This window comes from Anomaloglossus baeobatrachus, chromosome 6 (assembly GCF_048569485.1).
Source record: "Anomaloglossus baeobatrachus isolate aAnoBae1 chromosome 6, aAnoBae1.hap1, whole genome shotgun sequence".
NCBI classification, from domain to species: domain Eukaryota; kingdom Metazoa; phylum Chordata; class Amphibia; order Anura; family Aromobatidae; genus Anomaloglossus; species Anomaloglossus baeobatrachus.
Window position 1 is genome coordinate 537316352 of NC_134358.1, and position 133068 is coordinate 537449419.

A 133068-nucleotide genomic window follows, 5' to 3' on the forward strand; every position below is an offset into this window, starting at 1 on the left:
ATTTACAATGTACTGCGAAGTTTACCCCCAAAAGAAAGCAGAAATGCACTAAAAGAATCACACTTACCAGACACCAAACAATTAGAGTTGGCAAGTGAATGAACTCTCACATACAAATCTGCAATCATAGGTCCCCAATCACAAGTAGTTGGCTCCCCTTCATGATTGGAAGCAGGATCACTCGCAGAGTGATAATGGTACCCAATCTATTTGTGAGAGCTGAACTACAATACAGGTGGAACGTTGAGAGACCTGACAGCGATGCAGATCTCTGTATGAGAGCCCATCTGCCATCTGCACTTGCCAACTGTAATCGTTTGGAGTTTGGTGAGTACAATTTTTTTGGGGGCGGGCTGCTTTCTTTTGCAGGTGTCTGCTTTCTTTTGAGGATCTCTGCTTTCTTTGAGGAAGAGGCCTGCTCAATTCTTTAAGTTCTTTAACTGCTTTGACACTTCTCTTTGGAACTGCAACTAGGGCTTATTTTTGGAATAGGGCTTATATTTTAAGCATATGCCAAAAAAAAAAAAATCCTACTAGGACTTATTGTCAGGGTAGGTCTTAGTTTTGGGGAAACAGGGCAGAACAGTAGGAGCGTTAAAAAAGTGTTTATATATCTATATATATATATATATATATATATATATATATATATATATGTCACACTCACCGGGTCCCGGCGCCGCCTGTCACTCACCGCTCCGGTCTCCTGTTCCCCTGCCCACGGCGTCCCCGCTCACTCCTCCTCACGTGCATCCTCCCTGCTTCCCGTCCGCCACGCTGCAATCCAGGACTCGGTGCCTGGCTCCTGTGCATCCTCTCCACCTTCCTCCCAGCTTCCTGTACTGGTCTCTGGCATTCGGGCCTTGCACATGCGCATTAGGGTGCGGGCTCGCTCACTCACCTCCTCTTAAAGGGCCAGTGTCCCGGGAACAGGATATGGCTGTTACAGGTACAGGGTATTTAAGACTTCCCTTTCCAGGTGGGCGGCGCCTGTTCAACGTGGTTCCATAGCTAGGTGTTCAGGTCCCACTGTGCCTTGTCTCCCGTATAACATTATCTGCAGAGTCTGTCTGCTGTCCTGACCTGGTCCAGATTGCTGATTGCCCAGGAAGTGTCCCGGTGGCTGTCCGCTGTGGATCGCACCATCTTCTGTCAGCCTGTTTTGCGTCACCGGTCCCCGATTCCACCTGGTAACCTCAGCCTGCAAATCTTGTTGGACCCGGACCCCGTCTGCTGTACCTTCTCGGCACCTGAACCTGGTTCCAGACATCCGTCCTGTCTACGGCTCCCTGTGGACTAATAGACTTTCCCTGTGCAGACCTTTGAAGGACTCCGTACCCCTAGTGTTCCAGCTGCCGTGCATCTAGGCCCTCTGGTGGGGTGACCGGACAGTCCCTGTATAGGGGTTAGCTCCAGGTTGCCTCACTGGGGGGGTCCGGTACATGGTCCCGTGAATCCAGCTCCAGGACGTTACAATATATATATATATATATATATATATATACACTGTGTATATACACTGTGTTCCTGCAAAAAGAGTTTAGGAGTGATAAGGTTAGAAATGTTTTGTTTGTCATGTAAACTCATTGCTGGTGATGTGTGTCAGGGCTCTTTGTATCTCTGAAAGCAATTGCAGAGACCTGTGCACATTAGTTTGGAAGGTGTGTCCAAATAAAGGCAAGACTACTTAAGAAGGATGTTCCACATTATTAAGCAGCCTACATTTTTTGTCAAAATGGGAAAGAAAAAGGATGTGTCGGCTGCTGAGAAGCAACAAATTGTGGAGTATTTAGGTCAAGGCATGACTACAATCAACATTGCCAAGACACTTCATCATGATCATCGCACAATCAAGAAGTATGTAGCTGATTCACAGCACATGCGTGTGCGTGCTGATAAGGAGAAATTGAGGACTCTTTCCAACAGGCAATTGCGTCAGGTTAAAAGAGCAGCTGCTAAAATGCCTTGTCATAGCAGCACACAAGTTTTTGAAGCTGCTGGTGCCTCCAACGTCCCCCGAACAACAAAATACAGGGTCCTTCAGAGGTGTGCAGCTGTGCGTAAGCCATCCTGTCGAACACCTCTATCCACTGCACACAAGCAGAAATGGCTCCAGTGGGCCAAACGATACATGAAGACTGACTTCCAAACTGTTTTGTTCACCGATGAGTGCCGTGCAACGCTCGATGGTCCAGATGGATGGAGTGGAGGATGGCTGGTTGTTGGACACCCCATGAAAACACGGCTAAGGCGCCAACAAGGAGGAGGTGGAATAATGTTTTGGGCTGGAATCATGGGGAGAGAGATTGTCGGCCCCTTTAGGATCCCTGAAGGGGTAAAGATGAACTCCATAATCTACGTGGAGTTTCTAAAACAGCACTTCCTGCCATGGTTCAGGAGGAAGAACCGTGCATTCCACAGCAAGATCATTTTCATGCAAGATAATGCACCGTCTCATGCTGCAAATAACACATCTGCATCTCTGGCTGTTATGGGCATAAAAGAGAACAAACTTATTGTGTGGCCACCATCTTTCCCTGACCTCAACCCCATTGAGAACCTCCGGAGCATCATCAAAAGGAGTGTCTATGATGGCGTGAGGCAGTTCACATCTAAGCAACATGTCTAGGAGGGTATTCTGTCCACATGCAAAACAATTGAAGCACAAACCATTCAAAAACTGACATTCAATGGGCGAGAGAGTTCAGAAGCTTCTTTCAAACAAGGGATCCTATGTGCAAATGTAGAATGACCTAGAATTAAGTTTTGACTTGAAAACTGTTTGATTTAATTTTGTAATAAGGTGATAATGCTTAGAATTTCACAATTGACCATTTTGTTTTTCAAAATAAAAATAAAAATGTTGAAAACTCTGCTGTGCATAATAATTTGGAACATGCATTTTGAGTGCATTTTGAGTGTTTATTATTTTTAAATATATACTGTTTTCATAGGCAGTTTCATCAAAAACATTTCAATTATACTCGAATAGTAGATGACTGGAAAATAACAATGACTGCAATTCATAAAGTTAATTTAGGAAAATATGAAAAAACATTTTTTGCATAATAATGTGGAACACAGTGTATGTATGTATATGTATGTATATATATATATATATATATATATATATTTATATATTTATAGTACAGACCAAATGTTTGGACACACCGTCTCATTCAAAGAGTTTTCTTTATTTTCACATTGAAAACTATAAATGAAAATATGTCTTATCTTCTAGGTTCTTCAAAGTAGCCACCTTTTGCTTTGATTACTGCCTTGCACCCTCTTGGCATTATCTTGATCAGCTTCAAGAGGTAGTCACCGGAAATGGTTTTCCAACAGTCTTGAAGGGGTTCCCAGAGATGCTTAGCACTTGTTGGCCCTTTTGCCTTCACTCTGCGGTCCAGCTCACCCCAAACCATCTCGATTGTGTTCAAGTCTGGCGTAGCACCTCATCACTGTCCTTCTTACTCAAATAGGCCTTACACAGCCGGGAGGTGTGTTTGGGGTCATTGTCCTGTTGAAAAATAAATGATGGTCCAACTAACGCAAACTGGATGGAATAGCACGCCGCTGCAAGATGCTGTGGTAGCCATGCTGGTTCAGTATGCCTTCAATTTTGAATAAATCCCCAACAGTGTCACCAGCAAAGCACCCCCACACCACCACACCTTCTCCTCCATGCTTCACGGTGGGAAATAGGCATGTAGACTCCATCCGTTCATCTTTTCTGCGTTGCACAAAGACACGGTGGTTGGATCCAAAGATCTCAAATTTGGACTCATCAGACCAAAGCACAGATTTCCACTGGTCTAATGTCCATTCCTTGTGTTCTTTAGCCCAAACAAGACTCTTCTGCTTGTTGCCTGTCCTTAGTAGTGGTTTCTAGCAGCTATTTTACCATGAAGGCCTACTGAACAAGGTCTCCTCTTAACAGTTGCTCTAGAGATGTGTCTGCTGCTAGAACTCTGTGTGGCCTTGACCTGGTCTCTAATCTGAGCTGCTGTTAAACTGCGATTTCTGAGGCTGGTGACTCGGATAAACTTATCCTCCGCAGGAGAGGTAACTCTTCGTCTTCCTTTCCTGGGGTGGTCCTTATGTGAGCTAGTTTCTTGATAGCATTTGATGGTTTTTTCCACTGCACTTGGGGACACTTTCAACGTTTTTCCAATTTTTCGGACTGAATGACCTTCATTTCTTAAAGTAATGATGGCCACTCGTTTTTCTTTACTTAGCTGCTTTTTCTTGCCATAATACAAATTCTAACAGTCTATTCAGTAGGACTATCAGCTGTGTATCCACCAGACTTCTGCATAACACAACTGATGGTCCCAACCCAATTTTTAAGGAAAGAAATCCCACTTATTAAACCTGACAGGGCACACCTGTGAAGTGAAGACCATTTCCGGTGACTACCTCTTGAAGCAGATCAAGAGAATGCCAAGAGTGTGCAAAGCAGTAATCAAAGCAAAAGGTGGCTACTTTAAAGAACCTAGAATATAAGACACATTTTCAGTTGTTTCACACTTTTTGTTAATTATTTCATTCCACATGTGTTAATTCATAGTTTTGATGCCTTTAATGTGAATCTACAATTTTCAGAGTCATGAAAATAAAGAAAACTCTTTGAATGAGAAGTGTCCAAACTTTTGGTCTGTACTGTATATATATTCAGCCCTCATCTGCCCCACCGTAAAGCCTCACTTTGGTATGATCATTCTCTTTGATCCAGTAACATCCTTCAGTTTCCTTCACTCAGCGCTGGGAGATCTGAAGATGCAACTAAAGACCTGACCCAAGGCCCCTTTGATATACATTCAATAAGTTTGATGCAAATATAAGGTCCAGCCTGAATTCAAGCAAATTTGCCAAATTCAGTTTGGTCAGATTTGTTCATCCATAAAAATAATATTTTGATTTTAGCAATATTAAGCAGACATAATGTATTTTTTATTATTATTTAAATGGGTTGTCCACTTATAGGGCAACCGCTTCTGATTCCACATGTTTCCCTCAGGTAAAATAATAAAGCCTATACTCACCTCCCATACAAGTTCCATTCTAGCTGTGCCGCTGTTCATGTTCCTAGTGCTCATGTGACGTTGTGATGTCATGCGAGCCTAGCTTTCAATAAGCGCCAGCTTCCTTCTTCCCGGCTTCAGACCAAACAAGCAATCAATAGGAAGTGAGCGCACTGGCTTCCTGTTGATTAACTTGTTTGGTCCAAAGGCGGGGAGACACAAGCCAACATTTATTGGATACAGGGCTTGTATGATGTCACAACCTCTTGTGAGCCCCGGAAACGCGAACCACGACACTGCTGAAATGGTTCCGGTATGGGAGGTGAGTATAGTTTTTTTTTACCTGGGGGAAACATGTGGAATCAGAAAGCTTGTCCTAGTAGTGGACAACCACTTAAACCCCTTCACAACCTTTGACGGATCTTTCCGTCATGGAGCGTGTGCCGTTAAGCCCCGCCCCCTGCCCCAGGCAGGATGCGGCGATCGGCGCACATATCAGCTGTTTTCAACAGCTGACATGTGTGCCTGTATGTTACGAGTGGAATCGTATTCCACCCATAACATTAATCCCTTACATCTCACTGCCAAAGTCTTTCAGCGAGATGTATATACGCGCGGTCACGATTTTTTCTTACCGCCGCCCCCACCGGAAGTCACGTGAGTGATCACGTGACTTTCAGTGGTTGCCATGGTAGCACAGGGTCATGTGATGACGCCTGCAGCTATGACGAGTCACTTTCGTTTTCACTCGGCCCGGAGGCCAGTGAAGCAAGAAGTGACCGTATCTGCTGTTTACAGCTGTATAGCTGTGATCAGCAGATAGGGCAGAGCGAACGGATTGCTGATCGCTATAGCCCCCTAGGGGGACTAGTAAAATAAAAAAAAAAGTAAAAAAAAAGTTTTAAAAAATAGAAAAAAAGCTTAAAAGTTCAAATCACCCCCCTTTCAACCCATTGAAAATTAAAGGGTTAAAAAAAAATAAAATATACACATATTTGGTATTGCCGCGTTCAGAAATGCCCGATCCATCAAAATATAAAATCAATTAATCTGATTGGTAAACGGCGTAGTGGCAAAAAACTTCCAAACGCCAAAATTACGTTTTTTTGGTCACCGCAAGTTTTACGCAAAATGCAATAGCAGGCGATCAAAACGTAGCATCTGCACAAAAATGGTACCATTAGAAACGTCAGCTCGAGAAAAATAAGCCATCAGTGAGCCACAGATCCCAAAAAATGAGAACGCTACGGGTTTCAGAAAATGGCGCAAAACGTACGCCACTTTTATTGGACAAGCTTTTGAATTTTTTTTAACCCCTTAGATACAAGTAAACCTATATATGTTTGGTGTCTACAAACTCGCACCGACCTCAGGCATCATACCCACACATCAGTTTTACCATATAGTGAACACCGTGAATAAAACATCCCAAAAACTATTGTGCCATCACACTTTTTTTGCAGTTTTTCCACACTTGGAATTTTTTTGCTGTTTTCCAGTACACCATATGGTAAAACGTATGGTTTCATGTAAAAATACAACTTGTCCCGCAAAAAACAAGCCCTCATATGGCAAGATTGATGGAAAAATAAAAACATTACGGCTCTCGGAAGAAGGAGAGCGAAAAACAAAAACGCAAAAACGGAAAGTGCCCGGGGGCTGAAGGGATTAAGGAGGTGAGTCAACCAAAAGTATGTTTTTTAAATGTTTCATCTGCCAACAGCAATACTACATTACCCCCCATATAGTGTACATGTACATTCACTTTGGCTGAGCATACATATGTTTTCAGTAGTGAGAACGCAGTAAGTTATTGCCAGACAGCTCCTAATTTTTCCCATTTCTTATCCATAAAACAAATAGATAATTTACTAAAATTTGTAAATGGTTCAAGTGCCTGAAAGATTTGTCCAAAAATACTCATTTTTTGAGTGTGATAAATAGATCATGTGAGTTTAAATATTATTGTTTCTCACTTATATATTATACATGGAAATTGTCTTCCCTAGACAATCATTAACATTTTTTCCACACCTTTTCCACTCCTACACTACCAATTATCCTCCATTATTATACCTAATATTATACCTGTCTGAATAAAGTGAGCAACGTTTGAATTAGCGACTAAACGATGGCTACAGTCTTATTGTCACAGAAGCACTGTCAAGGCAGGAACAGAGGGCTACAGCAGATCACCGGCTGCCCCAGCGGCACAGATGGAATGGTGCACCCCATGTACTTTTGATGCTGGTGTCAGAGATTGACAGTGTTCATTGAACAAATTATCACGAGAGGAGCTCAGCTCCACTTGCAGCTCTTAAAGGCATATGATGGCAGAATAACTCTTACGAGTGTGTCATGGCCTGATGTGACCTCAGGGGGATCTGGGATCAGAGGGTTGCAGCACATTGTGGATCGTAGATCCGATTTAGTGCCTGCTCATTTTATACCCTGAGTTGGATGGTATTTAATTCCATGTGGTACTAAAGGGGGTCAAGGTTCATTTCTATCTCGCAGTGATCTAACAGGCAGTTGTAACCTCAGTTGCAGCCACTTCCTTCTGCTATAACTATCCACTCTTCACTTCTCCCTATGTCGGCAATAGCTCATACCTTTCCTGTCCATGTTGAAGGAGCTTGTCTCTTCATAGCCGTCGTGTCAATTCTGTTGCAGCTGGAAAGTTTTCTGTGAAAGAAACCAAGGAGTGCTTGTTGTTGTGTCTTTCCCCACTCGTTTGTCTTACCTTCCTCGTGTTGTCTTATTGCAGTGGTGAGACTAGCATCTCGCTGGCCTTCAAAAGTCAGAGTGAGTTCAGGGCCAGTGAGGGCATAGGCATGTGACGGCGCATGGGGGAAGAACACATCTAGAGACGTTAGGTAGTGTAGGGATCAACCTCGGGTAAGTGTTAGGAGGAAACCCCGTAACCCTTTCTAGCCCCAGGGCCCTCTGTTGTATTGCTACCCTGGTGTGCCCGCTCTGCCGGTTTCCTCTCATACCTGGCGTGACACCTGCAGTCATACGTGACAATAATACAGCCAACATCTGCTGGGAATGAATGTTCAGCATTTGAGCTCCCTTCTTATACCCGTGTAGCGCCCTGGAAAACCAGGTAGATGTACAAGTAGGCCCCCGCACAACACCCATCCCACGAAGGGTTAAATCAGCCGACTTGAAACCCTAGTCACCCCCCTCAGGGAAGGACGGACACACCAGTGGGCGGGACCAGGCGGATAGGGAACGCCCACCTAGGGTTCTGGAGAGCCCGGGGCGGGAAAACAGTCAGATAAGTTTCAGTTGAAGTTTGGAGTGGAGGTGCAAGCTGACAGGTGCCAGGGTCTGAGCCCTGACACCTTGGCTAGGTGGCAGATGGTAGCCAGAGTCTGCAGGAGACGGGAAGACGGCTGCGGGGATCCGAGGTGGACCGGGACAGGGTTGTAGCCCGCCGGTACCGACACCGGAGAACCGACCCGGAAGCCGTGTGCACAGAGAGGGTACTTGGACCCTGAAGCCATGACCGGCACCTACGGCCTAGCTAATTAACCTATTGAGGGCAGGATTTTAGGTCCTGTCCCAACCTAAATCCCGAAAAGTAGACAACCACCCACGGAGAGGGATAGGGCAACCTCCAAGGCCCGTAGATCCCAAGGGTCAGCGTCAGACGGGCACGGCTCCCAACAAAAGGACCGGGAGTGGACTCCTGTGTTGTAAACCGGGAAGCCCTATCTATAAAACACTGAGTGCAGAGGAGAGAGACTTTGACTACCAACCCGGGTGTGGGATCGGAAACACCCATCTGCGGCAGCCGGCCACCATCACCTTGGTTTACCACAGGACTTGTGTGCTTTATTCGACCGTAAGTAACATCCCGGGCCTGGCCGGGTGCACCGGCCCCTGCACTCACCATCCTCAACATAGAGACACTGGGCCCCGGGACATCCATCCCTACCCACGGAGGGGTTAACATCCAGCTGCCAGGCCAACGTCCCCGGAGGCCCTGCAACGGCAGCGGTGGTGCTACATCTCACCACACACCGTGGATGGCGTCACAGACACTTTACAACCAATCCCATATAATTATGCCCCCCTTTTATTCGGAGTGTCCGCGTGACCCCCGGGCCCGAAGGACCCCTTGAGCCGCACCGTAGATCTGGATCCGAGCAGCACCGGCTTCTGGCACGGGGGCAGCACACCCGCTTCTGACTAGCGACCTAGATGTACAGCCTGCATCATTAAAGGATTAAAGGGATTGCCCACTGCTGGTCAGTCTTATGCACCCATATGGACCAAAACTTTATGTGGGCTAAGTGTGCAATAAATTAAGTTTTTCAGCTTGATGCAGAGCTGTGCAGGGGCATGTTTTTGGTAAGCTACGTTATTTATGTCTTTATTTTTTATTTTTAAGTCTTCTGCTGAAATGTGGGTGGCTTTGTTTCTTTGGACTACGCACATGCAGTGAGAAAGCGCTGTAAGTGATAGTAAGCAGAGCACAGATAGCGGTGGCACTATGTGATAACAGATTGGCTGCACATCCGATTGCAGCAAGCACCCACGTCTGTCATCACCTCTGTGCCAGAGATGGCGGACTTACGTGACCAAACCTTTTAAGTCAAGAACCTATCTGACATCTTGTAGTGGCTAATACCACTCGACTCCTGACCTCCAGGAAACCTTCTGTACTCACTTTTGCTTTAGAAAACATACAGGGTCTACTGCTTATACTCTATGTATTAATGTCAAAAAACGTACAGAATATATAGAAATGAATTATGGCTGTTAAGAAATATTGACCATGGTATCAATTGAAGCTTTTGGACCTCAATGTAAACTTTGTAAAAAGCCCCATCCACCTATTATGAGCCAATTATATTACTGTCTCTTACCCTATTAGCTAACCTCTCCCATTGTAAGCTAGTCCCAATACTGAACTGTCTCTGACCCTGCTCACTGTCTGTTGCTGGGCAGAACTCAAATCCATAACAGGACAGTGCATAGCATCATACATGAAAACTTATGACATGTTACATTACCACATAAGGTCTTTCTGTACCCTAAACATTACATAGGAACACATTACAATTAATGATGAGCAAGCCTGCTCACCATTGCTCATTGCTTGATCGAGCATCGGGGTTAGAGGTGCGACTCGAGTACTGAGTATAATAGAAGTCAATGCGAAACCTGAGCAATTTGAACTCCAGTGCTCGATCGAGCAATGAGCATTGGCGAGCACGCTCACTCACCCCTATTTTCAATACATCACGTTACGATCGCAGTTTACATATACATTATTTACAAAAGATGCAGGACACAATTCACATTACACTACATGACAATACAACAACATGACTGGTGTCTTCAGAGAAAGGAATGCAACAGTATCAATCAACCTCCTACATGCACACACCCTAAAGATACATTGTGGGAGTATCAACCATACAACTCACTCTGGTAAGAGGGGAAAAAGGCCTAATAGAGCCAACTTTTATGAATGGGAGTGTCAGTGTAAGCTTTCTTGCTCACGGTATGTCTACATGGAGACTTTTTGCTGATTTTTCTTTGGAGAAACTGTAAAAACTCAGTCTTTGAGGCATTTTGAGATTGGGAGGAGAATTTGGATAGTTTCCACTCAGTTTCCTCATTTTTTGCATTACAAACTCATTGAAAAACTCTGTGTGCATGACGCGCCCACCGGGGCTGTGGGGCACTAGTTACCGGGCCATGGTTCAGTTTTTGGAAGGCTGCAGTGGCAAGGCCCAGTTCTGTGACCCTGGCGGTGTCGTTAAAAATGGGGGGTGTAAATGATGACAGTTTATTCGTGGTGCCACCTGTGGTATGCGGCAAGTTAGATTCCGCCGCTGTGGGATAGGGGGCCTCTAGGGCAGATGGTGACGCAGCTTGATTGGTATAGCTCTCCACAGGTAGAGCTGGGCCCGAGAGCGGATGGGAGTAGTAGTCTATGATGGCGGGGGTGCAGGGCCAGAGGCGCAGGTGAATAACGAAGCGACACAGGGATGCAGTCTCAAGGTTTTTACTCACTGTAACAGGTTCCAAGGTTACATGACATCAGTGACTGCCTTTGGAGTGCTGGGTTCCACTGTGAAGGGCTCCATCTGATCCCGGGTAGTTCGTAGGTTGAGTCTAGTTCACCTATCTTATGTGTCCCTTCCCTAGTCGTCTTCCTGCGCTTGCTTTTCCTTCCTGCTATTGCGCCTTTGCACACAGAGCCCTGTGCCGGTGCCCGCAGACCCTTTTGGGTGGCATGAAGCTTTATCCCATGGCCCTTTGGGGTCACCTTTCAGCGAACCTGTGTACGGATGTGGCCTTGGTGCTTGCTGCTGGTTTTACTAGCGGAGTACATAGGTTCTTATCTTGTAGCCTAGGGACCAGTCCCTGATGCGTGGCCAAGTCCCTCCACTCGGTTGCTGTATGTGGAACAGGGCCACGGGTGGCTGGCGCACTTACCGTGGTTCCTGGGACCCCTTCTGTTTTGTGCCTGGGTCGAGCTGCACCAGCTCCAGACCACAGGTCTTCACTCCTCCACTGCTCCTCCTTACTCTTGTCCACACTACATTACTCTGTTACCACTTCTACTACTGTGTTCCCACTTCTAAAACTCCACCCCCCCGGCCTGGCTACACGTACAGCACGCCCTTGACATGTCTGATCAGGTGTTGCTGAGTCAGGGTGTTGTGCTTTATGTAAACTGGTGGATGACCTCCTCCATACCCAGGATGGAATACCACACCTCTGGATGAGTTGCAGTACCTCTGTGAAGAATGAAGCCTCAGAGGAGCCACATGCATAAAGCCTAAGAGTCCAAATTTCACAGAGAAAATCCCATGTCCAGCGTACAAAAGGGAAAGGTTTGAGCTAACTCCACTAAAAAGATGGACTTCTTGGTAATTTTGGAAGTTATCCTAGACACGAGGACAAAATATTCAAACTTTTGGAATTGAAAATGTTGATAAGTATTTGTGTAAGTACTAATGAAAATCCTAGAACTTGAAGAAGAGTCAAGGGTGGATGTGGCTGTAGATAGCCACAGATGGCTTGAAAACAATATCTCTCAAATATGGCATGTAGCACACGGGACGCCGCACCAGCCCTGACTAATCAACTGCCGCGCTGGGGACACCAAAAAGTAAAAGATTTGCGGACCTCCTGGGATTCGTTCATCTCTGTTTGTTGCCTAATATTTTAGTCTCTTTGGGGACTTGAAACTTGCAGTTTATAGAGAAAATAACATTCTCCTATGAAGTCTAGCCACAGGCTAGGCTTCAAAGGAGGGCTAAGATGTGAGCCACCGAAGCCTTCTGGAGGTCCTCTGCTGCCGACAACCCATTAGAATCTTATACTCATGTTCCAGTGAGGCAATCTTGTAATTTTATTTCTGCTCTCAGTGATTGACACCTGCATTTAAATGGTTAAACAGCAGTGATTAAGGCTAGCTCTGGACTCTGTTATTACAGGCAGATGATGGCTGTGGAAAACAGCCGGCATCTACCAGGTATGGTGTAGGCTCAGTTCCTGAATCCACTCCATACATGGGTACCCGATGTTCTGTAGGACGTAGTATTACGTACTACATCGAGAAGGTGTTAAATAGCATTAATATAACAAAGTAATAACATTTAAAGTGGTACGATTTGGAGAAACATATGTTACATTAGTTGCGTTGACCAATTTTTATTATTTTTTTTCAATGATTTATTGCAAACAGCAAAAAGTTTGAAAATTTTGCTAAGAAACCGAATTTGCAATGGGGGTTGTATAATTTTTATTGCAACTGTACGTTCACAGAAATTAAGAGTACATGCGTCATCGCCTGAGTTATCGCCCAATACATAAGTAAGAGCAGTGATATACGACCAAATCTAATATCTCCGCTTGTATCTAGGACACTGTAGTCTTCTTGGCACAGGCACACGTCTATTCTTTGATCTTGGGTTTTCTTGTTGGCCTGAAGTCTTCTCCAGCAAATATTTATCTGGCTCTGTGTTATGTATTAAAAATAACCTACGCACTTCTAAAATAAAGTCTAAAAAAAGAAATAAAGCAGAATTTATGCCCTGCATATAAATACATACCGCAAAATCCACTTATAACTGTACATTAAATCTACCGCATGGGAAGTCATATAAGGTAATGGGGGAGATTTTAGGGAACGCTATCAATTTACAACCTGCTGCCTCCACTGATATCATCTGGAACAGACCACCACTATATTAGAAGGCGGTCTATCTTTCTGCAGTTTAGCCGGCATGCAGACACACATATTTGTACACCTTCCAAGCAGTGCATTGATTACGATCTTGCAGAGTCTCGGAACTGCTGAGACATAACATTATACAGTTTTGGGTACATCGTCAGTATTGTTATACAGGTATATAGGGGACCTCATGGCTGCTATAGGGTCCGCGGTAAGAGGGACCATGAACTGCACTGATATTCCTGTAGCTATCACTAAGGGATGTGCACTACATGTTGTCACGGGTGACAGAGAGTCCTGTGGTGTCCAGTTATAGAAGGTCACAGCGTTGGCTGCACAAATTGCTCCTTGACCTTCTATCATTCCTGCTTGGTTTTCATCCCTTTCCCTTTAGGACCCTGGGGTGTTGTTCAGCTGCTGTTCATCAATACTTTCCTTGTCTATACATGCCTTCACTTCCTATTACTCAATGCTGGAGACATCTTTATCAGGTCTTCAGTGCAAGCAGGCGGCTTGCATACATCAGGAGTTTCTCTAACTGAGACAACTGGAGATAATTTGTTTGTTGTTTTCCCTTATTTGTTATGTCTATGCGACCTTTAGTGCCAAGTGGGGTTGACAAAGAACTCATCCCATCCGCTCCCCACCTAGGGCCCAGATCAGGGTAAGCCTAGGGTCAGGTATCCAGTATAGGTGCTTATAAATCTGGAGGACTACATGGTTAATTGGTTCTCTAGTGATAATCTCCTGATGATAAAACAATGATTTTATCAAAGCTACAGCCAGAAGCCTAGTAAGTGACACATTGGGTCTTTGTGTGTAAAGGCCGCTTTACACGCTACGATTTATCTGACGATCTCATTAGCAATGTGACACGCCCAGATGGTAGTTACGATTTGCCGAGATCGCTCATAGGTCATTTACTAGCGGTCACACGTAACGATCTCACAAGTGACGCAAAATCGTTCAGCGATATATTGTTTGACCAAGGCGGTCGTGTGGATATAGTTCGGCCATGGCAGGGTGTCAAATGTAGCAATATGTCTGCTGCGTTCCAAACGATGAACAATATTTTGAAAGTGAACGACGTATCAACGATTTTCAACCTATTTGCGATCGTTCGGAGTCGCTCGTAGCTGTCACAAGCAATGATGTCGCTAACGATGCCGGATGTGAGTCACGGAATCCGTGACCCCAACGACATATCGTCAGATAAATCGTTGCGTGTAACGCTGCCTTAGGCCTCCGACACACTCACGTGTCGCCGGTCCGTGTGTGCCATTTTTTACACGGACCGGAGACACGTGCACACGGGGACCTAGGTAATCCCTATGGTTAGGAGACACGTAGGTATTTTGGAACGGAACGTGTGTCCGTTCCGTACTTACGTGTCTCCGTGTGTTAAAACGCTGACATGTCCGTGTTGCTCCGGCAGCACGGGTGTCACACAGCCCGCACCCGTACCACACGGATGTAGTGTGGATGCGGTCACGTGTGACACGCGCCGGAGAAAACACACATGTCAGAGTAAAAAAAAAATCGTTACTCACCTTCTCCTGCCCTCCTGTCTCTGCCGCTGCTGTCACTTGCTGCCGACCGCCGCTCATTATACTCATTTAATATTCACTTCACTGCGGCTGGCAGCAGCAGCAACGGGGAGACGGCAGGGCTGGAGACTGAGGATCAGCACCACGGACAGCAAGAAGGACCAGGTGAGCATGCAAATTACCGGTTCTCCGTGTGTTATCGCAGATAGCACACGGAAAACACACGTGGCCCGCATGTACCAGAGACACGTACTTGCGTACACGCAACACACAGGGTAAATACGTGTCTCGCGGCACGTGCGTGATTTTCACGTGAGTGTGTCGGAGGCCTTAAGTAGTACCAGGCTGTAATATTTGTAGGAGAATTGCAGATCCATTTTCAACCTTCTTACAAGCCATTTACAGACTCGTGTGACGGTTGTATGCAGCTCTTGTACCCTAGACAGCACCTCTGTACAGCCCAAGCCCCTAAAAAGTCATCTTGAAGACTCCCACAGCTTATCATACTATGTTAATGTTCATTGTCTACTCATAGCACATAAAAACCTCAAAACCCTTTAACATTAGTCTAACTATGAGGATTAATTCTGTAACAGCTATTGCAAAATTTCTCCAGAATCTCTTCTTCTGCAGTTAAATGAGTGACAATTATGCGAGTCTGACATGAACACACAATTAAAAAGTCTCGTGAATACATAAACTACGTCTGAACCACTAAATATATCAAGATCTTTGTCAGGTACAAATAGTTCTAGGAGCGCACGAGGCAGAAGACGAATGATTCTCAGCTGTGTGATACTATAACAATAGTCCTGTAATTGTTACTTTATATACTAATCACCTTTAACAAAGTGTCTTTATTTTTTTCAGTCACATGATATATTTTAAGCTGCTGAGTAGCAGGGAGGCAGCGACCATTACCTTTAAAGCAGTATTACTATCAGTGATGATATAAAACTAGGATATGCCATCATCTAATGATTACTGGTGATTTGGTGGTTCAAGTAGGTCTTCAACCAATTTTGCAGTTTCAGTGTTAGCTCCACGTTTATTCTCTGTATATGTGTGTTCATGGTCAGAAGCTTTGTTCAAATGAATAGATCTGATGCAGGTCCCTACATATCCAGATAGCTGGAAATGCTGCATTTCTCTTCATTCTCAGGATGAATGTTGGACCCAAAAGTTGGATTATTGACCCCAAAGTTCATTACAGGGGTTTTCCAGTTTAAGCATTAGGCCATCGCTTACAGAAATGGGAATGCCAAGTTAGGTTATTTAAACATCTTTGGTGTGTAACACTATGCTTTCAGTAAAGCATGGTGGTGGCTTGGTTATACCTACAATGAAGCATGATGTTGGCTCAGTGATGCCTATAATGAAGCATAGTGGTGGCTCTGTGATGTCTATAGTGAAGTAAAGTGGTAGCTCGATGATGACTACAATGAAGCATGGCAGTGCTCAGTAATGCCTCCAGTGAAGCATGGCAAGGACATGGTGATGCATACAGTGCAGCATGGTGGTGGCTCAGTGATGCCTTCAGTGACGCATGGCTGTGACTTGGTAATGCCTACACTGAAGCATGGTGGAAGATCAATGATGCCTACAGTGAAGCATAGTGGTGGCTCTGTGATGTCTACAGTGAAGTATAGTGGTGGCTCGATGATGATTGCAGTGAAACATGGCAATGGCTCAGTGATGACTACACTGAAGCATGACAGGGTCTCAGTGATATCTCCAGTGAAGCATGAAAGGGTCTCAGTGATGCCTTCAGTGAAGCATGGTAAGGGCATGGTGATACCTACAGTGAAGCATGGTGGTGGCTCAGTCTTGCCTACAGTGATGCATAAATGGCTGTGACTTGGTAATGCCTACAGTGAAGCATGGTGGAAGCTCAGTGATGCATACAGTAAAGCATGGTGGTGGCTTAGGGATGCCTGAACTGAAGTATGATGATAACTCAGTGATGCCTACAGTGAAGCATAGTGGTGGCTCTGTGATGTCTACAGTAAAGTATGGTGGTGGCTCGATGATGCCTGCAGTGAAGCATGGCAATGGCTCAGTGATGACTACACTGAAGTATGGTGATAACTCACTGATGCCTCCAGTAAAGATTTGCTTTGGCTCAGTGATATTTCTTGATTGCTTCACTTCATCTGTAGAAACCTGCAGATTGTGGAAGGTAAGATGGATTTTTATCAAGTTTTAGGAAATCTTAGGAAAAAACTTCATGCCTTCCATGAGGGTGCTGAAGCTTGGGCATCATTAGACATTTTAATTGGATAATGATCCCAAGCATACTTCAATGTGTACCAGTGATTTGTTTCAGAAGTCTTTGAAGAAGAAGTCTTTGAAGATTCTGGAGTGGTCATCACAGTCCCCTGACTTGAACACTAGAGAACGTCATTGGGGGATTGGAAGAAGGTGTTTGGAACATGCCAAACCAAGAATATTTGTGACCTGGAGACCATTGCCCACGAGGAATGGGATAAGATTCCTTAGAAATGCTTCCAGAAGCTCATGTGTGCCTCTGCATCACATTTACAGCAGGTTATAACAGCCAGTGAGGCTGTACTTAGTACTAGATGCTTGTATAGCATAAGGGGATAACTTATTAATTTGGTATTAACCCTTTCCTGCTCAGTCAAATCGGTTGTGCATTTGTATAGGTTTAGAGCCTGCTTCATCCGCTGGTAATTGCAGGTATTTGGCTATCTACCATATACTACACATAGAGGATATATAAAAGAACGAAAAATAGATAAGAGATGGACATAAGACGCAAAATCGGAGCAAGATATATCATGATGGCAGGCTTCAGATAGATATCCATATTGTAAATTGAAGGTATTGATATATTGACATACAAATCGATATAGTTGGCATTCATTATACCTTTCATTACTAATCTAATTTATTTCAGAAGAATGATCTTTACAGTTTATTACCATGTAAAATATATACATCCGATAGCTCACACATTTAAACATGATATAACTTATTAAAATCGTGTATCTTCCGTATAGGGCTCATTCAGACGTCCCAGTTTTTCATGTACAAGAACAATGGACTAATTTTTTGGATCAGACTTTGATCAGACTTTGATCACAGTATGATTTATGTGACATCAGTTTTTCTCGTATGTGGAGAAAAAAAAAAGGTTTCTTCATCTTCTGAGCGTGGTTCGATTTTTTTTCAGGGAGCTACAGATGTTGCATTGACGATTTTGATCAAACCCTCGGATCAAAATCAGACATGTCTCCACGATCTTCTGCTTGGTCCTCAAAAAATCATGGACATGAATGGCACCATAGGATATCACAGGTATGAGTGCTAGACAAAAAACTGAAGGCACTCCCAACATGCAGTCTGAACAGGTGCAAGATTGAACATGACATATAATAACAAAAAAAGACAGTTGCACGCTGAAATGCTAAAGCATGCACACAATGAATGTAAAAATATAGATATGCATTACTGCTTAAGGAAATCTAAGAAAAATTGAGAAATTTAGCATATAAAAATGGCCATTTCTATATCTGCCCAGTAGCCACGTCAAGGCATATTTCGTATACTGGGTACCTACTCTAACGCCTCTATCTGGGTAAAAAACCTCATGTGTATGGGCATGTAGGAACCTACTACATGAGAATAATATCATCTGTGGCTAATGGGGGAGGAGTGCACAGTCAGAAGGGCAGACTGCATGTTGGGAGTGCCATCTGTTTTTTTGCCTAGATTATAGATGTGATGACATGGACTCTCATGGGTTAAAGTTTTTTAACATTCAGCCAGACTATTGTTCTTATGTGTGCTAAGTCATGTTTGCTTAGCTATTGCTCTCCAGACTTTTCCAGTAATCATTATATATTGTAGTTGTGTATTGATAATGTAATTACCTTAGTAGCCATTGTCTAGTTGGTGACTTGCCGACTCCATGTAGATATACTGAGTCTTTCTATGCACATCATTTAAATGAACATTATCCATGCAGCTTGAAATTCATCAAATGGGAGAAGCAATCTTGTCCAACCAATCGATGAGGACGCAGTGTATCCTAAGGGAAGGTTATGGCTATAAAAGGGACTTCTTTAAGCCACCAGGGTTGATGAAGGTTGATGGATGCTGATGGATCCAGTCTAAGTTCTTTGGAGCTGACTAGAGGATCAGGATATCTTATGGCTTCAATCTAGGGACTCCGGTTCCGGTTGGAGACCATATCCACAGCCTAGGGATTTCGACTCCGGCTGCCAGGATTGTAACATCATACCAGGACTACCTAAGGAGGACACTCAAGTTGGGACAGTTCAGTCACCTGTTACAGACTTTGCAGACCTCACACAGCTTCCTGAATCTGGCATTATTCCTTTCTCGGTGGGTGCCCGCCAAAAGCGGGGTGCTGCTGGACTGGAGTAAGCGGCCCTGGAAGCTCTGAGGCACGGACATTCTAAATCCCTGGTGACCCAGCGGAAGGGTGAGACTATGTTGCCTGTTACATTTGTGTGTTTTGCTGGTTATGTGCCGTTAATTGTTTGGGGATCCAATAAAGTCTAATTATTGTGGTTCTCTCACCCTGTGTTGTCTGAGTAGTGTTACGCCCACGGTTAAGGAGGCCGGCGTTCAGTTGGGATGAGCCCTGAGCCACGCTGTCTTTCTAAAGGCGGCGGGTTTTAGTGGACAAGAGCACCCACTGAGCCCCGTGTCTCCACAATAGAGTCATGCCCTTTGACTGTGCACCCCTCCCCCATTATCCGCAGGTAATTTTATTCTCTATAGTAGGTTCCTACTTGCCCACAAATAGAAGGTTTTTAACCCAGTGAGAGTTGTTAGAGTAGGTACACAGTATACAAGATATGCCTTGACGTGGCTACTGGGCAGATATAGAAATGGCCATTTTTGTATTCTAAATATCTCAATTTTTCCTAGATTTCCTTAAGCAGTAATGCATATCTATATTCTTACATTTATGGTTTGCATAATTTAGCATTTCAGAGTGCAACTGTCTTTTTTTGTTATTACAGGTAGTGGTGCTGTTCGTGAAAACCAGGGATAGCACTTGTACGCAAAAATCAGACCTCTGGATGAGCCCTTAAACAAAATAAAAATGGACAAAAAACGGCTTATAGACATAATTGGTCATGCAATCTTATTAACACATATGCAAAACAATTTACTACAAAGTCTGGAAGAAAAGAAATACAGAATAATAAAATGAAAACATCAATGTTATAGTTTAATTTTATGTTCATATATTGCTAGTAGCAGCAGGCACAGCCATCCAAGGAGAAGGCCTAAGTTTTGCAGAAAAAACATCAACCAGGGTCTCTGCGTCTGAATGTGAGTCATTTCAGGTAACTGTAAAAAAAAAAAAGTGAGATAGATATGAATGACATTAAGCCGAGATGGGATATGGGGTTTCTATTAAGAAAATAATACATGAATAAATGAATAGATAGGTATTACATTATGCAGACAGTATCACACAAAACTGAGTACACCTCACATTTTTGTAAATATTTTATTAGATCTTTCCATGGGACAACACTGAAGATCTGACCCTGTGATACAATGTACGGTGTCAGTGTGCAGCTTGTATAACAGTGTAAATTTGGTGCCTTCTAAATAACTCAGCACACAGCCATTACTGTCTAAACCACTGGCAACAAAAGTGAGTACACCCCATAAGTGAAAATGGACAAATTGTGCCCAAAGTGGCAATATTTTGTGTGGCCACCATTATTTTCCAGCACTGCCTTAACTCTCTTGGGCATAGAGTTTACTAGAGCTTCACAGGAGCCGCTGGATCCTCTTCCATCCTCCATGACGACATCACGGAGCTGGTGGATGTTAGAGACCTTGCTCTGCTCCTCCTTCCATTTGAAGAGGCCCCAGAGATGCTCAATAGGGCTTAGGTTGGGAGACGCTTGGCCAGTCCAGCACCTTTACCCTCAGTTTCTTTAGCAAGGCAGCGGTTGTCTTGGAGGTGTTTGGGGTCGTTATGTTGAAATACAAAGGAAGGGTATTGTGCTCTGCTTCAGTATGTCACAGAACATGTTGGCATTCATGGTTCCCTCAATGAGCTGTAGGTTCCCACAGCCAACAGATATCATTCAGCCCTAAACCATGACACTCCCACCACCATGCCAGACTGTAGGCAGGACACACTTGTCTTTGTACTCTTCACCTGGGTCCGCAAAATACTCTGACACCATCTGAACAAAATAAGTTTATCTTGGTCTCATCAGATCACAGAACATGGTTCAGTAACCCATGTCCTTAATCAGGTTGTCTTTAGTAAACTGTTTGCAGGCCTTCTCGTGCATCATCGTTAGAAGAGGCTTCCTTCTGGGACGACAGCCATGCAGACCAATTTGATGCAGTGTTCGGCATATAGTCTGAGCAGAGCTCTTTAACCTCTAAAGCAATGCTGGCAGCACTCATAAGTCTATTCTGAAAAGACAAGCTCTGGATACGAAGTAGAGCATGTGCTCTCATCTTCTTTCGTCAACCATGGTGTGGCCTGTTCTGAGTAGATCCTGTCTTGTTAAACCACTGTCTCGTCTTGTCCACTGTGCTGCAGCTCAGTTTCAGGGTGGTGGCAATCTTCTTATAGCCTCGGTCATCTTTATGTAGAGCAACAATTCTTGGTTTCAGATACCGAGATAATTATTTGCCATGAGGAGCCATATTGAACTTCCAGTGACCAGTATGAGAGTGTGTGTGAGCGATAACACCAAATGTAACACCCCTGCTCCCCATTCACACCTAAGACTTTGTAACACTAATGAGTCACATGACACAGGGAAGAGAAAATGGCTAATTGGGCACAATGTGGCCATTTTCACTTAGGGGTGTACTCACTTTTGTTGCCAGCAGCTTAGACATTAATGGCTGTGTGTTCAATTATTTAGAGGACACCACAGATACACTGTTATACCAGCTGTGCACTGACTTTTCTTCTTTTCTGAAGGGTTCACAAACATTCAAGCACCACTTTAGATAGATAGATTATAGGAAGATATATATGGGTTAGATAGGTAGCTATATTATAAATAGAGGGATAGATAGATCGATAATGGATGGATACATAGAAAGACCGGAATAAAATGACATCTACATTAGGACTAGGATCTTGTAACGAGGCTACAGTTTGATCTTGTTCCAGTATGACACACGGCTGTGGATGCATCTGACGATTACCATATTTCTGACGGTAACGTACAAAGAAATGTTCCAGATGGGTTTTTGTTGAGTCTTTTGATTTATGTGTCATTTCCATCTAATGATGGATGTTTTGAACTTTTTTATATCGGGATGATTAAAGAAAGGTCAGACGCATTATGAAACATTGTGTTAGTTTATATGAAGCATTCATGTTATGTTATCTTACTAAATGCCAGCCAACTCGAGTCATCAACTGGAGGTGGCGGCAAAGACGACACCATCGATCTCTTGTAGACTTTGTACAAAGTCAACTTCTTTTAGCTAAATATAAGTTGAGGTATACAGGTATCCAAAGACAAGTCTGTGTGAGGCTGACACTTCAAGAAAATCATTGTGAAAGAAGTGACTGTCAGTGACGACTGAATACCGGAAGGAAACATGATCCTCTTTGAACATCAAATTAAAGTAATCCAAAGCCACCGATTTTGGCCAAATCAGGTGACCAGCTAATGTATATGATCTTCCCCCGAATCTTAAGCGGGCTTTACACGCTACGATATATCAAACGATATGTTGTCGGGGTCACGTCGTAAGTGACGCATATCCGGCGCCGTTTGACATATCGTAGCGTGTGAGAGCTACGAGCATCTGTTAACGAGCAAAAATATTCACATTATCGTTGCTCATTGACACGTCCCTCATTTTCTAAAAATCGCACGTCCTTCTGCGCGCCGGTTGTTCATCGTTCCCGGGGCAGCACACATCGCTCCATGTGATACCCCGGGAATGATGAACTGCAGCTTAACTGCGTCCCGCTGGCAATGAAGGAAGCAGGTGGGTGGGATGTTTACGTCTCGCTCATCTCACACAGCGGCCGACCAATAGTAGCGGAGGGGCGGAGATGAGCGGGACGTAAACATCCCACCCATCTCCGCCCCTCCGTTACTATTGGTCGGCCGCTGTGTGACATCGCGGTGACATCGAACGTCCCTCCCCCTTCAGGAAGAGGATGTTTGGAAGGTAAGTACGTGTGACGGGGGTTTACGACTTTGTGCGACACTGGCAACAAATTGCCCATATCGCACAAACGATGGGGGCGGGTGCGATCGCAAATGCGATCGCACGAGAAATTGAAGCATGTAAAGCAGTCATTAATGGAAGCGTATAAGTACATGGGATCCCTTTATTTACAGAGGAGATACGATACGATACGATACGGCTGCTCATTGACAACACATCAATGTTCAGTTCAGACAAGAATTCATTTTCATGGAGTTGTGGTCCCAATATTTTAGTCTAGTGATGATCTGGGGTCACAGGGATGAGGCCACTACAGGACAACCCCTTTCTGTGTATATGAAGGTGATGAAGTGTGACAGAAAGAATACAAGCCCTTTTGTATCCTTTAGAAACCATCTTGTCTTATAACTGAATGATGTCATAGGCTTTAGCTAACACTGATGGGCAGGGAAGTTTCACATTTCTATACACACCCCTGTGGCTCTTATTGGTGTATGGTTATTTCTTTGTTTGGGATACTACAACCCTTGGCAAAAATTATCGAATCACCTGGCTCTGAGGATGTTCATTCAGTTGTTTACTTTTGTTTAAAAAAAAGCAGATCACAGACATGACACAAAACTAAAGTAATTTCAAATGTCAACTTTCTGGCTTTAAGAAACACTACAAAAATCATGAAAACATAATGTGCTAGCCAGTAACAGTTACTTTTCAAGACCAAACAGGGGGAAAAATTATGGAATCACTGAATTATGATGAAAAAATTATGGAATAATGAAAAACAAACAAACAATAGAACACTCCAATACATCACTAGTATTTTGTTGCACCACCTCTGGCTCTTCATCAATCTAGCTCCCACTTTCTCTGATTGCTGTTGCCAGATCAGCTTTGCAAGTTGGAGCCTTGTCATGGACCATTTTGTTCAACTTCCACCAAAGATTGTATTGAGATCCGGACTATTTGCAGGCCATGACATTGACCTTATGTGTCTTCTTTCAAGGAATGTTTTCTCAGTTTTTGCTCTATGGCAGAATGCATTATCATCTTGAAAAATTATTTCATCATTCCCAAACATCCTTTCAATTGATGGGATAAGAAAAGTGTCCAAAATGTCAATGTAACATTAAGGAATAACGTTTGGAACTCCATTCTATGTCTGAACTGGGTGCAAAAAACCTAAAAAACATCACTATGGGGAGATAAGGTATGCACACCAGTGACTATGGAAGGGGAATACATGGAATAGCAGAAACTGCTGTGTGAATACTGACATGAAAAATTCAATAGCTATTTGTAAGAATGAAATGTGAAAAATGGAACCTGCATTACTGCCATGAATATATGAATAAAGAGAAATTTAGCTACTGAATTGATCAATGCAATAGAGCCCCAACACTACGCCAAAGTATTTCTCTACGTTGGGGTCCCTAGCTTGTGTGTCCTCTCATGCAGTTAAAAAAGTTACCGTGTATGGGAGGCTAAGACCCAGGCTATATATACGATGTGGATTGGCAATAGGTGTGTATGGGGAGGGTTCACAAACGAAAAACTACTAACATTAAGGAATAACGTTTGGAACTCCATTCTATGTCTGAACTGGGTGCAAAAAACCTAAAAAACATCACTATGGGGAGATAAGGTATGCACACCAGTGACTATGGAAGGGGAATACATGGAATAGCAGAAACTGCTGTGTGAATACTGACATGAAAAATTCAATAGCTATTTGTAAGAATGAAATGTGAAAAATGGAACCTGCATTACTGCCATGAATATATGAATAAAGAGAAATTTAGCTACTGAATTGATCAATGCAATAGAGCCCCAACACTACGCCAAAGTATTTCTCTACGTTGGGGTCCCTAGCTTGTGTGTCCTCTCATGCAGTTAAAAAACTTACCGTGTATGGGAGGCTAAGACCCAGGCTATATATACGATGTGGATTGGCAATAGGTGTGTATGGGGAGGGTTCACAAACGAAAAACTACTAACATTAAGGAATAACGTTTGGAACTCCATTCTATGTCTGAACTGGGTGCAAAAAACCTAAAAAACATCACTATGGGGAGATAAGGTATGCACACCAGTGACTATGGAAGGGGAATACATGGAATAGCAGAAACTGCTGTGTGAATACTGACATGAAAAATTCAATAGCTATTTGTAAGAATGAAATGTGAAAAATGGAACCTGCATTACTGCCATGAATATATGAATAAAGAGAAATTTAGCTACTGAATTGATCAATGCAATAGAGCCCCAACACTACGCCAAAGTATTTCTCTACGTTGGGGTCCCTAGCTTGTGTGTCCTCTCATGCAGTTAAAAAACTTACCGTGTATGGGAGGCTAAGACCCAGGCTATATATACGATGTGGATTGGCAATAGGTGTGTATGGGGAGGGTTCACAAACGAAAAACTACTAACATTAAGGAATAACGTTTGGAACTCCATTCTATGTCTGAACTGGGTGCAAAAAACCTAAAAAACATCACTATGGGGAGATAAGGTATGCACACCAGTGACTATGGAAGGGGAATACATGGAATAGCAGAAACTGCTGTGTGAATACTGACATGAAAAATTCAATAGCTATTTGTAAGAATGAAATGTGAAAAATGGAACCTGCATTACTGCCATGAATATATGAATAAAGAGAAATTTAGCTACTGAATTGATCAATGCAATAGAGCCCCAACACTACGCCAAAGTATTTCTCTACGTTGGGGTCCCTAGCTTGTGTGTCCTCTCATGCAGTTAAAAAACTTACCGTGTATGGGAGGCTAATACCCAGGCTATATATACGATGTGGATTGGCAATAGGTGTGTATGGGGAGGGTTCACAAACGAAAAACTACTAACATTAAGGAATAACGTTTGGAACTCCATTCTATGTCTGAACTGGGTGCAAAAAACCTAAAAAACATCACTATGGGGAGATAAGGTATGCACACCAGTGACTATGGAAGGGGAATACATGGAATAGCAGAAACTGCTGTGTGAATACTGACATGAAAAATTCAATAGCTATTTGTAAGAATGAAATGTGAAAAATGGAACCTGCATTACTGCCATGAATATATGAATAAAGAGAAATTTAGCTACTGAATTGATCAATGCAATAGAGCCCCAACACTACGCCAAAGTATTTCTCTACGTTGGGGTCCCTAGCTTGTGTGTCCTCTCATGCAGTTAAAAAACTTACCGTGTATGGGAGGCTAAGACCCAGGCTATATATACGATGTGGATTGGCAATAGGTGTGTATGGGGAGGGTTCACAAACGAAAAACTACTAACATTAAGGAATAACGTTTGGAACTCCATTCTATGTCTGAACTGGGTGCAAAAAACCTAAAAAACATCACTATGGGGAGATAAGGTATGCACACCAGTGACTATGGAAGGGGAATACATGGAATAGCAGAAACTGCTGTGTGAATACTGACATGAAAAATTCAATAGCTATTTGTAAGAATGAAATGTGAAAAATGGAACCTGCATTACTGCCATGAATATATGAATAAAGAGAAATTTAGCTACTGAATTGATCAATGCAATAGAGCCCCAACACTACGCCAAAGTATTTCTCTACGTTGGGGTCCCTAGCTTGTGTGTCCTCTCATGCAGTTAAAAAACTTACCGTGTATGGGAGGCTAAGACCCAGGCTATATATACGATGTGGATTGGCAATAGGTGTGTATGGGGAGGGTTCACAAACGAAAAACTACTAACATTAAGGAATAACGTTTGGAACTCCATTCTATGTCTGAACTGGGTGCAAAAAACCTAAAAAACATCACTATGGGGAGATAAGGTATGCACACCAGTGACTATGGAAGGGGAATACATGGAATAGCAGAAACTGCTGTGTGAATACTGACATGAAAAATTCAATAGCTATTTGTAAGAATGAAATGTGAAAAATGGAACCTGCATTACTGCCATGAATATATGAATAAAGAGAAATTTAGCTACTGAATTGATCAATGCAATAGAGCCCCAACACTACGCCAAAGTATTTCTCTACGTTGGGGTCCCTAGCTTGTGTGTCCTCTCATGCAGTTAAAAAACTTACCGTGTATGGGAGGCTAAGACCCAGGCTATATATACGATGTGGATTGGCAATAGGTGTGTATGGGGAGGGTTCACAAACGAAAAACTACTAACATTAAGGAATAACGTTTGGAACTCCATTCTATGTCTGAACTGGGTGCAAAAAACCTAAAAAACATCACTATGGGGAGATAAGGTATGCACACCAGTGACTATGGAAGGGGAATACATGGAATAGCAGAAACTGCTGTGTGAATACTGACATGAAAAATTCAATAGCTATTTGTAAGAATGAAATGTGAAAAATGGAACCTGCATTACTGCCATGAATATATGAATAAAGAGAAATTTAGCTACTGAATTGATCAATGCAATAGAGCCCCAACACTACGCCAAAGTATTTCTCTACGTTGGGGTCCCTAGCTTGTGTGTCCTCTCATGCAGTTAAAAAACTTACCGTGTATGGGAGGCTAAGACCCAGGCTATATATACGATGTGGATTGGCAATAGGTGTGTATGGGGAGGGTTCACAAACGAAAAACTACTAACATTAAGGAATAACGTTTGGAACTCCATTCTATGTCTGAACTGGGTGCAAAAAACCTAAAAAACATCACTATGGGGAGATAAGGTATGCACACCAGTGACTATGGAAGGGGAATACATGGAATAGCAGAAACTGCTGTGTGAATACTGACATGAAAAATTCAATAGCTATTTGTAAGAATGAAATGTGAAAAATGGAACCTGCATTACTGCCATGAATATATGAATAAAGAGAAATTTAGCTACTGAATTGATCAATGCAATAGAGCCCCAACACTACGCCAAAGTATTTCTCTACGTTGGGGTCCCTAGCTTGTGTGTCCTCTCATGCAGTTAAAAAACTTACCGTGTATGGGAGGCTAAGACCCAGGCTATATATACGATGTGGATTGGCAATAGGTGTGTATGGGGAGGGTTCACAAACGAAAAACTACTAACATTAAGGAATAACGTTTGGAACTCCATTCTATGTCTGAACTGGGTGCAAAAAACCTAAAAAACATCACTATGGGGAGATAAGGTATGCACACCAGTGACTATGGAAGGGGAATACATGGAATAGCAGAAACTGCTGTGTGAATACTGACATGAAAAATTCAATAGCTATTTGTAAGAATGAAATGTGAAAAATGGAACCTGCATTACTGCCATGAATATATGAATAAAGAGAAATTTAGCTACTGAATTGATCAATGCAATAGAGCCCCAACACTACGCCAAAGTATTTCTCTACGTTGGGGTCCCTAGCTTGTGTGTCCTCTCATGCAGTTAAAAAACTTACCGTGTATGGGAGGCTAATACCCAGGCTATATATACGATGTGGATTGGCAATAGGTGTGTATGGGGAGGGTTCACAAACGAAAAACTACTAACATTAAGGAATAACGTTTGGAACTCCATTCTATGTCTGAACTGGGTGCAAAAAACCTAAAAAACATCACTATGGGGAGATAAGGTATGCACACCAGTGACTATGGAAGGGGAATACATGGAATAGCAGAAACTGCTGTGTGAATACTGACATGAAAAATTCAATAGCTATTTGTAAGAATGAAATGTGAAAAATGGAACCTGCATTACTGCCATGAATATATGAATAAAGAGAAATTTAGCTACTGAATTGATCAATGCAATAGAGCCCCAACACTACGCCAAAGTATTTCTCTACGTTGGGGTCCCTAGCTTGTGTGTCCTCTCATGCAGTTAAAAAACTTACCGTGTATGGGAGGCTAAGACCCAGGCTATATATACGATGTGGATTGGCAATAGGTGTGTATGGGGAGGGTTCACAAACGAAAAACTACTAACATTAAGGAATAACGTTTGGAACTCCATTCTATGTCTGAACTGGGTGCAAAAAACCTAAAAAACATCACTATGGGGAGATAAGGTATGCACACCAGTGACTATGGAAGGGGAATACATGGAATAGCAGAAACTGCTGTGTGAATACTGACATGAAAAATTCAATAGCTATTTGTAAGAATGAAATGTGAAAAATGGAACCTGCATTACTGCCATGAATATATGAATAAAGAGAAATTTAGCTACTGAATTGATCAATGCAATAGAGCCCCAACACTACGCCAAAGTATTTCTCTACGTTGGGGTCCCTAGCTTGTGTGTCCTCTCATGCAGTTAAAAAACTTACCGTGTATGGGAGGCTAAGACCCAGGCTATATATACGATGTGGATTGGCAATAGGTGTGTATGGGGAGGGTTCACAAACGAAAAACTACTAACATTAAGGAATAACGTTTGGAACTCCATTCTATGTCTGAACTGGGTGCAAAAAACCTAAAAAACATCACTATGGGGAGATAAGGTATGCACACCAGTGACTATGGAAGGGGAATACATGGAATAGCAGAAACTGCTGTGTGAATACTGACATGAAAAATTCAATAGCTATTTGTAAGAATGAAATGTGAAAAATGGAACCTGCATTACTGCCATGAATATATGAATAAAGAGAAATTTAGCTACTGAATTGATCAATGCAATAGAGCCCCAACACTACGCCAAAGTATTTCTCTACGTTGGGGTCCCTAGCTTGTGTGTCCTCTCATGCAGTTAAAAAACTTACCGTGTATGGGAGGCTAAGACCCAGGCTATATATACGATGTGGATTGGCAATAGGTGTGTATGGGGAGGGTTCACAAACGAAAAACTACTAACATTAAGGAATAACGTTTGGAACTCCATTCTATGTCTGAACTGGGTGCAAAAAACCTAAAAAACATCACTATGGGGAGATAAGGTATGCACACCAGTGACTATGGAAGGGGAATACATGGAATAGCAGAAACTGCTGTGTGAATACTGACATGAAAAATTCAATAGCTATTTGTAAGAATGAAATGTGAAAAATGGAACCTGCATTACTGCCATGAATATATGAATAAAGAGAAATTTAGCTACTGAATTGATCAATGCAATAGAGCCCCAACACTACGCCAAAGTATTTCTCTACGTTGGGGTCCCTAGCTTGTGTGTCCTCTCATGCAGTTAAAAAACTTACCGTGTATGGGAGGCTAAGACCCAGGCTATATATACGATGTGGATTGGCAATAGGTGTGTATGGGGAGGGTTCACAAACGAAAAACTACTAACATTAAGGAATAACGTTTGGAACTCCATTCTATGTCTGAACTGGGTGCAAAAAACCTAAAAAACATCACTATGGGGAGATAAGGTATGCACACCAGTGACTATGGAAGGGGAATACATGGAATAGCAGAAACTGCTGTGTGAATACTGACATGAAAAATTCAATAGCTATTTGTAAGAATGAAATGTGAAAAATGGAACCTGCATTACTGCCATGAATATATGAATAAAGAGAAATTTAGCTACTGAATTGATCAATGCAATAGAGCCCCAACACTACGCCAAAGTATTTCTCTACGTTGGGGTCCCTAGCTTGTGTGTCCTCTCATGCAGTTAAAAAACTTACCGTGTATGGGAGGCTAAGACCCAGGCTATATATACGATGTGGATTGGCAATAGGTGTGTATGGGGAGGGTTCACAAACGAAAAACTACTAACATTAAGGAATAACGTTTGGAACTCCATTCTATGTCTGAACTGGGTGCAAAAAACCTAAAAAACATCACTATAGGGAGATAAGGTATGCACACCAGTGACTATGGAAGGGGAATACATGGAATAGCAGAAACTGCTGTGTGAATACTGACATGAAAAATTCAATAGCTATTTGTAAGAATGAAATGTGAAAAATGGAACCTGCATTACTGCCATGAATATATGAATAAAGAGAAATTTAGCTACTGAATTGATCAATGCAATAGAGCCCCAACACTACGCCAAAGTATTTCTCTACGTTGGGGTCCCTAGCTTGTGTGTCCTCTCATGCAGTTAAAAAACTTACCGTGTATGGGAGGCTAAGACCCAGGCTATATATATGATGTGGATTGGCAATAGGTGTGTATGGGGAGGGTTCACAAACGAAAAACTACTAACATTAAGGAATAACGTTTGGAACTCCATTCTATGTCTGAACTGGGTGCAAAAAACCTAAAAAACATCACTATGGGGAGATAAGGTATGCACACCAGTGACTATGGAAGGGGAATACATGGAATAGCAGAAACTGCTGTGTGAATACTGACATGAAAAATTCAATAGCTATTTGTAAGAATGAAATGTGAAAAATGGAACCTGCATTACTGCCATGAATATATGAATAAAGAGAAATTTAGCTACTGAATTGATCAATGCAATAGAGCCCCAACACTACGCCAAAGTATTTCTCTACGTTGGGGTCCCTAGCTTGTGTGTCCTCTCATGCAGTTAAAAAACTTACCGTGTATGGGAGGCTAAGACCCAGGCTATATATACGATGTGGATTGGCAATAGGTGTGTATGGGGAGGGTTCACAAACGAAAAACTACTAACATTAAGGAATAACATTTGGAACTCCATTCTATGTCTGAACTGGGTGCAAAAAACCTAAAAAACATCACTATGGGGAGATAAGGTATGCACACCAGTGACTATGGAAGGGGAATACATGGAATAGCAGAAACTGCTGTGTGAATACTGACATGAAAAATTCAATAGCTATTTGTAAGAATGAAATGTGAAAAATGGAACCTGCATTACTGCCATGAATATATGAATAAAGAGAAATTTAGCTACTGAATTGATCAATGCAATAGAGCCCCAACACTACGCCAAAGTATTTCTCTACGTTGGGGTCCCTAGCTTGTGTGTCCTCTCATGCAGTTAAAAAACTTACCGTGTATGGGAGGCTAAGACCCAGGCTATATATACGATGTGGATTGGCAATAGGTGTGTATGGGGAGGGTTCACAAACGAAAAACTACTAACATTAAGGAATAACGTTTGGAACTCCATTCTATGTCTGAACTGGGTGCAAAAAACCTAAAAAACATCACTATGGGGAGATAAGGTATGCACACCAGTGACTATGGAAGGGGAATACATGGAATAGCAGAAACTGCTGTGTGAATACTGACATGAAAAATTCAATAGCTATTTGTAAGAATGAAATGTGAAAAATGGAACCTGCATTACTGCCATGAATATATGAATAAAGAGAAATTTAGCTACTGAATTGATCAATGTAATAGAGCCCCAACACTACGCCAAAGTATTTCTCTACGTTGGGGTCCCTAGCTTGTGTGTCCTCTCATGCAGTTAAAAAACTTACCGTGTATGGGAGGCTAAGACCCAGGCTATATATACGATGTGGATTGGCAATAGGTGTGTATGGGGAGGGTTCACAAACGAAAAACTACTAACATTAAGGAATAACGTTTGGAACTCCATTCTATGTCTGAACTGGGTGCAAAAAACCTAAAAAACATCACTATGGGGAGATAAGGTATGCACACCAGTGACTATGGAAGGGGAATACATGGAATAGCAGAAACTGCTGTGTGAATACTGACATGAAAAATTCAATAGCTATTTGTAAGAATGAAATGTGAAAAATGGAACCTGCATTACTGCCATGAATATATGAATAAAGAGAAATTTAGCTACTGAATTGATCAATGCAATAGAGCCCCAACACTACGCCAAAGTATTTCTCTACGTTGGGGTCCCTAGCTTGTGTGTCCTCTCATGCAGTTAAAAAACTTACCGTGTATGGGAGGCTAAGACCCAGGCTATATATACGATGTGGATTGGCAATAGGTGTGTATGGGGAGGGTTCACAAACGAAAAACTACTAACATTAAGGAATAACGTTTGGAACTCCATTCTATGTCTGAACTGGGTGCAAAAAACCTAAAAAACATCACTATGGGGAGATAAGGTATGCACACCAGTGACTATGGAAGGGGAATACATGGAATAGCAGAAACTGCTGTGTGAATACTGACATGAAAAATTCAATAGCTATTTGTAAGAATGAAATGTGAAAAATGGAACCTGCATTACTGCCATGAATATATGAATAAAGAGAAATTTAGCTACTGAATTGATCAATGCAATAGAGCCCCAACACTACGCCAAAGTATTTCTCTACGTTGGGGTCCCTAGCTTGTGTGTCCTCTCATGCAGTTAAAAAACTTACCGTGTATGGGAGGCTAAGACCCAGGCTATATATACGATGTGGATTGGCAATAGGTGTGTATGGGGAGGGTTCACAAACGAAAAACTACTAACATTAAGGAATAACGTTTGGAACTCCATTCTATGTCTGAACTGGGTGCAAAAAACCTAAAAAACATCACTATGGGGAGATAAGGTATGCACACCAGTGACTATGGAAGGGGAATACATGGAATAGCAGAAACTGCTGTGTGAATACTGACATGAAAAATTCAATAGCTATTTGTAAGAATGAAATGTGAAAAATGGAACCTGCATTACTGCCATGAATATATGAATAAAGAGAAATTTAGCTACTGAATTGATCAATGCAATAGAGCCCCAACACTACGCCAAAGTATTTCTCTACGTTGGGGTCCCTAGCTTGTGTGTCCTCTCATGCAGTTAAAAAACTTACCGTGTATGGGAGGCTAAGACCCAGGCTATATATACGATGTGGATTGGCAATAGGTGTGTATGGGGAGGGTTCACAAACGAAAAACTACTAACATTAAGGAATAACGTTTGGAACTCCATTCTATGTCTGAACTGGGTGCAAAAAACCTAAAAAACATCACTATGGGGAGATAAGGTATGCACACCAGTGACTATGGAAGGGGAATACATGGAATAGCAGAAACTGCTGTGTGAATACTGACATGAAAAATTCAATAGCTATTTGTAAGAATGAAATGTGAAAAATGGAACCTGCATTACTGCCATGAATATATGAATAAAGAGAAATTTAGCTACTGAATTGATCAATGCAATAGAGCCCCAACACTACGCCAAAGTATTTCTCTACGTTGGGGTCCCTAGCTTGTGTGTCCTCTCATGCAGTTAAAAAACTTACCGTGTATGGGAGGCTAAGACCCAGGCTATATATACGATGTGGATTGGCAATAGGTGTGTATGGGGAGGGTTCACAAACGAAAAACTACTAACATTAAGGAATAACGTTTGGAACTCCATTCTATGTCTGAACTGGGTGCAAAAAACCTAAAAAACATCACTATGGGGAGATAAGGTATGCACACCAGTGACTATGGAAGGGGAATACATGGAATAGCAGAAACTGCTGTGTGAATACTGACATGAAAAATTCAATAGCTATTTGTAAGAATGAAATGTGAAAAATGGAACCTGCATTACTGCCATGAATATATGAATAAAGAGAAATTTAGCTACTGAATTGATCAATGCAATAGAGCCCCAACACTACGCCAAAGTATTTCTCTACGTTGGGGTCCCTAGCTTGTGTGTCCTCTCATGCAGTTAAAAAACTTACCGTGTATGGGAGGCTAAGACCCAGGCTATATATACGATGTGGATTGGCAATAGGTGTGTATGGGGAGTCAGTATTCACACAGCAGTTTCTGCTATTCCATGTATTCCCCTTCCATAGTCACTGGTGTGCATACCTTATCTCCCCATAGTGATGTTTTTTAGGTTTTTTGCACCCAGTTCAGACATAGAATGGAGTTCCAAACGTTATTCCTTAATGTTAGTAGTTTTTCGTTTGTGAACCCTCCCCATACACACCTATTGCCAATCCACATCGTATATATAGCCTGGGTCTTAGCCTCCCATACACGGTAAGTTTTTTAACTGCATGAGAGGACACACAAGCTAGGGACCCCAACGTAGAGAAATACTTTGGCGTAGTGTTGGGGCTCTATTGCATTGATCAATTCAGTAGCTAAATTTCTCTTTATTCATATATTCATGGCAGTAATGCAGGTTCCATTTTTCACATTTCATTCTTACAAATAGCTATTGAATTTTTCATGTCAGTATTCACACAGCAGTTTCTGCTATTCCATGTATTCCCCTTCCATAGTCACTGGTGTGCATACCTTATCTCCCCATAACAAAATGTCAATGTAAACTTGGGCATTTATTGAAGATGTAATGAGAGCCATCTCCCCAGTGCCTATACCTGACATGATGCCCCATATTATCAATGATTGTGGAAATTTACATGTTTTTTTCAGGCAATCATCTTTTTATGTTTAGTTTTTCTGTATGTAAATCGCATTTCCTTTAGGTGGTTTCTTACAGCTCGGTCACAGACATTGACTCCAGCTTTCTTCCATTCGTTCCTCATTTGTTTTGTTGTGCATTTCCTGTTTTGGAGACATATTGTGTTAAGTTTCCTGACTTGACGCTTTGATGTCTTCCTTGGTCTACCAGTATGTTTGCCTTTAACAACCTTCCCATGTTGTTTGTGTTTGGTCCAGATTTTAGACACAGCTGACAATGAACAACCAACATCTTTTGCAACATTGCGTGATGATTTACCCTCTTTTAAGAGTTTGTTAATCTTCTCCTTTATAACAGCTCGCTATGGTGTGATCACTCCTTTTTAGATGCAGACTGGCGAGCAGATCTTATTTGATGCAGATGTTAGTTTTAGGAATGAAAATTTACAGGGCGATTCCATAATTTTTTCCTCATAATTGAGTGATTCCATAATTTTCCCCCTGTTTGGTCTTGAAAATTAACCGTTACTGGCTACCACATTATGTTTTCATGACTTTTTTTTTAGTGTTTCTTAAAGCCAGAAAGTTGCCATTGTCTGTGATCTGCTCTTTTTAAACAAAAGTAAACAACTGAATGAACATCCTCAGAGCCAGGAGAGTCCATAATTTGTGCCAGGGGTTATATATAAGTTGGTCACATGATGTAATAAACCAGAAACTCTCAGTTCACCATACTTGGCTGTGCTGTATAGATTTCTCCAAGCTTTTGTAAAACAAATCTTATTAATTTGGAGTTCCAAGGGCATAGAAGCAGAGTATTTCACTCACATGGCACCTGAACAGGGACACAGACAGACATTATACATCCGGATCTCAAGTGAAAATAGATCCTCTGTGGAAAGTAATGCTAATAGCTGCAGCATAAAAAGGTAAGAAATTTTAATTCTTACGATTACTCACCATTTCTACTAGTGACAGATACAGGAACATTCCTGCGGTGATAGCAAATATCCAGATCTGTACATCTGGGTTGGTAGACACTGACAGGCCAATGTAGAGACCTGCGAAGGCTGTTAATGCGCTGATAAAGTTCATGAGAAAGGCAATTTTTGCTGTAAGTCCTGTATTCAGTAACACTGCAAAATCTCCTGCAAGATAAAAACATTTTTTTACTTAAAGGGAGTCTTTTAGCACAAACTTACTGTTCAAACCAAGCACATGTGCTTGATGCACCCTTGACACAGCTAAGCAGATCCGTGCACCTTCACACCTACTTGTTTCCATCTATCACCATCTTTGACTCCTGTGAAGGCAAAACAAGAAAGAAGAGGGCAAGCATACATCAAAACAATGAGGTGGGAATGTGCACTGAACTGTTTAACCGAGCATGTGCAGACGCAAGACTTAAAGCGGTGTTCTCAAATTTGAAAGTTATATCCTATCCAAAGAAGAGGGGGACATTTCCAATCAATGGTGGCATGACCTGCATGATCCCCACCAATCCCTGGAAACGGAACAGAGGTTGATCAAGTGCACTGCCTTTCAATTGATTCTAATAGGAGATCCAAACATCAGCCGAGTGCTGCACTTGTCAAACTCTGGCATTCCCATTAACAATTAATGAATGAAGCATGATCGACTTCTGCTCCATTCAGCTGGGGCTTTTCAGTGCTACGGTTCTCCGGATCATTGGGACCTACGACGATCACACATCCAGCAATTGGAATGTTTTCTCTTATTCCATGGAGACGGTATAACTTTTAAACTTAAGAACACCCTTGTAACTGACTGAGTGGATAACATAGATCAGGGTTCCCCAACTCCAGTCCTCGAGGGCCACCAACAGTGCATGTTTTCAGAATTTCCTTAGCATTGCATGGGTGTTGGAATCATCAACTGTGCACGTGATTAAATTATCACATGTGCAGTACTAAGGAAATCCTGAAAACATGCACCGTTGGCGGCCCTTGAGGACTGGAATTGGGGACCCATAACATAGATTATGCCATCCACATTGTTCATAGATGGAGCAGTGGAACTTGCAGGCAAAGAGGGTGTTCCAAGTGTGGTCTGGAGACTCTCGTCAGACTACTTGGTGCTGATCAGTTTAAAGCACTAAAAGGGAATCTGTCAGCAGGTTTTTGCTATGTAAGCTGAAGACAGTATGCTGTAGGGGTTTAAAAGACAAAAAACAACTATACCTCTCTTATCAGGCTGTGTGCAATTGTGTACTTAAACTAATGGCATTATTACCCTGTGATTAACACTGCAGGACTAGAAACTTACATGCATAGCAGTCCGACACTCCTTCTGCTGTGATTGACACCTCACAGTCAACACACAATCTCTATTGAGAGCCCTGGTGTGGGCGGGACAGCTCTTCACTCTTCTACATGCTTAAAACTCAATTCTTTGATTGTGTGAGAACGGCTGCACCCAGTAAGCTATGTGATACACCGTTGGATTCAGAATATCCTTGCCTACATGATGTTGCTGTCAGATGAATGTAGCACTGGCATCCCTGCAACGATTGCCCTCCTTCTTCCAGAGACACCGACTCACCACCGCGGCCAGCCTGCACTGCCTTGCCTGGCTTCTCCGCGGTCCTCCATGTGGGTCTCCCTTGCTCCCTGGTCCCAGGGCCTGTGCATGCCGCACAGGTCCTTTGGGAGTGCGCCTAGGGTGTGTGTGTACACAGCTACCCTTCTCTTTAACGGCCAGCGCACCATTTCCTGGAAGTTCCTCTCAGACTGTGACTACACCATTCCTTATAAACAAACATTTGTACTGTAACATTCATGTCAGTAATTTGCAGTGCATACCCATTTCATGGGGGATTTCATGACAGAGAATGGCAATAGTTGTCGCCACGCCTGTTTCGGTTGAAGATGAAAATGCAGATCCTATTACCATACCATCAGCAAAGTTGTGCAAACTGTCTCCAACCAAGATCATTATCGCTAGTAAGGTTATTCCTTTATCTGAAAAAAAGAGAAAAAGAAAAAAAGAAATGTAAAAGAAATCTTGTTTGCCATCTTAATTATGTTTATTACGTAAAGCGTAACTGTCATTTTAATTTATATTTCATAAATCAATAGTACACATGAGAATGAACAATTTTGGAATATATCTTATCAGACAATTCTGCTTCTTTATATGCCAGAATTGATCAAAATTCTCAACTCTGAGATAAAATCTGTATTCAGTGAAGACTTTCCCATTACTGAGATAGGAGTTGGCAGTTGGTGCTGATGAGATTCTATGTACATAGAAGAGAGAGGAGGGAGTGGAGCTTTGCCACTAGCTCCTCCTTCTGCCTCTAGCTTTTCTCTGTCTCTAGCTCCTCCTTCTTCATCTAGCTCCTCCCATCATAGACTCTCACCAGCACCAACTGCCATCCTATCCTATCCCAGAAGAAACCATAAACTGAGTACCCCATTAAAAAATAACTTTTAATATTATCATTTAAAGGTCAGATGACCAAAGGACACACACATTTAGTAAAAAATAGGGTACAGAATAATGGTAACCGGGTGGGAGATATGTATACAATTAAACAAAGAAAACACTGGCCCTAATTGGCCCTATAGTGTCTCTCCCTACCTGGCAATAGAGGCTATGACGTCAGGGTTCTGACGCCCCCATTCAATGACGGGAAACCCTCAATGACCCTTTTGCACCCTAACAAAAACACAAAACAAAATGAAAAATAAACCCCGTTGCAATGCAATAATGGGGAAAAAGAGAAAGGTACTTATCTGAAGTATGGTTCAGACGCACAGTCCAAAGGACTGTAATCGGGTCATTGAGGGCTTCCCATCGTTGAATGGGGGCGTCACAACCCTAGGACGTCATACCCTCCATTGCCAGGTGGGGAGAAACACTATAGGGCCAATTAGGGCCAGTGTTTTCTTTGTTTAATTGTATACATACAGTCAGGGCCAGAAATATTTGGACAGAGACACAAGTTTTGTTATTTTAGCTGTTTACAAAAACATGTTCAGAAATACAATTATATATATAATATGGGCTGAAAGTGCACACTCCCAGCTGCAATATGAGAGTTTTCTCATCCAAATCGGAGAAAGGGTTTAGGAATCATAGCTCTGTAATGCATAGCCTCCTCTTTTTCAAGGGACCAAAAGTAATTGGACAAGGGACTCTAAGGGCTACAATTAACTCTGAAGGTGTCTCCCTCATTAACCTGTAATCAATGAAGTAGTTAAAAGGTCTGGGGTTGATTACAGGTGTGTGGTTTTGCATTTGGAAGTTGTTGCTGTGACCAGACAACATGCGGTCTAAGGAACTCTCAATTGAGGTGAAGCAGAACATCCTGAGGCTGAAAAAAAGAAAAAATCCATCAGAGAGATAGCAGACATGCTTGGAGTAGCAAAATCAACAGTCGGATACATTCTGAGAAACAAGGAATTTACTGGTGAGCTTGGGAACTCAAAAAGGCCTGGGCGTCCACGGATGACAACAGTGGTGGATGATCGCCGCATACTTTCTTTTGTGAAGAAGAACCCGTTCACAACATCAACTGAAGTCCAGAACAGTCTCAGTGAAGTAGGTGTATCTGTCTCTAAGTCAACAGTAAAGAGAAGACTCCATGAAAGTAAATACAAAGGGTTCACATGTAGATGCAAACCATTCATCAATTCCAAAAATAGACAGGCCAGAGTTAAATTTGCTGAAAAACACCTCATGAAGCCAGCTCAGTTCTGGAAAAGTATTCTATGGACAGATGAGACAAAGATGAACCTGTACCAGAATGATGGGAAGAAAAAAGTTTGGAGAAGAAAGGGAACGGCACATGATCCAAGGCACACCACATCCTCTGTAAAACATGGTGGAGGCAACGTGATGGCATGGGCATGCATGGCTTTTAATGGCACTGAGTCACTTGTGTTTATTGATGACATAACAGCAGACAAGAGTAGCCGGATGAATTCTGAAGTGTACCGGGATATACTTTCAGCCCAGATTCAGCCAAATGCCGCAAAGTTGATCGGACGGCGCTTCATAGTACAGATGGACAATGACCCCAAGCATACAGCCAAAGCTACCCAGGAGTTCATGAGTGCAAAAAGTGGAACATTCTGCAATGGCCAAGTCAATCACCAGATCTTAACCCAATTGAGCATGCATTTCACTTGCTCAAATCCAGACTTAAGACGGAAAGACCCACAAACAAGCAAGACCTGAAGGCTGCGGCTGTAAAGGCCTGGCAAAGCATTAAGAAGGAGGAAACCCAGCGTTTGGTGATGTCCATGGGTTCCAGACTTAAGGCAGTGATTGCCTCCAAAGGATTCGCAACAAAATATTGAAAATAAAAATATTTTGTTTGGGTTTGGTTTATTTGTCCAATTACTTTTGACCTCCTAAAATGTGGAGTGTTTGTAAAGAAATGTGTACAATTCCTACAATTTCTATCAGATATTTTTGTTCAAACCTTCAAATTAAACGTTACAATCTGCACTTGAATTCTGTTGTAGAGGTTTCATTTCAAATCCAATGTGGTGGCATGCAGAGCCCAACTCGCGAAAATTGTGTCACTGTCCAAATATTTCTGGACCTAACTGTATCTCCCACCCGGTTACCATTATTCTATACCCTTTTTTTTTTTACTAATTTTGTGTGTCCTTTGGTCATCTGACCTTTTAATGATAATATTAAAAGTTATTTTTTAATAGGGTACTCCCTTTTGTATTATTATTATTTATTATTATAGCGCCATTTATTCCATGGCGCTTTACAAGTGAAAGAGGGTATATGTACAACAATCATTAACAGTACAAAACAGACTGGTATAGGAGGAGAGAGGACCCTGCCCGCGATGGATCACAGTCTACAGGGAATGGGTGATGGTACAATAGGTGAGGACAGAGCTGGTTGCACAGTGGTGTACTGAACTGAGGGCTATTATAGGTTGTAGGGTTGTTGGAAGAGGTGGGTCTTGAGGTTCCTCTTGAAGCTTTCCATGGTAGGGGAGAGTCTGATGTGCTGAGGTAGAGCGTTCCAGAGTATGGGGGATGCACGGGAGAAATCTTGTACGCGATTGTGGGAAGAGGAGATAAGAGAGGAGCAAAGAAGGAGATCTTGTGAGGATCTGAGGTTGCGTGCAGGTAGGTACCAGGAGACTAGGTTATGGTTTCTTCTATTATTTACCCTGATGTATTGGCTGCGGCCTGGTTCTAAAACATGTCCTATCCCAGTAATGGGAAAGTCTTCACTGAATACAAATTTTACCTCCAGAATTGAGAACTTAGATAATGACTGATCAATTCTGGCAGAGAAAGACTGGTATAAAAAAAGACTGTTACTAACCTTCATCGATTTCCCGGAGCTCCCATTCCGACGCTTACCCACTAGTGGAGGTCCGGCCTGTGCTACCCTCACAGACTCAGAGAATGAGGCTCTGCAGAGCCCTTCTGAATGGACAATTGGACGGACAATTTTACAACGGCTCCATCCATTCTCCAATAGACAGCCAGAAAAAGCAGATAGATATATTTGGCTATCTTTGGCGGCCCATAGAGAAGGAATGGAGTGGTGGTGGTCACATCCAGCCACTGGTTCATTCAGATAGGGCAATTCGGATTTCAGTTCTTGGGATTGATTGGGGTCGCAGTCGGTTGAATCCCCACTGATGAGCAAGTTATCACCTATCACATGGACAGATGATAACTTCTAAAGTGAGGAATAACCCTTTAATTATATTGATGCTAAGGACAATGACATTTTATTAGCATTTTTGCCTCTCAGTGTTGCTCCTATCTGTCATCAGTATTCTTCTGAATTTTATAACTTGTCTGGCTTTATCGTCTCCATATGAGATCCCTTGGTATTCCAAATATTGACTAATTTTTGACCCATATATTTGGCACCAATTCACAACATTGCTAGTCCCTGATACCATCCCTTATGTATGTCCAGCACCATCTGAACAGCAAAAAGGAGCCAAAACAATGACCCAAATTATTGATCTAGGCACCCAAAGTATACACCATAAGGACAGAAAGTGAAAGGTAGTGACTTAAAAACATTATGAGCCTATAGAAAAGCGAGTCAGAAATCCACCAATAATTATATGCTAAATTCCATTTATTAAACATATGTCATAAAAGATAGCAGACAATACAATACAATACAACAAAAACGGGTGCTCAGTATGAATGACAAGTAAGGAGAAACACAGCATTGCTGGTCAGAGTAAACATAGGGTTGGTATAAAGTGCTCGTGCGTAATAGCAGCAGGGAAGTACCTGGTTCAAAAAGCTTAAAGCTCACCGCTAAGCATAAGGTGCCTGGGCAAAGAAGCAGCTAAAGTGCTGAGTAAATCAATCTCTCGTGGCACTTACCCATAGTCCCCAGAGTCCCGCAAAAATGTATCCCTCCAAGACCCCTACGCGCGTTTCGCGTGGGCTTCTTCCAGGGGGTTTACATTGTTGCTGTTACATTGTTTACATTGACCTGTAATGCTGTGTTTCTCCTTACTTGTCATCCTTACTGAGCACCCGTTTTTGTTGTATTGTATTGTCTGCTATCTTTTATGACATATGTTTAATAAATTGAATTTAGCATATAATTATTGGTGGATTTCTGACTCGCTTTTCTATAGGTTTATATACAATCACTTATCTGTAGCCTTTGTATGTGTGGCAATTGTCTAGAGGGCACTGTTTTTTTCTGTGGAGACTGCCAAGTTGGCACATGGAGACTTATAAGTCAGGCAATCCTCCCTGGGTTTGGAAAGTATCTCTTTTCAAGAGAAAAAAAAACACCAAATCTGTAACCAAGTAAAGAAAAATTCTAGAAATTAACTAAACAGTTCAAATTCGAGTAAAATTTATAGGTGAACCTGGTAAATTAAAATAATATGCTAATCCCGAATTGTCTAAAATGACCATATTCATTTTACACATTGCAGAACATTGCATCAGCCAAATAAAGATCACATGAGCTTTGAGAAATCACATCCTAAAGTATAGCACAGTCAATCAGGAAAGACAATTATAGCTATTATAAAAGCTGGAGCAGAAAATGCAGCAGCCGTTTTATTGTGAATCTGAATACAGGACTTAACAGCTCAGACACTGAAGATAGGGAAAGAAAGTTTATGGTTTGATGAAAAGAAAATAATATCTTACACATTTTTCAGGATAATTGGAGACTCTAGAGCACTTTCAAATCAATTAGCCATGAATTGAATTTCATAGGAAAATTTGGTCAATCTAACAAATTTGAATTTCAAACTATTAATTCATCCATAGTAAATAGCCTAAAAAAATCAGTGCTGAAGGTTTGACAAGTCTTGTGTGACAGTTATAGTTGGATTATGTTTCCTCTCCTTTACTTAACATTCCATATAATCATAATAATAATAATTATATATATATATATATATATATATATATATATATATATATATACATGTTCCGCAGCATTTTACAATTCGCTGGTTCATATACAAACAGTCAGAAGTAACAGTTATGGAAAAAGGATAATTAAAGCAACAATAATGAAAACCCTGCTCGTAGGAGTGTATAATCTACAATGAGGTGGGGGTGACACAATCTACAGGTGCTTATGTACAATGACGGTCCAGACTTCTTGAAGAAATAGGGTATAGATAAAGGGTGCATGAGCCGTCACCAGCCAATCTTTGTAATGCTTGTGGCTGAGATGGAGTTTAATGGAGAATTATGCTCAGAGAAGGAGTGAAGAGTGAATGGGCTGTATATAAAAGGACTTTGATTTGGGCTTGTGATAGACCACCCTAAAAATATGTGTTTTTAGGGAACATCTAACACTGGGTACCGTAAGTTGTGGTTAGTCCTAATTTCTTGGGGTAGAGCATTCCAGAGAATTGGTGCAGCTTGAGAGAAGTCTTGGAGCTGGGAGGGTGAGGTTCGGATTAGTATGGATGTTAGCCGAAAGTTGCTTAAGAATGGGTAGGGTGATAGACAAAGATGAGGGTGGAGATGTAGGGGGGTGCTGCACTGTGAATAGCTTTGTGCGTGAGAACAAGCAATTTAAATTGGATCCTATAATGTATGGGCAATGACTGGCACAGAGCGGAAGTGTCCAAATAACAATTAGCTAGACAGGTGACCCTGGCTGCTGCATTAAGGATGGACTGGAGAGGAGAAAGTCTAGTGAAGGGGAGGCCAATTAATAGAGAGTTGCAGTAGTCAAGGAGGGAGTGGATCAGGGCCACAGTGAGGGTTTTTATTGTTTCCATGATGAGAAAGGAGCGGATTCTAGAAATGTTCCTCAGGTGTAGGCAACAAGAACGAGTGAGAGATTGTATATAGGTGGTGATAGAAAGATCGGTGCACTTACGTTTCTTTCTAACCCTGAGGTTGACTGGAGTAATCTCCGCTATTGCAGCATCTGTAGGTTCACAGTCTTCTGGACTCCTCTGAAAATAATCGTGAAAATGTAGTAGAAATGTAAAGAACCACATAAACATAACATTGTGAAAGGCAAATCTAGCATAGCGCTATTATTTTCTTTAAAGCGTGATTATTTTACTATGGACTCGGTGCTACTTAGATACAGTATAATTAGGATTTTTAAACAACCCATTCAATACATTTGAACACTGTGTACTTTTAGCATTGTTTCCCCATGACATGCTCTATTCCTCATTGTTTTTACTTATTCATGCAATTTGAAGTAAAAAATGACATACTAAAAATATGATTAAAACAAAATTAAAAAAATAAGAATAATGACCAGTTATGATGTATAAGGTACATTTGCCTAATTTAAAATTCCAAATTAACAAATCCATCTTACTAAAGGTAAAAATCCTAGCAGTGGCCTCTAACTAAGAGGATTTAGTATAAATTTGTCTTTATCATAAGGCCACGTTCACACGTTGAGTATTTAGTCAGAATTTTACATAAGTATTTGTAAAACAAAACCAGGAGTGGCTGAAAAATGCAGATGTACATGAGTGTTTTCTCGTTTGTTGGATGATCACTGTTATATTTACAAGGGATGATACTCAGTATCAAGAATTCTTATACATGCTAACGCACCAATTGTTGACTTGTCTAAATGCACCATGACCCAAAATTAGGAAAATAAAATACCATGATACTATATCTCAAAAAAGGACCTGAAAATCCTATTTAGTCAACATTTTAATGTTCAATAAAATTACAGTTCTGGAGAAGAGTTTTGAGGTTAATTGATTTCAAATGGAATTTCACCCAAAAAAAATCAGAATTTTCTAGAATTTACATTTTTTCAGCAAAATGGTATAGCTCTCACAGTTTTGGTCCGGTGTTCTTGTGACGCACTGGACTAGCCAGGTAGTCACAGATAGCGCCCCGCATAACACCAGTCCCTCACTAGGTGACACCATCCAAACCATAAACCCTAGTCACCTCCCACAGAGCTTGATGGACACACCAGGGGGGCGGAGCCAGGCTGTTGGCCACACTCACCGAGGAGTCGAGAGGGCCTGAGGCAGGAAAACAGTAGTCAGTAGTTGTCAGTAGTAGTCAGTAGTTGTGAGTAGTAGTGAGGAGTGAGAGGAGTCTGACAGGTGCCGGGGTTGGAGCCCAGGCACGTTTGGCTAGGAGGCAGACGGTGGCCTAGCCCGCAGGAGCCGGGAAGACGGCTCGGAGGAACCGTGGAGGACCGGGACAGGGTAGTGGCCTGCCGGTAGCCGGTACCGACCCTTGGAACCAACTCAGAAACCGGAGCACACGGGGGGGGGTACTCAGACCCTGAAACGAGGTCCAGAAGCCACTGGACTGAGTTAATCAACTGACTGCGGTCTGGACCTTAGGTCCGTTCCCACCCAAGTCCCGACTGAAAACAACAGCCCACCGAGGGGGATAGAAAGCCACCGCACAGGCAGAGAGATCTCACGGGCTCCTCCGACATATACAAAGCCAGGGAGCGGACTCCCGTTGCTGAAGCACAGGCAGTCTACACATACACAGCACGGTGCAGGAGAAAGGTCAAGACCAAGAACCGGGTGGGGGACTAGACGCAGCCGGCTGCGGGCACCGACCACCATTAACTTTGTTTACCAGAGACTTGTGCGTGTCAATAACCGTGAGTACAACAGTGCCATCCGGCCGCGCACCGCCCTGCACCACCCAAGTCTCCCCAACGGGTCCCGGGGCCACCACCCCTGCCCACGGAGGGGTTAACATCTTGCTGCATCACCATCTGCCGCGGGCGCCCAGTAACCGCAGCGGTGGTGTCCACCTTCACCACAACCCATGGGTGGCATCACGAACTTAAACACGGCTCTGGCCATACACCTACCTACCACCCCCCTAAGTAGTACCAACACCCTTTCATAGCGAAGTGACCCCCGGGTCCGAAGGCACTTGAGCCACCCACCAACGAGCCCGGATCCGAGCGGCTCGTCGGCAGCCAAGCGCGGGGTGGTATACATCGACTCTTCTGGCGTCACGAAAAGGATGTTTACCTATTCACTTACCTAATGAAGTGCGCCTTGAAATGAAGTCAGCGGTGATCCGTTGCGAAATTTGCAGAATCCGCCATCTTGACGCCATCTTTTGGTGCGAAGATTCCCGCCAGAGTCTTCTTCCCCCCAGAAAGGGCGCGAAAAGCCGAAGCCCCGTCCCCTGGGAACGCGGCCGTGCAGCAAAGCGAGAGGTCGAAAAACGAAACTGATCGGCCGGAGAAGGGAGTGCCGTGAAAAGACCAAGGGGGGGCGGGTGAAGATTCAGCAACATGTGACCGAGCTGATAAAGGGCAGGGACTCCAGGACCCTGCCACAGTTCTGGTTCCTGGACCCCGCGAGAGTGCCATGGCCGACCCGTCCCGCAAGCCCGCAGCATCAGAGCCCGCACCTGGAACAGCAGCGTGGGTGGAAGCCCGGACGACACTGATGTGCCGCCGTCTGCAGGCCCAGTTGCTCTTTCTGATGGAGCGGTGGGTGGCCGAGATGGAGGAGATAACTGCGGCCATGTGGGTACGTGAAGTGGAGGCAATTTTGGAGGAGCGGGTAAGCCACCCACGCCCCTGTGTCCCCGAGGGACCGGTCAACGCGGCGGAGGGACCCGGTCTGCCCCTGCTCTCTATGTTGCCTCCCTCACCGCCCGTACCGGCTGCCACCGCTCCCCCGCTCGGTCCGCTGCCCCCGACACCGGCAGCGGAGCCCATTCAATCCACCCGCGAGGACCCACCAGTGGAAGCAGCCCGAGGACGGCCAGTCACCCGATCAACACCCATCCCACTCCCGTGGAAGATTCACCCCCAGAAGATGCCCGTTCCCGGTGTAGACCCATCAGTCCCGGAAGTGGCCACGCCCAAAGAGATCCAGGCCCCGGCAGTCCGCCCAGCCAAGATGGAGGTGGATGCAGACCGGAAGAAGGCCCAGCAGGTAAAGCCGGCTGTTCCCAGGTTCTAGGCCTCAGCTGAGGCGTCGCAGGGTTGCCGCTGCGAGGCAGCAGTGCAGGCCACGTCACAGCGGAGTTCCTCAAAGCAGCAGGTGCTGGTCGTAGCCGGCACGGGGGAGCTTCGACTGGGCCAGACCCCCGCGCAGAGGGAACCGGAGCATGAGGATGCTCCGTATTGGGAGCGACAGCAGCGCCAGCTGGGCCGGGAGATTGCGGCTCAGGAAAAGAAGAAGGCAGAGGTGCTGGCCCGGAACATCCGGGAGAAAGAGAACCTCTGCAGCGCCACCTATCGGGTTCGGGGCCCGACCTACGAAGGCCAAGTCCGGCAGTTGGACCCCAGCCGTGGATGGGGGTTTATCTGTGAGCCCTGCTGGAGGCGGAAGTGTTTGTGTCCCGCAGGGACGTATACCCACACCTGCCCATTGGTCACCCCAAGCGGTACCTGGAACCCGGAGAGCTGGTGAGCTACACCCGGCATTGCGGGGATAGGGGCTGGTTTGCCCTTAATGTAAAGAGGAGGGTGAGCTACAGTGTCCCGAGGCGTCCCTAGTCTCCTCCCCCACTGTACAGTCCCGAAGTCGTGCTGGAGGAGTATGAAGAAGACTGTTGAGTGAGGTAGCGGTTCCCGGCTACCATATTGCCCATCCCCGTTGGGACTTTGTTGATGTTCCCGCTGTTTTCCCCATTCAAATGAACATGGCTGAGAACTTGCACGCCACCCAAAAACTTTTGTTCAAAAGGATAAGGCACTTCTACCGAATTTCTAGTTACCAGGGTGCTCAGGTAGGTTTCCAGACCATATACAGTAGTAATATATACAAGGCACTCCAGAATTCAGTAAAATGATAATTTTTTATTATTTCATGCTCAGTATAGTCAAGTCAGACGTTGCGGCCCAAACATGGCCTTCATCAGTAACTAGCAGATATGTGACTGTGATCTGCAGCCTGTTAATTCTGCCATGGGCAGTTGTAGTAATGCTATTAAGAGAATTTCTGTGGTTTGCAGCCTGTCATTAGCAGTATCCACTCATTAACCCCTCCACACAGCAGTGGATACTGCTAATGACAGGTTAACATCTTGCTGCATCACCATCTGCCACGGGCGCCCAGTAACCACAGCGGTGGTGTCCACCTTCACCACAACCCGTGGGTGGCGTCACAAACTTAAACACGGCTCCGGCCGTACATCTACCTACCACCCCCCTAAGTAGCGCCAGCACCCTTTCATAGCGAAGTGACCCCCGGGTCTGGAGGCACTCGAGCCACCCACCAACGAACCCGGATCCGAGCGGCTCGGCGGCACATTCTTTTCACCGTTTTCGTCCTCAACATGGTGGCATCAGTAACCAGTGGTTATGATGTTGAGGTCTCATGCGTGTCGCGACTCCTCGTAGTGGTGTGTCTGGATGTAGTGAGTAAGAGTTCAGCAGTCCAATCGGAGGCTGGGGCATTGTGAACTGTCAGTATGATGATAGACAGTTCAGCCATTCATTCAGGGCTGGGGCATATGGGGCTTCTTCCATTTGTTTCCTATTTGGAGTGATTGCTTTTCTATTTAGCTACCTCTCTATTGCTGCCGGTCGTAGCTTTAGCTCGGTGGTGTCTGTGTGCCTGTTGTTCCTGTGCTCATTCTGATCGGTTATAACCCAACCTTGGACCTTGCTGCTGACGATTCATTTGCCTTGATCCGCTACCTTCCTGGAATTCTGACGTCACACTGTGACCTGACTCATTCCTTTGTCTCACTCTTACTAGTCCTTCTAGTATAAAATAATATAATAATATTAATATATTTATATTCAAATTGTCTTTTCAGGGAGGAAGGAGACGAACTCTAGTGCTACCTATTGGAGGTAGCAATACTAATGTGACGCCCTGGACTAGCCAGGTAGTCAAATATATAACAACATACACACACCCCTACCCTAGGCAGCAACAACAGTCAACCAAAAACCCTTGTTGCCTCCCTCCAGGGTCTGATGTCCACACCAGGTGGGGCGGAGCCAGGCGGTTGGCCCCACCCACCGAGGAATTCACAGGCCTGGAGGCGGGAAAAGTGTCAGATCAGTTTTGGAGGTGAAAGTGAGAGGAGTAAACACTTCAGGTGCCTGGGTCAGAGCCCAGGCACAGCAAGGTTGGCAGACAGTGGTGGCCGTCTGCAGGAGTTGGTGGAACTCCGCAGAGCCGTAAGGACCGGGGTCGGGCGTCGGCCCGCAGGTACCGGACCGGGGAACGGAGTGAAGCTAAGCACACAGGCAGGGCCATCGGACCCCGACCAGGCTTGGAGCCGCCGTCAATAGTCAAATCCGAATATGACAGGAACCCCAGGGGTTTCCTAACAACCAAGTCCCGATTGAAGGCAACAGTCCACCCAGAGAGGATATATAGCCACCGCCCCACAGGCTAGAGATCCAAGGGCCAGCGCCTGCGGACTAAACGGGCTCCTACGGCACCTATACGCCGGGGAGCGGACTACCGGTGGGCAACCACAGGAGTCAAGAATATCTTCACAGGTGCAGGGAAAGACAGCCACCATCAGCCATCCGGGGAGAGCACAACAACAACACTTCAGCCGGCTGCGGGACCCGTCCATCCGGACGCTTTTGGTTTACCAATGACTCTGTCAGTGATTGTCTGAGTGAGTACAACAGTGCTGTCCGGCACCGCGCCGCGCAGTCCCTGCACCCCAGCCATCCGGCCTCCCCGTTACACCACCGGGCCTCGGGATCACCAACACCCCTTCCCACGGAGGGGACAACATCCTAGCTGCACCCTACCATCTCTCCCGGGATCCCCGTTACCAGCAGCGGTGGTGCCATCATCACCACGTCCCGTGGGTTGCGTCACGAACAATCTCCCTAAACATACCACCCCCTTTTCACTCACGGGTGAGGAGCGCGGCTCGAGTCCCTGTGTCCGGTCCACTGCTCGAGCCACCGAGCAGCAACAGCAGAAGCCCCGGACCCGAGCGTGGCGAGCGCGTCCCCTCCGCCCGCGACACTAAAAGTCAAAAGTGACCCTTTAATGAGCCTTTTATTTATGTAGCGCGATTAATTCCACAGCGCTTTACATACATTGGCATCACTGTCCAATCTAAATTCCCTATCAGTATGTTACTTTGGAGTGTGAGAGGAAACTGAAGAACCCGGAAGAAACCGGGGAGAACATACAAACTCCTTGCAGATGTTGTCCTTGGTGGGACCCCAGCACTGCAAGACTTCGGTGCTAACCACTGAGCCACCGTGTCGCCCTCTGACCCCGGACCTCTTGATTACCCAGCCTCATGACTAGCCCATGAGCAGTGACCAGCGACACAACACAATCTCAGGAGGGCATGTTAGCACAGCGCCGGGAGCGACAAAAACTGGACCGAAACTGTGCAGATTAAGGCTGGACTAGAACATTGAGGACCAGAGAAGCTTCTTAAAAAAATGTGGTCATGGAAGAAGTGGCTATATATACTTTTTATTTTTAATAACTGGTCATTTATTATTCTCATTAAAACCTCAGAGGTATGTTCAATGCAACTCAAATTTCCCAGCTGAATTCGGGCAAATCTGTCAAATTTAATTTTAGCAGATTTGCTCATGATTATTTTGCAATATATATTAGAAATTTACAGTGTGTTTTGCACTGGTATTGCATCTGAAAATGTAGAAATAGATTAAAAACTGGGTATCGCCAATCATCTTGCCTAAGGGGTGTATCTGTGGCGCCCCTGAGGCCTCAGTTGCCACAGAGTATTGCACCTGATTTAAGGTGTAATGCTACACCTGGATCCTGAAGAGGTCGGTATCAGTTTCACCACTTACACACTCAAATACACAACCAGGTTGCCTTCCCCAAAGGGGAACGGGCTAGGGTAGGGTCGTAAGGCTGCCTTCAAACATGGGGGGCACCACCCACTAGTGACAGGACCCTGGGAGGGGTGGCCACTTAGGAAGTTAGAAGCCAACACAACAGTTAGGGAGTTTTCCAGCAGGAGAGGAAAGGAGCAGATGTGTCTCATTGGTGCTCCAGTCGGACAGAGGAGTTCACGTGATTGCCGAAGGGAGAGTGTTCACTGCTCCCTCGGAACCGGTGCCACACAGGGTGCAGGACCCTAGGGAAAATCACACTTCACGTTGGTTTTCCAGAATCTGCTGGGACAGGGAGGTTTCAAGCTTCCCTTGCCACAAAGAGCCCTATAGCACAGTACCAAGATAGGATCTGGTACCAGTGTGGTACCGCGGTACCTGCTAATAGGGACAAGAGTACTACTCGAGACGAACTGGGGTCCCCAAGTAGCTTTAAGACACGGGGACCCAACACACAAGGCGTAAGGAGGAAGGGACTTGTGACGCCCTGGACCCCCAGGGGTCACAGGTAACAACACCACCAACACCACACACACACCCCATCCTTAGTGAGGACACAACAGTCACCCGAAAGGGAGACCTGATGCCTCCCTCAGGGCAAGTAGGGCACACCAGGTGGGCGGAGTCAGGCGGAAAGACACGCCCACCGAGGAGACTACTGTCCTGAGGCAGAAAACACAAACAGTTTGAGTTGTAGAGTGATAGTGACAGGAGGTGTAGAGGAGCAGAGCTGTCAGGGACCCGGGTAGGAGCTTAGGCCCCTTGTAACGTCAGGCAGGCAGACGGTGGTGGCCGCCTGCAGGAGTACCGGTGTATGACCGGCGGAAATGTAGGGACCGGGCAGGGTTGGAGCCCGCCGGACCTGAACCGGGGAGTCAACCGTTTACCGGAGCACCAGAAACCGGGTACTCAGACCCCGTCCTAGCTTGGAAACCACTGAGTGTAGGCAAATTGACTGATTGCAGTCTGGACCTCACGGGTTCATTCTCACCCCAAGACCCGAAAGAAGGCAAAAGCCCACCGAGACCGGGTGAGCGCCACCGCCAAAGGCCATCCACCCAACGGGCCAGCGCCTGCGGGCAACAGAGGGCTCCTCCGGCAGCTGAACGCCGGGGAGTGGGCTACCACTGCCCAGCAGGGGAGCCGAACACCAAAACCAGAGGTGCAGGGAAGAGGGACCATCACCAACCTCACTGGGGACATCAGCAGCCGGCCGCGGGTACCGACCATCCTTGAACTTTGGTTTACCAGTGACTCTGAGTGTGATTAATCGTGAGTACACCGGTGCCCTCCGGGCACCGCACCGCAGCGCTGCGCCCTGTACCACATTGCCATCGCCGTCCCCATTGGGCCCCAGGACGTACTGCCCCTACCCACGGAGTTGTTAACACCAAGGCTGCACCACCAACACCGATCCCGGGAATACCCTCCACTCTTGCCGCAGCGGTGGTGCATCCCGTCACCACAAACCGTGCGTGGCGTCACGGCTCACCCGACAACCACCGTACACCACCACCCCCACCGCTTCCCCTTAACGGAGTGACGTGGCCCCCGGTCCGAAGGTGCTCGAGCCACCGACCACCCAAGCCCGGACCTCGAGCAGCTCGGCCTGAGCAGCGGAGCGGCCGAGCCCTCTCAGGGCCGTACACATCCACTCTTTCTGGCGTCACGAACAGGATCTGGACAGTCCACTCACCCGTGGAAGTGCGCCTTAGAAGTGTCCGTCAGCGGCGTCCTGATGAAAAAGTTGAAGTCCCGCCATCTTGGGCGCGAAAGTTTCCCACTCGAGTCGTCTTCCCCGAGCAGTGAAGGCGCGAAAAAGAAGCCCCACCCCCAAAGCAGAGTGAGCTGACAAAAGACCACGGGGGAGGCGGGTGAAGGAGCTGCCTCATGTGATCGCGAAGATAAAAAGCAGGAACTCCAGGACTCTGCATCCGTTCCGTTCCTGGACCCTGTCGGTGTAGAAGGAGCATGTCCGCCCTGTCCGAGCAGCTTGAGGGTTCGGAGCCCGCGCCCGGAACCGCGGTGTGGATGAGAGCCCGGACAGCGGAGATTTGTCAGCGCCACCGGAGCCAGATACGCCTTCTGATGGAGCAGTGGACCGCAGAGGTGGAGGAGCTGGCTGTGATCACCCGGGCGTATGAGATGGAGGCCGTGTTGGAGGAGCTAGTGAGTGACCCCCGCCTCTATGTTCCCCAGGGACTGGCCGCTGCGGCTGAGGGACCCGGTCTCCTCCTGGCCCCTGTGCGGCCTCCTCCGTTGCCCGCGTTGACCGCCGCTGCTGGTCCGCCTGGCCTGCTGCCCCCTGTAATGGCGGCGGAGCCCGGGATGCCGCATGAAGAAGGCCTGGAGGTCGGAGTGGCTGAAGAGGCGGCAGGCCCGGAGGTGGCAGCCGCTGGTGGCGACGTGCCTGACACCGAGAGAGGGATGGCTCCGGCAGCCCGCCCGGCCCAGAGGGAAGTGAGGCCCAGCCAAGAGGGGGCCGACAGTAGCAACTCCGGTACCGATACATAGCCGGTCTCAGGGTCAGAGGAACCTGATGAGTCTCCTCAACGGCAGCGCCCCGGCGGCCACTTACACCCCACGCAGCGGTGGAAAAGGGTACCAAATGGCCCTGTCCCACCATGCCTGCTGCATGTTGGAGATGTTCGAAGCGGAGGTCGAGTCCGCGTCAGGAGAAGATGACTAGCAGAGGATTACCGGTAGCCGTTGCTACTGAAGCACCCGTCCCCGTTGGGACATGTGTTGCCCCGTTGACCCATGTTTTGCCCCTGTTGCGTGAGTGACTGTTCATAGACAAGGCCGTGGACTTGCTGGCCACCCAAAAACTTTTGGGCTTGTAAATATTGCCCCATCCTGCCTCTTTTACATGCCTTCCAGTCCAGTTAGCCTCTGGAGAGGCAGATTGGAGGAAGGACCCGCAGCAGAGCAGGCTGGGGTCCGGTCACCACCGGGACCGGTGACCATCCTCCGGGGAGCCCTTGAGCAACTGCCGGGTGCGCCGCACCGTACCCGTTCCCACCTGGGTGATCTGGCCATGTTCCTGTTTCTGGACTGGGAAAAAGGGGTGCTGCCCATTTCTTAGGGGCAGCATCACGGCTAGGTTGTTTGGGTGGGAAAGGCGGAAGGACATGAACCCGTTCCGTAATAAAGTTATGCAACGTTAAAGTAAATACCTCCCGTTATGGGAAGACCTGCAGAAATCGTATATTGTACAAATGTTATTTTAATTGTAATTGTTCTCTCGTTTTCACAGTTAAACAGCAAAAATAAACCAAAGTTGGTCGGGCAGCCCGCAGACGGTCTGCATTAAACCAAGGGGGAATGTGACACCCTGGACCCCCTGGGGTCACAGGTAACAACACCACCAACACCACACACACCCCCCATCCTTAGTGAGGACACAACAGTCACCCGAAAGGGAGACCTGATGCCTCCCTCAGGGCAAGTAGGGCACACCAGGTGGGTGGAGTCAGGCGGAAAGACACGCCCACCGAGGAGACTACTGTCCTGAGGCAGGAAACACAAACAGTTTGAGTTGTAGTGTGACAGTGACAGGAGGTGTAGAGGAGCAGAGCTGTCAAGGACCTGGGTAGGAGCCTGGGCCCCTTGTAACGTCAGGCAGGCAGACGGTGGTGGTAGCCTGCAGGAGTACCAGTGTACAACAGGCGGAAACGTAGGGACCGGGCAGGGTTGGAGCCCGCCGGACCTGAACCGGGGAGTCAACCGTTTACCAGAGCACCAGAAACCGGGTACTCAGACCCCGTCCTAGCTTGGAAACCACTGAGTGTAGGCAAATTGACTGATTGCAGTCTGGACCTCACGGGTTCATTCTCACCCCAAGACCCGAAAGAAGGCAAAAGCCCACCGAGACCGGGTGAGCGCTACCGCCAAAGGCCAACCACCCGACGGGCCAGCGCCTGCGGGCAACAGAGGGCTCCTCCGGCAGCTGAACGCCAGGGAGCGGGCTACCACTGCCCAGGCAGGGGAGCCGAACACCAAAACCAGAGGTGCAGGGAAGAGGGACCATCACCAACCTCACTGGGGACATCAGCAGCCGGCCGCGGGTACCGACCATCCTCGAACTTTGGTTTACCAGCGACTCTGAGTGTGATTAATCGTGAGTACACCAGTGCCATCCGGGCACCGCACCGCTGCGCCCTGCACCACATCGCCATCGCTGTCCCCATCGGGCCCCAGGATGCACCGCCCCTACCCACGGAGGGGTTAACACCAAGGCTGCGCCACCAACACCGATCCCGGGAATACCCTCCACTCCTGCCGCAGCGGTGGTGCATCCCATCACCACAAACCGTGGGTGGCGTCACGGCTCACCCGACACCCACCGTACACCACCACCCCCACCACTTCCCCTTAACGGAGTGACATGGCCCCCGGTCCGGAGGCGCTCGAGCCACCGACCACCCGAGCCCGGACCTCGAGCGGCTCGGCCCGAGCAGCGGAGCGGCCGAGCCCTCTCAGGGCGATACACATCCACTGAGCACCATACCGGACTGACCTCTGAAAGGATTTGGGTTCGATGGAGCTCATCACAACAGGTGACTGGTATTACCCGGGTGAGAGGCACTAAAGACTGAGTAAATCACCTGGAACTGCAGCAACTTGTTTGGACTCTTTATTACCGGGGGCGCCCAACGCCCTCACTACTCCTCTCATCTTCCTCCTCGGGGCCTGCTCCACCTGTTGGGAGCGATACCATCTCTGGCTGCTACTACTATCCGCCCCGGAGGACAGAGACAGCAGCGGCGGCTAAATCCCTGGCCGCATATGTGCTGCCCCTGTGGCAACAGCCGAGCTGCTCGGATCCGGGTTTGCTGTGGCCCGAGGGTCTCCGGACCCGGGGGTCGTGCGGCCACTCAAATGAAAGGGGTATTTACAGGGGAGTTGATGTATAGTTTGTGATGCCACCCGTGGTGTACGGTAATTGGGAGTACCGCCGCTGCCGTTCGGAGTACCCAGGGTGATGAAGTGGGGCAGCAAGGTATCGTATCCCTCCACGGGTAGGGGGGATGCCCCGGGACTCGGTGTGGGGGTGCCGTGGGATGCAGGGGTCACTCTCGTACTCAGTTCATAAGCTGACGTGGACAACCGGGTAAACCAATTCTCTGGGTACCGCTGCCACTGACGGGAGCTCGTCCGGGTCCCGTCCCCTATAGTGTTGCCTGGTGATCTGTGACCTGCCTCCTGGCACTAAGTTTAACTTCAACATGGTGGCCCAGTAGTATGGAACTTGCCGGGCCCCGCTTCTCACTGTGGCTAAGTGTGGGAGCTTGCTCTCAGGGCTTACGCTTGGGATTTTCTGGACCGTTTTGGGCTGGAAAGTCCTATCCCCTTCATTGTGCTAATGCCCCGATTCTGGAGCGGGTGGGAACGGATCATAAAGGCTCCGTTCTCCTCAGGTGAATTGTCAGGTTGCTTGAAGCTACTCCCCGACCTAGGTTCCGTGTACCCCGTCGTGCCTTCAATCCTGGACCAGTGACAGTGCTAGGCTGTCAGCTGTCCTCCTCAGGCCCCTTGCCACAATCCCCTGCGACCGGGGGTCCGACTCCTCTAGACCCAGACCACCGTCTGCAACCTAGACAGTTTCTCTAAGAGCCACCGCTCCTGAGCTCCTCACAGCTCGAGGGCCACTCTCTACTACTCACTACTACTCACTACACACCTCACCTCCCCTCCCTGACCCCCCCAGGTGGGCGACTCTATTCCACTCAAGCTGTCCACTGGTCTGCCTGGTGGGTGAGGTGCAGGGTGTATGTAGGATTTGATTTGCTGTTGGAGGCAACACCATTAGATAGGGACCCAGAACCAAGAGGGAGGTGGAATACTGCATGGAAGGGCAGCTTGTGAAGTACCCTGTGACGACCTGATAGTCACATGTCGCGGGCGGAGGAGGGGACGCCGCGCTCTCCCACTGCTCGGGTCCGGCTGCCGCGGCTGCTGCGGCCTGCTGCTGCTCGGTGGCTCGAGCGATGGGCCGGATCCCGGGGACTCTAGCGGCGCTCCTCGCCCGTGAGTGAAAAGGGAGGTTTGGGTGTGGGGATTGTTTATTGTCCGTGACGCCACCCACGGTTGTGGTGATTGAGTGTACACTACCGCTGCTCTGGCTGGGGATCCCGGGAGTGATGGTGTGGAGCAGCCAGTTGTTGTGTTGCCCCTCCGTGGGTAGGGGTTGGTTATCCCGGGGCCCAGTGATGGGGTTGAGATGGTGGGCAGGCGGGTAGAGGGCCTGTGGAGGTGCAGGGGCGCAGGGGCAGCGCTGTGCCGCATGGCACAGAGGTACTCACTCAGCCAGTAAACACGACACAGTTCTCGGTAAACAAACGGCTGGTTGGACGGATCCCTTAGACGGTTGCGCTGCTGATATCCCCTGCAGGTGACGGTGACGGTCTCTTTCCTGCACCTATGTGTTGTTGTTTGGTTGCGATGGGTTCCCACCGGTAACCCGCTCCCCGGCCTGGATATGAACCGGAGGAGCTCCACTCTTGCCCGCAGGCGCTGGCCCTGGGAAACTAGTGCCTTGGCGGTGGCTTGCCCAGGGCGTCACATTCCCCCTTAGCAAAATGCAGACCGTCCTCGGGCTGCCCGTCCAACACCGGTTTTATTTTCCTTTTGTTTTCTGGAAAAAATATGAAAAACGGTAACATATTTACAATTTATGGCATCATCCCACATCGGGAAGTTCAATACTTAAACATTGCAAACATTTTAACGGTTGCAGCTCCGCTCTCTCCCACCCAAGTAACCTGGCCCTGATGCTGCCCCTAAAACCCAGGCAGCACCCCTTGACCCCAGTCCAGCACAAGTTACCCGAGCGGGATCTGTCCTTCCCCTCCAGAGGGTAGCCACCGGTTCCTGTGGTGGCTGGGCCCCAGCCTGCTCTACTGCGGGCTCTCCCTCCAACCTGCCTCTCCGGAGGCGGCAACTGCAGAAACGGTAACGGTAAAACAACTTATTTACATGCCACTTAACGTTTGTGGTTGCCCTGCAAGTTCACGGGATTGTCCATGGAAAGTTCTCTATGCAAACATTGTGGATGGTCCCCACGGGGACAACGGTGCCGGCAACGGCCGGTTTTCCAAATCACGGTTACAATCTGGTTACTTTTCGGTAATCATTTTTGCTTATCATTTTCAAAACTTTTCAAACAAACTGACTTCTGGTCCCAACGGGGACAACTTTTAGGCGGAGGACCGCCTGCTTAGCAGTCCATCCTCAATCGCGGGGCTCTAGTGCCACATTCACATGGTGCACCGCCGTGGACCCCGATGGTAGCTAGCTGCGGGTCATCTTCCTCCATATTCATGCGGGCATGCACATCCACTCTACACCCCTCTTGGGCATCGATCTCCCTGCGCAGCTGCTGTTGCCGTCGCTCCCAGCCGGGAGCACTTTCTGTTTGCTCCGGTTCAGCGTGTGCGGGGGACGGGCCCAGCCAGAGTCCCTCCGTGTCGGCTACGACCGGCACCTTCAGTAATGAGGGACCCCGCTGTGACATGGCCTGCTCTGCCTCCTGGCAGCTGCATCCCCGCCGTGTCTCCGGTGCATCTTTGCTGACGGCTTCAGCCTTCGGCTTCTTCCATGGAAGCGGATCAGGGCTTTCACGAGCTTCTGCTGCAGGTCGGTCCGCCGGGGCGGATTGGCAGGGTACCGCTACCGGTGGTGGTGGTAGCGGGCCTACTGGCGGGGCAGCAGCAGCCAACACGGGTAGCGGGGGAGGTAGCAGGGCGAGCGGGTATGGACCGGGTCCCTCAGCCGTGATGACCGACCCACTAGGGGCACAGGGGCGTGGGTCACTTACCCTCCCTTCCAAGACTCCCTCCACCTCGCGTCTCAGTATGGCCGCCACCACTTCCGCCATATCGGCCTCCCACTCCTCCATGAGGAGCTGCATCTTGACCTGCAGACGGCTGCTTAGCTGGACGGTCCGGACTTCCACCCACGCTGCGGGGTCAGGCGCGGGGACCACGGTGTTGTCGGTCGGACTCAGCATCTTTAGCAGCGGCCCCTTCCAGGAACCAGTCAATGGCCGCAGGGTCCTGGCGTCCCTGCTTCTATAGCCGCGGTTACATGCGACCAGTCGCCATTTCGTCCCCCTTAGCTTCTTTCCGGCCCCTCCTCTATTGGGGCGGGGTTTTGGCCTTCGCGCCTCTGCTACTCGAGAAGACGCTCGAGCGGGAACTCTTCGCGCCAAAGATGGCGGCTTCTGAAATTTTCCGGCCGGACACCTCCGGCGGTCACAAGGCGCACCTCTACCAAACGGCAGAGCGGTAAGATCCTGTTCGTGATGCCAAGTTGTCGCGGGCGGAGGAGGGGACGCCGCGCTCTCCCACTGCTCGGGTCCGGCTGCCGTGGCTGCTGCGGCCTGCTGCTGCTCGGTGGCTCGAGCGATGGGCCGGATCCCGGGGACTCTAGCGGCGCTCCTCGCCCGTGAGTGAAAAGGGAGGTTTGGGTGTGGGGATTGTTTATTGTCCGTGACGCCACCCACGGTTGTGGTGATTGAGTGTACACCACCGCTGCTCTGGCTGGGGATCCCGGGTGTGATGGTGTGGAGCAGCCAGTTGTTGTGTTGCCCCTCCGTGGGTAGGGGTTGGTTATCCCGGGGCCCAGTGATGGGGTTGAGATGGTGGGCAGGCGGGTAGAGGGCCTGTGGAGGTGCAGGGGCGCAGGGGCAGCGCTGTGCCGCACGGCACGGAGGTACTCACTCAGCCAGTAAACACGACACAGTTCTCGGTAAACAAACGGCTGGTTGGACGGGTCCCTTAGACGGTTGCGCTGCTGATATCCCCTGCAGGTGACGGTCTCTTTCCTGCACCTATGTGTTGTTGTTTGGTTGTGATGGGTTCCCACCGGTAACCCGCTCCCCGGCCTGGATATGAACCGGAGGAGCTCCACTCTTGCCCGCAGGCGCTGGCCCTGGGAAACTGGTGCCTTGGCGGTGGCGGTGTCTCCCCTTCACGGTCGGACTGTTGCCTTCAAACGGGACTTGGTTGTTGGGAGACAGTCGTCCCCTTCACTGACGGATTTGGCAAATTATGGCGACTCCTAGCCTTGCCGGGATCCGAAAGGCCCCTGCCCTGGTGCTGACTAATCTTCATATACCGCTCCGGTACCGCCGGGTCACCACCCGTCCACGGTCCTTTCGGCAACCTCCAATCAGTCTCGCCTGCAGACGGTCACCGCCGTCTGCCAACCTTGCTGTCTCAGTCCGGGGCACACACCCGGACCAACTTCAGGCTTCTTACTGTCACTTTCTTTGTTGCTCTTACTTTAGCTCCTCTACCACTTCACTTCACTTCCTTTCACTTTCACTCTCAACTCTATCTTAGCTGTTTACTCCTTTACTTCCCTAGCTTATCTGCCTGGTTTTCCCGCCTCCAGAGCTGTGAACTCCTCGGTGGGTGGAGCCAACCGCCTGGCCCACCCCCTGGTGTGGACACCAGCTCCTGGAGGAAGGCAACAAGGATTTTCAGTTTGACTTCGGTGTGCCTGCAGGGAATGTGGGGTGCATGCGGTGCAGTGACCTGTGACCCCTGGCTTGCCCAGGGCGTCACACACACATACCACAGGTGACGTCACGACATTCATCCTACTACTACCCCATCATCTTCCCTCCTTATTGGTGTACACCTCGGGGCATGAAGCTGGGCAGGCCACCGCGACATCCCAGATCTTCACATCAGCCCGGTGACGAGTAATTCAGGTACAAGATACTGTGTGCCTGACACCCCCTGCACCCTGGGTGCTACATATCCATGCACAGGTTGACACTGAAAGCACTGATTGAACAGTGTCAAACTATATAAGGCCACTTCCCAACTGGTGGTAACACCCATCTGTTCATTTGTTCATAAATTTCAAGGAAATATAATAGAGTAACAGCACAACACAGAACTCTGGGAAAAGATGCTCCAAAATTGTAAAAAAAATTAAAAAAATTCTTATCTCACTGTTCACCTCTCCAGCCTCTCCACCTCCTCACCATCGTTTGTCCAGTCCTTGTTGCATCTTCTGATCTCTGCTGCAAGCAGTGAAATCACAAAAAGTCATGACGTGATGACATCACGACGTGCAATGTAAACCTTGCATGTGCAGAACCGTCCCTTGCATCATTAGAGCCGAAAATCAATGTGAAAGGGATTTCAATGTTTGCAGTGGGGATCAGAATATGTGACAAGGACAAAACGGGAGATGGTGAAGAATGGCAGGGTTGGAGAGGTGAGTATAACGAGTTTTTGTTATTTTTTTTAACCCTTTTGATAGCCCTTTATGGTTTAGCACCTACAGTTTTGCTGAATCTGCGCAGAAGTGAATTATTAAATATCCGCTGCCGTATAAATACAGTATATCTACTGTAAACTGTACAATATAATATACCAATCACAATCACATTGACACCAGGTTTATGTGGCTCCTTCACATCTCAGGACTTACGAGCTGAATAGTAGATGTCGATTTGGCTTTTCTTGACTGGTCATTCAAGTGGGATTCCAGTGGGAGGTCATGGGAATGCGTTAGGTGACCATTCACTAATGATAGTCCCTGCATAAAATAGTGAAATAGGATTAGAAAATTGAGAAACATGAGATTGTTGTAAGTAAAAAAAATGTACAATTATGAAAAAAAACTTACTAGACCTGTTTCGGGAACAGATAGAAATAAAGTATAGAAGTATTGTGTAGCAATGAAGATTTTAAATATTTAAACCAGGGGCATACATGACATCCTGGGGCCCTGTAGGAATGGTCCAAATTAGACCTCCATTGGGTCCTTGCAAACACATCTTGAGGACCCTGTAGGAATGATGGAGGAGCCCATTTGATTACTTAGATGCCAGCTTCACGTTTCACCCCCATAACCACAGGGGTTAAATGTCTGCAATCAGAGCTTCAGTTACAGCAACTGTTGGGTATGTGTCACGCTAGGTACGGGGAAGCACTAAGCGAATGGCGCAAGGGATGGGAAGAGAAACCCTGTGTCTAGGGAAAGGGAAGATGGTGACCCTTGACCAAGCCTACCGCTTGTCCTTGGGGTCCCTCACCACCCTAGATAGGTTTCGCACCTCTGCACTGAGCTGGATACCTGACGCTAGGTTTCTAGCTCATCTCATCCATTCCCTAAATAGGGAATGGACGAGATGAGCTCTTTGTCAACCCCACTAAACACTATAGACAGCATGAGGAGGACACACGAGGGAAAATGCATGAACTACTTATCCACAGATGGCACAGGAAGAAGTTCAGCAGAGTTTTCAGCAACAATACATTGAAGGAGTACAAGCTACCTGCTTGAATGAACTGAAAATATCACCAGCACCAGTCCAAGAAAGGAAGGGGTATATAAGTACCAAGATAATGCTGATGATCAGCAGCAGAAGGTAAGTTCCTGCTGAGTCTAAAAGGGGGAGAGATGAATCCAGCAGGAAAGCTACCTATACCAATGAATACTGAGTGCAGGTACAAAGGAAATTCAGGTAGCCCTCTGCACAGCCAGACGATGTAACCTTTTATAGCCAGAAACTACATGACTGTCATCTGTGACACACCTGTGACAGTATGGAATGGTGTTGGCACATGAACCAACTTCTTCCAACTTCTACCACAGATGTATGTTGTGGTAACTTTTGTCTAGTCTGTATGGGAGCCTTAAAGGGGATGTCCACTACTTGGAAAACCCGGACCTCTCCAAACGATTTTGACCGCTTTTGCAATCGCTTAAGGTCGCTCATAAGTGTCACACACTGCAATATCGTTAATGAAGCCGGATGTGCGTCACAAACACCGTGACCCCGACGATAATTCATTAACGATATCGTAGCGTGTAAAGTCCGCTTAATTTTCTGTTGTTTTAGGAAACAACACACATACATTAACCAAAATGAACAGACCCTATCCCTATTTTTTATATAACTACAAAACACAATAAGCTGTACTCTAAAATGGTAACAATGAATAACGGAACTCTGGTATTGCATTACCGCTCTAGGAATATTTAAAAAAAGAGATATTTAGCTTATGTATTGGAACATGCATTTTTCATACATTTCTATAGCAGTAATGCAATTCCAGAGTTCCCTTATTCATTGTTAGCATTCTACAGTGCAGCTGTATGTATTTTGTAGTTAGTTATATTGTGTTTTCAGCTAGCACCTGTTCACACCTGTTGGATGTGCGGGTCAGTCGTTTTGATATACTATTTTTTATATCACAGCATCTAATGAACATGTATAAAGTTCATTGTGAAGGGAGGTGAAGCAGGAGGAGCTGTGACATCAACCATTGTGATTGGTGGATCCTGAGTTATCAGCTGTCATTGTAATCCTGCCTCTGATGATAATGTAACTGCTGAAAACTCATAAAAAGCTTCTATGTCAAATGTGAAAATTACAAGATAACTATTTTTTTTTGTTTTTTAAATAAAGATCATGATATAAGAATAAAAACCATTAGGGATTAATAAGAAAAATGCATGTAACAAAACCTGATTTAAACAATAGGTCATTTCTTGATGACACTTTCTCTTTAAGACTGTTGCCGAATTTATGGTGTATTTTTTGTGTGTTGTAGGATAACCTGGGTTGCTTTAGACTTGAGAACGTGTTGGTTCAGGATAAATCCGGAGGGCAGGAATTTCACCGTCTAGTAGTGTTTAGTTCTAGAATCTGGAATTTAAACAAACCACAAGAGCCCTCAATTATGTCTAAGCCACCACTTTTCTGTGAAGTCCTACTGCAGCCTAATGTTCCATTATATTTCTATTTCTGAACATAGAATGATTCTAAAATAGTCTGATCAGATTGATAGGCCTGCTCCACTCCACCGGAGGACATTAATAGGTGGAGCATTCCACCATTGAAGCCAGTTATCAATGTAGGCTTTAAATAGAAGCTACACATCAAAAGCACAAATTCCTTGGCTCCACACGTAAACAGCTTCAGGTTCTTCTGATGATGAGCAGACTGAATACACTTGTTTATGCTGAGCAAAGTTCTTCAAGTTGAGTCAGACCAGATGTCATAAAGTGCTCCACTGACTGGGAACAGTAGATAAAAACATGCAAATTGACTGGTATTTCACCAAGTTCCTTGACGAGTGCCAACTGTTTCTAATTTCGATTCAGTGTTATCTGATCATGAAAGATAAAAAATGGATTGTTTCATTTGTTACGGGCACCAGTCTTGTGACACCAACCATGGACATGGCATTAAGATAGATCAGACACACATATGTTTAATCCATGTGCTGTCCATGTGTTTGGCTGCAATATATCTGTCAATGGTCTTTCAGTGTCCAAGTGTACATGAGTACATACATTTTTACATATAGCGTTTGTCATGCTTGCCGGATATGACAAGCGTGGCAAGGGTGTTCAGACCCTCGGGTGTCTGATGCACAACAAACAAAGGGGACACTGGAGACACAATAGCAGTGAAGGGCCCTGGAGCAAGTGAGAGGGGTAGATGGAATGTGGCGCCCCTGACCTGGTCAGGCACCACAGAGTATTGCACCCATGCGGGGACAATGCTTCCAGGTAATCTCCAAAGGCCAGGATGAGGTGCACACACAAACATATAGTGACCAGGCCTCCCACATTACCAGAGGGGACCCTTGGGTAGCCATAAGGGGTTAACTTTCAATTCCCAGCTGGGGGTGTGTTCAGGGGCTGGTTGCTAGGAAGCAGGGCAGAGAGAGGAAGAAGGAGGTCGAGAGAAGAGGGTTGAAGTGTGAGGAAGCAGGGCAGAGGAGCTCTAGAGTGTGAGACAGGTCCTGAGGAGTGCAGTAGCTGAAAGCGGGGGAGAAAGGAGTACCGTGGGTCGGCCTGAAAATCATCCAGAGAGAGAAGGGTGGCTGAGTACGGAGATCCCGGTATCCGAGCACACAAGGGGAACTAGGTCCCCAGTACAGGCAGCAGATCATCCAGAGCTGCTTAACCTACAGGTGGGGGGGGGGTACTTCATGCCCTCACCACGACTACACAGAGCTTGAGCCAAGCAGCAATCACCAGGCCCATAAGGGGACAGGGCCAGAAGCCATCCCACCAAGGCCACGCTGCCGGCAGACGAGCCAGAGAGAGGGGAGCAGGGTGGTAACAGCTTCCCTGGAGGGGTCCTACCACGCTTCAAGCAAAGGATCCTCCTAAAACAGAAAGAGTGCAAGGAAGGCGAGTGGACAGCTACCCTCAGAACGGCCTCCTGGAATTCCTGGTTCAACCTGGTTATCACAGTGTCGCCCGGGCATCTCACCGTGACCTCCAAACAGTGAGTAAACACGTTAAAAGACTTCTTGGACTGTGTTTGAGTCATTCTGCGACCTGTGGTCCCACACACATACACCGGGGCCTGGGGCTTGCCTCACTCTCAGGGGGCTATTCCAACTAACTGCACTCACCATCAGCCCCAGGCGTCCCTCAACCTGCAGTGGCGGTCCTCCCCACTGACCGCAATACTGAGAGTGGCGTCACGACAATCCTAAAAGAAGGTTCCCTACCTGTGACCAGACTGTCCCATCCACGTGGAGTCCCTGCAGGTAACGCACTGACACCACACTTGCGGGGCTTCACAACTTCTGGCGTCACGAACAGGATAAGGACTAGACCTGTTCAGACAGGTGACCGTGTGCCTCAGAGGTCCGACCGCAAAAATTGAACCGCCGCCATATTGCCATCTTCAAAAGCGCGCGCTGCAGCCCGCGCGAGGGAGAAGAGCACCGCCCACGAAGAGGTGTGGCCACCCCAGAACCCCCACAATTCAGAGAGCGTACTGACCCAGGAAGTGGAGAGGGAGCGCGCAGATTTTTGAAGAAAAATGGACGCTGCAGGAGGTAATGCCCCTGGTCAGGGCGACGCAGCCCAAGCGATGCCAGCCCCCGTCGCGCTGGGCGCAGCAGCGCCTGGTGCCGGTGCCGCGGTCGCAGCCGCGCCGGCTGAAATCTCCCCCATAATGCCAGTTTCCTTGCTGTATGTCCCAGGAGCGCAATGGCTGCCCCAATACGCCGGTAAAATAGACACGCTGACCGGGTTTAAGAAGAAGATCAGCACCCTGCTAGACATGCACGCGATGACTGGTAAGCAGAGGGCCGCTGTGGTGCTGGGACAATTGACTGAGGCAGCAGAATTGGAAGCTGAGTCCTGGACCAATGATGACCGGAGCTCTGTTGAGACCATCTTTGCCAAACTAGCAGCTGCTTTTGAACACCGCACCGAGGGAGAGCTGAGGACGGACTTCTATAACTGCCGGCAGAAGCCCCAAGATAGCATAAGAGCCTATGCCCTCAGGCTGCAGGCTGCACTGCGGGCTCTCAAGCTGGTGGACCCTGTCAGTGATCAGGAAGGAAACCGGATGATGAAGGAACAATTCTTGCGGGGCCTGCGCTCTCCTGAGGATGGGAAGCAGATGAAGCTGTGGTCCCTGGAACACCCTGACGTGGACTTTGCCATTCTGAAAGACAGGGCAGTGAAAGCACTCCAACCTCCTGTGGACACAGACCCCGTCGCACCAGCATGGCCTGCCAGTTCCACGGCTGCAGGAGCGGAATCCTCCTCGCAGGCCCTGGTAACTGCAAAAGGACTCAACACGCCAGCAGAGACCATAAATACACTATCCTCCCAGGTGCAACAGCTCACTAAGGACGTCGCACAAATCCTGAAAGCAATGCAGTTGCCCTCAGAGACCAAAGTCCCTCATCGGATCCTGCTAGCTGACAACCCAGAGGACGTCCCTTGGATGCGGAGGAGAAGAGGTCCCCCAACCCGAGGCAGGAGCAGTGATCGCTATGACTCATCTGGACAACCCATCTGTCGTCGTTGCCAGGAGGCAGGACACTATGCAAGGGCCTGTCCTTTAAACGAGCCAAACCTGGGGCCGGGGGCCAGTCCTCAGGATTAAGAAGATCAGGCCCAAGTCGCTGCTGTGATCAGTACGTGGGTGGACGTCCTGTCCTGTCCATCGTCCTGGACGGGATCCCTACCCCGGCGTTATTGGACACCGGCTCTCAGGTCACCACGATCCCGTATGTCCTTTATCGGAGGTTTTGGTCGGACGACGATCTCCGACCACCGGACCCCTCCCTCACCATCTATGCTGCCAACGGACAACCTATAGACCAGATCGGGGTCAAAGAGGTAACCATAAAGGTGGGAAGGCAGGAAATGAAGGGACAAGGACTGATTGTTGTGGACACTGATATTAGAGAAAGGAACCCGCAAATGATTTTAGGCACTAATGTCATAGAAAATTGCCTAGGGGAAGTGTTGTTGTTGCTTCACCAGATTGCTGAAGGTGCTGAGGGTAGGTCGCAAAGAGCCTTGCAAAAGGAGATCCGAATCATTCTGAGGAAGCAACAGGTAAAACAGACTGGCGGTGAGATTGGTAGTGTACGGGTGATGGATGCAAACCCCATTGTGATACCCCCACGGAGTGAAATGATGATGTGGTGTAGAGCAGCGGTAGGTCTCAGAGGACAAGATTACCAGGCTGTACTAGAGCCCACTCATTCAGACCACTGGCCCACGATTCTGACAGCCAGGGGGGTAGTTGATGTACACAAGGGACGAGTGCCTGTACGAGTGTTGAACTGTGGGGAGGAGGAAGCCAGACTACCAAGGTACGCTACCATAGCCAAACTGTTTACATGCTCAGATGACGCCATAACACCTGTAGGTCCCCTGACACAAGCTGACTCAACAGAGGATGAGACCTCCCAAAAGCAGTTAGAGGACTGGTGCCAGAAACTACACGTGGGGACTGACTCTACACCCGACTACCAGAAACATGGGGTTTACAGGGTCGTGCAGGAATACGAGCAGGTCTTTAGTAAGAACCCACTAGACTTTGGTAGGATCAAAGGGGTGCAACATCACATACCCACAGGCAGTCATCCTCCCATTAAGGAAAGACATAGGCCTATTCCACCAGCCCATTACCAGCGCACAAAGGACACGCTGAAGGACATGAAGGAGGCAGGCGTCATAAGGGACAGTTGTAGCCCCTGGGCGGCTCCCCTGGTCCTGGTAAGAAAGAAGGATGGCACGATGAGGATGTGTGTGGATTACAGACGGATAAATCAGATAACACACAAGGATGCCTACCCTTTGCCAAGGATAGAGGAATCCCTCGCTGCCTTGAAAACCTCTAACTACTTTTCTACCCTAGATCTTACTAGTGGCTACTGGCAAGTATCTGTAGCAGAAGAAGATCGGGAGAAGACGGCCTTCACCACCCCAATGGGCCTCTGTGAGTTCAACAGCATGCCATTTGGACTCTGCAATGCCCCCGGGACCTTCCAGAGGCTTATGGAATGCTGCCTAGGGCACCTCAACTTTGAAACCGTCCTGCTATACCTGGATGATGTCATCGTGTACTCCAAGACCTACGAGGACCACCTGAAACACCTGGCTGAAGTCTTTGAAGCACTATCCCGATATGGAATGAAGCTGAAACCATCCAAGTGCCATTTACTGAAGCCAAAGGTCCAGTACCTAGGTCACGTGGTCAGTGCAGAAGGAGTAGCACCGGACCCAGAGAAGGTCACAGTCATCCAGGAATGGCCCACACCTACTACCGTCCGGGAGGTACGTCAGTTCCTTGGCTTGGTAGGCTACTACAGAAGGTTCATCAAGGGCTACACGAAAATGGCAGCGCCTTTGCAAGAGCTCCTGGTAGGCCACCCAAAGAAGAGAGGAAATATCTCCGGCCCGCCATTTCACTGGGGAGAAGCAGAAGAACACTCCTTCAGACAAATGAAAGGGGCCTTGACGGGTGAAGAGATCCTAGCCTACCCTGACTACGGTCTGCCATTCGTACTGTACACAGATGCCAGTAATGTGGGACTGGGAGCAGTGCTTTCACAGGTGCAGGGAGGCAAAGAGCGTGTGATTGCTTACGCCAGCAGGAAGCTCAGGCCTACTGAAAGAAACCCAGAGAATTATAGTTCATTTAAGCTAGAGTTCCTGGCCATGGTATGGGCTATCACAGAGCGGTTCAAGCACTACCTGGCAGCCACCAAATTCACTGTCTTCACGGACAACAACCCCCTGACCCACTTGGATACTGCTAAATTGGGTGCCATGGAGCAGCGTTGGGTAGCCCGACTGGCGAATTATGACTTTACTGTCAAGTATCGAGCTGGCCGCAAGAACGGCAACGCAGATGCTCTGTCCAGGATGCCTCACCTAGCAGACGAGGGTGAAGATGAAGATGATCTTGAAGAGATTGAGCTGCCAGCGTTCCATCGCCATGGAGCAAAACAGTGTCGGCAGTCGCGTGCCAACCGCCAAGAGGTGACCCTGAACCCACTACCTCACTACAACTGGAAGGAGACCCAGGAAAATGATCCAGCGGTAGGCTTGGTAAAGAAACTGATCAGCCAGCCTGGCGCCAGCCTTGACAAAGGAGCCCCACCTGAGGCACAGTACCTATGGAAGGAGAGGGGTCGATTATTCATCTATCAAGACAAACTTTACAGGAGCATCATTGACCCGAGGACGCATGAAAAGGTGTGGCAAGTGATTGTACCACAGAAGGATACGAGGATGGTGCTAGAAGCCTATCACAATGGTGCAGGCCACTTTGGTTGGAAGAAACTGGAGGCCCTACTTAAAGTAAGATTCTACTGGGTGGGCATGAGATCTGCCCTAGAGAAGTGGTGTCGAAACTGCGGGCCCTGCAATCTTAGAAGAAAAGACCAGCACAGCCAGAGAGCACCACTCCAGCCAATCCAAACTAAACGGCCCCTGGAGATCGTGGCCCTGGACCATGTAAAGTTGGCACCCAGCAGACAAGGCTACAACTACGCTCTCACTATGGTTGACCACTACTCCAGATTCCTGGTGGTAGTACCAGTCAAGGACTTGACAGGTCAGACTGCAGCCAAAGCTTTCCAGACACATTTCTGTCGACCACATGGCTATCCAGATCAAGTGCTCACTGACCAAGGACCAGCCTTTGAAGCTGAAGTGTTTAAGGAGTTTTGTAACCTGTACGGCTGCCAGAAGATCCGTACTACGCCTTACCATCCTCAGACCAATGGCATGTGTGAGAAGATGAACCACATCATTCTCGACCTTCTGAAGACTCTCCCACTAGAAGAACGAAATCAGTGGCCGGAAAAACTGCCCGATCTAGTGGACATGTATAACAACATCCCTGTGAGTTCCACGAACTGCACACCGGCATACCTGATGAGGGCCAGACCAGGGAGATTGCCAGTAGATCTGGAAATGGGAGTTGAGACCCCTGAAGACCATCTACAAGGTGCTGATTGGGATTCCAACCGCCAAGCCCAATACAAGAAAGTACAAGAGTGTGTGGAGCGAAGCCTGACTCAGCAGCGTGAGAAACAAGAAAAGGCCTACAATCGAAAAGCACCTGCTGTTTCCTTGATGCCAGGAGATATAGTTCTCAAAAGAAAGAGAAGACGTCATAAACTTGACAATCACTGGGAAGAAGAACCCTATACTGTGTTACCATCGACGCTTAGCAATGAAAAGACATGCCTTATCAGCAAAGATGGAGGAAAAACAACAGCTGTCGTTTCTAGAGATCGCTTAAAGAAATGTCCTGAACAACTAAGAATCCCTGAAGAAATTCCCAACCCTTTGCCAGTTCAAGAACCAAAAGAAAAGATGATCCATACTGTACTTGGAGATTTTCCAGCAAGTTGGCCTCAATACAATGGAGCAGTAGTTATTCCGGTTATTACATTCCCTCAATCTGGAGAAGTAAGAGACCCAGAAGAACCTGTTCAGAACCTGGAAGAGCCAAATGTAGCTGAAGCAGAAGACCATGCACTGGTATCAATACCTAGCACACCTATTATTCACATTGAGACACATACATCGGGTGGGAGGACACAACCTCAGACAGATGACAGTATAGTACTGCGTAGGTCAACCCGCAGCAACTTTGGTCAGCTCCCATTACGCTATAGAGAAAGTACAGTTTAGTTCAAAGTGACTGTATGAAATGTAATGTTTAACCTGTTATAGTTAAGTAACGTTTAAGTGAAATGTGCCCACAAGGACTATTGTGAGACCTCTTTAAAATGTTTTCTTTGCACTAGTTCACGTGCACTTTAAAAAATGGACCACCGGTTATGAACTGGATTTAACCACAAACTTTTGCATTGTAAAAAGTTACCTCCTTGGTATCAACCACAGAGTCTGCCTGTTGAGGGGCATGGCTCTGCACCAACAAGGGGGCACGCCTGTTTATGGGGCCTGCCCTCCAACACTCGGAAGCGGGTACGCCTGTTTATGGGGCCTACCTTACACCACTCTCCTCAGGAGAGGAAGATTGGAGGAAAGGTCTGGGGAATGTGATGGCCCAGCCCTGGTCACCAAAAGGACCGGCGACCTACCTCCTGGAGGTTTTTGGGTGGGGTTCGGACATGTGGGTGGTTGGTGGTGGAATGGTACCTGGCATGTTTAAATGTAAATAATTGCCCCTGTGTGGGAAAAGTTTGTAATTACCTTTTTCTTTCTCTTGTCTTTGCAGCCCGAGGACGTGCTGATGATAACTAAGGGGGAATGTGGCGCCCCTGACCTGGTCAGGCACCACAGAGTATTGCACCCATGCGGGGACAATGCTTCCAGGTAATCTCCAAAGGCCAGGATGAGGTGCACACACAAACATATAGTGACCAGGCCTCCCACATTACCAGAGGGGACCCTTGGGTAGCCATAAGGGGTTAACTTTCAATTCCCAGCTGGGGGTGTGTTCAGGGGCTGGTTGCTAGGAAGCAGGGCAGAGAGAGGAAGAAGGAGGTCGAGAGAAGAGGGTTGAAGTGTGAGGAAGCAGGGCAGAGGAGCTCTAGAGTGTGAGACAGGTCCTGAGGAGTGCAGTAGCTGAAAGCGGGGGAGAAAGGAGTACCGTGGGTCGGCCTGAAAATCATCCAGAGAGAGAAGGGTGGCTGAGTACGGAGATCCCGGTATCCGAGCACACAAGGGGAACTAGGTCCCCAGTACAGGCAGCAGATCATCCAGAGCTGCTTAACCTACAGGTGGGGGGGGGTACGTCATGCCCTCACCACGACTACACAGAGCTTGAGCCAAGCAGCAATCACCAGGCCCATAAGGGGACAGGGCCAGAAGCCATCCCACCAAGGCCACGCTGCCGGCAGACGAGCCAGAGAGAGGGGAGCAGGGTGGTAACAGCTTCCCTGGAGGGGTCCTACCACGCTTCAAGCAAAGGATCCTCCTAAAACAGAAAGAGTGCAAGGAAGGCGAGTGGACAGCTACCCTCAGAACGGCCTCCTGGAATTCCTGGTTCAACCTGGTTATCACAGTGTCGCCCGGGCATCTCACCGTGACCTCCAAACAGTGAGTAAACACGTTAAAAGACTTCTTGGACTGTGTTTGAGTCATTCTGCGACCTGTGGTCCCACACACATACACCGGGGCCTGGGGCTTGCCTCACTCTCAGGGGGCTATTCCAACTAACTGCACTCACCATCAGCCCCAGGCGTCCCTCAACCTGCAGTGGCGGTCCTCCCCACTGACCGCAATACTGAGAGTGGCGTCACGACAATCCTAAAAGAAGGTTCCCTACCTGTGACCAGACTGTCCCATCCACGTGGAGTCCCTGCAGGTAACGCACCGACACCACACTTGCGGGGCTTCACAGGAACACCTCCTTTATTCACCTGCAGTTGTCCCTAATCTCCTCACCAGTCCCTATACAGTCTCGGTAACTGTTGCCGAGCAGGAATTTGAGACCCTGAGAAAACCATATAGGTGCTCTGTGTTACGAGGGGGACCCGGGGAAGCGTGCCAAGATGGGAAATGGACTGCTTCCGCCGGTCAAGGTCCACTGTGCGGTGTAAGGGACCGCCGCTATGGTGGGTGAAGAGTGAGCGGGTTGCTGCTAGCGATCGTCTGGAATGTCACAGACGATCTATGTACACCGATCTGCCTTAACCCCTGAGGGTTGTATGGCACAGATCTCACGGCTCGGTGTACCTGTTGCACGGGGAAGCACAGAGGTGCCCACGCACGTGTGCCAGTGGAAGTCACGAGAATATGGCACGAGGGTAGCACAGAGGTGCCCACGCACGTGTGCTTTCAATAACCAGGTGAGTCCAATGGAGACTTGAGGAGCTCACCTGGGACAGGAACACGGCCTGTTGACGGGGGTACTGCCGGAGCAGCAAGGCAGGAACACGGCCTGCAAACGAGGTACTGCCGGAGCAGCAAGGGCCAAGCCCACAAGAGACAGTAATGCCTGAGCAGTGGCGTGGCAGCACGCTGCCAGACATCCAAACATAGAAGGACGGTCGCGCGCCGCCATGATGGCAGGGGGAGCTTTTAAGGAGGTGCAGCTCCACCCGAGGGCGGGCGCGAGGCGGAGATGATGGACTTGACCCAATCAGGGTCCACGACGTCCCAGCCTGGCCAGTCAGGATTCACCACGTCACCAGCCTTGTCATCAAGCCGTGTGACGTCAGTGAGCGAATCAGGACCCACCACGCATTGCACATGCTCAGCCTCCTGCCTCTGGGAAATAGAGGCGGGATCCTCGGTCTCACAATGTGCAGAGATAACGGGAATCTCACTGCTTCCCTGAGCAGTAAACCTCTGCACATTGCGCAGCCTCGCAGACCTTCGGGGCCGCTGAGCAGGAGAGTCTGCGGCAGGCCAGGAATGGGAGACCGCTTCACTCCTTGTAACAGGAGAACCACTAGGTGTCACCCTTCTGCTGCCTCTCTGAGAAGGTATCTCCTGCACACTGCGCAGTCTGGCAGACCTTCGGCGCTGCTGAGCAGGAGTGCTCGTGGCAGGCAAGGAATGGGAGACTGCCTCAGTCCTTGCCTCAGGAGAGCCACGAGATGTAACAGCTCTGGCTAGTGAGAAGCAGGTGAGGTTCACTAGACCCATTGCTTCACTAACAAGACACAAGGTAAGGCAAACAGAGGAAATTAGCAACCAAAAAGGATAAAGCCTGAGCACAGGAAAAATCCTCAGCAGAACCTTCCCCCAAGTTGGCTAGAGAACAATGAGTTTTTAACTTCAGCAATAATTGCTGGGACACATCTCTACTTAAACCTGAAGGGGCTACAAAGCAGCTGCAGCTGAAACACTTTGCTAGGAACTGCTGGACAACAAAACTGAGATTAAGTCATTACATTAACTGACATTAACTCACTGAAAGAAATTAAACCACGTTTTTAATATAGTGTCCCAGAGGGAAATGAGGGATCCCAACTCTGAATCCGTCACTAGTCTCCAAAAATATAGAGACATCAGTGACAGCGTTGTTCCGTGTGGAAAAAAACCCCCAACATTTGCTATTCTGGTCCAGTTTTTAATATAATTGTCTGAACCTGGCATTACTGTAATGTGGTAAAATACTGGATTAATGAAGTTCTGCATGAAGGAAGTTTCTTGACAGAACTATAGAGAGGGAGTCTCTCCCCAAAACATCAATATGAGCATCGCACTCAGAGAGCCAAACACTGATCTACAATAATGAGGATCAATTTGAAACCATTAAGCTACTCTCTAAAACATAACATTTATTATATTTATATTAAAATACTATAGCAATCAATACAAGATTGGAAAAATTTCCAGATATATCAAAAAACATCAACGTCGTGATTAGTGATAGTTCAGTGAAATCTAATATAGGTCAGTGGGCAAGGGGTGTACACCACCAGTTGTATTTAATTAGGTATATAGTTATGATAAACTAAGGGGGTCTAAATACTCCCTGATATTAACCCTACCTGGCAACGGAGGTCAATCACACCTTAATTTTTTGGGTGCCCCCCGTTCCTCGGCGGCTATCCCTAATTGCCCCTGTCACTATACTAATAATAATCTTATTAACCCACCACCAGGAAATGTGCTGGAGTGCAGATTCAGTCATATGTCATAATAATTTCAATACACAGGATTATGTCCAAATTTCATGTAAATACTTGAAATTACAATTCTCAGTCTAGAAATTAGCCTGTGCGGCTGTACAACTGAGAACATACATAAATTAATGGGTCTAATCAGAATGATGGACCTATGGTCCCGGTACTTATCCTGCCAGGACTAGCTTGATCGCAGCTTGATCCCACATAAATTAATGGGTCTAATCAGAATGATGGACCTATGGTCCCGGTACTTATCCTGCCAGGACTAGCTTGATCGCAGCTTGATCCCAAAACATCAATATGAGCATCGCACTCAGAGAGCCAAACACTGATCTACAATAATGAGGATCAAGCAGGCGCTCAAAACATTTGATGGGAGACAACCTTCTAGTTTGGATATTATCCCTGGTCATCTTGTAAGACTTGTTGACGAGTTTACCATTGACTTAATAAGGAAGCTACCTCCATTATGTGGAACCTGTAAGGGTAGCTTTCTTTCGTGTTCTGAGATAAATGTCTTATTTTTTTCATGTGGATAAATTGGAAGCTCTTGGGGCAGAAAAATCTCCAACAAGAACCCAAAAAATAATGGGTCAATAATAATGGTGTTTTCATGTTGGCCAAGGTAACCCCCTAGGTTTCAGAGCCAAGGTGCAACTTCAACCTCTGTTCCCACTATAGTTATGCTGTTGTTTGTTCCCATAGTGCATTGCTAGTAAATCTCCATAGTTGACTGGTTACCTTGTTGTGGCCATTCCCTCAACCAAACTTGTAACTTTTTAAAAAGTTTTTTGTTTTTTTTCTCATTTATTTTAGATTTAGTGTTTTATATAGGGGTTGTCTCACTCATTTCACTCCAAAGTTCCATTACATTTAAAATCAAACAAACTGAGCTTGGGTTACTATCCCCGAGTCCATCGATGCATGTCTGCCATTGATGCAATCTCAAAGGGGTCCATGGAGCCTTTGTTAGGAGTCTCGACAGAGAAAATAGCCAGATATCTCTCCGGGAAGGACCTAGCTAAGGAGTGGTTCTTTTTAGGAGACCACCATAACCACCATATTAAGTGGCCCTTTTAGTCAATATCCAGCTCTTGACGAGTTTAAAGATATGACAAGGGAAATACCAAGACCAGGTATCCATCCATAGACAGCTGTTTCGGGGTATTGCCCCTCATCAGTGTGGAGTAGGATTCTGGCTATTGATGCAATCTCGGTTGATTAGCTGCAGTGGTGGTGTCATGAGATTAGTGGGACATGGCCAAAGGATGTCGACCTGACAACATCGCTGCATACTACAGTATAAAGTTGGCCGAAAGAAGATGGCCATGTTCAGTGTTCCAGGGCATTTGTATACCAACATCAGCTAATGCCAGTGGAACGGAAATGCCAGTGTAACGCCTGCCTGGATCAACAGACTCAGATGGGATGTGATGTACAGGCTAGAGGGAAGCCACTCACCAAGCAGGACCCCCAGAACCCTGAAACCCTTTAACCCCTATACAGGGATTTGGAATTACACAGGGTCCTGGAGATCACTACCTGTGGAAGGCTGCAGTCCGATGAGAGTAGTTGTCAGGCAGGGTCAAACCAGGAATAGCAGAACAGGGACAGAATCGGCAGGCAAGGACGTAATCAGTAAACGTAGCAGAGGTCAAATCCGGATCGGGCAGCGAGGTACAAAAACAACAGGCAGTAGGGTAGTCAGGAAACACGCAGAAGTCAGCACACAGGAATCACAAAACAGAATAGGGCGGACCAGGAGCCAGGAAATCAGAACTATCTCTGGCAGAGGTCAGCAGACACGAGGGGAACTAAGAAGGCAGTGGTGTCTTCCAATTGGCTGTAGCTGAACGCTGGGAACTTCAGCTGGAAGACACACGCCACCCACAGTCAGCCAGAGGTGCTGCAGATCCCAAGATAACCCAGCCCAGTGGATGATCGGAGTCTGCGCCCACCGGTGCCGCTGGCATCGACTCCTCTCCCATCACCAGCACCATTCACGGCAGGAACACGGCATCGCCTGGTGATCGGAGCAAAAGTCACTGGAGCGGACTCCGATGGTGACGTAACAGCCAGGAACTGAACTGTAAAGAGTGTGTTTCGTCGAGGGAATAGTTAGAAGGGGACACTTGGTCACGTGACAACTGTGGCACAGTTGCAAAATATTAAAAGCTGGGCCAGCAGCAAATAGGTGGCTTTGGCACCAAGACTACCAAGGGAGCAGTTGTGTACATAGCAGAGCATGTCATCTGTAGTGGAATCATTTGGAAGTGTACCAAGTTCAAAGAAGACCTGAGCTCTACTATCCAGGGGTGGGATTCAAATTTTTAACAACAGGTTCTCTGTAAACTGCGCCCAGTTGAAAACCACACCCATTCTGTAACCACACCTATTTTGTTAGCCACACCCATTTTCACGCACTTTCCTCAACCAAAAAATACAAGTAATTTAAAGTAAAATCTCCTTCCCCTCCTATACCTTCCCTCTCCTGTCCAGCACCAGATGTTCCCGTCACTTTCAGTCATATTGTATTAAATGGTTTTTCTACAATTTTTAAAAACTATTACTAAAGGAGCCCTGCTAAAATTGGAACGGACGACCTTCCCCCTACAGATCCCATCCCATAATGGCTTCTTTTCCCAGCAGATCTTATCCCATGTGCTCCTTTTCCCATATAGCTCAAATCTATGCAGCCTCCTCTCCCCATATAGCTCCCATCTATGCAGCCCCTCTCCCCATACAGCTGCAATCTTTTGTGGCCTCCCCTCCCCATATAGCTCCCATCTATGCAGCCCCTCTCCCCATATAGCTCCCATCTTATGTGGCCTCCTTTCCCCATATAGCTGCCCTCTTATGCAGCCCCTCTCCCCATATAGCTGCCATCTTTATGCTGCTCATCTCCCCATATAGCTGCCCTCTTATGCAGCCTCTCTCCCCATATAGCTGCCATCTTTATGCAGCCTCTCTCCCCATATAGCTGCCCTCTTATGCAGCCTCTCTCCCCATATAGTTGCCATCTTTATGCAGCCTCTCTCCCCATATAGCTGCCATCTTTATGCAGCCTCTCTCCCCATATAGCTTCCATCTTTATGCAGCCTCTCTCACCATATAGCTGCCATCTTTATGCAGACTCTCTCCCCATATAGCTGCCATCTTTATGCAGCCTCTCTCCCCATATAGCTGCCATCTTTATGCAGCTCCTCTCCCCATATAGCTGCCATCTTTATGCAGCCTCTCTCCCCATATAGCTGCCCTCTTATGCAGCCTCTCTCCCCATATAGCTGCCATCTTCATGCAGCCTCTCTCCCCATATAGCTGCCATCTTTATGCAGCCTCTTTCCCCATATAGCTGCCATCTTTATGCAGCCTCTATCCCCAAATAGCTGCCATCTTTATGCAGCCGCTTTCCCCATATAGCTGCCATCTTTATGCAGCCTCTCTCCCCATATAGCTGCCATCTTTATGTAGCCTCTCTCCCCATATAGCTGCCATCTTTATGTAGCCTCTCTCCCCATATAGCTGCCATCTTTATGTAGCCTCTCTCCCCATATAGCTGCCATCTTTATGCAGCCTCTCTCCCCATATTGCTGCCATCTTTATGCAGCCTTTCTCTCCATATAGCTGCCATCTTTATGCAGCCTCTCTCCCCATATAGCTGCCCTCTTATGTAGCCTCTCTCCCCATATAGCTGCCCTCTTATGTAGCCTCTCTCCCCATATAGCTGCCCTCTTATGTAGCCTCTCTCCCCATATAGCTGCCCTCTTATGTAGCCTCTCTCCCCATATAGCTGCCCTCTTATGCAGCCCCTCTCCCTGTATCTTCGGCTCTATAAGCGCTTACCTGCTCCAAACACCGGGGGCTGCTTCTCTGTCTTCCACCCTCCTCCGCGGCTCTCTGCACACACTGACGCTGACAGACGTCAGGAGGAGGCGCTACCTCCTCACACTGCAGTGACCTCTCTGCAGCTTCAGCGCGTCGCTGCACGCCGGGTAAGGGAGCCGACATGCTTCACTGAACCAGGAAGTGTGGCGCAGAGGTATGGAGATTAATTTGTGCTAGTGTCTTAAAGAGACACTAACACAAATGAATACAGGGAACTGGATCGCCAGAGCTGTTTCTTGCCGGTTCTGGGAACCGGCTGCTATTTTAACAACCGGTTCTCCAGAACCGGACAGAACCGGCTGAATCCCACCCCTGCTACTATCTGTAGAGGAATCCAAAGACTGAACACCAAATATCGTCACCAGAGTAACCCGAAGACCGAACACCAAATACTGTCACCTGAGAAGGACCAGACTATGAGTTCAAGCACCGAAGATTGAATATCGATAATTGAAGACTGGGAAACCAACATTCTCTCCAATGCAGCATACAAGTGAGCTGGGCCGTTGCTTCACGCCCTGATGTACAGTACTGAGAGAATGGCTAGCTACCAGAGTTAACTTTTGATATAGTGAATTGCAACACAACAATGCCATTTTTAGTACATCGTTATCAGAGATAGATTTATGTAAATCTTATATTTTCTTGCTTTAATTAAAAACAAATATAATATAAATAATACAATTTCTAATTTTCACTGACCAGTGCTATAAACATCTATGAAACATCCTTGGGTTCAAAATGTTAAAATTCTCAAAATTGTTCAAAAAAATCATAATAAAGCCTCAAAATCCATAAGTTGCTCCTTCATTTCTAAGGGGCACTTTGCACACTACGACATCGCAAGCCGATGCAGCGATGCCGAGCGCGATAGTCCCCGCCCCCGTCGCAGCTGGGATATCATGGTGATAGCTGGCGTAGCGAACATTATCGCTACGCCAGCTTCACATGCACTCACCTGCCCTGCGACGTCGCTCTGGCCGGCGACCCGCCTCCTTATTAAGGGGGCGGGTCGTGCGGCGTCATAGCGACGTCACACGGCAGGCGGCCAATAGAAGCGGAGGGGTGGAGGTGAGCGGGACGCAAACATCCCGCCCACCTCCTTCCTTCCGCATTGCTGCCGGGACGCAGGTAAGGAGATGTTCCTCACTCCTGCGGCTTCACACACAGCGATGTGTGCTGCCGCAGGAACGAGGAACAACATCGTAACATCGGTCATTCCCAATTCATGGAAATGACTGACGCTACACCGATGATACGATTGCGCCGCTTTTGCGCTCGTTAATCGTATCAAAAATGCTTTACACACTACGATATCGCCTGCGACGCCGGATGTGCGTCACTTTCAATTTGACCCCACCGACATCGCACCTGCGATGTCGTAGTGTGCAAAGTGCCCCTAAGACTTATGTCAAGATTCTCAAGAAGCATACTGGGGCTAAATAGAATATTTCTAAAAACTGTAGAAACAAGCTAAGTATTAAGTTGAGTTTCCATGGTTTGGATTGCTGCGTTACGGAAAAATATGGAGTAAAATTGCATATCTGCAAACAAATATAAATAAACATTTATCATTAAGTATACTTCTTTAAATACATTCAGGGATGCACTTTTTTAAAATTTGGGAATTTGTGTGGGTTTCCTAATGTATAGGCACTTCAAACCCACTAGAGAACTGAATTGGTCGCTAAAAAATAGGTTTCGAAAAGTATGGAATGTAAGAAAAAATAAATGGAGGTATAAAAAATGGTGCTAACATATGTACACTTTTGGTAAATGTTAATTCTGAACTATTTTGTGTGATATAATTGCCTACAGTCATATGAAAAAGTTTGGGCACCCCTATTAATGTTAACCTTTTTTCTTTATAACAATTTGGGGTTTTGCAACAGCTATTTCAGTTTCATTTATCTAATAACTGATGGACTGAGTAATATTTCTGGATTGAAATGAGGTTTATTGTACTAACAGAAAATGTGCAATCTGCATTTATACAGAATTTGACCGGTGCAAAAGTATGGGCACCCTTATCAATTTCTTGATTTGAACACTCCTAACTAATTTTTACTGACTTACTAAAGCACTAAATTGGTTTTGTAACCTCATTGAGCTTTGAACTTCATAGGCAGGTGTATCCAATCATGAGAAAAGGTATTTAAGGTGGCCATTTGCAAGTTGTTCTCCTATTTGAATCTCCTATGAAGAGTGGCATCATGGGCTCCTCAAAACAACTCTCAAATGATCTGAAAAAAAATATTATTCAACATAGTTGTTCCGGGGAAGGATACAAAAAGTTGTCTCTGCGATTTAAACTGTCAGTTTCCACTGTGAGGAACATAGTAAGGAAATGGAAGAACACAGGTACAGTTCTTGTTACGCCCAGAAGTGGCAGGCCAAGAAAAATATCAGAAAGGCAGAGAAGAAGAATGGTGAGAACAGTCAAGGACAATCCACAGACCACCTCCAGAGACCTGCAGCATCATCTTGCTGCAGATGGTGTCAATGTGCATCGGTCAACAATACAGCGCATGTTGCACAAGGACAAGCTGTATGGGAGAGTGATGCGAAAGAAGCCGTTTCTGCAAGCATGACACAAACAGTGGCCTGAGGTATGCAAAAGCACATTTAGACAAGCCAGTTACATTTTGGAAGAAGGTCCTGTGGACTGATGAAACAAAGATTGAGTTGTTTGGTCATACAAAAAGACGTTATGCATGGAGGCAAAAAAACACGGCATTCCAAGAAAAGCACTTGCTACCCACAGTAAAATTTGGTGGAGGTTCCATCATGCTTTGGGGCTGTGTGGCCAATGCGGCCACCGGGAATCTTGTTAAAGTTGAGGGTCGCATGGATTCAACTCAGTATCAGCAGATTCTTGACAATAATGTGTAAGAATCAGTGACGAAGTTGAAGTTACGCAGGGGATGGATATTTCAGCAAGACAATGATCCAAAACACCGCTCCAAATCTACTCAGGCATTCATGCAGAGGAACAATTACAATGTTCTGGAATGGCCATCCCAGTCCCCAGACCTGAATATCATTGAAAATCTGTGGGATGATTTGAAGTGGCTGTCCATGCTCAGCGACCATCAAACTTAACTGAACTGGAATTGTTTTGTAAACAGGAATGGTCAAATATACCTTCACCCAGGATCCAGGAACTCATTAAAAGCTACAGGAAACGACTAGAGGCTGTTATTTTTGCAAAAGGAGGATCTAGAAAATATTAATGTCCCTTTTATGTTGAGGTGCCCATACTTTTGCACCGGTCAAATTTTGTTTAAAGGCGGATTGCACATTTTCTGTTAGTACAATAAACCTCATTTTAATCCAGAAATATTACTCAGTCCATCAGTTATTAGATAAATGAAACTGAAATAGCTGCTGCAAAAACCCAAATTGTTATAAAGAAAAAAGGTTAACATTAATAGGGGTGCCCAAACTTTTTCATATGACTGTATATTTTTTTTTTATAAACTAAAACATATCAACTTCAAATCTATATTATAAAGAAATCTCAAAATCTCCTTAATATATAAAAGCATTCCAAAGTTGAAAAATGGGCCTGTTTCCTTGTTATTGTGTGTTAAGGACTGTACACTCCTACATTTTCTACACTTACACTGTGGCTGAGGTCCATATACCAAGCAGTTTTTATAGTGTCAATCAAGGCAATAGCTATTCTTTACCTTGGCACATGGGCCAGACAGTTCACGTGTCTTTTCTGAAAAACATGGCCTGGCCGCTCTTAACTTTGGCAAGGCACCATTACTCAAATACATTGGTATGTATCATTTTAATTCAAGACTTGGGACTGGAATTTTATGCAGATAATTTATTGAAAAAGTTCACGATCGTGGAAATAAAAGTGTCCGGTAAGAGAATGGGTAAATACTGTAATATATCACAGCCCCCTGTAGATAGAAAATTTAAGGTTTCACTAGTGATATCACTGTCTGAATGAGAAGTGTAATTGGATGTGTTGACCCCTGGGGAACTGCATCACCAGAAAGTTATATAGTATTTTACTGGGATTTTTTTCTAGAATTATCTACTTATCAATAAATATTCCATACTGGTTACAAGAGCAATCACAATAGGGTGACATGTCCTAATTTCTCAGCTTTACTGTATAGATGAGAGCAGAATAATCAGAGTCATCTCATTATTGTTAGTGAGTGGGCAGGTTAATATTCCCTACTGGTTACTATTGAAATCTATACTTCAATAGGGGTTACTAGAGCAATCAAAGTAGGCTGACATGTCCTAATTTCTCAGCTTTACTGTATAGATAAGAACAGAATAATCAGAGTCATCTCATTATTGTTAGTAAATGGGCCTAGTTAATATTCTATACTGGCTACTATTGCAATCTATACTTCAAAACTGGTTACTAGAGCAATCATAATAGGCTATGTCCTAGTTTCTTAGCTTTACTGTATAGATGAGCACAGAGTAACCAGAGTTATCTCATTATTGTTAGTGAGTGGGCAAGTTAATATTCCATACTGATTACAACAGCAATCTATACTTCAATACTGTTTACTAGAGCAATCGCAATAGGCTGGAATGTCCTAATTTCTCAGCTTTACTGTACAGATAGGAACATAATAACCAGAGTCATCTCATTATTGTTAGTGAGTAGGCAAGTTAATACTCCATACTGGTTACTAGAGCAATCTATATAGCAATACTGGTTACTAGAGCAATCACAATAGGCTATGTTCTAATTTCTCAGCTTTACAGTATAGATGAGAACAGAATAACCAGAGTCATCTCATTTTTGTTAGTTAGTGGGCAAGATAATATTCCATACTGTTTGCTAAAGAAATCTGTACTTCCATACTGGCTACTAGAGCAATTACAATAGGCTATGTCCTAATTTCTCATCTTTACAGTATAGATGAGAACAGAATAACCAGAGTCATCTCATTATTGTTAGTGAATGGGCAAGTTAATATTCCATACTGGTTACTATTGCAATCTATACTTCAATACTGGTTACTAGAGTAATCACAATTAGTTGATATGTCCTAATTTCTCAGCTTTACTGTACAGATGGGAGCAGAATAACCAGAGTCATCTCATTATTGTTAGTGAGTGTGCAAGTTAATGACTGCTCTGTTGTACTGCTAAAGACCTATATATATATATATATATATATATATATATATATATATATATATATATATATATATATATATATATATATATATATATATATATATATATAAAACCATATACACAGATAACACTCTGTAATCAGCTCCCCTGTCAATCCTAGACACTTGGGGCAGGGACTGTGATTTATAACTTCCTAGTGACCATAATCTATGACATTTTTCTGCCATTTAACACACATGATCCACTTTTTCCTTTATTTTGTAGTTTTTCAGGGAAGATGTAATGTTGCAAGATTGCAAATCTGCCAAAACCTGATCCCATCTCATAGGGCATCTTTCTGTTCGAGCTCTTAGATTGGATCTTAAGTAGGTTATTTGATGATGTCTATATGCCCTAATTAAGCATTTTAGACACAGGCTGTCTTCAAGAGGCAGTCGCTTTAAAGGGCTATCTGGCACTTACATCTTGATGACCATCTATTGGATAGGTCATCAGTTTTTGATGGGTGGGAATTCAACACCCAGAGCCTACACTTATCAGCTGTTAACTGCTTTGGCAGTGGCTGGATGTAAGCAGCATACAGATTCTAACACAGCAGCTTTGTACATTACATAGTGTCTTTTTTTAGTGCTAATTTTTATGGTCTTTTGCAAAGGTGCGTGACTCGTAGGATCCTCTGGGGCGTGTCTTTAGTCTGTTCTACACTCTCCATTATAAAGACCATAAAAATTATCACTAAACTAAAAGTGCCCTATGCTACTGTCCTTTAATTTCTCTTTCCCCTGTAGCAACTAGATTGAGGGTATTTGGGCAACCCTTTAAAGGCATATGGCTACCTCAGGAATTCCTGAGATTTTTTTTAAGTATTTATTTTTTTACATTTAGTGTTACTTGAGAATATTTCTTCATTAGGATAATGCACGATTGTTTAGTGTATTTTAGGTTACAGGAAGCTCAGAATAAAGAATTCTAGAATCCCGTCATCAATCACGTCTTGTTTAGAAGCAATGAAAGACCTCATACCGCGTTAGTTAATATAACATAGAGCTAAGTACGTTCTTTTGTTGGGCTGTTAAGTGACTGCGACATAGAACAGCTCTGGAAATCCAACAAAAGAAACAGCAAAAATTATTCTTCTGTAATCCTTAAATGAGCTCAAGTGTATTATTCTAAGTTATGTAATTGAAAATACATGGAAATCTCGCACATTACTAGCACATGTCCTGGAACCAACAGGCGTCAAAACATATTCACATTCTTCGACAAGCTGGATATTCTCAGGGGAGTAAGATCTGTAATCAGAGAGATGTGTTACCATGAGTACACAATAACAGTGGGTTAGTGGGTGATACTTTACACACTTAACAACTACACTACCAGGATGTACTTTTTGTATAGCCCACTGTTCACATCTGCTGTCACAAGGTATTAAATTACTGCATCGGGGCTCCTAGACTGACCCTCAGACTAGAGACTCTGCGCTGTCCCTTATCTCGGAGGTAGGCTTGATGGTAGCGAGGTCTGAGCCCCCAGCGTGACCTTGACTCCTGTCTGAGCCCTGATCTTACTCCCCCTCTCCTCCACCCTTGGGGTGGGTCAGAAAAGACAATAACACAACCCCACAAAAATGACATGGACAACGAAGAACCAAAACTCGTACGCATGCACTCAAACACTAGATAGAGAGGGAATAAAGAAAAAAGTAAGGAAGTAAACGCACAACAGGGAAACTTCCACACCACTCAAAATAGCAAACTACAGGTCACCAAGAATTGGATCACCACAAAAGATAGGAATCGCTAGAGCTATCCTGAAGCTATTATCGGCTTAGAGAAACAGACTCCCATCCCTTAAATAGGAAGGAGATGGCTGTGGGTGGTAATCAGCAGCCTGAGCTCCCAGGAGCCACACACCAATCCACAGGAATTAACTTTTGAAGGGCTGGGGAGAAATGGAAATGAATCAGCCGATGCCCGGCTGCTGAGCAACTAGGAGACCTCAGGTTGCCTGTCAGACTCTACAATGTGAACAGAGTCTGATGCCGTCGTGGCACCCCACGAGTGTGGAGCTGAACAACACATGACATGTATTTTTGAATTCCGTTTCTCTACTCTGGACCCATACAGACCCTATTATAGTCAATGAAACCTCAGACAAATTCATAGTCAACAGAACTTTTGTAACTTCAACTTCAGTTTGGATCTATTTTTCAAAAGAATTGTTTTCCAGAAGAATTCCATTTCTGTTTCAAAAACAGTACAGAGTAGCAGAACTCAAAACGGTGTAAACTGAACCTAAAATAGTAAATCCCTGAAAGATGCAGTTCAAAAGGGTGCAAAGGGAGAAGTCACATCTGGGCCTTGGTGCCTGAAAACCCATCTGCTACATAAAGAACACTTGTATTATAAACATACTTGCTAAAGTCCGAGGACGAGTATCGTGGCGGAGTACCTATTTCCAGGTCACACACCATAATACTCAAACCATGACCGTCTATGCCTTTTTACTAGACTCCGTGAATAGGGAAAATCTCCCCTAATCATTGGTTTCTGTGAGGTTTCAGTCAGACATGGCAGGGCCAAGGAGATTTGCTGACTCTTCTGGGAGAGTTGCCAACCATGATTATAAATAGCACGTGATAGGCAAGGTCCTTGGTACAGATTTTGCATTATGGCCCATGAACTTCATGTAACTGTATGCCTCTGAACAGTGTAAAAATGGTGTGTCAAGGGCTCATCAGACACAATGATTATGAGGGCCCAATGATCAACTATATACAAATATTACATTACCTTCATTCACAATTGTACCACTGGTTCTATATAATAATAAATGGGGGAGTTTGCTCAATGAATGATGAGCTGCTGCCATTGTGTCATGAGTGAGTCCCAGCCTGACGTGACCTCGGGGAGATCTGTGATCAAAAGGTCACAGCAGATTGTTGATCACAAATTGGCTTTAGTGCTCGCTCATCGTTTACTATGAGTTGGATCATATTAAATTCCATCCAGTACTGAAGGGGTTAAGGTTCATTTCTATCCTACAGTGATCTAACAGGTAGTAGTAACCTTAGCTGCAGCCACTGCCTTCTGCTATAAATATCCACTTTTTACTCCTTCCTATACCGGCTATAGCTCATACCTGTCCATTTTGAAGGAGCCAGTCTATGGAGAAAGCTGAGGTGTCGCTTCAGTTGCAAGTGAGAAGTTACTGCTGCAGTGTTATTTGCTGTGTCTTTCCCCACCTGTTTGACTTTACTACCTCATGTTGTCTTATTGAAGTAGCAAGACAGCGTCTTACTGGCCCTCGCTAGTCAGAGTTAGTTCAGGGCCAGGGAGGGCATAGGCACGTGATCAGGGCATGGGGGGAAGGACCCATCTAGGGACATTAGGGAGTGCAGGTATCAGCCTCAGGTGAGTGTTAGGTGGTGACCCCGCTCCCCCCGCCCTAGCGCCAGGGAATTTCATTGTATTGTTACCCTGGTGTTCCCTCTGTGTTATGCCACTCACCAGGTGTATTTGCAGACCTGGCTCGACAGGTGCACTCATACTGTGACACCTAGACTGTATGTGGTGAGTCAAGTGTATTTTGCCAACATTGCTCATGTAGGGTGCAGGAAGGTGCTAACTCCTGCATAGGGGGATTTACCAGTTCGCCTGTGGACCAGTCCAAGCCTGCCTCTGACAAACCTATAGAGTAGTACGCCAAGCAAAATAATGTGTCCAAAGTAGACGCTATTGATCCAGTCAAGTGGTCTGTGTCAACAAGTCAGCATGCACTCTTTTCTGCCATCTTATTGGAACTACCTATTGGGCTGATTAGTGGGTGCAACATTTATTATTAGGTAACTGAAGTTATTTAAAGTAATTTTATTCCGTTGTTTTGTTTTTTTTGTATATATATATATATATATATATATATATATAGGCAGATACTTATTCACGCTGCAATAGCATCAGGGAGATTGGCTCCAAAGTTGATAAAAGGGGAGTGATCCGCTCCATCCTCCATCATTCTCCCACTGTGTCTGCGCTCTGACATATCAGCACAATGACATCACTATTGCACGCCAGCTGTACCGATATGTGCAGCGTTGCAATACACATTCCACTGCAGAGACCAGAGCAGTAGGGGGAACAAGAGAAGAGGTTTTTTTTTCATTTTTTCAATGGCCATAAAACTGACTCTGGGGAGTGCATTATAATATTTGGAGGACTATGGGGGAGCATTATAATATATAGCGGGCTAAGGGGTTGCATGTTAGCATATGTAGGACTATGGGGCATGTATTATACTATATGGAGGATTATGAAGGTGCATTATATTATTTGGAGAACTCTGGGATGCATTATAATATATGGAAGACTATGTGGGTGCATTATAACTTATGGAGGACTATGGAGGTGCATTATACTATTTTGGGGACTATGAGGGTTCATTATATTCATTATAATATATGGAGAACCATGGATGGTGCATTATAATGTAGGATTATGAAGTATGCATTATACTATATGGAGGACTATAGGGTGTGAATTATAATATATGGAGGACTATGGGGGTGCATTATAATATATGGAGAACTATGGGGGTGCATTATAATATATGGAGGACTATGGGGATGCATTATAATATATGGAGGACTATGGGGGTGCATTATAATATATGGAGAACTATGAATGGTGCATTATAATATATGGAGGATTATGAAGTATGCATTATACTATATGGAGGACTATGTGGTGTGCATTATAATATATGGAGGACTCTGGGGGTGCATTAAAATATATATGAAGAACTATGGGGGTGCATTATAATATATGGAGAACTATGGGGGTGCATTATAATATATGGAGGACTATGGATGGGCCATTATAATATATGGAGAACTATGAATGGTGCATTATAATATATGGAGGATTATGAAATATGCATTATACTATATGGAGGACTATGGGGTGTGCATTATAATATATGGAGGACTATGTAGGTGCATTATAATATTTGGAGGACTATGGGGATGCATTATAATATATGGAGGACTATGGGGGTGCATTATAATATATGGAGAACTATGAATGGTGCATTATAATATATGGAGGATTATGAAGTATGCATTATACTATATGGAGGACTATGTGGTGTGCATTATAATATATGGAGGACTATGGGGGTGCATTAAAATATATATGAAGAACTATGGGGGTGCATTATAATATATGGAGGATTATGAAATATGCATTATACTATATGGAGGACTATGGGGTGTGCATTATAATATATGGAGGACTATGGGGTGTGCATTATAATATATGGAGGACTATGTAGGTGCATTATAATATTTGGAGGACTATGGGGATGCATTATGTTACATGGACGACTATGAGGGTGTATTAAAATATATGGTTAGACTATGGGGGGTACATTATAACATATGGTGGACTATGGGGGGCTAATTATATTATATAGGGGGCTATGTGGGGGGCTATTATAAAATTTGAAGGGCTAGGAGGGAGCCTTTATACTTTATGGGGGTCTATTTGTGGGTCATTATAATGTATACAAGCAATTATACAGTCTGAAGGTTTGTTTGGGGTCCATTGTACTGTGTGGAGGGATGTGTGGGGGCCATTATGCTGTGTGAAGAGGTGTAAAGATCATTATATGTGGCGCCCCAGGACCTGGTCGCCACAACAGCATTGCCCCTCCAAGGGTGATGCTGAGCCTGGAGGTAATTGGGAGGTCTATTGGCCAGTAGGTACCAACACCCAACACCATCCTCTCTCAGGCCAGCAGGGGGAGCTCTGAACCTGGAGTTCCAGGGAGCATTCCTCAAGTCTGACCTGAGGGAGGAGTTAGTGGTCAGTCTGTAGAGAGAGAGCAGAGAGTGCAGACGCAGAGTGTGCTGTCTTGTGAAACTGGGGCCTAGAGCTGGAATAGCTTGGCCCAGTGAAGCAAGATTTGCAGAGAGGCACAGAAGAGACTCAGACATCGGAGTCTGTGGTTGCCAGGGTGTAAAATCCTTCCCTGGTAGCCGAATCCGGATGGCAGGAGAGCTGCAAGCCCCCTGGCCCAGAAGCAATCTGAAGGTACAGCTGCATCCCAAGGGCCCGGTGTAGACTCCAGCAGAGAAGCACCAGAGAGGGCCTGCGCAGCCTACCACACAGAAAAAGGGACGAACCACCAGTCCCAGTGGCAAGAGGGCCATTGCCAATCCAGAGAGCAGGGTCCTATAACAGTAAGGAAAGAACAGGAGTAGGCCTCATACTCAGCTGGCCAAAAAGATTCCTCAGTTACTTCCAGGTCGGCCGGAGCCCTCGACCACCTGTAACGGTCTCCCAGGACTAACCATTTGCAAAGTAAAAGAGGAGAAGGTAAAGAGACTGTTGTTTGTGTCCGGTCCTTTCACCGCCTGTCGGCCCTGCACTACACCTTACACCATAGACTTTCACGAGCACCAACAGTGTCCCCGGGGCACCGCTCCACCTGTGGGGAGCAGTACCACCATTGCTGCCATTCCATCACCCCGGAGGCCTCATTCAGCAGAGGCGGCTTAATAGCCGCAAACCACAGGTGGCGTCACGACAACTATAAACTTTATTCACCCCAAGTCACCAGCCATATTAATTGACACCCATCAGGGCCACGGAGCCGGGCCCCGCCACCACTGACGACCCCTGGACTAGTCCGGCCTGGCACCGGGTGTCCCATAGCCCTGGGGTGGGCGAGTCAGATACTCTATGTAGTCCCATTATACTGCATGGAGGGCTTTGTGGCAGTCACAGTTGGGGATCAAACTGTGTTGGGATCACCATACCTTGTCGGATTAGTTGCGGGAGATACAGTAGGGTCATCATACTGCACATATGGAGGATAATGTGGAGGAATTTATTATGGGCGTATCATACACTGTTTGTGGGGCACTTTTGTTGATAGTTGCAATGAAAGGGGACTCTAGGGGCTCAAAAAGAGGAAAAGGGCTGGAAAGTTGTGAGATATATTCTTATTTATTCGGAGGTTGCGGGAATGACGGAATTTTCTACTATGGAGCCCTATGAGTTTTATGAATGCCCCTGCTATTAACTATTTTATTACTTTAAACATTCTTATTTTGCAGCATTTTTTTCCACATCTGCCTAAAACCGTTACCCTATATTCTACATACACATGCCCACCTGTCTTGTAGATGAAATAATGAGGAAGGAAAGCTTGTTAATGAGGAAAAATCCATGAATGCCTCCGATCATGCCCAATATTTTCCACAAATATTGCTTTTCCTCCAGATACAGTTCTCCATCTTGTCCATGATGTTCATGTGAAATATTGTCATGAATGCCCAGAACCTGCAGAAAATAGAAATTTATTCAACAAAATAAAAAAAAAAATCCAGTTGAGCATTTTTTTGTTTTGTTGCCTTCATTTTTTTCTCCCCTTCTTCTTCCAAGAGGCGTAACTTTTTTATTATTTCCCAGACAAAGCGGGTTTGTTTTTTTCTTGGGCTAGTTTTACTTTTTTTTATCATATAGTGTACTGGAAAAATGGGAAAAGAATAAGTAAAGTGAAATAACAAAAAAAAATAATAACTTCAATTCTACAATTGTTTTTTGGGGTTTTTCCTTGGTGTTCATTCCGCAGTAAAAAAATAACCTAGAAATTTGATTATCCAGGACAGGACGATTAACGAAGATATCAAAACTTATTTTTTTTTATATATATATATATATATATATATATATATATATATATATATATATATATATATATATATATATATATATATATATTTAAGTGGTGAAGAAAAATTTAGAAATACATAAAAATAAATGACTAAATAAATAAATAAAAAAATAGCTTGAGATTCAATTTCAAAACCCTGTTAGATTTTTTGTTTTTTGGTCGTGTTAGGGCTCATTTTTTGCATGGTGACCCTATGTTTTTATTGATACTATTTTGGGTTAGATATAGGTTAAATGGGTGCAAATGGAGTTATTGCTCCATTTGCACCCATTTAGTTTCTTCATTGGTTTAATTGGTGAAGGCCAAAATTTGGAGGCTAATTACATTTCATAAGTGGATTTCACCTTTAAATGTAATTCCAGTAAATAAAATAAGAGAAGCTGTAGTAGGAGAGAAAAGGCGCAATAGGGTCTTACCCGATTTACAGGGCCGAGGGAAAAAGGGTTAAAACCCACTCACCTGGCTGGGTTGTGCCAGTCACAACCCCTTAGAGAACGTGGATGAGTGCTTTAGTGGTTCAGCAGCGGCCCCGTGTCTGAGCAAAGGATATCAAAGTGTAGACTGGAGGAAAAACGGGTTTAAAAACCGCGCTAGGAAACCACGAGCAAGGATGTAAATGAATATTTTTCTTTTATTTAGATAATTCCAACGCGTTTCGGAGACCCATCTGTCTCCTTCCTCAGGGAAAAAGAATCCCATTCTTTTTCCCTGAGGAAGGAGACAGATGGGTCTCTGAAACGCGTTGGAATTATCTAAATAAAAGAAAAATATTCATTTACATCCTTGCTCGTGGTTTCCTAGCACGCTTTTTAAACCCGTTTTTCCTCCAGTCTACACTTAGTAAATAAAATAAATAAGACTCAATTTCAATTTTTATTCCGTTTGTAAAATCTGCCATAAATTAGGTTTTTATGTTAATGGGGTTGTCCGGAGTAAATCCACAAGTCTGCAATCCCTCTATGTGTCACTGACTGCAGACTTGTGAATCCTCACATTGTGCGCACTGTGCACTGTGAGGATCAGCCAGTTTCAGAGCTGGGAACGGTGGTCCGACTAGATGGGTGCTGTCTCACTCAATACACTTGCATTGAGCAAGGTGGCACCCCTCTGGTCAGATTCTGACGATGTGACCACCGCTAACGGCTCTTACACCGGAGAATCCTCACAGTGTACAGTGTGCGTGATGTGAGGATTCACAAGTCTGCAGTCTCATAGAGGGACACATAGAGTGACTGCAGACATGGATTTAGATAAAACAACCCCTTAAAAATGATTTAATTTTAAAAAGTTAATAACTTTTTTTTATTATTTTCCATATCACTATCTGTATTAAAAAAAAATCAAAATCTTGCAAATCCTAGACTAATAATTCCCATTCTTTACAGAATTCCAACTGATAACGCCTTTAACCACAGTAGATAACACTGGATCCACCAATCTTAATAGGTGATGTCACAGCTCACCTCCTCTGTCTCTCATCACAATGACTGTGCACACACTTATCAGATACTTTCATAAAATTCACATGTATGTTAGCAGTAATAAATTGACTCAAGTTCAATCTTTTTGACTAAATCATCTAATGAGAAAGTGCTAAGGTCATTGAGTTGGAAGAGGGAAGAGGTGAGATGTAACATTTATTGTGAATGTGCTCTCTACTGCATTTAGAGGTGCTACCTGTCATTGTAATCCTGTCTATGATGATAATGAGACTTCAGAAAAGTCTTCTGTAAGGAACAGGAAACATGAGTCTAAAATAGCCCCAGTGGCGAAAATGAAAATTGCAAGATTTTTATTTTTTTATTAATACAGATGGTAAAATCTAAATATAAAAATCTAATTTAAAATTCCCCTTATTCAACCCCATAAAATAAGTCTAAACTCACCTCCGGTGTTGGCATGGTTCCAACAATTTCTGAAGCCGCCTTCTTGGGGCCCATATGACACTGTTATGACATGCAAGCCCCACGACCAATCAGCGTTGGCTTCATCCTCCCGGCCTTTGGATGTTTCAGCAGTAAGTCAGAGCTGCGCTCACATTCTGCTCAAATGTCCAAAGGCGGGGAGACAGACGCCGAATGATGATTGGTCTTGGGGTTCGCATATCATAACAATGTCTTCTGGACACCGGGAACGCGACTTCAGACATTGCAGGAACTGCGGCCGCACCAGAAGTGAGTGCAGGTTTATTTATTTTTACGGGGGTGAACAAGGAGAATGAGTAAAGGGTACTATACACGCTGCGATCTCGCTAGCGAGATCACAAGCGAGCGTACCTGCCCCCGTCGGTTGTGCGACACGGGCAAATCACTGCCCGTGCCGCACAACATTGCGTAGACCTGTCACACGGACTTACCTGCCCTGCAACGTTGCTCTGGCCGGTGAACCGCCTCCTTTCTAAGGGGGCGGTTCGTGCGGCGTCATAGCGACGTCACACGGCAGGCGTCCAATAGAAGCAGAGGGGCGGAGATGAGCGGGACGTAACATCCTGCCCACCTCCTTCCTTCCGCATTGCCGGTGGAGGCAGGTAAGGAGATGTTCCTCGCTCCTGCGGTGTCACACGGAGCGATGTGTGATGCCGCAGGAGCGACGAACAACATCGTACCTGCAGCAGCAACGAAATTAAGGAAATGAGCGACGTGTCAACGAGCAGCGTGTAAAGCACCCTTAAGAGTTGTCCAAGTAGTGGACAACCCCTTTAAAGAATACGCAAGGTTGTCAGAATCCCTCCAGATCTGTCTCACTGCGTTGTTGTATGGCGGACTACTTTCTTCTCATTCCTCTCTGTCATCGAAACTCATCCTATATGACTCCAATTGCACCCATTTAATTTCCCTTGCCCTCCAAAAATTGTTCTCACCTGGGAATGTCAAGTGCATTACGGATACAAATGTCATTTCAATAAATGGAAAAAAAGGTTTACCTGAGGAATCAGGTGCAACAAAGCATCCCCCGAGAGAGTCCCCACCGCCAGTCCCACGAACAGCTGTAAAATGAGTTTATAGCTTTCCTCGCAAGAGCTGAATATAATAAGAGTAGCTCCAAACATGGATCCGATTGTCAGAAGTAAAACCGCAAGTGTGCTGTATCCATACCCTGTACCGCAACACATGGAAAACTATGATAGTACATAAAAACATTGATTTAGTAGACTACATAGTAGGAGACTCACTTTCCAGGGTGGTGGGAGGCGGGAGCTGAGTACTGGTGAAGTCTTGTACTGGGCATGTGCAGGAGAGGAGCTGATGGATGATCGCCGGGCTCATCTGCTTAAATTGTTCCTGGGAAATTGCAGACCGGCTATTTTGTAGAACAATTTTCACAAGTTCATATGCAGAAAAGCAATGATGACTCTAAAACAAGAAACAAAGCAGCTGAAACATAAAAAATTGATGACAACTGGTCCGCATGTTTTTACATATGGAAGTAGTGGTATCAGGTGCGGACAAACCATTGATGTAACCTGTGCGGCATCACAGGGGCCCATTTCTACCAACAAAGCAGGAGGAATTGTGCTTTATGATGAGTTATTTGGCTGAAAAGGGCCCATATATTGTTCTTGCACAGGGGCCTCTCCTGTCTGTGTCTGCCAGTGAGTGGTATGGCTATATAGGCGCATTTCCCTTAATAAAAATGGTACCCTTTTTGAAAACGTCTGATGGGCGTAGAAGTCTTACGCAAATCAGACTGGAAGTGCATTTGGGGTGTGTTTTTCAAGGCACATGAAGACAGACCCTTTCCGTAAGTTCTATTAGGGCATATGGGTGTCATATCTGTAAACCATGGCCGCCATGTAATAATCACAGGCAGCGGAGGGGATGTCAAGACTACAACGTATATGACTTCTACAGCCAATCACTGGGCTCAGTGGTGATGCAGATGTAGACAGTATGAGCCAGTGATTGGCTGCCATAGTTACATGTGCTGTAGACGTGATGTCATCACCACTGTAGTCTGTATACAGCCACTGAGAATGGCGGCAGAGAGGCAGCACCAAAGCTGATTTCTCTGTCAAGTTTTGAAAACCCCATTTGCTTGTATTATAATGTAATTGCCCATTTTAATCCCTTCACAACATCTGACGTAGATATATGGCGCAAGTCGGAAATGGGTGTATTGAGCGGGCCCATGGGGTGATCCCGCCCCGTACTCAGCAGGTGATGGCTGTGTGTGTTACAGCAAAGAGCGGCCTCTAACAATCGCGGTTGGAGCGGAGCTCTGCCCCAATTGTTAACCTGTTAAATCCCGCTATCAAATTCTGACAAAGGGTTTTTAACACGTACCAGCATGGAGGCAGGGCCGGCGTCAGCACCCGGCATACCCGGGCAAATGCCGGGGCCCTGGAGAGCCGGGGGGGCCCACTCGGCCTCGTCAGCTCTGGTGCACCTTGGCCGGGGCCCACTCTCCTTAGTTCTGCGGTCCCCGGGCCGAGTTCCGGGGACCGAAGTCCTCGGCAGGAATCTGCGGCGCCGTCTCTTTAAGGCGCGCAGACTTCCTGGTTTGAACTTCATCTGTGGGCGGAGCTATAGACCGGCATCCTGCTCAGTCCCACAGATGAGAGTTGCAGTGCCAGCCAGCGACCCCCAGCACAGCGTGTCCCTCCGGCGCTGTGTGGGCCCCTTCTCCTCCGTGACCTGAGCGGTATGTGCCCTCCCCACCCCCCGATTTATGCCCCCCCCCCCGGAGCCGCGCATGACTGTCTCTGTCTGTATGTAGCAGAGCTAGGTGTGTATGTATATAGCAGAGCTAGGTGTGTATGTATATAGCAGAGCTAGGTGTGTATGTATATAGCAGAGCTAGGTGTGTATATATATATAGCAGAGCTATGTGTGTATGTGTGTATGTATATAGCAGAGCTATGTGTGTATGTATATAGCAGAGCTATGTGTGTATGTATGTAGCAGAGCTGTGTATGTATGTAGCAGAGCTATGTGTGTATGTATATAGCAGAGCTATGTGTGTATGTATGTGGCAGAGCTATGTGTATGTATATAGCAGAGCTATGTGTGTATGTATATAGCAGAGCTATGTGTGTATGTATATAGCAGAGCTATGTGTGTATGTATGTGGCAGAGCTGTGTGTATGTATATAGCAGAGCTATGTGTGTATGTATGTGGCAGAGCTATGTGTGTATGTAGCAGAGCTATGTGTGTATGTATATAGCAGAGCTATGTGTGTATGTATGTGGCAGAGCTATGTGTGTATGTATATAGCAGAGCTATGTGTGTATGTATGTGGCAGAGCTATGTGTGTATGTATATAGCAGAGCTATGTGTGTATGTATGTGGCAGAGATATGTGTGTATGTAGCAGAGCTATGTGTGTATGTAGCAGAGCTATGTGTCTATGTATGTAGCAGCGCTGTGTCTGTATGTATGTATCCAGCAGAGCTGTGTGTGTTTGTCTGTATGCATGTATGATGTGTATCTATGTATGTCAGTGTATATGACTGTATAGATGTGTCAGTTCTATATGTATTTTTGTGAGTTTGTCGTTAAATATGTATGTGTACGTATGTGTGTCTGCGTGTAGATGGGGCCCACTGGGACTCTTCCGCCCGGGGCCCACAAAAACCTGGAGCCGGCCCTGCATGGAGGTGCGCTGTTCTAAGCCCCCAAACTGATCCCGGGTAGCCGATGGGTTGCCATGACAGCAGGGGGTCTTCTGAAAACCTCTGTGCTTGTCATATCAGCGCTCCTCTGAGGAGACAGTGATTCTCACTATATGCAGCAATGCCGTGGTATATATACTGGGGCACTGCTGTATATAGCACAAGTGATCGGACGATCGCAGCTTCAAGTCCCCTATGAAATTACCTTAAAAAAAAGTTTTAAATAATATGGAAAAAAAATTAAAAAATACAAGTTCAAATCACCCCTTTTTTACCCCATTAAAAGTAAAGATAGTAAAAAATGCACACGTGTGGCATTGCCGCATTCAGTAAAAATAAAAAATACCGTAATTAACACTGTAAACAAAAGAAATTGAAGAACACCCAAATTCAATTTTTTAGGTCATTGCAATACCACAAAAAAACACTAACAAGCAATCAAAACATCATATCTATCCCAAAATAATATCACCAAAAATAATTAAAAAAATATAAGTCATAACAGAGCTCCATTGACTGAAAAAGGAAAACATTGCAGGTGTTGGAAAATGGCGACACAAACCCCATATTTTTAATTTTTTTTTTTGCAAATTTCTGGGCGGTTTTTCACCTCTAAATTAATAAAAAATAAAACTGGACATGTTTGGTATCTCCATAATCGTATATAATCATCACGTCACAATGAGGAGAATCTTATTACGACGTCACTTTTAGTACAAATGGTACATCGTAAAAACATGTCAAAATTGTGGGGGGTTTTTCACAATTTCTCCCCATTTGGAATTTTTTTCCCCCACTTTCCAGTAGACTATGTGGGAAAATAAATGACGTCCTTCAAAAGTAAAACTCATCCCACAAAAAACAAAAAACAAACAATACAAAACAAGCCATCATATGTCTATGTGAACAGAAAAATAATAAAAAAAAGGTATGGCTCTGGGAAGAAGGGGGGGAAAAAATGAAAAAGCAAAAATGGAAATTGGCCTTATCGTGAAGGGGTTAAATTCTAGTAGATTTAAAGGTGTATCTCCATGTCCAAGATCCTATCCCAATATGTTGTAGGTGTAGTAATAATAATAATAATTAATAGCAAATACCTCCAATAAGAAAGGTAGTATAATTCTCCTGATGAGCTATGTCTCTTACCTCATGTGCAGGGCATTGCAGCTTAGGTATTCATGGTTACTGTGCTTGTGGTCGTAACCATGAATACCTAAGCTGCAATGCCCTGCACATGAGTTAAGAGACATGACTATATCAGGAGACCTATACTACATTTCTAATTGAAGGTATTTGCTAATATTATTATTATTATTATTATTATTACACTTACTACATATAGGGATAGGATCTTGAATATAGGAATACCCCTTAACGCTCTAATCCGGGGCCTGCACTGAAAACATAGGGCTCTATGGCCAAGAACCGAATGGACTCTCAAATTCATGAATATTTTTTAGTTGGGGCATATAGCTCAATAATTTTCTATCATTGATATGTCCACATTCTCCCTTAGTAACTTCTACCTCAGCACAAAGTATTCATACATTACCGTGCGCCATCCGGCTGAATGACCCTGGCTCTCAGGAATATTATTATGGCCTCCTTCAGGCTTTTTATCATTCTTTGCTTCCATTGCTGGAACAGGTAATGGCTCATGGCTGGTTCCTGGGATTACAAGACTTCGCACCTTTCTCCTGTGGTTATGGTCAGTCTTCACACATGACAATGCCTCTTTCAGTCTTCCTATGAGTTCACCTATTTCTGATACATGTTCAAGCATAAGAGATTACGATTCGTATTATTTATTGTATTTCAGGTTTAACTAATTTAAATGTTTGAGGTTCATATACTGTACACCATATATAACATTGTATTGGACACACGTCTTAATTAGTGATGAGCGATCACTGCCATGCATGGGTGGGTCAGTACTCATAATGAGCATTTGGGGTCTCGGAAGTGCACGTGTCGAGTACCCAAGTATAATGGAAGTCAATGGACGACTCGAGCATTTTTCTCCAGAAAAATGCTCGTGTCCGCCATTGATTCTCTCAACGCTACCAGTCTTAATCATTAAATTCAGGTTTCCATTCAGCCCTCTTGCCCCTGGTTTATTACATTCGGCCACTCAACCCCAGTGTATACCATCCAACCTCTCACTCCTGGTGTATAACATCCAGTTTCTCGCCCCTGGTGTATGATATCCAGCCCCTTGCCTCTGATGTATAACATCTGACCCCTCTACCCTGGTGTATAACATCCAGCCTTTCGCCCCTGGTGCATGACATCCGACTTCTCGCCCCTGGTGTATGACATCTGGCTCCTTGCCTCTGGTGTAAAACTTCCAGCCCCTCACCCTTTGTGTATAAGATCCGGCCCCTCGCCCCTGGTGTATAACATCCGACCTCTCACCCCTGGACTTTAACATCTGGCCTCTAGCCCCTAGAGTATAACAATCGGCCTCTCGCCCCTGGAGTATAATATCTGGCCCCTCGCCCCTGGAGTTTAACATTCATCCCCTTGCCCCTGGAGTATCTCATCCAGCCTCTCCCCCTGGAGTATAACCTCTGGCCCATCACCCATAGTGTATAACATCCGTCCCTTCACCCCTGGTGTATAACATCTGGCCCCTCACCCCTGGTGTATAACAACCGACCCCTCACCCCTGGTGTATAACAACCGGCCCCTCACTCCTTGAGTATAGCATTTGGCCCCTCGTCCCTTCTGAATATTATCCGCCCCCTCGCCCCTGGTGTATAACATCAGGTCCCTCGCCCCAAGTATATAACATTCGGCCCTTCGCCCTTGCTGTATAATATCTGGTCCCTTGCCATGTTGTCTACTTTTTGCTTTTACTAACATGACAGAACTGCTGATAATAAAGAGCCGACTGATACCAGCGGTTCTGTCAGAGGAGTCACCAGGATAACAAGTCCATTCATGACCTTTCGTCCTCCTAGATGTGGAAGGAATCTCTGCAACTCAACCACGAAGTGGAGAACATGTAACATTACAGAGTGTGGTCACCAAGTGTTGATTTGGGCATAAAAGTAAAAATGCTCTGCAGACTCCTTAACTCCTGAACTTAAGTTCATCTGATAGAATCATCAGCACAAAAGCTGGTTTTCCATGACTGCAAGCAAACCTTATATCTCTAAACACAATGCCAAGTGTTGGATGGAAACTTGTTCTGTGTAGTGACAGATCACACTTGTCTATCTGACATCTAGTGGACAAGTCTGGATTTGGTAAACTCCAGGAGAATGTTACCTGCCTGACTGCATTGTGTCAGCTGCATAGTTTGGTGGAGGAGGGATACTATTGGGGCATTTTTCAGGGGTCGGCAAAGGCCCCTTAATTCCAGTGAAGGGATATCTTAATGCTTCAGCACAAGACATTTTGGACAATTGTAGCTTCCACCATTGTGGGAACAGTTTGGGGAAGGACCTTTTCTGTTCAACATCACTGTGACACGTACACAAAGTCAATAAAGACATGGGTTGAGTAGTTTGGTGTGGAAGCACATGACTGATGGATAAGAACCAGACCTTAACCAGATTCAACACTTTTGGGATGAACTAGAATGGAGATTGTGAGTCCAACCTCTCCCCAACATTAATGTTTGACCTTCTCTTCTGGATTAATTGGCAAAAATTCCCACAGACGCCTCCAAAATCTCGTAGAAAGTCTATCAAACAAATGGCAGCTGTTTTAGTTGAAAAGGTAAGTCATCTCCATATACATGCCAATGGCTTTAGAATAGTGGTTGTAATGTGGAGGTGTTCCAATATTTTCTCCATATACAGTAGTTAGATATGGCAATCCAAATTATGATTATTACCTTTAGGGGTATTTTGCACACTACGACATCGCAGGTGCGATGTCGGTGGGGTCAAATCGAAAGTGACGCACATCCGGCGTCGCTGTCGACATCGGAGTATGTGAATCCTTTTTACTATGATTAACGAGCGCAAAAGCGTCGAAATCGTATGATCGGTGTAGCGTCGGTCATTTCCATAATTTCGGAAGGACCGATGTTACGATATTGTTCCTTGTTCCTGTGGCAGCACACATCGCTGTGTATGAAGCCGCAGGAGCGAGGAACATCGCCTTACCTGCGTCCCGCCTGCAATGAGGAAGGGAGGAGGTGGGCGGGATGTTTACGTCCCGGTCATCTCCGCCCCCCTGCTTATATTGGTCGCCTGCAGTGTGACGTCGCTGTGACGCCGCACGACCCGCCCCCTTAGGAACGAGGCGGTTTGACGGCCAGAGCAACGTTGCAGGGCAGGTAAGTGCGTGTGAAGCTGCCATAGTGATAATGTTCACTACGGCAGCTATCACAAGATATCGCAGATGCGACGGGGGCGGGGACTATCGCACTCGGCATCGCTACCATCGGCTTGCGATGTCGTAGTGTGCAAAGTACCCCTTACTGTAAAGAACCCTTTTTAGTATTTATTTGAAATGCTCTCCACTACATGCAACTAATGCATGCTGGCCACGTATAAAGTTTTTTTGCTAGTGCATTAGAACAATAATTTTATTTTACAGCGCTTCAATGTAAGAGAGACCTTCACACTCATTTTATAGCCTGGAACTCAAAACAGAACCCCATACTTAGGATGATGTTTGTATTTTGGAGTTATAGAAGGATAAAGTTTTAAACTATTGTTTGGTAGCTCTCTTTTTTTTCTACCTTAGAATCAGGTCTAAATTTATATTACAGTGGTTGTCCACTACTCAGACAACCCCTTCTCCATTCCTATGTTTCTTCTTCAACAAAATAACAACATCTGTTCCCCCTCCACTGCTGGCGCCGTTTCAGCGGTGTCGGCACTGGCTCTCCAGAGGCTCAAGTGACATTATATCACGCTATCCCTGCAGCCAGTCAGTGCTGGCTTTGCTCTCCTCTCCTTCAGATAAATCAGGACACTGGGAGGAAATGAGAGCAGAGGCTGCCAACTCACTTAGTCCAGATGTCTGATTAGGTCCATAGGGGAGCAATGATTGGCCTCATTCTTATGTCATGTGAGCCACTGGAGAGCCAGAACCGACACAACTGGAACGGCGCCAGCATTGGAGGTGACTATAGGGGTTGTTATTTTGTGAAGGTAATTAAAGGGATGGGGAAGGGGTTGTCTGAGTGGTTCTTAGTTTATTGGTAAATGGTTTATCTATGTCCTTCTTTTCGTCTGTTACTGAGGGGTGTATTTATGAAAGATTCAGAGGTAGAATGCTTCCTACGACCTTTCTTTCTCTGAGGGGCCCATGTGACTTTTTGCCACATAAAAAACACCAGTATTTTAGAAAACGTAATAAGAGTAAAAGTAAAAAATAAACACCATTGTTATAAAGAGCACAAACTTCCTATACATATCTTTTTTTTTAACTCCTCGCAGTTGGAAAAGCTGAAAGTGATATGATATCAAGTGCATATTAGAGATGAGTAAAAAGTTTGCACAACCCTAGTCCAGCACCCACATCAATACTCCATGGCAGCTTGAAGATGGCAGTGTGAATTTCTCCAATTTGCACAGGAATGCCGAAATTCTGGGTGTCTCTAGGCACCCATGACATTGTGATGTCAAGTGAGGCCCCAATCAATGACAAGACATCATAGAGCCCCATAATCACAAGAGGCCGCACAAGAATGCTGAAATCCTGGGAGTCTTTAGGCACCCATGATATCATGACGTTGTGATGTCAAGTGAGTCCCCAATCAACGACAAGGTATCATGGAGCCCCATAATCACAAGAGGCGGCACAGGAATGCTAAAATCCTGGGAGTCTCTGGGCACCCATAACATTATGACGTTGGGATGTCAAGTGAGTCCCCAATCAACGACAAGACATCATGGAGCCCCATAATCACAACAGGCGGCACAGGATGCTGACGTTAAAAGTTCGGATGAGGATTTTTTCCACAGAAAACTGAACTGAACTCTGGACGCTGGACCTTTTGCTTATTTCTAGTGCACATGTAACCATATTAAATATTTTGAGTTATAATCCTTTTGTAATTTTGCCTATCCAATTAAAAAACTCAAATTGTTGATCATCAGTGAAGGACTAAGTGGGTAATGTGCACTGAGAATCAGGAACTATAAGTGACACGTCCACTGTCATTCCCATTTAGTTTTCAAATAATGTTAACAGAAGCTTAATAACATAACAAATATCTGCAATGCAAATGTGTGTCTCAAAAGCCTAAATCTGACAAACATATCTAAACATTAGAGACAGGTTTAGGTATGATACAAAAGCCAGGAGTAAGGGTTCCTAGGCTGGCCTTCAGGCTATGGACACTACACTGTCCCTCCTCACAGAGGTACGCCTGATGGTGGTGAATTCTGAACCACCAATGTAGCCCTGACTCACATGTAGCCCTAGTCTAATACCCCCACTTCCCCACCCCAGGGCCAGGACAGGAGAAATGAACCCCATAAAAACCAATAGACAGGGGAAAACCAAAGCTCAAACTCACTATGGAAAGAAATGACAAGGATATTTCCACCACACACCCAATAGCATACAACTATTCACCAATAACTGGATCGTCACACAGAAGGACCGGTATCGCTGGAGCAAATTTAGAGCTAAATTTGGCATGTGAGGCTAAGTGCTACCATTTTTTATATGGCAGAGGCGTTTGCGATAGGACATCAGCAACCTGTGACCCCAACAGCACATCACAGAGCTCATGGAGATGAAACTAACAGTTTTTATTTAAGAGCAAAGCACTTTTTCACACTTCATACGGCAAATGATGGATTGATTCATACATCTTCATACTCTCAAAGATTTTTAAAATATTTTGGAAGATTTACCTGCAGCGTACAGTTCACTGGTTCTATTTAAGTATTTGAAAATGGAATCTGTAAAATAGTCCACACTGGGTAATGTGTCTCTTCTCACACAGATGTGCTGTATGGATGCTGTGACAATCACTTCAGCAAGTTTGGGGAGACTTACTTCATCAATATTGTGCATCATCCCAAAGTCCTTCTCCAAAGAATTGACATCCGAACACTGAGAAACCAAAATGAGGCAATATAATTATCTTGTATTGCGGCTAGCACATTGAACAATGACAATATCTACAATTGGAAAAACATAGCTGTCTTTTTCCAAGAACATTGCTACTCCTGTCTATAGGTTATGTCCGATTAATGCATCTCAGCTGATTTTAAAGGGAATCTGTCAGCAGGTTTTGCTATGAAATCTGAGTACAGCATGCTGTATGTGTTTAAACACAGATTTCAGCAATGCTTGTCTTATCAAGGTATGTGCTGTTGTTTACTTGCAATAATTGTTTAGCACCAGAACCTTATCAGTGCACGGATTACATTGTCTCCTGCCTAGTAGTCTGACACATTACCTTCTGTGATTAGTAGCTCACTGTCAATAGAGATTGTACACAAAGAGCCTGGTGTGGGTGAGACAGCTCTCTCAGCTCTGTTTCTTTGCTAAATCTAAAAACTTTGATTGTGTCAGAACCGGTGCACCCAGTAATCTCTAGGATACATTGTTGAATTCAAGGTCTATCATGCTGCTCTTTGATTAGGTGGCAAAAACCTGCTGACAGATTCTCTATCTGTCACATATTACATGTATCCTCTAATGAGGGTGTCAAGTATATAACTCTATTATCTGTAAATCTCAGCTGGTCTATGACCACAGAACACATCAAAGTTGAATGTGCAAGAAAAAAACAATTTCAGACAGGACTGTACACAGAAATCATGTGGCTCCATAGAAGAAGTTCTAATTGTCCCCTGTGACGGGGTCCTTTTCCCATATCACACAATCAACCGAGCGAGAGATGGATGAACAATCCAATAAGCATTTATTCCAATCAAATCAAACAGTCCTCAAGATTCTCCAAAAATCAGAGGGTAAAAATTGTAGAAACACGAATATAGTCCAGAAAGCGATAAATAAATGTCCAGGTCTCTCTGAGAAGTCCCAGCTTCTCCCAGAAGTTCAATCCTTCTCCCTTCAAGTTCTTCAAACAGACTGCCTGAATCTCTCAGGTAAGCAGAGTTTACAGTAGGTGGACTCTAGGCCCACCTCCCCCTACACCCAGGGATGGAAGCACCTCAGAAGCTATTGTAACGAGGCGAGCAGCTCTGACTGTTTTGTGATTAAAATGGACATGGAGACTGACATAACATAGGATGGTGCTGCCACCTTGTGGACAAGTGCTGAAACTGCTCAAGAGGTGGACGCTGTAAAATCTGATCCCCTCCCTCAGGCACTTGTTGTACAGGAAGTAAAAGTGCGGGAAAAGGACACTGAGCTATTGGAGCTGGACCTGAGCAGACCTGCCTCGGACTGCCCTCATCGCTGAAGTGTGAGGGATTGCCAGAACTACTGCAAATGGGATACTGGACTCAAGGGCCCTCCGGACCGTCTCCTCCCTCCCTACCAAGAGACTGTAAGCTAGTCCTCTGTTGAGAGGGCTGAAGATCTTCCCACTTCTCTCCCTTGGAGTCGCCGCCGTTTACCCGGAGTCCAGGCCTGCTACATGGGAGCCCTCCCTCCTTATAATTGGACTAGTAATAGTCCAATTATTCTATAGGGCAAGTCAGGGACAGAATTCTTGTTTATCATTGCTGTTTTTTTATGTGTTCTGCGCCGCGCGTCTGAAGTTAAAGACCCGGATAGCAAACCCTGAATATGTGTGCTGCTAAGCCAGCGGCGTGTGTCATTGAGATGTTTACCAGTAAAGAAATGTACCCTTACATAAAATCCGAGCGTGGGGATTTTGTTGGCGCAGATTATGGGAACTCAGCCGCGGCCTTACCCGAGGTCACTTCATCTGGCATAGTCGGCAGGATCTGTGACCAGCAATATCCCCTCCCGGTGGTAGCTTATAGTCAGACAGCTCCTCCGGCATCTATTGTAAATCAAGTGAGAAAGTTTAACGGACAGAATTACCCTGTACCTGAATGGGCGGAACAACTTAGGATAGTGGGGGAAATGTATAATGTTGATCCTAAGACCTTAGCAGAAATGGCTATGCTGACGTTAGAGGGGGAGGCATGGACGACGGTCAGACTGGAGACGGTTAGGGACCAGCGTACATTAGATGACTTGGTGCGGGTGCTAGAGAACACCTATGGGCCGACCAGATACCTGGGAACACTGCGCTACATGTTCTTCAAGCGTACACAGCTGGAGTGGGAGGACATTCCCCGATATGCGAACGCCCTCCAAGTACTGCTGGAACAAGCCTGCAAAAATGGAGAAAATCTAGCTGGTACATCCTCCCGTGACCTGGTACTGAGGGACCAATTCGTAATAGGACTGAGAGATCCGTATCTCAACCGCTCATTGCAGGACTTACTCCGGATAAATCCAGCCTTTACATTTGCTGGGGTTAAACAAGAAGCCATAGAACGTTCTAGGGGACCTGTTATGGGAACAGAGACTTATACTGCTACTTGCAGATCCATGTACAGTACAAATACTCCGAACAGCGACACGGAGGAACTTAAGCAGATGGTGGCAGATTTACAGAAGCAGGTGCTGCAGCTCACATTAGACCGACAGGCGGATAGGCAAGTGAGACGGCAACCTAGCCGGCCTATGGGAAAGTGCTGGACATGTGGTGACCCCCGTCACAGAGCAAACCGTTGCCCCCAGAACTCCTTCCAACCCGACCCGCAGCCGTTCCATCGAATTGACTCTCAAACACCCCAGCAAGTGGAGTTTCACTCAAAACAGCGGATGAAGCCCCAGGCCTATTCACTAGAATCGCCAAGCTGTACCTCTCAACAGCGGGCACCTTTAAACTAGACATCCCGGCTGAGGAGTCTCACTCGACCGGGAAGGCCAAAGAGAAAAGGAACCAACAAAGGAGCCAGCTTGCATCAAACAGCCCTACACTGAAAGTAATGCTAGAGGGGGTTGCCGTGCAAGGATTAATGGATACTGGATCCCAGGTGTCCACCATCTCAGAGCAGTTTTACGAGAAATATCTACAACAACGGGCTGCTTATGACCCGAATACTGTCATCAAGATCAAAGCGGCCAATAATCTACCCATTCCAGTAACGGGAGTAGCTTGGATGAGCACCGAAATGTGTGGACAGGACCTCGGGAAGAGGGGAATAATCGTGGTCAAAGAAGGCTTCGGTTCGGAAACGCCCATGATTATTGGGATGAACATCCTGAAAGACCTAGACCTGGTATTGTTTACCAAGCGGGGACCCAAGTACTGGCAGCAAGTTACCACACACGGGGCCACCCGCCGAGCATTCCGAAGAGTGGTTCGGGCCTGCAGCCTACAGCAAATGGCAGGGAACAACGGCCCATAGCCACTATCACCGTGCCTCGCCACACTAGGATCACCTTACCGGCTGAAAAGGAGACAATTATCTCACTACCCCTTAGCACCACAAGACCGCTTGAAGGCGTGGAGGTACTGATTGAGCCGCAAACCCCGAGGGAGGGAAAACTGAACCCATTAGTCGCTCGCACTCTGGCTGTCGTGAGGAGGGGAAGGATCCCTGTTTGTCTGAGCATTACGGCTAGTGTAGGCGTCGACCTAGAAGCGGGGACACAGCTCACCAGAGTCTACGCCCTACCTACAGAGGTGAATCCCAGGGGCCCCCTCCAGTTTGCCCCATCGGCAGAGGGAGACTGGACAGTGACTGTCTCCGCCATGGCTACCGCCACAGATGACACTGAAGCTGGAAAGAAGCTGCTAGAGAAGTGTCAGCTGGATACATCCCAATACTCTAAACAGGAAGTGTCCCAGGTGGATAAACTACTGCAGGAACACCAGGCATCCTTTGCCCGGCATGACACCGACTTTGGATGCACCACCAGTATCCAACACGAGATCCCTACAGGTAACACTTCTCCTATCCGCGAGAGATACCGGCAGATACCACCCCAGCAATACCAAGAAGTGAAAAACCTCCTGAACTCCATGCTCCATGCCGGAGTGGTACGAGAGAGCCAGAGCCCCTGGGCTGCACCGGTGGTAATAGTTAAAAAGAAAGATAAATCCCTGAGGTTCTGTGTGGACTACCGCTGCCTGAATGCTTACACCATCCGGGACTCTAATGTGCTCTACTCAAACAATGGGTGAAGCAGCAGCAGAAGCCGTCCTCTGACACGCGGTCACGACTGTCCACCAGTTCCCTGACCCTGCTCAGCCAATGGGATCATCTGATTCTGAGAGAAGGAGTGCTATACCAGAGGATCTTCCTATCCCACATGCTGGTGGAGTGCCTACAGGTTGTAGTGCCGGCCCAAATGGCCCGTGAGATGGTGGGAGAAGAACGCAAGAGGAACGGCCACTTTGGGATAGACAAGACCTTCCGGTGGATCCAACAGTCCATCTACTGTCCGGGACTCCGCAAGCTGGTTGAAGATGTCTGCCAAGCCTGTCGCACCTGTGAGCTTTACAAGTCCGCTGAGCAGCGTGCACCTGTCCAAACAGTTGAGACATCCCGGCCCCTTGAGCTGTTGATGGTGGACTACCTGTCGATTGGGATGGCGAGTGGTGGTTACCAATACTGTCTGGTTATGGTAGACCATTTCACAAAATTCGCAGTTGCTGTTGCTACCAAAGATCAGACTGCCGAGTCAGCTGCGCGGGCTATCTATCGACAATTCATCCAGGTCTATGGGTGTCCGGAGAGGTTGCACTCTTATCAGGGGGCTTGTTTTGAAGATCAAATTATCGAGGAGCTGCATCGGATGTATGGGATCCAGAAGTCCCGAACCACCCCTTACCACCCACAGGGGAATGGTGCGTGTGAGCGCTTTAACCGGACTCTACTCCAGTTGATCCGCACCTTAGCCGATGACAAGAAAGACCAATGGCCCCAATTCCTCCCAGATCTAGTGTGGGCCTACAACAATCAAGTCCACTCCATGACGGGCTTTACCCCACACACCCTTCTCTTTGGCCGCCCAGGAAAAGGGGTCCATGACCTAAACCTGACCAGTCCTGAAAAAGATACCGGCGGTACCTATCCATCCTGGCTACACACTCACCGTCAGAAGATGTGTCGCGGGCGGAGGAGGGGACGCCGCGCTCTCCCACTGCTGCTCGGGTCCGGCTGCCGCGGCTGCTGCGGCCTGCTGCTGCTCGGTGGCTCGAGCGATGAGCCGGATCCCGGGGACTCTAGCGGCGCTCCTCGCCCGTGAGTGAAAGGGGATTGGGTTTTGGGATATAGTTTATTGTCCGTGACGCCACCCACGGTTGTGGTGATTTGTTGGCACCACCGCTGCTCTGTATGGGAATCCCGGGAATGATGATATGAAGCAGCTAGTTGTTGTGTTGCCCCTCCGTGGGTAGGGGTTGGTGATCCCGGGGCCCAGTGATGAGGTGGGAGATGCAGGGCTTGGTAGGCGCAGGGACACGGGGGCAGCGCTGTGCCTTGTGGCACTGTGATACTCACTCAGCCTGAGACGATGACACAGTTCTCGGTAAAACACACGGCTGGAAAGACGGTTCCCACGGACGGCTGCACTTGCTTTCCCCAGTAGGTGACGGTGACGGTCCCTCTGTCCTGCACCTAAGTTGATAATGGTTGCGATGGGTTCCCACCGGTAACCCGCTCCCCGGCTTGGATATGGGCCGGAGGAGCCCTACTTTGCCCGCAGGCGCTGGCCCTGAGAAACTGGTGCCCTGGCGGTGGCGGTGTCTCTCTGTAACGGTTGGACTGTTGCCTTCAATCGGGACTTGGTTGTTGGGAGACAGCCGTCCCCTTCACTGACGGATTTGACAAATTATGGCGACTCCTAGCCTTGCCGGGATCCGAAAGGCCCCTGCCCTGGTGCTGACTGTTCTTCGTATACTGCTCCAGACCGCCGGGCCACTACCCGTCCGCGGTCCTTCCAGCAACCTCCGAGCAGTCACCCCTGTGGACAATCACCGCCGTCTGCTGACCTTGCTGTCTCTCAGTCCGGGGCACACACCCGGACTAACTTCAGGCTTTACAAACTGTTTCTTTTTCACTTTACTTCAGCTTCTCTCCTAAGCGCCTCTACCAATTCACTTCCTTCTCCTTTCACTTCCTAAACTCTAACACTCATCAGCTTGTTTACTCCTTCACGTCCCTAGCTGATCTGCCTGGTTTTCCCGCCTCCAGGGCTGTGAACTCCTCGGTGGGCGGAGCCAACCGCCTGGCCCATCCCCTGGTGTGGACACCAGCCCCTGGAGGAAGGCAACAAGGATTTCTGGTTAGCTTTGATGTTCCTAACTGGGGTGTAGGGTGTGGTGGTGTGATGACCTGTGACCCCTGGCTTGCCCAGGGCGTCACAGATGGAAACTGTATACTGACTGGTAGGCCAACAAATCCGGGGCCAGAGACATGCTGACCCGCTCCCCGTACAGGAAGAACCCTTAGAAGTAGGACAGCTAGTCTTGGTTCGTATTAAGAAGCCTCAAGGAAAACTCCGAGCTAAGTGGGAAGCTGAAGTCTATCGGGTAGTTGAGCGCCCCTACCCCGATGGTCATGTGTACAGAGTCCGGGGTGAAAATAGCGGCAACTCTCGCACCTTGCATCGGAATATGTTGCGCCCCTGCCGATCCCAGCCTGACCCCCTGACCACAGTACCCGGTGAGGATGACACTGCTGACATGACTGACACCATTGATATTACTCATCATAGTGACCTTGTTGACTCCGGGACTGATTACCCGCCTGCTCAGACTGGCTCTCCCTCTAGGGAACTGACGAAGGTAGAGAGTGTAACCGGTGATAGAGTGGAGGGAAACCAACCTCTGCGGCGTATTACCCGCACCACTGCCGGGGTTCCTCCTGGACAGTCTTATAGGGACCAGTATGTATGGTCCGCTTCTCAGCCTCCCCCTGCCACAGCCTCAGTCCTCGCTGCCTTGGAACCTGTGAATGTTGACAGGGACTGACAACCTTTCAGTGGGGGGATATGTAACGAGGCGAGCAGCTCTGACTGTTTTGTGATTAAAATGGACATGGAGACTGACATTACACAGGATGGTGCTGCCACCTTGTGGACAAGTGCTGAAACTGATCGAGAGGTGGACGCTGTAAAATTTGATCCCCTCCCTCAGGCACTTGTTGTACAGGAAGTAAAAGTGCGGGAAAAGGACACTGAGCTATTGGAGCTGGACCTGAGCAGACCTGCCTTGGACTGCCCTCATCGCTGAAGTGTGAGGGATTGCCAGAACTGCTGCAGACGGGATACTGGACTCAAGGGACCTCCGGACCGTCTCCTTCCTCCGTACCAAGAGACTGTAAGCTAGTCCTCTGTTGAGAGGGCTGAAGATTTTCCCACTTCTCTCCCTTGGAGTCGCCGCTGTGTACCCGGAGTCCAGGCCTGCTACATGGGAGCCCTCCCTCCTTGTGTTTTGGACTGGTAATATAACCTATAGGGCAAGTCAGGGACAGAATTCTTGTTTATCATTGCTGTTTTTTTTGTATTCTGCGCCGCGCATCTGAAGTTAAAGACCCGGATAGCAAACCCTGGTTATGTGTGCTGCTAAGCCAGCGGCGTGTGTCATTGAGATGTTTACCAGTAAAGAAATGTACCCTTACATTAAATCCGAGCGTGGGGATTTTGTTGGCGCAGATTATGGGAACTCAGCCGCGGCCTTACCCGAGGTCACTTCACTATAACCTTGCACTATAGGGGGTGATTACTTACAAACAATACAATGTACACATAAGCAGTACAAATAATGGACAGTGAACCAAGCTTAAAATAGGAATCTGTACAGCAAGATACACCTCCCCCCATATTCCACCATCACACCCCCCTCAAAAAATAAATGAATAAATTAATATTCATCTGGGTCACATAAGAACAGACCAACTTTGAAATCCTTACAAAGTATTGAAGCACTTAGATTCCCCTTTCATTGCACCCATAAGTATGATGGCAACAAAAGTGCCTCATAAAAACTGTATGATACCCCACAGTGAATTCCTCCACTTGATCACCCGACTGAAGCCCCCCCTCAACTAACCTGACAAAATATGGTGATCCCAACACAGTGTGATCTTCAGCTGTGACCTCCACACAGCCCTCCATGCAGTATAATGGGCCTAAAGACATTATAATAACCCCACTTTCCAAATAGTATAATGGCCCCCTCACAGCCCTCTGCACAGTATGATGGACCTCACAAAAACCCACAAACCTTCACACTGTATAATTGTTTGCATAAAGTATAATGGTCCTCAAATAGAACTCCATAAAGTACAAAGGATTTTATAATTGCCCCCACATAGTCCTACTTATAATATTATGCACCCCAATAGAACTGTATACAGTATAATTCACCCCATAGCCCTCCATATATTATAATGCACACCCCATAGTCCTCCATATAGTATAATGCACCCCCATAGTACTTGATATACTAAAATGCACACCCCATATTCCTATACTATATATGCTATATATGCTATACTTCAAATAGCATATAATATAGTGTACACCCCGTAATCCTCTATATAGTATAATACATCATATAGTCCTCCATATATTATGATCCACCTCAATACTCCTTCATATAATATAATGCACCACATAGGCATCCATATATTAGATTGCACCTCCATAATCCTCCATATAGTATAATGCACCACATAGGCTTCCATATATTAGATTGCACCCCATAATCCTCCATAAAGTATAATGTACACCCCATAATCCTCCATATAGTATAATGCATCATATAGTCCTCTATATATTTTAAAGTACACCCCTTAGTCCTCCATATACTACAATACACACCCCATAATCCTCCATATAGTGTAATATATCATATAGTCCTCCATATATTATAATGTACACCCCATAGGCCAAATCACAGCTCAACTGATTTAGCAGTTTCAATGTTGCTGACCTGTGATTGACAGCACTTGACAGGGAGTGGTAAAAGAGCACATCCACAGAGAAGTCTCTGAAGAAACACCTATCTGTACTACAAGGAGAGATTTCACATATTGAGCTGCAAAAGTAACAAATGTGAATATCTTTGTAAAATGGAAATAAGTGTCGAAATCGAGGAAACTCATGGATTTTTACAGGGATTTTTTTTTTTTGTAAAAGTGGCAGATCCTCTCTAAGTAAAACAAAATCCCCAAACGTGGACAACCATATGACTGCATATATACTGTGTAGTGGATCTTATAAAATGGATAGATAATGGAAATAGAACTATCGGAATACAGATTGATGGCCCTGTGCCAAAAGTGCTGGTTGGGGACTTTATTGCATTTTATCACGGTTCTTGCATAGTCAATCATATACACTAGATATACATCTTACCCCTTGCCCATGGACTATTTGGAAATAGTGCCTTGTTTCCTGCAGAATATCCTCTAGTTCGTTGGTAGACAAATAATGGCAGTCTTCATCTTTCCTTAGATTAAGGATACTGTTGCGATAGAATAGATAGTCAATGTTCAACACATCAGAAGATGAGGAGCAGAATTGATCCTTATTCAGTATATAGAACAGAAGAATGACTGATATCTTCTGCATTGTATCATCATCCAATTTACTCCCGAGTCCTTTACCAGCCATTGATAGAAGAGTATCAGCTTGAAGACACTAAAAACAATATAACACATGAGAAAAATAAAATATGGTGCATGGTTGAGGATGAGATGAACTTTTTGACAGTAGCTGTGATGGTACCAGTCAAGCGGATTTGGGGTCACGTGCTTCACCCCTTCTTGCCCCATTACTTGTATGTAGAGCTAGAAGCTAAATATTGGATAAAAGTTTGTCTTTTTGCATGTAGTAATAAATTTTGAAGTTAAACCACCCCTTTAACTACTTCCCCCCAAAGTCTGTTTTCACCCTACTGACCAGGCCAATGAATTTTTTCAATACTAGCCAGTGTCAGTTTTAGAGGTAATATCTCTGATATGCTTCAATATATTCCACTGATTCTGAGATTTCATTTTTTCGTGACCTGTTGTACTTCATGTTAGTGGTAAATTTTGGTTGATATGGTTTGCATTTATTTTTGAAAATACAAAAAATTTAACAAAAAAAATGAACATTTTTGAAACTTTTAATTTTTATGACCTTAATAAACCAAATAATTATACCACACAAAATAGTTAATAAATACATTTCCCATATGTCTACTTTGTATCAGTGCCATTTTTGAAACATCATTTTTTTTGTTAGGGAGTTAGAAGGGTTAAAATTTTATCAGCAATTTCTCAAAACGCACAAAAACAATTTTTTTAGGGAGATTTGAAGTGACTTTTAGAGGCCTACGCGACAAAAAAAATCCCCAAATGACATAATTTTAAAAACTGCACCCCTCAAAGTACTTAAAAACATATGTATAAAGTTTGTTAACCGTTTAGGTGCTTCACAGGAATTAAAGTGATGTGGAAGGAAAAAAAAAAATGCAAATTGTACTCTTTCACAAAATATTGGTTTAGCTTTACATTTTGCATTTTAAGAAGAGTAACAAGAGAAAATGTACTATTCCATTTGTTTTGAAATTTCTTCTGAGTACACAAATAACCCATAGGTGGTGGAAAACTACTATTTGAGCGCATGGTAGGGTGAAAAGGAAGGAACACCATTTGATTTTTGGAATGCAATATTGGGTAAAATAGATAGCTGACACAATGTTATGTTTGCAGAGTCCCTGATGTTCCTAAACAGTGGAAACCCCCGAAAAGGGACCCCATTTGGAAACTACACTTCTCAAGGAATGTATTTACAGGTGGGGTGACCACCTTTAACCCACAGGTGTATCACAAAATATTATGAAATTTAACTATGAACATAAGAAATCACATTTTTCCCCAAAAATGTTGCCTTAACCCCAAATTTTTCATTTTCATAAGAGTAACAGGAAAAAATTGAATATACGATATGATGTGCAATTTCTCCTGATTACAAAAATGTCACATATGTGGTGGACAACTACTGATTGGGGGACCGTCAGGGCTCAGAATTGAAGGAGCTCCATTTTGGCTGGATATAGATTGTGAACATCATCTCAGATTTGAAAAGTCTCTGAAATGCCAAAACAGCAGAATTCCCCAATTTTGAAAGCTATGCCCCTCTAGGAATTTAATTATTGATGTGGTGAACAGCTTGAACCCACAGGTGCTTCCCAGAATTTTATAACGTTGAGCTGTGAAACTGAAGAAATAATGGCCTTTGTTCAGGGATGTCCTTCTTTTCAGAAGTGCGCAAAACTGGTTGACCACATTTTTATGCACACTTAAAAAGACAGACACCACCGGATCATAGGCCAGAAAGAGTCCATAATGACTCCCTCTGCCTCATTATAAGGAATATTCTGATAAGGGGCATTGTCTGAATTGTGTATTTCAGATATTTACATGACCGCTAGGGTTCACAAACCTAGGATCCCCACCAATCACTAAAATGAAAGTTCTGATTCTGAAGTAGCTTAAATGGAGTGTTGGTAATGCATGCCCACTACTGAACCATTCATTGTCGATGAGATTAACCTAGATACTTTAAAGGGGTTGTCCACTACTATGACAACATCTTCTCAGTCCATGATTCCTCCAGCCCCAGTGAAAATATTAAAGCCTATACTCACATCCTGTACCACCCACATCCTAGCAGCGCCGTTGCTCATGGTGCTGGAGCTCACGTGGAGTTGGGACGTTACGAGAGCCCCGTGTCCAATTAGCGTGAGCTTCCTTCTCCTCGCTTTTGGAGCAAACGAGCAATCAACAGAAAGTAAGTGCAGACACAGCACTCACTTCCTGTCAATTAACTTATTTTATCCAAAGGCGGGGAGACAGAAGCCGGAGCTGATGGCACACAGGGCTCACGTGGTGTCCCAACCACACATGAGGACCAACACCTCGAGCAGTGGCACTGCTGGAACAGCACCGATACAAGAGGTGAGTATAGGCTTTATTATTTTACCTGGTCAAAGCATGTGGAATCAGAAGTTGTCCTAGTAGTGGACAATCCCTTTGATATTGTGCCCATATATCTGTCAGTCCATTGATTTTGAATCGAAGAGGCAAGCACATGCAGGATGAGAGCTACTTTCACACTCCTCCAAAATGAGGATATCGGTCCCCTGTTCTAGTGATTGATATAAATTCTAGCAGTGGATAGGTTCTAAAGGTTTTTAATGGGCCTTTAACCTCTAAGGCAATTTTAGGGACAGCCATTCTTGAATGTAATCTTACAACAAGGCTCAGGTTCATGCCATCCATGGTTCAGGCAGCATGAATTTAATGACAGGTTTCCTTTAAAACAATTTGAATGTAAAATAATCCACTGGTGAAACTATTGTAGGAGATTATCTGTTTTTCAGGACTTAGAATCACGGATTTTCATCAGCTGCAAAATGAGTCAACATCATGGCCAGAGAGTAGGGAATGCAAGGATGATCTCTAGTGCATTTTTAGACACTTTTGTCAATCTTTGTATTTAGTTGATTTAGTTTAATTTGCATTCAAAATATTGGCTCAGTTTCTACACATTTTTTAAATCAAGCCTTATTATTTAGTCATGCCCACTTGTATACTGAGCCTCAAAGAACACATAGAAGTTCCAAGCAGAGTTGAGCAAGTGAATGTTAAGGTTCACCGGGTTTAGTGGGACTTTCGATGAAGTAGCTTGGGACACGGACTTGACCTAAACTTGATTCCAGAGCTCATAACCCATTGGAAATCAATGATTGGGCAGTTTGTGTCTCCGTCCATATAAAGCCAGCTATAAACAGACCATTTCCTGGAGAGGGAGGGCGTAATTTTTATTTTTTGGGGTGACACTACATCAGAAAATGTTGTTTTTACCCCTAGTGAGAGCCATTCAAAGATTGCAAGCTGCTCACACTGGGATGAGCACCGAGCGTGCCCAAGCACCTCAACACAATTGTGTGGTTAGCATATGTACAGCAGCTGAACTCCAAACTGAGACACTATTTTTTTTTAAAAAGTCCTTGTTCTGTACGAACCTCTCAACTTTACAGTTCAGGTTTGCTCCTCTCTACCCCTGGATGCTCGGGTTCGGCGGACTTTAGTTAAAAGTTCAGTTCTGTACACAGACTTGACCTGAACTTGACCCCAGACTCTGAACCCCATGTAAGTCAATGGGGGCCCCAAATTTTGATGCTGTAAAATAGTAATTGTAAGGGCTAGCAGGCCGTAAAAGGAACCAAAATGGGACTAAGAGCAAACAAATGTGGATAGGGAATGAATAAAAAAAATGACGTGAGGTCCCTCCATAGTTTTCATAACCAGTGTAGGTAAAGCAGATAGCTGCTGGCTACAGCCCTCAGCCGTCTGCTTTACCTTGGCTGGTTGTCAATAATAGAATGGATACTATGCTGTTTTTATCAAATTATTTATTTATAAATAAATAATTTAAACGGCGTGAGGTCTCCCCTACTTTACTGGGTATGTAATAGGGGTATCTGATAGAAGCCTATCAATTACTAACCAGTGGGCTTGAGGCCAGCTGTCAATTCACAGGTGACATCAACCCCAAAGGAATTACCCCGATTGCCCTTGTTCAGTGGCCAAAACTGCCAACACCCAGAAACTGAAGTGCAGCATGGTGACCAAGACCATACAGAAGTTTAACAAGACAGGCTCCACTTAGAACAGGCCTCGCCATTATCAGCCAAAGAAGTTGGGTGCACGTGCTCAGCTTCATAGCCAGAAGTTGTCGTTTTAGACAGAGGCATGAGTGCTGCCAGCTTTGAACCAGACGATAAAGGTTGGGAGGTCAGCCTGTCAGTGCTCAGACCATATGCTGCACACTGCTTCACATTGGTCTGCTTGACTATCATTCTAGAAGGAAGTCTCTTCTAAAAAGGATGCACAAGAAAGCCAGAAAACAGTTTGCTTAAGGCAAGCAAACTAAGGAAATGGATTTCTGGAACCATGTCCTGTGGTCTAGTGAGACCAAGATAAACTTATTTGGTTCAAGTGGTGTCAAACATATGTGGCAGCAACCAGGTTAGGAGCACAAAGACGACTCTGTCTTGCTTACAGTCAAGCATGGCGGTGGGAGTGTCATGGTCTTGGGCTGCATGAATGCTGTGGGGAGCAACAGTTCATTGAGGGAACTATGAATGCCAACATGTACTGTGACATACTGAAGCAGAGCATGACTCCCTCCTTTTGGAAACTGGGCTGCAGGGCATTATTCCAACATAACAGCCCAAAACACTCCTCCAAGATGATCGCTGCCTTGCTAAAGAAACTAAGGGTAAAGGTGCTGGACTAGCCAAGCATGTCTCCAGACCTAAACACCTACTAAGCATTTGTGGGGCCTCCTCAAACAGAAGATGGTGGAGTGCAAGTTCTCTAACATCCACCAGCTTTGTGATGTTGTCATGAAAAATTGGAAGATGATTCCAGTGACTCCTGTGAAGCTCTAGTGAACGTCATGCCCAAGAGAGTTAAGGCAGTGCTTGAAAATAATGTTGGTCATGCAAGATATTGACACTCTGGCCATTTTTACTTAGTGGTGCACTCACTTTTTGCAAGCAGTTTCGACATTATTGGCTGTATGGTGAGATATTTAGTGGTCACACTGAATTCTGAATAATTTACAAGCTGTACACTGACTACTTTCAAAGTGTCATATCTTCAGTGTTGTCTAATGAAAAGATATAATAAAATATTTACAAAAATGTAAGGGGTGTACTCCCTTTTGTGATATATGGTTCACAATATGGTCTAAAACTGAATACATTTATGAAGTACAGGTCATGATATAACAACAGATATAAGGAGTATTACTCCACTACATTAGGCTAGGAATACATTTTATCCGAAAGTTAGTAAAGTAATGTATAAAATTTACTGTTGTAATTTGAAGTATACCAAGTAAATAGTGAAGGAGGTTCAAGATGGAAAATGGTGGATCATTACTGTCTAAATTGCTACTTATAATTATATTAAATATTAGTCCATATGAATTAATAATTATTATACTTTATTGAATAATTTAATAACGTTACTGCATAATTTAAATTTACTTAAACAATATAATAATCCTGACAAATTTGTATAAAATACATTCCAGATTAATTTCAATTTTTTTCTATGTCCAACATCCTAAATTTTAAAATATGTTGGTGAAAAAATATATTTTTTCTTTACAAAATAATCTCCATTGTATTGCAAAGGCTTAAGTTTTGTTTCTAAACTCAACTTCTTTGGATGTTCAGCACTCTTGAACTTAAGTTAAAATATTCTGAACACGTACACTGATACAATGACTATGGTGTGGCATAAAGAATGCTCCTGGAATACTAATCCTGTGTGCCAACATACTTACCTCTAGCTAAACTCACTACTAAATAAAATCTCTTTTACTATATTTATACTGCTTTGAGGCTACAATTACAATGCATTTTAATATAGCTGAATGTTTTCTGTTTCTCTCTATAAATGTAAATAATATATAAAGATACATACTTTATTAAGAATTACAAAATACACTTTTTTTTAAAAAAAAAAACAACAATTTGCAGGAAAAAGGAAAAATAAACGAAATGTAATTGAAAAAAATATATACATTTGAATAACTAATTTCAAGTTTAATTAAAACATGTTTTTTTTTTACAAATTCTAATTTTCAATTTCAAAATGTAAAGATAAAAACTATAGATTAAATAATAACACAAGTTGGAAAAAATCATTTGGCGCTCAGGTTTTCATAATCACTTACTGACCCGATTACAAGTTTGCTGTCTGCCATTTAAATTGCTAGGACATTCGACCTTTTCCAGCAATAATGTTAAAATCTCTTTTGAGCTGTTCTTGCGGAGATCTGTTTCATTTCCAGGCAAGAAAGTATGAAGAGTTTGCAGAAGTCCTCTGTAGCTGTAGGTCTGGTTGGTTTCCTCATGGCGGGATTCAGCATGTGCTTCCATGTAGAGTATACAAAATGAAAAGAAAAATGCGAATATCCAAAAAGAATGCTTCGTCCACATGATGATACCTGCTTTGGGAACTATATATCCAGAGCATATAGAATCCCAGTGCTACCAGTGCAGTGTGAAGACTTTAAAGGTTAATACAAAGAAGCCCGCTAAGTAGAATGACTGCAATGTGTTTTGAAGGAATTTATTAATTGGTTCACTAAGCTGATTTGCAGTGACAAGCTGCTTCAAGACAACAGGGGGTCTGTGCACAGTTTACTGCATGAAACAGCCAAATTCACAACCATCAAGCATATGAAATGCTGCAGCTTTTTGTGAATTAAAAATTGGGAACAAACTGGTTGAAGGAATCTAAACTATATTCAAGTTTTAAAGAAAAAATAGTCTACTAGCGTGCGAGGTTCTGCAGCAAAGTGTGCAAGGTTTAAAGATAAGTGTGGCATAGTTTCAACACAATTACATAGTGGTGATAACTGTAATTGTTTAATTTTATTAGGGAATTGTTTGTCTGTTTGTCTGTGATACTGTTAAAAAAGCAAAAAAAAAAAAAAAGTTTGTCTTGGGATTTAATCAGTAGCATTAGTCACACCTGTTTCTAGAAGCTTCTGGCAGCTTCTGCAAGTCCTGTAGAACTATATAAACCAGCCAGATCAAGCGAGGTGCTGAGCGTGCGAGGTTCTGCAGCAAAGTGTGCAGGGTTTAAAGATAAGTGTGGCATAGTTTCAACACAATTACATAGTGGTGATATCTGTAATTGTTTAATTTTATTAGGGAATTGTTTGTCTGTTTGTCTGTGATACTGTTAAAAAAGCAAAAAAAAAAAAAAAAAAGTTTGTCTTGGGATTTAATCAGTAGCATTAGTCACACCTGTTTCTAGAAGCTTCTGGCAGCTTCTGCAAGTCCTGTAGAACTATATAAACCAGCCAGATCAAGCGAGGTGCTGAGCGTGCGAGGTTCTGCAGCAAAGTGTGCAGGGTTTAAAGATAAGTGTGGCATAGTTTCAACACAATTACATAGTGGTGATAACTGTAATTGTTTAATTTTATTAGGGAATTGTTTGTCTGTTTGTCTGTGATACTGTTAAAAAAGCAAAAAAAAAAAAAAAAGTTTGTCTTGGGATTTAATCAGTAGCATTAGTCACACCTGTTTCTAGAAGCTTCTGGCAGCTTCTGCAAGTCCTGTAGAACTATATAAACCAGCCAGATCAAGCGAGGTGCTGAGCGTGCGAGGTTCTGCAGCAAAGTGTGCAGGGTTTAAAGATAAGTGTGGCATAGTTTCAACACAATTACATAGTTTAACACAAGAACATAGTTTGAATTTATCCTTATACGTTTCCCATTGGGTTTTGTTTTGTTTTTTTTTCTCTTTGTTTTTCTACTTTACTGTTTATCCCCATTTGATAGGTGCTCCATGGACAATGCTACCAGGTGTGTATCTTGTCAGATGTATGCATGCCTTGAGCAGCCGTTTGAGGGTGAATATGTCTGCACTCGATGCAAGCATGTTGCGTGTTTGGAAGCCAAGGTAACTGATCTAAATACGCAGCTTGCAACACTCAGGGGCATTGCAAACCTGGAGAGGAGTTTAGAGCTCACTGAGCTTTCTCTGGCTGGGGCCAGTGATATGGAGGAGGGTGGAGGTGGAGAAGATCAGGACCCAGAGGTAGGTAGTTGGGTAACAGTTAGAAGAAGAGGTAGGGGGAAAAGTGTCAGGGAGCCTAGTCCTGACCTGGCACAACCTAGTAAATATGCCTGTTTGGCTGATATTAGGAATGAAGGGCCAGGACTAGGGTCACTACAGCAGGACGTTGCTCCTAGCAACCAGGAAAACAACTGCTGTAGGAAGGAGGGCAATAGGAGTGCAGCAAAGCCCAGACAGATGTTAGTGGTAGGGGACTCTATAATTAGGTGGACAGACAGGGTCATCTGTCGCCGAGACCGTGAATGCCGAACAGTGTGTTGTCTGCCGGGTACTCGGGTTCGGCATATTGTGGATCGGATAGACAGATTGCTGGGTGGGGCTGGGGAAAACCCAGCGGTCATGGTGCACATTGGTACTAATGACAAAGTTAGAGGCAGGTGGAAGGTCCTTAAAAATGATTACAGGGAACTAGGAGAGAAGCTGAAGTCCAGGACCTCCAAGGTGGTGTTTTCAGAAATACTACCGGTGCCACGAGCGTCACTAGAAAGACAGCGGGAGCTTAGGCAAATAAACATGTGGCTTAGAAATTGGTGCAGGAAGGAAGGGTTCGGGTTCATGGAGAACTGGGCTGACTTCTCAGTCGGCTACAGGCTCTACGGTAGGGACGGGCTGCACCTCAATGGGGAAGGTGCAGCTGTGCTGGGGGAGAAAATGGTCAGACGGATGGAGGAGCTTTTAAACTAGGATCTGGGGGGAGGGAGGGTAGTGGAGCAAAAAAGGGGATAGATAGAGCAGATAGAGACAGTGAGATGGTAGGGGTCAATGAAGGATTAGGGGGGGATGGGTCATGCAAGGAACGTAGGGAGGCTAAGAATAATAAAGGTGTTAATATGATTAAATGTCTACTGGCAAATGCAAGAAGTCTTGCAAACAAAATGAATGAATTGGAGACTCTTATGTCAACCATGGATTATGATGTGGTGGGCATTACGGAAACCTGGCTGGATGAAAGTCATGACTGGGTGACAAACATACAGGGTTATAGTACATTTAGGAGGGACAGGAAAGACAAAAAAGGTGGTGGGGTGTGTATATTTATCAAATCTAACCTAAAACCTGTGTTGAATGATGACATTGGGGGGAACAGCAACAATGTAGAGTCAGTATGGGTAAATGTACATGGGGAGGAGAATAATGGAAAAATGCTAATTGGAGTTTGCTATAAGCCTCCTAACATACTTGAACAAATAGAGGGTGAAATGCTGGAACAAATTGAAAAGGCAGCTAATAATAATAATCGGGTTCTTATTATGGGGGATTTCAACTATCCAGACATACAGTGGGACATAGAATCTTCTGGTTCTGCTAAAAGCTGTAAATTCTTATCTACCATTCAAGACCATTTCCTCTCTCAGATGGTAGATGAACCGACGAGGGGAGATGATTTGCTAGATTTGGTCCTGTCAAATAGACCGGATACAATTTCAGATCTACAGGTCCGGGAGCACTTGGGCACCAGCGATCATAATATGGTAAGCTTCAACATAATATTCAATAAAACATTTCAAAGGGGGAATGCTAAAACCTGGAATTTTAGGAAAGCTGATTTCAACAAATTAAGGGAAGAGCTTAAATGTGTAGATTGGGACAAAGTCATGGTAACTGGGGATACTGAACATAAATGGGGAAAGTTTAAGGATATATTGCTAGAGTCCTGTAAAAAACTTATACCCTCTGGTAATAAAACGTCCCGGAATAAAAAGAAACCACTATGGATAAATAAGACTGTACAAAGTATAATAAAACAAAAACAAAGGGCGTTTAAAATCTTGAAGGCTGAGAATACAGAAATAGCATTTCAGAAGTATAAAGATATCAATAGGCAATGCAAAAAAGAAATCAAACAAGCAAAACTAGCTACTGAAACAAAAATCGCCAATGACATTAAAATAAATCCCAAAATCTTTTATAAATACATTAATGCCAAAAGGAAAACAAAGGATAGTATCGGACCCTTAAAATATAATAACAAGTTAGTTATAGAGGACAAACAAAAGACAGAGATATTAAATAGGCACTTCTCATCTGTGTTCACCAAGGAACTGACTGTACCAGGGATCATTCAACAAGTGAAAAATCAAAGTTCACCACCCGATATAATTAATTTAACACAAGAAGAAGTACGCCTACGTCTGAGTAAATTAAACATTGACAAATCCCCAGGGCCAGATGGCATTCATCCACGAATATTGAGGGAATTGAGCTCCGTAATTGACAGACCGCTGTATCTCATCTTTTTAGACTCACTTGTAACAGGGTTGGTGCCTCAGGATTGGAGGATTGCTGATGTGGTTCCGATATTTAAGAAAGGTAAGAGGGTAGATCCAGGCAACTACCGTCCAGTAAGCCTGACATCAGTAGTATGCAAAGTTTTTGAGGGGCATTTTAAGGGATGACATGCAAAAATATGTTGCAGAAAATAATATAATAACTGACAGACAGCATGGATTCATGAAAGATAAGTCGTGTCTAACCAACCTGTTGGGGTTCTATGAGGGGGTAAGTGCAATCCTGGATATTGGTAATGCAGCTGATGTGATTTATTTGGACTTTGCAAAGGCATTTGATACTGTACCACATAATAGCCTTATACTAAAGCTCCAGAAGCAAGGACTGGGGGAAACTATATACAACTGGGTAAGGAATTGGCTAAAAGATAGGAAACAAAGAGTAGTCATAAATGGAACATTCTCTAAATGGGCCATAGTCAGCAGTGGGGTGCCACAGGGATCTGTGCTAGGACCAATTCTTTTTAATCTCTTTATTAATGACCTTGTGGATGGGATTGATAGTAAAGTGTCAGTCTTTGCTGATGACACCAAACTATGTAGGATATTAAAAACTGACCTTGATAGTATAATATTACAAAAAGATCTAGATAAGATGTCAGAATGGGCAGATACTTGGCAAATGAGATTTAATGTTGATAAATGTAAAGTAATGCACCTAGGACGGAGTAATCCTATAACTGTGTATACATTAAATGGAAGTAAACTCGGGACTACAGAACAGAAGAAGGACTTGGGTATTCTCATTACAAATAAGCTGAGCAGCAGCACTCAATGTCAGGCAGTAGCTGCTAAAGCAAACAAGATTCTAGGGTGTATAAAAAAAGAGATTAGATCCCGGGATCCCAACGTATTGTTACCTCTCTATAAATCACTTGTAAGGCCACATCTGGAATATGGGGTCCAGTTTTGGACTCCACATTTTAAAAAGGACATTCAGAAGTTAGAGTCAGTTCAAAGGCAGGCAACTAGACTACTACAAGGAATGGAGGCCTCCCATATGATGACAGGTTGAAAAAGTTAGATATGTTTAGCTTAGAAAAAAGACGTCTCAGAGGAGATCTCATTTATATGTATAAATATATGTGTGGTCAATATAAAGGACTGGCACATGACTTATTTCTTCCGAAAACAATACTAAGGACCAGGGGGCACTCACTGCGAGTGGAAGAAAAGAGATTCCGGCAGCTAAATAGGAAAGGGTTCTTTACAGTTAGAGCGGTCAGACTGTGGAATGCCGACCACAAGAGGTAGTAATGGCTGATACTATAACTGCTTTCAAAAAAGGGCTGGATGATTTCCTCACTACACACAACATTGTTGGTTATAAATGACTTGGTGACCAAATGTAGAACTGGTGGAGGAAGGTTGAACTAGATGGACCTAGGTCTTTTTTCAACCTTAGTAACTATGTAACTATGTAACTATACTTTAATGATTTTAAACTCTTTAATGATCAAGCTAATTTGGCGCCTTTTTTTTCCTCCCATTTTTCCAAGAGCCATAACTTCTTTATTTTTCTGACGACATAGCCATATGAGGACTTGTTTTCTACAGGGCAAGTTGTAGTTTTGAATGCAAAAAAAAGAATGAAGGAATCCTTATAAAATTCGTCAACATTTTTTTAACATATTAACATCCTTCTTTAAAATTGCGTATTTTGGGCACCCAGCCCCGCCTTATGCGTTTCGGACATATTTCCTTACTCATAGGCATTTTAATGTGTTAATAAAGTCTTGAAAAACTTTGAGGAATGGTGTGCGGGATTCCTTCATTCTTTTTTTTTTTTTAATTGAATTGCGGACGCCAGCAACTTCATCTCAGCACCCGTGGATCCAGATCACTGAGTGGTGATCCTGCTAAATTTTTCTATTCTAGTTTTGAATGACTCCATAATCTAATGGAAAATGTAAACAAAATTCAAGTGTGGTAAAAAAATGCAATTTTACCTAAGTCTTTTGGATTTTTTTTTATCGTGTTCATTATGTAATAAAAATTAATCTACATCATGATTTTCCAGGTCAGTACAATTACAGTGTTACCAAAATTTACATAGACAACTTACAAAAACACATAACATTTTTATTTTTCCATCAATTCAACTGTGTGAGAGATTGTTTTAGATTAAAAATAAAACATAAATCCTGATAATGATATAAGATTTGAATAAGACATTGTTATGATTGCATTAAATACAAAGTGGAATGAAGAACCTACTGCTAGGAGAATATGCCACCTACTTCCTATCAAGAAGCAAAAGATAGGTACAGGAGGACAAGCATAAACAACAGAGAAATTAACCCTAGGTCTCTCACTGACTGGCATTAACAAACAGCATTGTGGCTGGACTTCCAAATTCGAGTGTCACCAGGAGAAAAGACCACTAAGGGAAAGGTAAAAATGTCATCCCTCAAAGGTGATTGGGCAGATAAAATAAACAAATGGAAACTCCTGCTAGCCAAGAAAGACTAAAAAAAGGATAATAGGCAATAAACAACCAAACAGTGAACCTGTGGAACAGTGGCCATGGAAGCTGATCACAAAACACAGGCTCACCGGATCCAATCTCCAGGCATGATAATCTAGCCAAAGCACTTGATGGCTGTTGAACAACTAGAACAACTTTGTTCAAAATTATGACTAATTGTAGCCATGGATGTACATAAAAATCCCTAATACATTGCTTTTTAGAATATATACAATCAATGGTGTAGCTATAATGTGTTACAAAGTCCAAGTGCTACAGAAGACACCAGCAATATCAATGGCAGAGGTTAGTTTGAAAGTGAAGTTACAGATCTTGCATTGGGGCCCCGGACCATCAAGGTACACTTCACTGTAGTCTTCTTTCCTAAAGATTATCAATTTCTTCAAAACCTTTTTCTGGATACCAAGCAGAAAATCATTTGTATTCTGTTTGATATGGAGAAAATTAAAATTGCTTTTAAAGTAAACGAGGTTAAAAATATCAATGTTTTGTGTTTTATTTTTTAATGAAAATTGACAAATGTAAAAACGGAGCTTCTGATTGTAATTATTCATTAAGGAAGTCAGAAATAGTGGCAATATTTAATCAATTTTGGAATGTGATGTTTATTAATTAGCAGACAAAATATACTGTATTTGGACCTTAGCTTCCAAACCAATTGTGCAAGCAGGTGTTGACAGCACAAAAGCTCAACTACTCATGTGAAAAGTTAATTCTATGTACTGATAGGTAGCCCAGCCATCACTTTTGACAATTTCTGGAAAAGAAAGTTGATTACTCAGTACACAAAACATTGTTGGTTATAAATGACTTAGTGACTAAATGTAGAACTGGTGGAGGAAGGTTGAACTAGATGGACCTAGGTCTTTTTTCAACCTAAGTAACTATGTAACTATGATTACTGGTCTATCTGCAATGCCAATGGGATGGAAAATGCTCAAAACAGCATCATTGCTTCCCATCTAAAAAAAACCTATTGGGTTTTACACCAACATTAATGAGTCAAGATGGTAAGCCATGTCCCTCTTCCATCCCTTTGTTACTTTTCATTTAATCAGTGGGTAAATGGCTGATTTACTGTATTATGACTCTTTAAGTAAAACTTTGTCACACAGAGATTTTCACAAACTTTGCCCACTGTCATGGCAATGTTAGGTTCTGCTCAGACTACAGATTCTGACAGTCCACCTGAAAATGACTCTGGTGTCTGTGATCTACACAGGCAGACTGCTGAGACTGCATCTATCTATCTAACTATCTATCTATCTATCTATCTATCTATCTATCTAACTATCTGTCTATCTATCCTTCTATCTATTTATCTATCTATCTATCTATCTATCTATCTATCTATCTATCTATCTATCTATTTATCTATCTATCTATCCCTCTATCTATCTATCTATCTATCTATCTATCTATCTATCTATCTATCTAACTATCTGTCTATCTATCCTTCTATCTATTTATCTATCTATCTATCTATCTATCTATCCCTCTATCTATCTATCTATCTATCTATCTATCTATCTATCTATCTATCTATCCCTCTATCTATCTATCTATCTATCTATCTATCTAACTATCTGTCTATCTATTCTTCTATCTATCTATCTATCTATCTATCTATCTATCTATCTATCTATCTATCTATCTATCTATCTATCTATCCCTATATCTATCTATCTATCTATCTATCCCTCTATCTATCTATCTATCTATCTATCCCTCTATCTATCTATCTATCTATCTATCTATCTAACTATCTGTCTGTCTATCTATCCTTCTATCTATTTATCTATTTATCTGTCTGCTATCTATCTCAGAAGGAAATTACTTTTTTTTTTCTCTCAACGTGCTTTATTGCATTGAATGCAATTTAATGGTAAAATCTGCGGGGACCAACTTGCGGAAAATCTGCGGTAAATCCACAGTAAATCCGCGGCGAAATCACGGCAAAAACGCAGGGGCAGTTTTACCGCGTTTTTACCGCGGATGCGGGATTCTTTCAGAGGGTCCATTTTTTTCTTAAGAAAATGGCACTTTCTAGAGCGCACATAGCTTTAGAAGTAAACCTGGAGGTAAGGGATAGCCTAGGGTCCCCTAGCATAAGGGACAGCATAGGAGCCCCCTGTCTCTCGCTATCTCAAAGTAACATTGTGACAGACTTCTTTTTAATCCAGGCCATATCTAAACTGTCATCAGGAAATTTGGATGCCAAGTAACAATCGGTTGCTTTTATGTCAATATCTCTGCAGAAGTTGGTATGGTTGCTTGCTTGAAGAGATGAGCGTATGTTTTGAAAGTTAAATTCACTAACTTTGATGAATTTTCCCCAAAAATTCAATTCATTACTATTAAATTTGCATGAATCTCAACTCTAGAAAGCTTGTAATTGCTTGGAAAATATACTTGGTAAAGTGGAGAGAGAGAAGTCTGCTGACCTTTAGAGATTACACTCTACAAAAGAGAAAGGGATAAAGAGGACCCAGCTTACCTTAAGAGCTTACACTCTACAGAAGGTAGAGAAAAAGAGATCCTGCTAGCTTTAATGCGGGCTTTACACGAGACGATCTATCGTGCGATAGATCGTCTGGGTCACGATTTTCGTGACGCACATCCGGCTTCATTGGCGATGTTGTTTAGTGTGACACCTCCGAGCGACGCAGAATCAGTCACAAATCGTGAGTCGTGTACTTGTCGTTTAGTTTAAAAAAAAATGTTTATTTTTCATGGCGCCAGTTGTTCATCGTACCCGGGGTAGCACACATAGCTCCGTGTGACACCCCGGGAACGATGAACAGCAGCTTACCTGTGTCCTGCTATGCGGAAGGAAGGAGGTGGGCGGGATGTTTACATCCCGCTCATCTCCGCCCCTCCGCTTCTATTGGCCGGCGGTTGTGTGACGTCGCTGTGATGCTGAATGTCCCTCCCCCTTCAGGAAGAGGAAGTTCGCCGCCCACAGCGAGGTCACTGAGCAGGTAAGTATGTGTGACGGGGGTTAATCGACTTTGTGCGACACGGGCAGCAATTTTCCCGTGACGCACAAGCGACGTGGGCGGTTACGATCGCTTTTGCAATCGCACGATAGATCGTAACGTGTAAAGCCCGCATTAGAGCTTACACTTTACATAAGAGAGAGAACCCCACTGACTATAAGAGCTTACACTCTACAGGAGTGTCTACAGGAGCTGTCTCTACAGGAGACAAAGTGGACCTCACTGGCCATAAGAGATTACACTCTACATGAGAGAGATAGGACCCCGCTGACCATAAGAGCTTACACTATACAGGACAGAGAGGGCCCCACTGACCATAAGTGCTTACACTCTACATGAGAAAGAGGACCCCGCTGACCATAAGAGCTTATACTCTACAAGAGACAGAGAGAAAAAGAGGACCCCACTGACCAAAAGAGCTTGCACTCTGCAGTAGAGAGACACTTACCTAGAGACTCATGCAGACTTACACAGAGAGATAAAAAATTACTCTACCACACAAACTGTGCTCGGCGGCGAACCGCTGATCTGTGAAGGCCAAGGTACTGACCACTACTGTTCAAGCTATTATAATCCGCTAGATGTCAGTGCTGCTGGTCTTTATGCGGAGGTTCACATGGTAACGCAAACTGATGTGAGACAGCTTTGAATTTTGACTCAAACTCTATCCTCCGAGGATCAGTCCTCTCAACTCTACCTTCTTGAAGTCTGACATTGGCAGATAGTGCAAGTGGTTTTTAGATTTATAAAGCAAAATAATATTAATTAATGGTTTAGGAAGTGATTGACCCCTATATGCAAAGAAAGGAGGTTTGTGGTAATTATGGTGTGTTGTGTTTAAAAAGGCAAACTCCATGTATATTTCCATTTGTAATTGTGTTGTCATCTCTTGTACCTGTGACAGGGTGAGATGGAGTCTGGCCACCATCTTAACTGGAATGTCTCATCATATTAAAGGGAACCTGTCACCAGATTTGGGGACTATGAGCTGCGGCCACCACCAGTGGGCTCTTATATACAGCATTCTAACATACTGTATATAAGAGCCCAGGTCACTGTGTAGAACATAAAAAACACTTTCTAATACTTACCTAAATGGTCGGTGCAGTGCAGATGGGTCAGACCGGTGTCTCCATTCTCCGGGTGCGGCGCTTCCTCTTTCGGTCATCTTTGTCCTCCTTCTTCTTAAGTCTGGGTGCATGACGCGTCCACACAGGCCGGCATTGAGATCCAGCAATCTATGCCTCTGTCACCAAAAAGTGCTATATTCAATTTGTTGGCAACACGCGTGAGGGAGGAAATTTCACAGCTAGTACTGTATATCAGGCAGTCTGTCCAGCCAGGGGTTAGTTTGGCTAGGGATTGTATTGTCTCCCAGCCAGGCTAAAGGGGGAGTGTGCTGTCCAGCATCCTCACATGAGTAATCAGCTCTGTGTTGTGGCCAATGGGTACTAGTACCACACCCTACTAAACTCACAGCATCCTGCTAGAAGTTGCCAGATATTGACTGGATTATTCTTTGGAATCTGGTACTTTGTTGTGTTATTCTGATCTTGACCTGACTTGTATCTTAGTCTTAGCTTATCTGTTATTCTTCCTGATTTTAACTACAGCAAGTCTGACCTGAAGTTTTTATCTGCCTTTGTAGTATCTGACCTTGGCTATTGTACTGACTATGGTTTAGTGTTTTGATTCTGCCCAGGTTTTGTCTCTCCTGATCCTGACCTGGCTTCATTTGACAATCCTTGCCTCAGTCTAAAGGCCGCTTTACACGTAATGACATCGCTAACGAGATGTCATTGGGGTCACGGAATTCGTGATGCACATCCGGCCTTGTTAGCGACATCGTTGCGTGTGACACCAACGAGCGACCTCTAACGATCAAAATTACTCACCATATCGTTGTCCAGTCGCTCTAATCCCAATTATCGTTGCTGTTGCAGGACGCGGGTTGTTCATCGTTTCTGCGGCAGCACACATCGCTACGTGTGACACTGCAGGAGCGAGGAACATCACTGTCCCTGCAGCCGCCCACAATGAGGAAGGAGGTGGGCGGGATATTCGGCCCGCTCATCTCCACCCCTCCGCTTCTATTGTGCGGCCGCTTAGTGACGCCGCTGTGATGCCGCACGAACCGCCCCCTTAGAAAGGAGGCGGTTTGCCAGCCACAGCGATGTCGCTAGGCAGGTAAGTATGTGTGATGGGTGTAAACGATGTAAACAGTGATTTGCCCGTGACGCACAAACGACGGGGGTGGGTACGTTCACCAGCGACATCGCTAGCGATGTCGCTGTGTGTAAAGTGGCCTTAACTCCTCTGGCCAGCAGCAACTCCAGGGACGCAACCCAGGGAACCCTAATCCTGAACTCTATATACGGGTTAAAGGTGGAAGGCTTCAAGGAATGATTAGTGCCAAGTCTGTCAGGAGTAGCATTTTGGGCTGACAGCCCAAGACAGAAGTTACACATATCTCATAGTGACGGTGGACAGAAACCAGATTGTTCTTCTTTAAGATACTAATTAAAAGTATCTTGGTAGCAAATATAAGACACTGTTATAATTTAGGTGTTTCTTGTTAAGGGGCTTTGAATTTTGAGAAATAGGTGGAGTCCTTTGGCTTCTGGTAGATGTGGTTGTTGCATGCTCCTGTCAATACTATGTAAATTGCATTAATAGAGAAAAATAAGTGATGTACAGACAAGGTTAATAGAAACATTTTATTTTACACATCATCTGTCATAATGATTAGAGACCACACAGACAACTGAAATCTCTGCTATGATTTGTGATTATGAGTTGATCGATGCACAATTGTGCTGCTTGAGATCAGAAAACGAGGTACATTTATTAGGATGGATTCGGTTTTGATATTATGCCTGGTGTTGCATGGTTTTGAATATTTTTTTTTATATCTTCTGTTTTTAATGAGCATTTTAGGTTGTATTCACAATAATGTAACTGGCCGTGTGTCCTAACGTGATGATAGACAACAAACTTCAGAAACTATGGAGGTCTCTATTCAACAAAGATAGTTAGGTTTATTTACTGCCATGATCCAAAGGTGCAGATTCTAAACACTA

The 133068-nt window shown here is 45.0% G+C and overlaps 1 protein-coding gene across 1 annotated transcript; it reads right to left on the reverse strand.

The window, feature by feature from the left end:
- Positions 1-18339: 18339 nt before the first annotated feature.
- Positions 18340-120680, reverse strand: SLC39A12 (solute carrier family 39 member 12). The gene is made up of 12 exons (XM_075316813.1): positions 120303-120680; positions 113909-114193; positions 104452-104653; positions 99174-99385; positions 95183-95363; positions 94934-95106; positions 91449-91616; positions 61838-61945; positions 44474-44552; positions 37951-38109; positions 36089-36276; positions 18340-20132 (listed from the first exon to the last, which is right to left on the reverse strand). The coding sequence occupies exons 1-12, from the start codon at positions 120561-120563 to the stop codon at positions 20004-20006; spliced, it is 2145 nt and encodes a 714-aa protein (XP_075172928.1). The 5' UTR covers positions 120564-120680; the 3' UTR covers positions 18340-20003.
- Positions 120681-133068: the final 12388 nt, after the last annotated feature.

What these genes read in the sequence shown, in the direction of transcription:
- SLC39A12 (XM_075316813.1), bottom strand. Translation starts at nt 120,563, where the DNA reads ATGTGGACGAAGCATTCTTTTTGGATATTCGCATTTTTCTTTTCATTT. An exon ending in GACAGCAAACTTGTAATCGG is followed by an intron (nt 114,194 to 120,302) that starts GTCAGTAAGTGA and finishes TATTGTTTTTAG; the next exon opens with TGTCTTCAAGCTGATACTCT. An exon ending in GCCTCCCACCACCCTGGAAA is followed by an intron (nt 95,107 to 95,182) that starts GTGAGTCTCCTA and finishes GTTGCGGTACAG; the next exon opens with GGTATGGATACAGCACACTT.